The sequence below is a fragment of the Euleptes europaea genome, chromosome 15, assembly GCF_029931775.1.
Source record: "Euleptes europaea isolate rEulEur1 chromosome 15, rEulEur1.hap1, whole genome shotgun sequence".
In the NCBI taxonomy this organism is placed as follows: Eukaryota; Metazoa; Chordata; class Lepidosauria; order Squamata; family Sphaerodactylidae; genus Euleptes; species Euleptes europaea.
Genome location: NC_079326.1, coordinates 14,223,821 through 14,367,123, shown reverse-complemented (window position 1 = coordinate 14,367,123; position 143,303 = coordinate 14,223,821). Strand labels below are relative to the sequence as shown.

The following is a 143,303-nucleotide window of genomic DNA, read 5'->3' as shown; positions in this document are numbered from 1 at the left end:
TTTGGGAAAGCAATTATTGTCTTGCACATTGACTGTTTATCTGATCAGTGGGGTAGGAAGAGGGAATGAAAGGTCATAGAGATATTCCTGCTGTTCCTTCATCTGCAGGAGTAGACTCAGCCAACAGGAAAGTGCCATTTCTGTGAAAATGGTAATTTCAGAGGAGTAAGAAAGCTCTGTCTTTACCACTTGCTCTGTACAGTGATATTTCGAGAAGAGTATGTCTGTGTTGCCTTTTAAATAGTTTATCTTTCCCCTGCAGTTTGTTGTCTATGAAGTGCCTGGCCAGGATCTGGAGGTAGACTTGTATGATGAAGACCCAGATAAAGATGACTTCCTGGGCAGGTGATGGATATAAATGTCCTCTTCTTCATCTGTATTTGCTGCTATATAGAGCCAAAGTAATTACTACAGCTGAGTCTAGAGAGGAGAAGGTGAAACACTTCTAGGGCTGCACTGCTTCTACATGCAGTTGGGGAATCGCATGTTGGAATGCTGATCTGCGCCAGAAATTCCCTATCAACAGCCAGCATTTGGGGGAGGGGGCTGAGTTTCCCAGCTGTGCTAGTTTTTTAATGTGCAAATAAGTTTTGATGTGAGGAAGCTTTCAGAAATAGAATTCCTCACCTGCATTCAGAAATGGTACGGTCCAATGAGGGCGCCTTCTTTTGACTGAAATGGTAATTTCACATGCAACGTTCCCTCCCGGACAAGTGGCACACAAGTATGCCTATCATGTGACTTCCATAGAAATGAAGCGAGGCAAGAATGGAGTGATTAAGCTAGCTCTGGAGTCTTGTGGGGCAAGCAGAAGCAATGTCTATCACTTCACCCGCATTTTGTGTCATACCATTGAAGGGGATCATGGCAGTCTGCTGCTCCCATCATACAAAAAAGACAAGCTCCATCTCCTCTTTTGAGCCAGTTTGTAAAGAGTGGAATGAAGAATAGCTTATGTACTGGGGGCATTATGGCATTTTAATCAAAGCAAAATCCTGCTTGTAATATGGGTTTCCTGTAAGGGTTGGGCTAATGCCTCAACATAGCTGGCTGGTGTTCTGGAATCAAAATATTTCCTGTGAAATATGGCTCTTTCCAGTCTTACACTTATTGTTCTTTGACCTAATCCAAAAACTGAAAAGTTTGAGAAGTACTTCGGCCTCCAGGACAAGTGACTGTGCATTCTTTGAGCCAGTCCTTTGAGCCAAGGGCTTACACAGGGCATATAAAGGAATGTATCACTGCTCAGTTGATAGTGAAGCTTTCTTAAGCCTTAAGATAGGGTTAGGGAATGTGCAGTCTCACTGTGGGCCATAGATTCTTGAAATCTGCAAGATATCTCAATTTCTGAAGTATTCTGCCCACACAGTTTGTGAAAGGTGCAGAATATTCCATGGAACGAAATGGATTTATTTTTTGCAGCTCTGTTTTGTATGTCTCTGTGTTATATTACACAGAGGATTATTTTGTGGACCTGTCCAAGCCCCAATTCCAAAAAAAGCTGATTTAAAACTGAAATTGGGTAGTAGCAGTTTTATCGGTTGTATAATATCTGTTAATCATGGCGCCAATACAGTATTCTCTAAAAAGATTATTTTTTTGTCTGTGTTGTACTGTATTTTTACAGCTTGCTCATAAACCTTGCAGATGTGATGAAAGACAGAGTTGTTGACGAGGTAAAACTTGATAAAATTTGGTGACTTTTCCTACATGTTTTACAATGTTGATAAAAAGCATGTAAAATCTGTAAGTGGTTTTTAAGAATGTTAGGTTTTTTGAAGATCAAAAGTTGTTCTTGCTAAAACCCAAATTATCTGTAGGGCTAGAGTTTCATTTAAATCACTTGGGTTTTCTTAGCTCTCTCTGAAAATCTTAAATGTTTGCACAGGATTGTTGTTGAACATTCTGAGCTACCAAGAGGCTTGGAGGAATTTAAAGACCACTACTTTTAGTGTCATGAATATTTTCATAAGCAGGAGGACATTTCATTTGATTCATGGGACAGAGAGGTGTGTGTGCATATGCAAAACCCATGCACAAGCCGGTTTGTGTTTAAATCAGTCTATAGTATAAATACAAATAGCTGCATGCATCATGGTGGTTTGGAGCGGCGGACTCTGATCTGGAGAACCGGGTTCGATTCCCCACTCCTCCACATGAGCGGCTGAGGCTAATCTGGTGAACTGGATTTGTTTCCCCACTCCTACACACGAAGCCAGCTAGTCACACTCTCTCAGCTGCACCTACCTCACAGGGTGTCTGTTGAGAGGAGGGGAAGGGAAGGAGATTGTCAGCTGATTTGATTCTCCCTTAAATGATAAAGTCAGCATATAAAAACCAACTCTTCTTCATCTTTAGATGTGGATAAAACTAGGAAATGTATATGTTTCTTCAAAAGAAACATAATTGTGATGCTTATTTTAAATCCATCGCCTTTTAAAGTTGTCTCAAATAGGCATAACCCCACAAATAAACTGAAACTAAGCAACTGCGGGTTGGATTCCCTGTTGTATACTTTTGACAGCACACTTGGAGACTGGTGTGTGTTTTATGATGCTTATGTGCTTTCCCTCTCTTTATAAAGTGGTTCCCCTTGAGCAAGACAGCAAGTGGGCACGTGCATTTGAAGCTTGAGTGGTTTTCTTTGGTGACTGATCAAGAGAAACTCTGTGAGGTGAGTATTTATGAGGCTGCCAGAGTTTTGACTCTGTCACTGGAAGAAGATGGAAAGGAATGAATCCTCATTCTATGCGGGTTCTTTGCTGCCCAGGTGGTTGCGTTTTAAACACTTCCTTAGCTAAATGCTGTACTTAAAATTTGCTGTGTATTTAAGAGCCCTATTTGGTTAGAATTTTGGAAGGAATTTTGATATGTGTGTAATACCTGGCTGTTCCCTGCAGTCAAATGTTTCAGAAGTAGCCTGGCCTCTGGGATCTTGCATCCCTGTTGGTCTCCTGCCTGGCCATGTAGCAGATAGACGGGCAACACTGGAGCTTGTTAGCAGCCATTTTAGCAGGAATGGGCTGTGGCTCAGTGGTAGAGCCTCTGCTTGGCATGCAGAAGGTCCCAGGTTCTATCCCCGGCATCTCCAGTTAATGGGACTAGGCAGGTAGGTGATGTGAAAGACCCCTGCCTGACACCCTGGAGAGACCCTTCCGGTCTAAGTAGATAATACTGACTTTGATGGACCGATGGTCTAATTCAGTATAAGACAGCTTCATGTGTTCATGTGTTCAATTTTATGTGCAAGATAAGCTTTGTGGTAGGGATGCTAGGATGCTGAAGCAACTTACGCCAGTGTTTTAATTTTGGTTCAATATTTTTCAGGACAAGAATGGTCTTGCCTCAGCAATTCTCATTGTGTATTTGGACTGTGCTTTCAATCTTCCTGTGAGTAAACTGAAGAAGCAAAACTTACATATCTTCCAGTACAATTGTATTTGTTACAATGTAGAGTTTACATGTACTGAATTAGTGCTGGCAAGTGTACTAATCTGAGTAGCAAAACACTGTCTTATCTTGGAACATCACCATGTGGCTTGGCTAGTGGCTGCCAGATTCTGGAGACTTGCATGTTCATTCCATCTGAAAGTGAGAGTATTCTTCTGAAAGCATTTGAAATTAAAATCTTGATCAGAGCATGCCTCAAAGGCCCCAATTAAAGTGGTTCACTTGTTTGTGAGAGGGAAAAGCAGAATGTTTAGCTGGCTGGCAAGGCTTTCCTCCAATGACCTTTACCTGATTTAGGATTAACCCATGGCTTGCCATCATTTACTGTGCAAATCTCACCTTAATATCAGTAATATGTGCTTCTGCTGCTATTTGCTACTCGTTGGAACTTACCAAACCAAGAGGTCTGCTTATTTAGTAGAAATTGGGGATATTTTTCCTGGCTGTTTGCATGTGACATTTGGTTCCAGCTGCTTTCTCAGGTTTTCATGTGGGCAGTGGGCACGGCCTGATCCTTGTTCCTGACATCTATGGGGCAGGGCTTTCATTGTTATGACATCTAACTTGATTTTTGGATTCCTCTAATTGTCCATGTCTATTTCCCCTAATACAGAAAAATCAATTTGAATATTCCAATGGTGAATATGGAGCGAAGAAATATAGAATCCCCCGGTACCTCAAGGTAAATGCCTCTTTTCCCTCCCCCAGGGGTTCAGTTGGGCCATACATGCAAAACAAGGTGGTAAGCTCTCCTTCCCTGAATGTTTTTAAGCAGAGACTGGATGGCCATCTGTCAACAATGCTGATTCTATGACCTTAGGCAGTTCATGAGAGGGTGGGCATCTTGGCCATCTTCTGGGCATGGAGTAGGGGTCACTGGGTGTGTGTTGTGGGGGGAGGTAGTTGTGAATTTCCTGCATTGTGCAGGGGGTTGGGCTAGATGACCTTGGTTGTCACTTCCAAGTCTATGATTCTACGATTCTATGATTCTAAAGCATTCAGTAGATCTTGTGATGGATAAAGACTTTTGCACTCATGGTGCTGCATTTTCCCTCTGCAGTGTCCCAAGCAAAGGTGGGTAAACAAAAGGGACTAGTTGACTAGCATAAAAGTATAGGTGAAGCTACAGCAGTGAGCAGCACAGTGGCTTCTGTATGATCCATTCAAATACTATTTATTTATTTAAGACATTTCCATTCCACCTTTCCACCCAGTTCAGGTTCCCCAAGGCCTCCGTATCTTTAAAACACCATTTGTAGTCCTCATGATAGAAACAATCATGGGAAGGTAAATAAAATCAACCTCTCCCTCTCTCTTTTATTTACACTTATTTCAGAGCTCATGATTTCTAAGTCAGCTGCTGATTTTGAACATTTGGAGAAAGAATAATTCTCTTTAATTATTTCAGCTACTGGATATCAGCCAATGACACAGTTATCTACCTTTGATTGTCCTGGGTCCATGCAGATTATTAATTTTGGGCAATATAATGTGCAGATTAATTGTTGTCTTCTGACATAGAGGTTAAGCATGTTCTTTTTGTGATGAACAAACAGTCTTCTCCCTGGTTTTAGTTACAATTGATGGTTCTCAAATCTTGTGCTCAAAGAATCGCGGTAACTAGGGTTGCCAACCTCCAGGTAGTTGCATCCAAAACTACAAAAATAGTGCTGTATAACTGGGAAGCAAGGAAAAACAGCACAAGCTCTATTTAAAGAAATTCAATGATGTATTCTAAAAGTATGCAAAGCACACCAAAAAGGTAAATTCTATTAAACTGTATAAACGGCGCAAATTCAGTGAAATATGCAGTTCAATAAACTAAACATAAAGACAAAAACAGTCTAGCATGGCTATTCTCAAAGGAGCGAAAGTCTGCAGTGAAAAGCCAACTCCAGCAGTCCGGTAAGTTGGTCATGCGCAGTAAGGATGTAGACGTAATTCCAATAATTAGGGTCATTTCCTTCCAGAACTTGGAATTATCCTCAACATCTCTACTGCGCATAACTGCCATTACCCTAATTATTGGAAATACTTCTACATCCTTACTGCGCATGACCAACTTACCGGACTGCTGGAGTTGGCTTTTCACTGTGGTCTTTCGCTCCTTTGAGAATAGCCATGATAGACTGTTTTTGTCTTTATGTTTAGTTTATTGAACTGCATATTTCACTGAATTTGCGCTGTTTGTACAGTTTAATAGAATTTACTTTTCTGGTGTGCTTTGCATACTTTTTGAATACATCATTGTATTTCTTTAAATAGAGCTTGTGCTGTTTCTCCTTGCTTGCAACCTCCAGGTAGTGGCTGGAGATCTGCTGGGATTACAGCTGATCTCCAGACAACGAAGATCAGGTCACCGGGAGAAAATGGCTCCACAGGGAAAGGGGAGCTCCATACCCTGCTGAGGTTTCTCCCCAAATCTCCAGGAATTTTCCAGCCCAGAGCTGGCAACCCTAGGACTGTTGCTGACTCCATATTGCAAGACTCCATCTTGCAAAACATTTACTGTACTATACCCAAGTAGTAGCTTCATATTTGGGTGGTATAATTTGACAACATCAAGGCATGGATAAAAGATAGTGTACTGTTTGAATCTGTATTGTATTGTGTTGTGGGAAAACATAGAATATTGACAAAAACGAACCTTATGGAGGCCTAAATGTTGAAGAGTGAAGTTGATGTTAATGTTCCTGCTCAGCCTTCTCGGTTTCTTGTGATGCTATTAATACTGTTTTCTGTATCAAAATTGTAAAAAATACAGAAGGTGGAACGAGACCCTTGCTCCTTTGTCCAGCTCACAGTGGGCAGCAAAACGCAAAAGAGTAAGGTAAGGGGAAATCTTTTTTTTATTTCCCTTAAACCTTGTGTCACAAGTTGTAGGGATTTTGTTGTTGTGAGTGAGGTTTTATAACCTGTGGCAAAGGATCAAAGAATGAATTATCTTAAACACCTCAGGGCTTTTCTAGGTAATAAACAATCCTTGGTGCTATACAGATGCTAGCACCTATCCAGTATCAGTAGCGAGGAGGATGATAGTAGCATCATAGCATAGGAAATAACCAGATGGCTCTTTTGCAGTTGTTTTTGATCAATGAGGCTGGATGAGCACTCCAGTATTAGCTTTGCTCAGAAAATGGGCACACTGACAGCATGGAAACGTAACCAAAAACTAAAACCCCCAAAATTATTAAAAAAAAAAAAAAAAAAAGGGTTAACACTTTTCTGCATTGGTGGTGTAAAATGGTGGTGATGGTATTGAATTAAAACGACCACATTTGACTGTATGTTCAGTGCCATTCTAGAACATTGGGAAGACACAACCACTGAGGTTGCTTCCACATTGAGGTTTTGCTCGGCTTTGGTATCCAGAGTGTTGGGGGGGGAGGGTTGGTAGCATCACATGGCATCATCCACTAATCATCCACTTTCCCAGTTTCCCACGCTTTGCTCCAGTCTTTCCCAAAGTTGGATCGATATGATCTTTTGGGAAATAAAGCAGTCAAAGTGCATTTTCATGCTGCATGGATGGTAAGATGCACGCTTTTTAAGGTCCCACCCACTATTTTTCTCTACTCATTCCCTTACAGTTTCCATTCCCCTCCCGACTTAACAACTTTTTTTGGAGATTTTAAAACCTTACTAATAGCTAGATCAGTATAGCGACTACTTCCTCTGAATTCCAAGCTTTCATTTTTAAAAAGTAAGTCCATAGCCCTTTTTGTTGCAGAAATACATCTTTCCTCTTATACCTCCACAACAAAGAGTAGAAATGTACCCTTTTTAAAAAGGAAAGTTGGGAATTAAGAGGAATTAGTAGAATGTGGCAGTAGATTGTAATGACATTGTAATGCTGTGGCACAATAGTAATTTATCTGTTACCAAAAAAGCCTTAAAAACCCTCTAGAACTGCAGGAAAAATGGCAGCTGATGGAGAAAAGTATGCACAAAACTCCTGGGTGGATGCCTCTGCATTTGTGGCAGTGGTGATAGAAACATAGAAAATCCTTACCATGTGGATGCAGCCTGAGAACACTAAGGGAGGGAAATTTGCAGAATGGCAAAGACATGAGAATGGAGGTTCCTAATTATATCAGTCACATTAGCCAAGAGATGCCTGTGATATTTGCACAATTACGTTCTGCAAAGCAATTACAGTAACATCGCAAGGTGCTAGTAGTCAGCAAATTACACAGTGAATACTTTTTTAAAGCATGCTAATCATGCTCAAGAGAGTGCGTACACCAGCTGTGCTCCTTGAGCTGTGTCAAGGGAATAGGTGGTACAGTTAAGAAGCTAATGAATATATTGTTAAAGAGCTATTTGCTTCTTCCGTAATATTCCTTCTGTGTCTGGACAGGCATTGCAGTAGAAAGGTGTCGCTTGATAAAGACCCCCGTCTTGGGTCTTTATGCATGAATCTACCTCCTCGTGGATAAGCTCCTTTAGCCAGCTGCATCAAACAACAAACTGGCTGGAGCCTCACCAAGTAACCTCTTGAAGGACAGGGCCCTCCCAGCTTTGTTGTTTCATGAGCCAGAGCACTTTCTCATAAGCAGCATCCGAGACAGTTAGTTATCGTGCTGAACACAAGCCAAATTGCCTTGAACCATCCAAATGGAATTCAGTATGAATCAATCCAGACTGATTTATTATAGCCCGATTCTGGTGTTTTAAAACCTGCCACTGTTAGCAGGAAAGACCTCCCCTTTCCTACAGATGCAGACTTTGACAGCTTCTATGACATGTCAGCCACAATGAGTTTGAACTTACTGGCATATTTCAGCATTGGTATATAGCCGATCTTGTTCTTAGGTTGCTAAGCATTTAAGTGGATAGCCCCAGGCTAGCCTGATCTTGTCAGATCTCATAAACTAAGCATGGTTGGCTCTGGTTAGTATTTGGTTGGGCGACCTCCAAGAAACACCAAGGTCGTGATGCGGAGGTAGGCAATGGCAAACCACCTCTGAACGTCTCTTGCCATGAAAACCATACAGGGTCACCATAAGTCAGCTGTGGCTTGACGGCACACACAAAAATATAGCAGATCTTGTTCTAAGGTTGCTAAGCATTTATTTAAGTGGATGGTTTTGTGTGCATCTCTGACCTAGGAACTGACCTGGTGTGTTGTTGTTTTCTTGAGGCTTGGGTTTTACACCATTTTGGTGAGACAATTATGATGGTCAGAATCCTATACATTCTTGGAAGTGAGCCCCGTTGATGTTTGTGGGACTTGTTTCTGTACAAACTTGCATAGGATCAGGCTTTTCACCTTTTACATTTTTACATTGGATGTATTTTTTTTCTCCCCCTCCTCCCTCAAACAGACTTGCAATTTCACAAAGGATCCCGTGTGGGGTCAGGCGTTCACGTTCTTCGTCCATAGTGCTCCGTCAGAGTCCCTTCATCTGGAGGTCGGTTTGTCCCCTCTCATTTTCTGAGAATGTGATAGAGCTTTGATTTTCTGCCTTTGCACAAGTATAAAAAGAAGAAGACCCAACAAGAGATGGATTGATTCAATAAAGGAAGCCACAGCCTTCAATTTGCAAGATCTGAGCAATGCTGTCAAAGATAGGACATTTTGGAGGGCATTTATTCATAGGGTCGCCATGAGTCAGAAGTGACTTGACGGCACTTAACACACACACACAAGCTGCTTCTGCTGTTTTAGAAAGGTATGACAAAGTTCACTTGCTTTTTTCATGAGAAGGAGTCTACTGGGTTTTTAGAGGACAGCAAACTTCTGTTTTTGTATCTGGCCAAAATGTAAGAGAGCATTCATCTTTCCCTCCATCTCTTTCTCTCTCCAATGATGTTCTCCCCTCCTCCACTGTATTCTCATAGCAACCCTGTGAGATAGATTAAGATGAGAGAGAGCACCTAGTCCAAAATCACCCTCTGAACTTCATGAATGAGTAGGGATTTGAATCCAAGTCTTCCCAATCCTAGTTCAGCATCCTAACCACTATATAACACTAGCTTTCACACTGTACTGCACAAATTGAGAAGTAAACGGATTAGAAAGTACATTACCCAAGTATTTTGTATTGAATGGTTGTGTCTGAAACACCCAGCTACAAAGGACCGCTTGCTTTCCTTTGGGTCTTGAAATTCATGACTTGGTAGACCTGATGAGCACCTGGGGCAAGTTCCAGTAGCTTGAATATCAGCATAGTTCCAGGCTTCATCTGCCACTACCATCATTCCCCATTTGATTTCAGAGGCTGCCTTTCCATTAGCTGCCATGTAGAAGGACTCTGATACTCATGGGGTCATTTTCCATTAGTAAGCCTGAGATAGCTGAGTTGGTTGGGTTATTTTTCCTCCAATCAGATGCCTGGTTGAAATGCGATCTCATTAAATAGGGGGGAGTCGGCGCGCAGCTGCATCAATGATAGTGTATGTGAACTGAGGATAAAGGGGTTTTGATATTACTTGAGGATAAATGATTTAAGGACCAAGATTTAAATATTGTTTGGACTAAGCTGGCATACAACCCATCTCAATTTGCTCTTCTCTCTAGATAAAAGATAAGGATCGGGAGAATGCTCTTGGGACCTTGGTATTTTCTCTTGCCAGTTTGCTAAGAAACCCTGAGATGACACATGAGCAAAAATTTCAGCTGGATCATTCTGGCTCAGACAGTTTTATTAAGATGAAGCTTGTGTTGAGGGTGAGTCTCTGGTTTTGTGTTGTTTTTCTCCTCCCTCTGTTGTGCACCCGTTCTTGCTACAGAAACTCACTGTGAGCTGAATTCTGAAACTCATTCATCATTTTCTGTAATGGCTGTCAGGAACTCATTTATTTTCATCCTAAAAAACTGATGATGATGATACAAGTATTTCTTCAGGGTATGAGGAGCCTTGTCTTGTAGAGCTGCTTTGAAACCAAAACTGATTTTGTGTACTGATTTTGCACACACCCATTCCAAAGGCATGTTTTTTGAAGTGCATCAAAGATACGTGCTGTAATCTCTTGATCTCTCTTTGTGAGATGTTATCAAACTATATAGGCAGAGTAATTGTAAGTTGTTCATACTGTAACTCTTTCATTGGTCCCAAGAAGCCTATTTTTCCTGAGCAAAACTAGTCTTGGTGTAATTTTTATATGGAAATAATAACCAGGGACTGTTTAATCAAGCAGGTTTTCCTAAAATGTTTTATTAAACTTGAAAATAGAGAAATGTGATATTTAAAGCGCTGAGTCAAATTCAAATTGTAGCTCTGTTCTCAAGTGCCCTCACTCACTGGCCTTAAGGAAGTGTTTTAAATGTTGTGTTCCTTTTCAGTTCTTAAGTGGGGACTAACTTTATTCCTACAGATTCTTCTATTATAATGAATGAGAAGGATCATGATAGTTATGACTATTGGAGTGTTACCCCCAAGTTCTAGCTCAGTTCCATGGGTTGGATCCAGGCTAAATTTTCCACTAGCAGAAGGTGATGTGCAGTTTCTGCCAATCCCCTCTTGCTGCTACACATCCCTAATTTGCCCATCATGCTATTACTGAGGGTCCACTTTTTCTCAGGAACAACAGTTTAGGGGGATCGCTATGCTGCACTGAGCGAGAGGCAGAAGAGTTCTGTTCCACTGACATTATTTATTAGATTTTTATCCTGCCTATTTCCTGACCGAGGTCAGGCTCAGGGTGACTCATATCCAAGCCATACATCAACAATATTCCAATTGAATAAATATGACATAGCAATACAATAAACCATAATTAAAAGCCTATAATATATTCTAAAAAACAGAACTATTTAAAACCAGAAAAATCCAGAAAGATCCTGATGACACCTTTCATACCAGTAGTGATGGTAAAGCCGTCAGGTGAGAACCGTTGCTGCCCTCAACATTAGCCTTCCATTAGCCAAAAATATAGTTTGGATCCAACTCCGTAAGAACAAGCTCCTCCTTATAGGGAGTAATCAGGTTTACTCAGCTCAATGGCGCTTACTTGCAGGCAAATAGTTTTAGGATTGCGTTCTTAATCTCTCATAGAGAAATTGAAAGAAGTGCTGCACTGTGGAAAACCTTTTCCTCAGACAGTCGTCATTGGGAGAATACCTGGTTGGAGCTCCTGCATTTAAAATACACTTTCAAAGGCAAAACATGGCTAGCGCAAGGCTGTAGGTTTCCTTGGCTTGTTGACATTCTCATAAAGATAGGTATGATCATGCAGGAGATTTCAGTTATTTTGTCCCCCCCCACCCCTTTTATTTCTAGGCTTTAAGTGTGGAGCAACGTGATCCAGAAAACATGTATAGTGGAATTCATGCCTTAAAGCAGGTTCCTATCCCTGCCACAGAGGAGGAAGGAAATGAAGGCAAGATGCAGCTGCCGCCGCCACGACCACCACCACCACTGCCTGTACCACCCCTTCCATCAAAATCGGAAGTGCTCAAACCACCCCAAGGGAGCAAAGACTTGAGCATGCCTGAATCCATACAGGAGATCAGTGCTAATCTTAGTGTAACTGAGAACCAGCCTCTTGTGATAGAGGCAGCGGCTGCAATTAATGAACAGGCACGCCCGCGGGGTCTGGACCCCAGATCCTTGGCACCTCCACAGCCCATTTCAGCAGCCCCGACGTTACCAGCCCTGCAAAGACTTCAGCTTGCCCCCAGCATTGCATCTCTGGGCTCCCTGGCCTCTTCATGCTTTGATGTAACTTGTAGCAATCTGGACCTCTATAAGTAAGTCAATCGTAATCCAAATTTTTGCCAGACTTGAGGTCTATTTATTTATGCTTGTTTTTCAGTTGTATATGGGCGATAGGTATGACAGGTATCGCAAGCACCTACAGGTATTGTATATGGGCGATAGTTATGATAGGTATCTCAAGGCCCTCAGGTATTGTATATGGATGATAGGTATCGCAAGGGCGATTTTGCTTCAGTCCTATTACAACTGCTGCCGTCTTAAATCAGTGTGTCTATGAGTGTTTAACGTAAGTGGTATTGAAAATGGGCAGGATGACCTCTTTAAGCCTGGCAGAATCATGTCTTTAAAAGGCAGAACTCCTTTTACATTGTTGATAGCTGCACTGACTTGTGTAGATGCTGAATGAGTTTCCTGTGCAGGATCAAAACCAATAGTGAGCGCGCTTATATTTTGTAAGGTCTGCAATTGAAACATAGCAACACTATGCGCAATTATGTTTGATTGTACAATTACATTTTATTATGATGTAGCTATAGTATAAAATCTTATTTCAAGCCGACTCAAGGTTGACTCAGCTTTCCATCCTTCCGAGGTCAGTACCCAGCTTGCTGGGGGTAAAGGGAAGATGACTGGGGAAGGCACTGGCAAACCACCCCATAAAAACAAAGTCTGCCTAATGAACGTCGGGATGTGACGTCACCCCATGGGTTAGGAATGACCCGGTGCTTGCGCAGGGGACCTTTACCTTTTATAGTATAAAATGCAGTGCTGAGAAATGGTAGCTTATACAGTGAACCCAGGTCTCCACAGCCACCATACCCCCAGGTTTCTGCACCACTGTAGTTATTTCTATACATCCACTCCTTGGCCTCTATGATGCTAGGCCTTCCTAATGGATGCTCTGCTTATTTCATTATAACTGTTTATATTATTGGGGGGGTACGTCTTATTGGTGGAGCATCTGCTTTGCATGCAGAAGATCCCACGCTCAATATTTGGCAAAGGATCAGGTAGTAGGTGATGTGAAAGACTCCTGCCTAAGACCTGGAGAGTCGCTGCCTGTCAGACTGGATAATTCTGACCAATAGTCAGCATAAGGCAGTATAAGTGTTGTTACTTTTAATACGGTTTTTCTTGTAGTATGAATATGGTTGTTGCAATACGTGAAGCACACTTAAGGTAAAAATGCATCGCAGAGGTTACAGGAGGTTTTCCTTGTGTGTAGAGAGTTCCAATGGCCTAATTTGAAATAAGATTGTCTCATGTGTGGAGAAGGGAATGGCATTCTTCAATGCAGTTTACCTTAGCACCATAGCTTGTGTACTGGTGGTATAGTATGTGTAGATTTTCTGGGCAGCATAAACTTTAAATATATATATACGTTGTTGCAGCGGATCACAACTTGCTGGAGTGTCCATGGGGGAAATCCATCTCACTCTGCGCTATACCTCCATGAGGCAGTCTCTCATTGTCCTGGTCAATGGATGCAGGTAATATTTGATGGAGACTTTTCAAGTAATTTTCTATGACAAGCATTCATCAGAGTTTGGTTTATTTTAAATATACTGTTTGCTTTAACACAGCCCACATAGACCTGTTATGAAATTCAGTGTTTTCCATTTGCGTCTTTGTAATATGGTATAGTCCTCTTCCAGCCCATGACATTGTGTGGCCAATTATATTCCCTTATTTCCCTCCCTCCCTCCCTCCCCCCTGGTCTTGACCTGAATTTAAAGGTTGTTAGTCACCCAAATTGTGGTTTATGTGGGTCCACCGACTGGCAGGGACAAGTAGCCCGCCGCCCCCAGCTTCATGGCAGCTTCCTTTTTCCAACTATTCCAGGAATCACAAACACCTTTGTCTCTTGTCTTCTTCCTAGAGGGCAAAGCCACACAACTTTCCTCATAAATACTGTACTGTCATTATCAACACTACTTCCTCGAGGATAGCTCGTGATCACAATGATCTTTGTTCACTTGCTGTTACCACTCTCTCCAGTTTTTTGAATATAGTGAAGAGCAAAATTGATATGCATAGCAACCCAATTCTGAGTCTATTAACTGTGAATACGCCATCTCTTTCTATCTTAAAAGAAAGTTAATGCCATGCTCTCAGCATGGTGCGCATCCCTATGTCCGTATCTACTTGCTCCCAGACAAAAGTTGGACGATGAGAAAGAGGACTACTGTCAAAAGAAGAACATTGAGTCCCCAATACAATGAAAAGTAAGTAAATCCTGTATATTTCACCCCTGGCCGAAACTGGTTGGCACTACAGATTGAAAGCCAGTTTAGTGTACTGGTTACAATGTCAAACTAGGACCGAGGAGACCCAGGTTCAAATTCCCCCTTTTCCATGAAAGCTCTCTGGGTGACCTTGGGCCAGTTACATGCTCTCATCGTAACCTACCTCACAGAGTTGTTGTGAGGATAAAATGGACAAGAGGATAATGATGCAAGCTGCCTTGGGTCCCCATTGGGGAGAAGGGCAGGATCTAAATGAAGGAAGTAAATAAATAACGTGCTATCCACGGAGATGCTGTGAGCTGCATAGACATAGAATCTTGGTTTAGTGGAAGAATTGAATGCTGTAGTGTTATCTGTTGTTTAACGAACAATATAAGAAAGGGGCAAGAATATTAACCCTACATTACAATCTCTCAAAGCCTCTGCTCATTGTGTTAATGAGAGATGAATTTTTATATACATTCCAGGTTTTTCTGGAATGGTATGTTTGCTAACATAATCTGTAAAGGTTCTATCAGAGATAGTTACGATTAAACTCCCTTCATATGTGGAGTGGGAAAGCAGCATTTGTACAAAATCCAGGCAGATTGTGCACATCACCTTTACCGTATAGGCTGCTCAATCCAAACGCTTGAAAACTGGACTCTGCACCATCATGTATTGCTGAGGTCTCAGTTATTCAGCTTTCCTATTCTAAGAAAGTTTGGACTTCATCCTATGGGGAATGCTCAGTCAGTGGGTAACAAGACTGATTTGTGCTGTTTGGCTGTGGACGCACACTAGCCTGACACTAACCATACAAAAAGAGCCGTAGCTGTGATTTCTCTGCATGCAGAACGCCTGCCAGCTCTGCTCTCCTAGCTCCTGGAATGGACTGAAGGGCATACTTGCCCGGCAGCATTGCCTGAAGCTTAAACTCTGAACCCTTAATTGTTCTCCTTCATGTAATATTATGTTCAGGCAGTTCTCCACAGAAAAGTGTAGCTCCAAGTTTACTGAGGCAGTTAAGCAAGCCATGTATACACCACCTGCTAAGGGGAGTCAGTCCAGAGGCTAATTCTACTGGCTGGAACTGATAGATGTGGCAACTTAAACTCAGTTTGCTAGTTACCTTATATAGGGACAGGTCCAGGTTTCTCTGAATTGAAATTGTTCATGTAAGAGTGAGAAAGAGCACGTGTATGTGTGTTTTTTGCCTGACTACCACGCGTTAGTGTGACCCCTCTCCCTGTGAGAACCTTTCAGACTATTATTCTGTGAGGGGCAAGCTTAACTCAGTTCCACTCAGTACAGCCCCCACAATGGCTTTTGGGGGATGCCATGAGCCCCTGATCTCCAGTATAGCTTTGGGGGGGATTCAAAGGGGCTTCTGGAGAAAAGTGAAGATGGGGGGAACGATGCGCTTCCACCAGTGGAAATCCAGTGGGTTCCATCCCAGTATCATCTACTTACATTTGCTACAGCAAATTTGAAGAGATGCAAGGTTCTAAACATTTTCTGTGGCAAGTTAGACAGGAGAGAGGAATGCCCCCCTAGGAAGTCTTTTTTAAATCAGTGTAACTTACAATTTTGGGATTTTTTTTTTATTACAAAAAGTCTTTTGTAATACCAACTAAAATAATTTCTGTTTAGCAAGAAATAGCCTCACCTAACTCTCTCCCTAGGATAGCAGACTTCATGTGTTTCATGAAAGCTCCAAATTCATTATCTTGCAAGCTTTTTCTGACAGTCGAAATGGAAATGGCTAGCTTTAGGGGCACAAGCACTTTTAAATAATACGTGACTACATGGGAAAGACATATAAATCTTGATCCAGTTTCTTTTCCTCTCTTAGTTGCTCACCTAATAGAACCCCCAACTGCAATACACACCCTAAGAGATTAGACATATCCTGGAGCACGTGAGCTTATGATGCCTCATACCTTACAGGAAGGATCATATGGGTTAAAAGTTAACCACAGCACCTCCCACATCTGTCACTCATGCCAATTATAATGTTATTGCAATCTGCCCATATGTTTAGCTTTCTGGTCAGCAGGTGTAGTCTTTTCTCCATGCCCCTCTGTTCAAAGGTCTGATATGCATTTCTAATTGAGACTTCGAAGATTATCAGGCTTCCATTAATTACTTTTTAAATGAACCATCTGTGTCACTAAATGCAGAACTGGGATAGTGGATAGATTTCTCCTGGGTGAATATAGGAAAAACCATCTGCCTGGAAGTAACAAATGGCATCTTCCCCTTATGAGATTCTACCCTGTCTCTGAGCTGGGGGTCTAGGAGGATCTGAGACACCAACAACAAGTTACTGCATTTTAGTTTCCAGGTACAGGAACCTGAGATTGCATGCCAGTGGGTAAAAGTGTCGCGATCTCAAATAGTTTTCTCCTGCATTAGAAACAGTGAATTCTAAAATCAGCTTTCCTGTGTGCAGAATGGCATTAGTTTATATAAATTCTGGTTTACAAAATGTCAGAGCAGACAAAAATTAAATGTTCTAAATCAAGGCTTCTTAAACGTTTTCCACTCGCGACCCCGGATATACAGGTATATAAATCAAACATTTACTGATCATAAATCATAAAGAAATTTATTTCAAAACAATTCTTTGGTATACATATAATTTTACCATTTACTGTTGCCAAATTTTTCACGACCCCCACATTCAGTTACGCGACCCCATATGGGGTCACGACCCACAGTTTAAGAAGCTTTGTTCTAAATAATCCTACCAAGTTTGTGTCTTAATTATCATGTACTTATTATTTCCTATTATCTAATTTTAGGTTTGAATTTTTTGAAACTTTGGAAGATGTTAAGAAACGCGCCTTAGATATTGCAGTAAAAAACAAAAGGCCATTTTTTTCGCATGAAAGAAAGGAACTTGGAAGGGTAAGCAGCTTATTGAAGTATCAGTTTGTAAAGCACAAGCCTCTTGCTCTCCCAGGTTTTCTTCATGTTTTCTGAAAATAACATAGGAAAAGCTGAGGGGGGAAACCCAATAGAGCAACGACTGGAGGCAAAGATACTGTGGCCGTTTCCGCATTAAATACTTGTTCTGCATTTGCTCCACTACCGCTGTGCTTCCAGCTGAAGTGTGCTGACAGGTCTGCTTCCTGATTGGTTGCATTTCTCTGCTTTTTCTGAGTTGGAGAGTGTAGCTAAAAAAGGATATTGCAGAGCTTGAGAAGGTACAGAAAAGAGCAACCAAAATGATTAGGGGACTAGAGCAACTGTCCTATGGGGAGCGATTAAGATGCTTAGGGCTGTTTAGCTTGGAAAGAAGGCGGCTGAGGGGAGACATGATAGAGGTTATAAAATTATATATGGTTTGGAGAGAGTGGACAGGGAGAAGCTTTTCTCCCTCTCCCATAATACTAGAACGCGGGGTCATCTGCTGAAGCTGGAGGGTGAGAGATTCAAAACAGATAAAAGGAAGTATTTTTTCACACAACGCATAAATTGTGGAACTCCCTGCCCCAAAATGTGGTGATGGCTGCCAGCTTGGAGGGCTTTAAGAGGGGAGTAGACATATTCATGGAGGAAAGGGGTATTCATGGCTGTTAGTTAGAATGAATACTAGTCATGCTGCATACCTATTCTCTCCAGGATCAGAGGAGCATGCCTATTTTATTGGGTGCGGTGGAACACAGGCAGGATGGTGCTGCTGCACTCGTCTTGTTAGTGGCTTCCTAGAGGCCCCTGGTTGGCCACTGTGTGAACAGACTGCTGGACTTGATGGGCCTTGGTCTGATCCAGCAGGGCTTTTCTTATGTCCTTATGTTCTTGCACATGATCTGATGAAGGATCACATTTTAATTCTGCCTGTGCTTTTGCCATGGTGGTGGTGGTGACTCACCATCTCTAATTTTTTTTCTTTTGTACATGCACTATGTTGACACGATGCAATAACTTGAGATGGTGTTCCCAGGGCAACAGTGTTCTACCTCATCCCCCCACCCACAATGAGGATCCCTGGTTCCCCCCCCCCCCCGAGAAACAGGATATGGGTCCTCCCCCCCTTTCTTGCTTGGTAACTCACTAATCCCCCTTTGTCTGATCAGCTCAAAGCTGTTTTCAACACATTAAAGAGAGAAAAAGAACTTTAGTAGCTAAGCATACCAGTGTACTGTAAAGACCCCCCTCCGGCAGCCAAAGAAACTCATTTTATTGGCCATCTGCTATGGTGGTATGTCATCATGGTCAAACATTTTTAAAGGGGGTAGGCACTGCTAGGGAAATACAACCACCTCTTCTTTTCTGGGCTGCTGCGAGGAAGTGGTTGGATGTAGGTTGCAAACTACAGACTCCACACAAAAAACACTTCAGAAATATTAGTGCAAAGGTCATCTGAAAAAAACGGGAAAATTAGGACAAAACTGGCAAAGCAGCAAATGCCAAATGATAGTGTGTGTATGGTTGAGGAAAAGCCAATGTAGGCAAGAAGCCAAGTTGGAGCAAAAACGCAATGTGAAAATTGACTGTGTCAAAGGGAGGAGGGAAATGATGCATGTAAGAAGCTAAGCTGCAACAAAACCTCAGGGCAGAACATCCCAGTGAGTGACAGGAGAAATAGGATAATGTACATCCTGACCAACTGAAAATCATAACCTTTCAGAGTTTCAGCAAGCCACTTAAAATTATAGGACCAATATTATTGTGCTTTTGAAATACATCTCTTGATTGTGTTAATTTTCTTTAAAGGTGCTGATAGACTTGTCAAAGGAAGACTTAGTCAAGGGCTTCTCACAATGGTATGTTTCCATTTTGTAAAGTACAGAGGTAAACTAGGTTATACAGTGGAAAGTTTTGTTGTTCTTGAGACACAAATATGGGACCTTCCTTCCTAAACTGCCTTCATTTTTCCCCCTGCCAGCATGGGTTATTTATAGTCAAACATGGCTTTTAAAAAATTGTTTGGGGAAGCATGGACAGGGTTTAAGTCCACACTGTGCTTAAAAAATGGCTCCCTCCCTTCAGGCACACGCCCTTCATTGCTTTATGAGTATAGGGCAGGAACCTTACAGTACAATTCTAAGCACCATGGAATCTTTCCAATTCTACTGACTTCAATGGATTGAGAAGGGTACAACTGCACTTAGGATAGCACTGCCAGTTTTTCACCCCACATCTGCCAGAGTTGTGTCTGGCCCTTCACAATAAAGCTGGTAAATATGTAAAATTATAGAGAAGCATAAAAGTCTTGTGTCAGATCAGTGGTGTGTCCAGCAAGCTTCCTCTAAATCTGGCAGTATGTTATACACTGGGCCAGATTCCTGTACAAGGTCTGTGCCAAGGATCCCTGATCTTCCGAGCTCACATTGAACAATATGAACATTGCCTGGGATACTGTGGTGGGAAGGGGGGGGGACTTCACTTCCTCCTTCCACTTGCATGAACAGAGCTCCACTGACAGAAGAGAAAGGTGTGATTTCACTCCCTCCCTCCTCCCTGTGCTATGTGACTGTTACTCCACATGGCCCCCCACTAATAAACTTTCCAAGGGCTGGAAAGGACTGCTGGAAACGGGGGGATAGTAGAAGATCAGCAACCACCAGCACCTTCCATTGATGGATGATGGGATTTAACCCATCGTCAGGGATGCCCTCTGAGCGATTAAGGACCTAAACTGTTTCCACAGAAGACATGGTTTCATTAGCTCAGGGTATTGCCCTGACAGCTGTGTTAGACCACTAAAAAACTCACTTTTCCAGACTGGTTTTAAATGCCAAGGATTACAAAACTAGAAAGAAGCAATACTTCAGATATTGATAGTGTCATTATACTCGAAATTTTTGCTTCAAGATTGGAAGATGTAATGCATATTTTAAAACTACTATAATTTCAAATTATTATATAGAATTTTTTATTGTGAAAATGACACATTAGTTGATAAAATATTCTCTCTTCAGTTGAGTTTTGTCTGTAGTACAGATTTGGGAACTGTTATAGTATTAAATGGTGCATTTTCCCCATTTTAAACTTAGTGTAAAGCCTGTCTGATTTCTGAAGGGAAAATGTCATAGTTTAAATTTACCTTTTAAAATAGGAAACCAATGTTACTGCTTTATCCAGCTTCCAAATCTAGTGTCCTGATTTTTCTTCATAGGTATGAGCTGACAATAAATGGGCACCCCCGAAGATAATACTTGGTACCTGATGAACGAGTGTACATATGTATATTTTAAATTTCAGAGCTAAATAATTTGAATCTGTATGTACCGTAGATTTTTATGTATTAAATTATTTGGTAAGACATTGGGAAAAGATAGTAATCTTGCTTTTGACTCTTAAGGTTTTCTGCACATGCAACTTATTCCTGCTTTTCTTAGCAGTCAATCCACCACCATCAGGAACACGGGGGTTCTATATCGCGTCCCTCCCTCCACATTTTTCCAGGTGCTGCCATTAGAGGTAGCATCACAGTGCCACCACCCCCCTTTTCACTTGCACATGCACAAAGGGGTTTGGCATGTGTGAGAACTGCCATATTAGCCCTGTGGGAAAATGCCCTCCACCTGGAGGCTGCTCCCAGTATTTCCTATCAACAAACAGGCAATTGGAGAGGAATCAATTGCTTTCAAGCAGCTTTAGTCATGCAAGTGTCTCTAACAGGACAAGAACAATGAAGTAGGCCAGTGGGGTCACTCTGCAAAAGTCCCTACCAGTGTCAAAGTGATAATACCCCAACTCTCTATAAAAAAATCAAATCCCCACACAAAATAAACATAGTAAAGGCAGGGGCATGTTGGATATCAAGAACATTTTTTTAACGAAATAAAGAGAGCCAAACACAAAGGAAAAGAGTGAAGGCTGAGTGGCCAAAAAGAGCTATGAGTGAGCCTATGCCTTCTGAACGTGCAAGGAAACAAATGGCCACAGCAACATCTTTTTGGGGAGGCAGAGAAAGAAAAAGACACCAATTGATGAAAGAAAACAAGACCACCAATGATGGCAATATCGCTAAAAGAAGGCACAGGAGCCATCAACATTACAAATTTGCTGACACCAAGGGAGAAAAAAATTCACATTACTGAGGTGGGGGAATGACAGCACAGAGCAGGTTTGTCCCACAGGCAGTGAGTTAGCAGGACCAATGAAAGCACAGGAAACTTTTACAAGTGAACAAACACAACTCAAGTTTGATTTCTAGAAAAAGATCGGGGTAGAAGTGGTCCCAGAAGAACTAGAAGGGAAATAAACCAGAAAAAATGGTTGCAAAGAACATGCAGAAGGGGAAACTATGCAGAAAACCCCTTAGATGAACTTCAACCAAAACAAAACACTATTTTTTTAAAGTTTTCATATTTATTATAATATCTTCATCTACCTATCAGATTGTAGGAATCCTCTCTCTAGGTTTCAGTCTTGTATTCTATAACACTACTCTCTTTGGGGAAGTGATGCCCTTCTTCAAGCGTGCCATATACACAAGAGTGGCCTTTGGTTATATTACACATGATCAAAGAAACTCAGAAATTTTCTTATAATGTCCTGTTGTATGCATATTATCAGAACAGTTATGTATTGCTAGTTTTCCTAAGCTAAACGTCTTCACTATCCAAGATCAAACACTGCCCCAATGCACAAGTGGGGCACACTTTCACAGGAAGGTTAGCAATACTCCCTTCCAGTGGTGAACCCTCATACCAGGCTGAAGGGCTCCTGACCTTTCGGACTGGTTTTCTGAACAATGAAAAGTGGGAAGGGTAGGGGGATAGAAAACCCTAGTGCATAATCAGCCACCTCGGAGCCTGACTGTTCTTACCGTAAGATTTACGACCAAAGCACTTTTAAAACCCATTTTTATGGCTTCTCGCATCACTAAAAGACAATAGTTTTGACACTGCTTGTTTTTAATGAATAAACTTTAAAAAAGCATCAATTGTGTTAATCTTGTCAGTTGCATAATACTCTACACATAACATTTTCAGCTTTTAAAATCTTTGCCCTTAGGCACTGTATATTTGGAAAAAATCAAGACTACATAATTCAGAACTATACAAAAGTAAATGTTTAATACATTCATTATATTCATAGTTTATACATTATTGGCTTTTCAATTTTAGCTTCTGCACAGCAGGTAATATATCAGTTAGATTTCTGACCTCTGGGGAAAGAAAGAGAAGGGAATAGTATAAGTTACATCCTTCAAACTCAAGTTCTCAGCTTACTTCTAAATTACTTCTAAATTCTAAATGTAACTGCGAGGGATAGAATTCTACCTATTGAGCATTAATTGCAGTCATATATCCTGAGATAAGACAAAGAGGAAGGAAGAGGTCTTTGGCTGATAAAGCTGGCACACTACGTATCTACTAACAAGAGCTGAACAGCTGTATTAAGAGTATTGCTTTCTTTGTTTTTTAGCTGCACAATGGTAAATACATTAACTGTAGCCATCAGCTATGAAATGTACTGAATATAAAACCTCCAGCAAGTCAGTCTTTCTACCACATCTTCCCTTCACAGGGTTGTGAGGATATTAGACAAATGCACATGGCCTGCCTCTGAAGGGAGCAGGACACAAAATCTATTAAAAGTTGTCCATCTGGTAATACAAACTGAATTAAGTATAATTATAATAAGGCAAAAAGTCAGCCCTGGATTTCAAAAATGCACTTAATGTTTCAATGACCAACATTAGTAGCTGGAGATCAAATAAGAACATTAAGCAGCTCGGTTCCTAAGTCAAAAGGGGAGGGGAAGCTGTGGCTACTAGGGAAAAGAAGCCAATCAACTCAACTAAGAATAGTTCTGGAACGTGTAGGCCCAGTGCTACAAGCCGCAGAAAATCACTTACCTAGAACACAGAGCAAGTCCTCAATAAGAGCTTCAAACGCTGGGAAAAAGTCATCATAGTCTTCCAATTTGTTGACAATGCTGAAGGGTATCAATTATACCAAACATTCACTCTTTGGAAGTCCTCTTTTTGAACAAGCCCACTGACCCTCCACTATGTATTCTAGGTTTCAATTTTTTTAAGCTACTCATTAGGAGAAACCCTTCCACATCGATGCATTTAACAGGTGTCCCAGATTTATTGATTTCAAATTACATTACTTCAGCATGGGTGTGCCGTATTTTATAACTAGCTGGAAAAGTGCTTCTTCCCCACCATAAACACACCCATTGCTCCTGCAATCACTCTACAGCGAGGCCACATGTAGCCACTGGTTTTGGCAGTGACCAATGACACAACTGCAACTACCACACCACTGGAAGTAGCAGATCTTAAAATATGAGGCTACATACTACCCTGCTGTATCACATTAGTTTACATACCAGCTTATGAAGAGGCCGAGGCCATGTTCCCCACGTCCAATAATTCAGTGCACACCTACCTGGGTTTTAAGCCCAGAGAACAGTTATAAGGGCCGCTCATCACTTCCCAATCCACATTTGGAAAGTTTAAGACAAAAACTGCAGCTTCTGCTAGCATTACATTAAATTGTATACCAAAGCAGCTACAGAAGAAACTGGCTGCCCTGAGTCCATGAACAGTTTTTCCTTGAAATTAGTATCACCTTCTGTTCTTTAAGCCAACAGAAGGGTGAGATGAAGTAGTTTCCACCAGTGAAGAGGTCTGTATATTCCTACTGAAAAGCATGTTGACAGTTGTTGTTTTTTGAAATTGTGTTCTGAAACCTGTGGTGTGGCCTTAGACAGTGCTGGAGGTGAGCCAGGATGTGCTGATACAGCAAATGTGACGAGGCTACAATTAAAGCAGCCAATAGCAAGACAGAGCTGCATATACTGTTGTGCAATGGAACAGGGCCATGTACCACTGGAGCTACACTACGCACAAGATGATGGGTGCCATCTTAAATCCTAAACACCGTTTCTTAGCACTAGGATCAGTTAGTGCAGCATTAATTAAAATAGCCCTTGTGAGCCTAACAAGCTATCTGTAATGTCAGATGTTAGTCCAGCAGTAGCTTAGCAACATCTTGATAAACTTAGCCATCAAATTATCGCACAAGCAGATGTTGCACAAAGAAAGCCTTCTGGCTCTATATAAGGAGTAGTGCTTAAAAAAACAAATCAAACTATAGCAGCTTTTCTTTCTTCTAAATTTAGTCCAACTAGAACAAGATGTACAGTTGACTTCTGAGGGTCAGATAACAGGACCAAGTACCACCTTCTGGTAGTGTAGAATGAGCTTATCATTCAAGGGTTACTGCTATGCATACCTTTGGATGTCTTGTGTTCCCAGAAGCTGCTCTACCTGCCAGGTTACATTCTCATTCAGTATACTGCATAGTTTTCCAACAGTGTTCACCAGGGCACTGGGAGAGGTTGAGCCATCTAAGAAGAGACCACATCAGTTTCAAGATTAAAAAAAAATGCTTACAATTAATGCTATGGCTAACATTGTACCATATGAAGTCATAATTCTCCTTAATACCAGCCAGATCAAAGCACTCAGCCCTTGTATCATTAACAGAACAGACATTGCTTTGGGAAGGGGGGATAAGCCAGATTGCACCTCACCTTCACGGGATTCCATACTGCCTTCATATCAGAGAACCACAACTAGCCAATAGATCCTGCAGCTCTAGAAGACCGCATGTATCACCATCTCCCAAATGAAAGCTCTTACTAATAGATTTGATACTTCCAAGAACTGATCTATATCTCACCTAACAATTATTACTGTCTTGGCCAGCAATGAACAGCCGAACAAACATCAAGTGGTAGTCAACATGGTTTATTGGAACATTTACCTACCTACCATCAGCATCTGAAGACAAAAGAATAACCAAAGTCGATTCACCACAGGGTGTTTTGCCAAGCTTTGGTGCTGATAGGAAGCAGGTTTTCCCGCCCTGCTTCTACACAGCATCATGATGCTCTTGCACACCTTCCAACTTTTCCCAGCTTCCCTGCAACCATTCTTAAACCTGCTAAGTATAATCTTTTTGGTACGGCTGCAGCAAAGCTGGAGAGACTTGATGTGCACTTGGGAAAGTCTGGCTCATTGCTGGTCCTTCCCACACGGGCGCCGTTTTCCTTGCTGTAGTCCTTCATGGCAGCCATTCTTCCCCACCATGCCACTAGATGACTTGTAAAAGGTAAACATCCCTGTGCAAGCACCGGGTCATTCCTGACTCATGGGGTGACGTCACACCCCGACGTTTACTAGGGAGACTTTGTTTATGGGGTGGTTTGCCAGTGCCTTCCCCAGTCATTTTCCCTTTACCCCCAAGCTGGGTACTCATTTTACCAACCTCGGAAGGGTGGAAGGCAGAGTCAACCTGAAACCAATTTCCGTCGGGATCAAACTCAGGTCGTGAGCAGAGCTTGGACTGCAGTAGCTTAGCTTACCACTTTGTGCCACTGGGCTCCAAGATGACTTGGGGGGGGGGTTAAATCAGTAACTGACATATTGCTTAAGCATTATGCTATAGTGATTCAGCAATTGCTGATTATAAAGAGAATGCCCCCAAAAGCCCTCCCCCAAGAGCACAGAGGGGAATGGGTGTCATGGGGGGGGGGGTCTGGGGCTAGGAAAATGGAGGGAAACCTGTCATCTGGAACCCCAATCAGCAACAATGAGAAAACTTGAGAAACATCACCATGTGAAGTAACATACCTGTAACAAACCCCTCCTTCACCTCTTACTAGAAACCTTGCCCTCAGTAATCTCAGAGCGCAGTCTCCCAAGACTCTGATAGAAGAGTTTCCTCCCTTCATTCCAAAAATGGAGCCAACAACTATGCCCCAATTCTACAGAACTGTGATACGGATTTCTGTCTGGGTTTTTGGTATACCTCATAGGAGTTCCATTTCTGACCCTGCTTTAAAACTATCAACCAGAACACATTTTTTTCATATCAAGTCACAGTTGACTCATGGCGACCCTGTAGGGTTTTCAAGGCAAGAAACATTCAGAGGTGGTTTGCCATTGCCTGCCTCTGCGGTCATGCACCAGTATTTCTTAGAGGTCTCCCATCCAAATACATGCCAGGGTCGAGGTTGAGAGTGTGTGACTGACAGTTTCCATGGCAGAATCGGTATTAGGGTTTCCCTGAGTCTAGTCCCACACCTTAACCACTACACCATGCTACCACTACACCACGCTGGCAATAGGGATACATAAAATCAAGCTTGGTGTGGCAAAGTGCACAAAGATGAACTGAGAAAGTCAAAGGGGCAGGAGAACACCTTTGGCAAGACATTCCTTTTGTAGTGATATGCCTCAAGCCCTGGAAATAGGAGCAAACGGTCCTTTAGGCAAGAGGACACAGTGTATAAAAGCAAGACAAACTTAACAATACAGCATCCATAGGAAACATTCATAGAGGTTTTTACAAGCCAAAGGATATTAAGGTTTCCTTTAACATTCAATCAACTATGCCACCTAGTTGCAGAATGCTGTAGACTAAGAACATAAAATGCCAGGAGCCAATGTTTGGTAGTGCAAATGTTTTATGATGCAGTCAAGGGCATCACTCCACCCCCTCTACTTATCTTTCTAAAAACTACTTAGTTGAAGGGTCAGTGAACAGTCTGGGAGCATCCAAGGCTACATCACTGTTCAAGTTTATTAGGCAGCCATGCACCTAAGCATCCCTTGGCTTGGAGAATGCTGGGACCCCCATGCAAAATTATAAATATGTTGTAATTGAGGACACCGAGGCATCTCCAGTTATTACATTTTCAAAAAACATAGGATCGTTTCTTCATGACCCAGGTCTAGTTTACCTTGTACTGTTTTTGAACAGGTATGTGGAGGAAGCACATATGGATTATGCGACACATTACTGTAGAGAGATAATATATTAAAATCTAATACCATACCTAGTTCTAAGAGGACATGAAGGTTTCTCATTGCATTGGTCATTTCTCCAAGCTTTGTGTAAACTTCATTCATTCGAGGATAAACTCCTTTCAATGAATTCACATCAAACAGTTTTTGAAAGTGAGAGACAATTGCATACAAGGTTTGCAGTGAAGGCACTTGACTATTCTGTAGAATGCCAAAAGAGGGAGAGGGAGGGAAATAGAACGAACTTTCAACCCAGATATAATTAAACATTGTGAAGGTATCTATTTAGTGTGAAAATGTAGGAATCTCCCACAGATAAATGGCAATTGTAAATGTATTTTGAAGGAAGTTGGTTGATTTTAAAAACAGACTGAACAGGTAAGAAGATTAAGATAATTATAAGCAAACACTGCCAAAGCCATCCTTGGAAACCAAGAAAATGGAGCACAGAGATGATTTATTAAAACTGAATTTTGTCCACTCTCATCCCATCTGAATCCTTGCACTGGATCAAAACACTATTCTTTACTAGCAGATACAAAATAAACACATTTCAAACTAAGAGCTTGAGGTACAGATTTTGAAGATTACCTTTTCTTTATTTTCTACTTCTTCAGACACTGCATCCACTAGGAACTGAAGGTCTTCAGTTCTAATACGTTCATTGTCATCCTGCACAGTTACTGTATGCCAAGGCACTAGGTGCAGCAGTAGCTTTTTCAGGGACCTGTGTAGGTTCTTGGAAGAACAAAGTCAGAGACAATGTAGATCCTCTTTTAATGCATATACCTAGCCTAGAAGTTGCAATCCTTCCATTTTAAGTGGCTCACTTTGAGCAGCAGGCCCAGCTATAGTATACATAATTCTCTTATGGTACATCCAAACCGCAATTTAAGTTGTTTGTCCATCACTGGTCCTATTAATCAGCAGGACTGGCATGGCCAGGAGCCTCAGATGTCTTGCCGGAGGAGGGCTTTTCCACAACACATCTGCAGCTCCCAGTAGAGGCATCTGAGGCTCCAGGCAAGTGAAGCAGCTTGGACAGCCAAGAGGTAACAAAAAAAGTTTCTCTGAAATAGAAACAGCTCCATGCTTCCAATGCACTGGCATGTCTAAGAGGGGTCTCCCTTGGGAGATATCTATATGGAAGGAACAAGAGACAGAAGTGCTTAGGGAAAGAAAAGATGAGGAGAGAGGGTGAAAGGAATATGAAATGCAATAGAAGGAGTCTAAAAAGGGGGGAAACCCAGAAAAACTGAAAGTCTCCCTCCCCTCTTAGTAGTTCTCCTTCAGGAAGGAGCAGCAGCAGCCCCCCCTTACACAATGCTCATTATTCATTCCCATGGGCAGCACCTCCCAACATGCCCAGCCACACAGGCATCTTCTCATCACCAGCACAAATGTTGCTCCTCCTCAGGGAAACTCCCTGCTGTGTCGTTGCCTTGACTCAGTAAGAAGCTTGCCGTGCCTGGAAAACCCGAATGCCGACTGCCAGCTGGAAGTCAGCATTCTCACTGGGTCCCTGCAGTGAGAAGCTTGCCAGGCAAAACACCTGGGGACACTTCTCATCACGTCCATGCAGGGATGCAGTGAGATGTTTGGAAGGACAGTCAGCATGGGCCACAGAACATCGGTCCTCCAGCCTGCATGCTGTGCTCACAAGGTTTAAAGTTTTTAATGGACTCAGCTTTTACATTCTGCATAGAATTCTTGCCGCACTAAAAGGAACTGTTACAAATCAGGCTTCTCCAAAACCATCAAGGAAAAGATTATTTTCCATCTGACTTTTTAAAAAATTACCATCTCTCCAACCTACAAAGGAAGTAATTCACCAAGCCTACTGCCCTTTTCAGACACTCTAAAGGAAATAATTTAGGAGGCAGGGTGTGAGCAAGATTGTAGAAACCAGCTCTGCCCAACCTGAGCACTTCCACTGGAATGCATTAAAATGTGTACCCATTAGGAGCTCTTCCAACATAATCAGGAACCTCTAAGGTAGAGCATCATACAAATGTTGAGTTTTATATGTAGAGCTGCCCCTGAGGACTACTTGAAAGCTGTCAGTAGTCCAAATGCAGAAGCCTGTGTGTTAGCTGGGCAACCCATATGATGGTTGCATCACAACAGCAGCAATGACAACCTGTTTGCTTCCAGATCCAATTCAAGTTGCTGGTTTTGACATTTACAGTCTGAGTTTCATATACTCGATGGACTGCCTCTCTCCATACGAACATGGACAGACCTTAAGATTCTCACAACAAAGTTGGCTCACTTCTTTCCCCTAGAGGAAGTGAGATCTGTGACTGGCAGAGCAAGAATGTTGTTGTGATGGCCCCATCCTTATGAAATGGGCTGCCAGTTCTCTTGTTCAATTCAGACAGCAGTATAAGGTATATTGGGGAGGTGCTTTTTCCTGATAGTTTGAATTGGGTTAATGTTTTGATGTGTCAGTTTCTGAACGATTTTTAATCTGCATTGTAAACTAATATGAACAAGAAAAAAAGGTATAGAAGAAGAAGGAGAAGAGTTGGTTCTTATATGCCAACTTTCTCTACTACTTAAGGGAGACTCAAACCAGCTTACAATCACCTTCTCTTCCCCTCCCCACAACAGACACCCTGTGGGGTAGGTGAGGCTGAGAGAGCATGACTTGCCCAAGGTCACCCAGCTGGCTTCGTGTGTACGAATGGGGAAACGAATCCAGTTCACCAGATTAACATCCACCATTCATGTGGAGGAGTGGGGAATCAAACCCAGTTCTCCAGATCAGACTCCACTACTCCAAACCACTGCTCTGAACCACTACACCATACATTCATTACAATGAATATGTTGGGGATAGAACTAATTTGCTCTGCCCTTCCCTGTCTTGTCACTTTCTACTCCACCCCTCACTTAGATCATATGAAAAAGGATAAAGTGTAAGGGTATTCTATTATCAAGAATTTCTTATTTGCCATAAAGATACTTTTGCTGTGTAATTTTATTCAAGGAGTGAGGTAGGCTTATCAGAATACTAGTGATTAAATGCCTTCAACGGTTGTTCCGCAGCTACTAGGACCTTTATTTTGAAGCTGTTAATAAAACTGCATACTTTCATCTCTACAAAATATGCATCAGACTCCTGGAGAATGCTGCCTGGTCAGCAGCCAAAGAACGACTAAAATCAAAGACAGCCCATACCTTCAGGGCCATTAACTGGTCAGCCCACATTTCAACGGTGGGAAGGAGGTGCTCAAATCCACAGTTCTGATCATCCTCTTTGGTGTCACTTCGGGCCAACCCTTTACTCTGCTTATATATCGCGAGGGGAGCTCTTCTCGGGCTTCTTATAACAGAGTCAATGCTGGACAACAGCTGTCAAGAAATATTTTCTGAAGGTAGCATTCTGACAAATACCACTTCCGTAGACATCCAAAATTGTTCAAATGACATGCAGCCTGTCTATGAGTTTCCTTGCCAATCAGACCCATGTAATTGCAGATTTAGTATATCAGAGGGTTTTCTTGAATTAAACATGTACTTTCCAGAGACTAAAAATCCTACAGTATTAATTGTATATTTCACTAAATGACCACTTCTTTTAGTTTATTGCATTTTTCAAAATACAATTCACCCTGATTTGTAAGACTTTTGCGTTTTAATAAACGGAGAGCATAACCCAGCCAGATTTATGCACCTTTGTCCCACTAATTTCACTGGACGATAATTAAACCACACCTACTGAAATCAACAAGGGACGTGAAACAGGCAGGCAAAGGAAAACCACCTCTAAATGTCTCTTGCCTTGAAAACTCACCATAAGTCAGCTGAGCCTTGACAGCAAACAAACACACAACAGATACAAATATGGTTAACTGCCAGGTTTGCACTTGACCACTGTTGTCAATCTTTTACTTCAAAAAGTTGTGATGTCTAAATGAAGGCACCTTCAGTAACTGAGGTTTGTTTCTTTCCCAGTCATTGAGATTCCTAACCATGGCTTAATGCAACATGTCTTGACGTCTGACACATTGGAGTGTGTGAGGCTGGCAATTAAGTAGGTTTGTATCAGTCATAAATAAACCCCTATTTGTTCATGATGACTGAGCAACAGTCTTGTGTGTGCTCTGGAATCCTAAGTGTTACTCCATGTTTTTTTGGTGCAGCAGCACAGAAAATACTACAGCAGCACAGAAAATACTGCACAGGTATCTATCAGCTATAAGTTTTCATGAGTTGGCCAAAATAAAGAGTATTGTGAACCCCAAGAATATATTTTCTTTGCCAGATGTGATTATTGTAGCTACAAGGGCAGAAGATACAATGTATAGCATACATTTTTTATTGCATGCTGAAAAGCAAGGAACAGAGGATTATGGTTGTTTTCCTAAAGTCTCGTTTCTGTTCTAATTTATGTAATTTCGCTACATACTTTTCACTTTAAATGCAATCACCATCTGCCTACCTGAAAATATCTTCTACAGGTTTCCTGCAGTTGGGCTCCTCCTGTAGTACTTTTAAAGTCTTTGTTTTCTTTCAGACTTTCTTCATCACTCTCACGTGACCTACATGAGAGAAGAAATGAGCTGTGACTCACAAAAGCTCATACCCTGCCAGAAATTGCCTTAGTTTTTAAGGTGCCACTGGACTCTTGCTCTTTTCTACTGCTACAGACAAACTAACATGGCTACACATCGTGACTTACATGACCTACATGGCAGATAAAGACACACACACACCGGTTATTGCATAAATGAGGCCTCGAGCATGAAAGTAACATGAAAGAGTCATGCTCTGTTCCTTCGAAACACCTCTCCTAGCACATAACGAGAGTGTGGGCTCTACACAACACAGGGGCAGTCTCACCCATTCCTAGCGGAAGCAAACAAACTAAACATCTTTGGTCAGTGATGCGCTCTCTGCCAGGCCATGGGAAGTGCTCTATCATGCTGCATGTTGGCACCAGCACTGCATAATTTAGGTGCTAAGTAACTACGGAACACATTAAAGTCACTTGAACTATATTCTTCAGCCACTCTTAGATTTTGATATTTTCTAGATCAGTAACGTGTGCATGCATAAACGAAAAATGATTAAGACAACTATGATGAAAAGGGGGTTCAGCCTCCTGCCTTCAGCTCTGCCATTTTGCAGAGATGGTTAGAGGCTGCACAGGCACAACTATCCACTATACCTGGGGACAGTACCAAGCCATAACACAGTACCAACCGTGCCCCCAACACACACACTCCTTTTCCCATATCCCATGGTTAGAGGCATGCTGAAGACTTGCGTGGCTCTATTCCCTGCCCTTCTACTGGTCTACCTGTTTCTAGTCTTCAGAACAAGTCTAACTAAATGATCTCTCCTTTCTCTGTAGATCTTCAAACCTAGACATTAATTTCTGATGTTTCAGAAAAGCATAGATACTTGGTGTTCTTCAGTGTCTTCTCCAACTTCTTCACTTGATGTTTGTAAAATTTTAACTCTTGCTCAGTTGGTCTAAAAAAAAAAAAAAAAGAGTACTATTTTCAGAATCTGAGAAATAGGGAAGTTACCAGAGGATGACCTTCTTTTCTCAGGAAAGAGTAATTTAGCACGTATGACAAGTTAGATATCTGCAGATGCTTCCACGTTATTTGAAAACAAGTGCTTGATTATCGCATTCCACAAATTATTATTGGGAGCTCCCTGCAGGCCCTCAGGGACAATGAAGACCTTGTGTCCTACTTGAGGGGCTAGAGAGCCACCATAGAGAGTAGCACCTGGCTCCTTCCTGCTTGGTTCTCTAACCACGAAAGACCTCCAGTTCTGGATACGCAGGCTTACACATTCACTCAGCAGGGGGAATACTGGGAAAGAGGGGGATATTTATTTAATTTATACCCCACCCTCCATCCCCTGCCAAAGCTGGGCACAGGTCAGCTAAGAATAAAACATATCAACAATAAAACTATACATAATAGACTATAATCATTAAAACGCTTTAGTAAATAGTAATTCTAAAATTAATTAATTGCAATAAATAAAACATGTGGTGCTCTTTAGAGAGCAGTAGCCAAAGAAGCTCAGAACCACAGTCAGGATCCCCCAGATAATATTGTAGTGCCATGGGGGGGGGGGGGATAGGGAGGCCAGATTTGATAGAACCATTGCTTCCCTCAACTATAGGCCTGGCGGAATATCTCTGTTTTACAGGCCCCGCACAATTCTTTGAGGTCCCGCAGGGCCCTGGTCTCATTAGAAAGAGAATTCCACCAGGCTGGAGCCAGGGTCGAAAAAGTCCTGGCTCTAGTTGAGGACAGCCAGATAGTCTCAGGGCGGGGGACCACCAGTAAATTGCTGTTTGCAGATTGTAATGCTCTCTGGGGGGGCCTACCATATAATATGCTTGTTTTATGCAAACCACTTTGAGCAACAAGAAAAGGCGTAGACAAACTCACCGGACTTCCACCTCTTTCTTGAGATTTTTATTTTCATGTAATAGCTGTTCATTTCGGGTCTGTGTCTCAATTATCTGATTCTGGAAAGACTTGAAAGATAGTTATAAATATGTAATAATTCATACAGTATTGATAATCGTTTCAAACTTTCTCTCAATGGCCCTCACAACAACCCTAAGAAGATTAGTAGTAAACATGCTAAACTGAGAGAAGGGAACTGTTCACATCTTAGAGAATGAACAGGTGAATTATGATTTGAACAAAGCATTCCAAAAATGAGGTATCTTGAAAATATCTTGTTATGTTTATCAGGGAGATTATATTTGAATAAATTTGTAATGCTTTTGCTGAATAGATAAACTGATAACATCACAAATGGCAGTTTATCTTAGTCTTAGCAACCATGGCAATAAAGTTGAGACTGCTTGATAAAAGTATTTATCAGTAGGACTTATATTATGGTAAGTAATTTTTATGGTGTAGTTTATTATTATCATCATGGAAGGTATTATGAAATTAATCTGTTATTACAATTGTGAATTTTATACTATAGCTTGCAATGTAATGGTTTCTGTTTGTTTCTGATTGTGTTCTGTTATTTTATGATTCTAGTTTTGTTGTTTGCTATGACTTTGAATCAATGCAATAAAATTATTCCTTTGATTGAGACACCATAGACGGAAATTCAGATGTGTAACCATTTTCCTAATATTTAAAGTTACACAATCAGTTTGATAAACATACAAATCCAGTCCTTTATCAGGACTGATGTTCCATGCTGCCCAAGTAACATCCCCGTGACTGAAGAATAACTACCTTGAGGCCTGTGACATAAAGAACACATCTAAGATGGAAAGAAAGATTTAAGTGGCAGGGAGGGGGAGCAGTTCACCCTCTAAAAGACTGCCAGAGAGCATCAGAGGCTCACAAGAACTCGTATTTCTGCAAAAAGCCCAGCTTTCATCTCGGCAAAAGAGAAACCCTCCAGCAAAACTGCCTCCCTTGTCCCCAATGGAGTAGGAAGGCAAAGAATCATGAGTGCACAAAATCTGTCACACGCTTCCCAGATGAACAAATGGTGAGCTGAAAGCACTTTCACCTCTCACACATGAGATGCTTTCCTTTTTTAGCTGCACAGAAGATTGGGGTAGATCTCCCCTCCCCTTTCCACCTGCATAAGCACAAGCTGTTCAATGTTAGTATGGTAGATTCTTTTTCTCCCCCCACCCCAAGATGAACAGAGTAAGGTGGCAATCTGTAGGCCACTCCTAAATTGTAACCGATAAGCTTATTCTTGAATGTTGAGGGGGAGCAAAACCCACTGACCAAAAGAAGAAGAGTTGGTTTTTCTATGCTGACTTTCTCTACCACTTAAGGGAGACGCAAACCGGCTTACAATCACCTTCCCCTTCCCACAACAGACACCCTGTGAGGTGGGTGAGGCTGAGAGAGCTGTAACTAGCCCAAGGTCACCCAGCTGGCTTCGTGTGTAGGAGTGGGGAAACAAATCCAGGTCACTAGATTACCGTCGGAAGCTCATGTGGAGGAGTGGGGAATCAAACCTGGTTCTCCAGATCAGACTCCACCTCTCCAAACCACTGCTCTTAACCATTTCCCGACCTGAACTCATGATGTTCTATTCGTTTCTTACCATGAGCAAAACTCTGTAATTAGCAGTAGCATCTACATTCAAAAATTCATCCTTGTCTTTTCCACCTCCATGAGTATGACCCATCTCCCTCTTGTATTTCCTATGAAGGAAACAAAGTTAAACCACATCTGTTCAATGAAAATCCTAGAAACATGAAACTACACAGCATGAGATTTTGTGCGACCTACTCCACACCATCACGCCTTTAGAAGGACATTAGTATCTCAAGAGACGGGGGCTGGAGCCTGCAAATGTTCAGCTCTCAGAATGCTTTTCTGTGGCATCAAGAGCTTCCCCAAATGCAAGATTCTCTTCTGCTAGAAAGAACATCTCTTCCACCAGTGGAAGACTTCTTGCACCAGAGAACTGCACCACTGGCAGCAGATCCAGAGCTGCAGGTTCCAACCTATCATCCCTTCAGTAGCACTAACCATCTTACATCCCTCTAGTTTCCTACCTTAGTTCTTTCTTCATTTGGTTGATCTGAGATTCATAGTAGTCAATTAGACTAAAAATCCTAGAGAGAAAGAAAGGTAGAAAGAATAAGAATGCCAGCACAGCCAATATAAATTTCAAGCACCAACGAAAGAGTATGAATATGTGTACACATATCCACACATATATATGCACATTAAACCATTCATACAGTTCAATTCTATTTTGTTTCCAAGAAGGGTCTTGAATGCATTTAATTTTATACATCAAACACATAAGAACATAAGAAAGGCCCTGCTGGATCAGACCAAGACCCATCAAGTCCAGCAGTCTGCTCACACACTAGCCAACAAGGTGCCTCTAGGAAGCCACAAACAAGACGATTGCAGCAGCAGCACCATCCTGCCCGTGTTCCACCGCACCCAAAATAATAGGCATGCTCCTCTGATACGAGAGAGAACAAGTATGCAGCACGACCAGCATCCATTCCAACTAATAGCCATGAACACCCCTTTCCTCCACGAACATGTCCACTCCCCTCTTAAAGCCCTCCAAGCTGGCAGCCGTCACCACATCTTGGGGCAGGGAGTTCCACAATTTAACTGTTCTTTTTTTTGGGGGGGGGGGAATCATATTGGCATATGATTTTAAAATGATCTCTTGTGAATTCTATTTAGGCATTTGCAATTCTCCTACTTCCTAAAAATAAGTGCAGTTGTGTTATTTCTGTTAATCTCCCAGAACAAACATTCTCTCATTTGTTGTCCTTATACATTTTACACGATATCAATTGCAATAAACCAGCCAAGAATCCACAAAACTGGAGACTTGGGAAGGAACTCACAGCAGCCTCTCCCCTCCCATGCAATGACCGTAAGGGATCAAGCCCTGTATGCCAAAGGGTACCCTGCCTCCAAGGCCAGTTCTTCACCCCTTCCCAGAGGGGCTTTAGAAGGTTCAGCCTCTCTTGAGAGATATGGGCTCAGGGCTGAATATATTGTTCATGCCAAGCATCTAAAAAAGCTTACTAGTTTAGCATCAATATCTTTCCCAGGGTTGTCTCAAACCACAGATTAGCTTCCTGCTGGATATAAGAAGCAGTATAAATCACATGATATGCCACCTAGAAGTCCAAAGCCAAAGAATTGGAAACCCTGCAATAATGGCCATATTTACACCAGAATTAACAAACGGGAGAAGGGGTCTGCATGGACTAGAAAGGAAGCCATTTTCTCTCTTCTGCTGCCACCCAGTGTGCAACGTGTGCCATTCCCATTCTTCTCTAGTAACTTAACTCCCAAGTATTATTCATTAAAGAAAGATTTCAACAGCTTTAAGCAATATTTTAAATTGAATTAGAAGACTGTCCCTATGCATTTGCAGCCTGATCTCACTGGTGCATATGAATAGACACTATGCCAAGCCTTGCACGAGTATAAACCTAGTTCAGCATCCTGTTCTTAGCTTTCAGACTCCTTTTGGCCTATTCAGGCAGTAGCTCTTTATGCCTGGCTGCCGCATGTGAATGCTGGACCAACCCCCATTTTCTAAAGTATTTTACTATTATTCAAAATTATTGCAGCAAAAACTTCTGAAGAGCATAAATTTGAAAAATTGTAAATTATAGGGTTTCCCTAATTCTTAACAGGATTAGTAATAATTCCCCTCTTTACATTTCCTAATGTAAAACATATTGTACACCTGTGATCACACACAAACATTACTATCGATTTACAAACTTTATGGTGACTTGCAAACCCTTGAATATCCACTTCTGTCTCCCATTCAGAGACAGCCTGAGGACAGAAATCTATTATAGCTCGCACTACTACAGATACCTCCCTGCTGTAAAAGTGTGTGCGTTCTGAGTGAACTGGGAAAGCAACCAAAGACAGTCATGAAGATTGCAAAGGAATCCCTGCAAACTGAGGGAGCCCCTCAGGCATACAAGAAAATAATGGTTTACAAACAGACACACACACCAACTGCGGATGAAATGGACAGCAGAAAGCATCTCACTGGGGCAAGCCCTCAGCTGCCTGTTTACTAGCTTCCCTTCAGCCTAGGGCCTAAATGGAGACAGAATTGACTTGGGGGGGGGGGCTACCCTCAGGCATGGATCTCGAAGCATGCGTGTGTTTGTGTAAGTGCCATCAAGTCGCTTCTGACTCATGGAGACCCTATGAATCAAAGTCCTCCAAAATGTCCTATCTTTGACAGCCTTGCTCAGGTCTTGCAAATTGAGGGCTGTGGCTTCCTTTATAGAGTCACCCCATCTCTTGTTGGGTCTTCCTCTTTTCCTGCTGCCCTCAACTTTTCCTAGCATGACTGTCTTTTCCAGTGACTCTTGTCTTCTCATAATGTGACCAAAATATGATAGGCTCAGTTTTGCCAGCTCTCACACCCATACATAGTAATAGGGAATACGATGGCATGAATTAACTTAATCTTGGTGGCCAGTGACACATCTTTACGCTTCAGAATCTTTCCTAGCTCCTTCATGGCTGCCCTTCCCAGTCTCCATCTCCTTCTGATATCTTGGCTGCAGTCTCCTAGCCTAGCTGCCAATAAGATCCTGTAAGCTGAGAATGCGCCCCGCCATAGGTCAAGGCCATTTCCTTGCTTCCTTGAAAGTCTTTAGAGAAAGCATACCTGAGGCTCATGCTCAAATTCTCCCCTACCCCCAATCCCTGCAGGATGCTCTTAAGGTAGCAAGAGGCAAAAGTGGCCTCTTTGCTCTGCCCCTTTGTTTCCCTCTGAAATTCCTACACAGGACCCCACTTGCATATATTTCTCTTGCAATGTATCAGCGACAACCCCCCCAAGGATGACTTGGGGTTGAAAAGCATTGCCTCTCCAGGTGCCATCATGACACAGTGCAAAGCTGGGCCACTTATTCATTTACCATGGTTGCTAGCATGCTGCTCAGAGGACGTAACATTTTTATCCACCAGATTTAGGGACGGCATCACTGACTTGCCTTGTAAACACTTTGGAGCAGCCAGATCACATGGTCAAGAACTGCATGTGTTCTCAGAGCAGCACAGAGTAATGACAGCAGCTGGGCCAGTCACACAGCTACAGATTTCTGGGAGAATGTTTCATTTAAAACACTTTAAAGCCCACCAATCAAAAATTACAATATAGGGCATTACCCAGAAAGGGTTAAATTGCTCGGCAACTTAGCATTACCATCAAAATGTGCAAGTTAAACGTATCTAAGATTCACACAGAACTGCCATGCCCCTGTAACTGAAACCTCTCAAAAATGATACCCAAGTACTTACTGGTGATCCACATGAGTTCTTGGAGCCTGTTTGCAAAACTGACGGAACATTTTTTTCTGCGTAGCAATACGGTGCTGCTCTTCTATGCCCCTCTTACAAAGTTCCTTCTGCAAACGGGCAATAGTCTCTTCTTGTTCTTTCAACTTCTCTGCCTGCTGATGGTACTTTGCCTGCAAGCGGAAAGGAACGAAGTCACAGAAAGCAGGTCAGTTGTAGAAAGTGAAGTACTGTATTTTCTGGCACATAAGACTACTTTTTAACCCAGGAAAATCTTCTCAAAAGTCGGGGGTCATCTTATACGCCGGGTGTCGTCTTATACGCCGGATGCGGAATTCCGAGCCGGACTGGAGAATCTGCCTGGGGAGCCGCCTCCGCTCTGTCCATGTCTGCCGGAGGAGGGAGGGGAGGCGAGCCCGGCGAGGGCGCTCACTGCCCGGCTCGGAGTCGGAGCCAGGCGCGCCGGGGTGCAAGGAGGGAAGTGCTCGGCTGCGCTCCAGCGGCAACGCAAGTCAGGCAGGCGGCTGGCTGGCCGGGGCTGGGGTGGCCACTCTCTTCTCCCGGCACAGGGTGTTTTGGCTGCCGCCTAGCACACCCAACATGCCCCCTTTCCTCCCCGGCCTCCGCTTCAGCTTCTGTCTTTATGGGCTTCCTGTCAGCCCTTGGCCCACAGAACCAGAAATCACCACAAAGTCATATAGAGTCCAAACAGATGGCTTTTACTGGTCAAATAGGCATACAGTGCAAACGAATAAAATGACAGCTATGAGAGACTCACTAGCTGGGAGATATTATAAGGCAGGAAAGGCGGGAGATTACACGCATAGGCTGAATACAGTTTCCCAGGAGCTGAGTTCCCAGGCCTGGGTATGCGACCTTGGGGGGCAGACAATACAGCGCAGAGACAGAGGCAATAACGAAACCGAGATAGCAGCCTGACACTTCCCTCCCCTCCAAACCCTCCTTTAGCCCCACCCTCCGCGGGCCGTCGGCTCAGTCCTCCCCTCGCCTTTAGCCTCGCCCTTCTCGAGGGCCCTTACTCTCGCCCCCGTCCCCCTCTTCTTCCCCGCTCCCTTCTCCCCTATCCGACTCCCCCCGAGAGCCACGTCCCGCCGCTTCGGGCTGCCACCCTCCCGCCGGAGCCTGGGGCTGAGCCTTGGCTACAGCCGGCGTCACTGGCTGCGGGGCTCCCGCTGCCCGGGGAGGCTCCCTCCCCGCCTCGCCTCCAGGATTTGCTCTGGCCGGGCCGGGTCGGCACACACTCTTCCATGCCGGGAGGTCGGCCCCCGGCCTCCTCCTGTTCCTCCCGCCAGCCCCGCCTCCCGGCGCGCTGCCAGCTCATCCGGCCGCCCCCACCCCCTCTTTCTCCCGCCCCAGTAAGTGGTGTTGTTTCCCCGGGGGTTGAGCCGCCCCAGGAGGACCGGGGGTGGCCGCGGAGTTGGGGCGCAGTCCCGAGGGCCGGCCCCAGGCCGCGGACTGGGGTTGGGCCGCTCCAGGAGGTCTGGGGGCGGCCGCGGGGTTGGGGCGCAGTCCCGAGGGCCGGCCCTAGGCCGCGGACTCGGGACAATCCCAAACTCTATATTTTAACTGTAAAAATGGGGGGTCGTCTTATACGCCCAGTCGTCTTGTACGCCGGAAAATACGGTAATGACAGGTCAATCAATGCGTTCTATCAATTTCATGGACTTTTAACTATTTCCTAGGAGGTGGTATAGGGTGGGAAGGATAGATAGCTTATTTTCTCTTGCAGTTACATTTAAAGTTTCATTAGCAAGGACCAAAAAAAATCCATTTTACAATCGTATGCATTTCTTGATGCAAATACCTGTGAAAACTGCTGATCTTTCTGAAGCTCTTTGACTTGGTTCTGCTGCTGGCAAACTTTGGCGATGGACTCATCCTCCAACTGCCGTATTTTGGATTTGATATTCTCCACAATGATGTCTAAATCATTGGCTCGTTGCTCCTGGCGAGAAGCCCGACTTTGCTCCAAGCGTATTTCATCTCTATTTATTTAAAGAAAAGTTCTCCTTCAATAACAGCAAGCCACTAATACATTGTGAAGTTAAGTAGCATACTAATCACAACAGGTAATGTTTCTTGCTGGTCTGGTTGGTGTCCAGATGTAATATCCTGAGCAAAGCATCAGTCTGGTTCTGCCATATCCAGGAAGACTAGCCCTTATGCAAAGGTAGCTAGACTGTTAATTCCTTCCCCAGAGAAGGGCAAGTGGCACACCAGTTACTTATGGGGCATGGGCATCGAGACCAAGAACTCCTTTGAGACAGTGGGTACAACACCTCCCAAAATGCCACAATCAAACAACAGAAAGCTCCAGCCAAGCCACAGGCCAAACTGAGTAGCCACATACAAGGTATTATGAAGCCTAGGCCATTTATGCATGGCTGTTTCCTTGCAGTCACCCTGCTGACTACTTCAGGGCTTTGCTTTGATTATGCATGCATTTTCCAGCCATCAGAGGTTGCCTCTCACTCCCCCTGCATTTCCCTGCGTTTTCTGATGCTGGTTAAACACGAATCCAAAAAACGCGGGGGAAATGCGCAAGGAGAACAAGGAGAACTCTGACGGTTAGAAAATGCAAGCATAATCAAAGCCCCAAAGTACTTGGCGCAGTGACCACGAGGAAACAGCCATGCATAATTGACCCTAGTGTACTCAATGCAGCATAAGAATTGCTGTGAGGATCAGGCCACTGTTATCGAGCTGAACATTTTGTTGTTTTCAATTGTGCCAACCACACACCTTTGACGCATGAGTAGTATCATAAAATGGAACCTGGCAAAGAGTGAAGGTCTAGGATTAGAAGTGAGCAAGCATTAAGGTAGCTTCCTTCAAACCTCCATTTTAAATTTCAGAACTTTTCAAGTTTAATTGGATGCTACAGAGTAAATCTTCGCAACTTTGTCTACCTAAGCTGGCGATTATCTTCTATCAAGCCACGGATAATTTTTCGTTGACGCTCTGTCTCTTCCAGCAAAGTTGTCAATGCATGCCGTACAGCTTGTGAAGAGTGTTTGTCCATAACAATAATATCTATATAAATTTAAAGAACGCAAGTTAGAGATGCTCATTAAAACATACTGCCAATTACATCTCACAGTACAAGTAGCTGGTATGAAAAAGGTGCACAATTACAGTAAATGTTATTTTCCCTTAAGCATTGCTGCTGGATAAGACCAGTGATCCATTTGGTTCAGCTTTCTGTACCACAATGGCTAACCAGATGTCCCATGAAATCTACAAGCAGGACAAAATGCCAGTAACTGTTCATCCCCTCCCCAACAACTAATATTGAGTAGCATAATGCCTCTAAACATGGAAGTTCCATCTAACCATTAAGCTAATAGCCACTGATATATCTTTCTTCCATGAACCTAAATGACTTTTAAAATCTATCCAGGCTATTGGTCATCATCAAGATAGATGGAAACAAATTTCACAAATGAACCAGATGTTGCGTTAAGCAGTACTTTTGTTTTTCCTGAATCTATTACCAATCAGTTTCACTGCATGACACCCCAAGATTCTGTATTATGAGGAAGAAAATGTTCTGTCCGCTTTCTCTACACCATACATAATCTCCTGAACATCTACCACGCGCCCATCTTTGTTGCCTCATAGGGAAAAGGTTCCAATCCTTTAATCTGGTTGCTCTTCCTTGTATCTTTTCTAGCTATTTGAGGTGGAGTGATTACAACCATACACAGTATTCCAGATGTGGCTGTACCACTGTTTAAGTGTGTAACAATGCTAGCAGTTTTATTCTCAGTCCTTTATTAATAACTCTTGGCTTGGGGTTTGCTCATTTGCACAGCCAATCAAATCTCAACCATCAATCAGAGGCCTTGCTGGGTAAAAGCCCTACTTGGCCCCACCCACTTCCTAAAAACATTTGGCAAGTGCAAGAAAAGGTGTCGGCAGGCACCACACTGGGGGCCCCTATGCTACACTATGACACAGTAATCTACCAGGTTATCACTCATAATTTCCAGCACCAGTAGTGATGTTAGCCACAATTTCCTTACAGCCATGTGTGTTTGTATAGTGCCGTCATATTGCAGCTGACTTATGGCGACCCCTTATGGGGTTTTCAAGGCAAGAGACTAGCAGAGGTGGTTTGCCAGTGCCTTCCTCTGTATAGCAACCCTGGCCTTCCTTGGTGGTCTCCCATACAAATACTAACCAGGGCTGACGCTGCTTAGCTTCTGAGATCTGATGAGATCAGGCTAGCCTTGGCCATCCAGGTCAGGGCTATACAATACTTATAATCTGTGAGAAATTAAAATTCACATCTTCAAGCAATTTAGGTGAGTCATTTTTCTTCTTTAAAACAGCATTTTGTTACCTGACACATTTCTGCTACTTCCGGGTTTAGCAAGGCATACAGATCTTAAACCATGTTGTCTTAGAACTTTGTTTAAATTTTCCCATTCTTCTTCTTCCTACGTTTGTGGGGAAAATAGAGAAGAAAAGGCAATAAGTATCACACAGCAGCATAGTGTGCTGTATTTTTAGAGTGTCTGCCAATGGAGGCTTCTAACATTCCTTCAATTGATTTAATGTGCCACCAACGAACTGCCACAATACATTTGCCAGCAAGCACAGCGACAGAATTAAGAGCCCCACAACTGAAAATGTCACATTAGTTTTCAGGTGCATTTGAATCTACGTAACAAGGAAAAAACCCTCAAATTCCTCCAATAGTGTTTCTTACTTGTTTGTACAACTGACAAAAAATGTAATGATTCTATACAGTTCATTTTACTAACTGTAATTTAAACATAACAATTAATAATGGGTCACAAACTATTTATCACAATTTTTTTTGTATTCACATAAATTCCAAGCTCCTCTACCCCCTTCTCTTTAACATGGCCCTTACTATTTCAGGAAGGACAAGAACAAGGTAGAGTCCTTCTAGATGTAGATTAAATAAACTCTCTACCTTGCACCTTGTTCTTCTTGTCCTTCCTGCCTACTGCTGCAGCCTTATTTTATTACTATTTCAGCTTTTTCTCATAGTGCCTCCTAATTAAACACTTTGAATGCGTATGATTAAATATATGAAAGGCTTGTAACAAGATTCAAACACACACACAACAAAACAAAAAAATCCAAAAGGTCAGACAGAACAAGAAGACCCGAACAAAAAACGGAGAAGCTAAATAAAAAAAGCAAAACCCCACCAGACAAGAAGAAAGATTATTTCTTTGTCAGGCTGCACCTCTCTCCAGAAAATATTCCTCTGGCCCCCCTTCAAATTCGACTTTTACTTACTACTGCTTCCGTGGCCACCAGATCCACTAACTCTAATGCCCAGGTTTCAGAGTTTGGTTTGCACTTAACTTTACATTTATGCCATATCTGTCTTTTAGAAAACAATGATCAAATCCTTTATTCTTTCATTATGTTCTAAAGAGCTATGATGTATCCCAGCACCAAAACGTCCCACAAATTCCTAGGATAAGCAACAATTACAGTACATAAAGATCCAGAGAGATGGCATTTTAAGCCAATATATGCATGAACACAGCTGACCTTGTGCCTCATTCCTTCCCTCTTGTTCTTCATGCAGACAATCCCAGTTAGAAACTAACTCATTACCCATGATACACAAAGGCAGATATGCAGGCTAACTGGAGCTGAACTTTCTCTCCACAAGCCAGGATTCAACGCGAGATACAAGATTTCTACCCCCAGTTTGCGCAGGGAAACTAACAGAGAAATCCTATGGGGTGGGTAGTTGGGGAGGGTCCAGGGACGGCACAGCCGCACTGCCTCCTGAGCAGCTTGCTGACTTGGCGCAACAAACCAAAAGTGTGATTTTAGTGATTTTAGCTGCGCCTCCCATTTGCAGGCACAAGTTCGCACCAGCAAAAGGGGGCATTCCCGGGGCCAAAGGAGCTCAGGGAGCTGACTCGAGTCAGCCCACCCCCTTTGGTGCCGGCATGAGCCCTTGAGCAGGAGAAACGCTGCCAGAGGGGCCGCACTGGTGCCTATGGCTCACGTTACCGCACTGCTCCCCGAAGCTGGCGTAAATGTCCCTGCATTGGCGTAAGTGCCAGTTTAACAGCGCAAGTGGCACTTAAACCACCGCTCCAAACCCCTTTTGTTCCCCCCTTTCAGGATTGCTCTGTCCCTCTGATTAATCAACATACCTGAATTATACATCATGAGTGGGCACCTTCTAACCAGATTTCCCATGCAAAAAGGAAAATGAGGAGCAAGCATGGCAAAATATTGAGTTTTAAGTGACATGTAAATGCTGCCCCCTTCTCCTACACCTTGAAAGAAGCCTTACATTCTATGCAGAGTCTTCTATACAGCTCATTTTGAGGGAAGACCACTACCTGACATCCCATGCGTTCCTTACTCCGCGGATCAATGGACAGTCTTTCTGGGTAAGAATTCACCATGACAGAACCTGACAAGCCGTCTCTTGGCAAACCACAACCCTGGGAGCTCTGAAAACCAAAAACAAAAGAAATTAACAAGAGTCCAGCAACACCTTAAAGACTAACAGAAATATTTTCTGGCAGGGTATGAGCTTTCAGGAGCTACAGCTCACTTCTTCAGATACTGAAGAAGGGCATGAGTGAGCTGTGGCTCACGAAAGTTCATACCCTGCCAGAAAATATTTTTGTTGGTCTTTAAGGTGCTACTGGACTCTTGCTCTTTTCTACTACTGCAGACAGACTAACACGGCTACCCACTGTGAAAAGAAATTAAGTCTATGAACTAACATCATGTTACTCTTGCAACAACTGATCCTTACTACCATTATAAAGACATCAAACTAAGCACAAGAGATCGAAGGCTTGACTCCAGGCTCTGATAACTCATTTTGTGATCTATTACAATTCTAGACTGAGAAAATTTCAATAAGAATGTGCTGATGATATAGACAGAAGAAATGTTTACAGTGCTTCGCCTTCCCCATCCTCTTCATCTTTTACTGAGCAGTTTACAAAGAACCAAAAGCTGAAAATAGCCACAAATTAAGAAACAGTTTTATGTACTGGGAGCCAGCGTGGTGTAGTGGTTAAGAGCGGTGGTTTGGAGTGGTGGAGTCTGATCTGGAGAACCGGGTTTGATTCCCCACTCTTCCACATGAGCGGCGGAGGCTAATCTGGTGAACTGGATTTGTTTCCCCACTCCTATACATGAAGCCAGCTGGGTGACCTTGAGCTAGTCACAGCTCTCTAAGCTTCACCTACCTCACAGGGTGTCTGTTGTGGGGAGGGGAAGGGAAGGTGATTGTAAGCCGGTTTGAGTCTCTCTTAAGTGGTAGAGAAAGTCAGCATATAAAAACCAACTTTTCTTCTCGTATATGTATACATAGAATCTTTTTTGTGCAACTTAAAAACAAAGTTTACAAAGCTTCATTGTTCTTTTAAAAAAATCCCTTAAGGTCCTAAATATATTAAAATTATGTAACACTGCTATGGCCAGAAGTATAGGTAGTATTTTTGTTTCTGATTTACTAAATAAGTACTCAAAGCTAGCAAACTATTATTAGCTTATGATATACTTGAAAAAATTAAACACTTTAAACAATTAGATTATATTACAGGTCTATCATATTTGGAATACTGTACCATTGCTAACCACTCATTCTATGTGTTTTTAATTTTTATGCTTATTATTTAGGCAAGGTTCAACATTTATACAAGATTCACAACACACACATACACAAACCTCCGTCATTGTAAATTATTTTGGAGGTGCAGCAGCTTCAATTGGCAGGAGATCAATGTCTCAATCGCCTAAGGAACCTAGAAACATAATACATAACAGGAGAACAGTTTAAAAGACGACAGTGATCAATTTCCATTATGCACTAATAAACACCATGATGTTTCTCGATTTCTTTTCCATTGCAAATAACTCAAACCTGCAAAAAATAATGTGACCGTAAGCCTATTTTCTTTAGAGAGCAGTTACGGTAATCTTCCTGCAACTCATACACATGCACATCTGAAAAGTACTGAATGAAGTTTTTGCATTACACTAAACATGCAGCAAGTCAAAACTACATAGAGACACATTCATGTTCCATCTTCAAGCGATAGGCCACTGGTCTCTATTCAAAAATTCCATTGCCCACCTTCTTAAGAGCATCAAGGCATACCCGTAGAACAGGACTCTACAACTATAAGTGCTTAGAAACTTAATTGTTTTGTGCCACCATTTCTGTGATACAGGTCTGAGCCTGAAGAGCCACTGAGTCAAAAGCACCCCGCTCAATCAAGTGTGCTATTCTTGACAGATGGCTGCTTCAAAGAAACTGTAAAAATTATATCGCTACAATTTGTGATCATGGTCTCTCAGCACACTCTTCTCCATGAAACAATCATTTATCAGCCAAATGCTTCAAAAAAGACACAAACGCACTTTAAAGGCTATAATCCTGCCTATGCTTAACTGAACCCACAGAGAACTGAACCTATGAATAACTGAACCCACAGAGAACCATCACCATGTAAACATCAATCAGATTGCAAACGTCTGGTGCAAAAACATAAGCACTAGCCAAGTAAAAAAACATCACTAAACTCGGTGAGACTGACAAGTAAAACCGAACATCAGGCTGTACAGAAGTAATAGAACAATTCTGTAGCAGCTGCACTTCTGCTGGTAGCAGCATACACAGGTTTTCAAGCTGCTCAAAGCCATTCAGCAGGGAACTTTTAAAAAGTACTTTTGCAAGCACGTACTCAAACTTAAACAGCTTCAGAGCTTGAGCCGCTTGTTGAACACCGAATTTCTTTATTCCAGCGATCTGATTCCCGACTGCAATATAAAAACTATCTTCTAAAGCTGTTACGGATTCTGTGGACGGCCAAAAAAACAAATCAGTGGGTTCTAGATCAAATCAAGCCTGAACTGACCCTAGAAGCTAAAATGACTAAACTGAGGCTGTCGTATTTTGGTCATGTCATGAGACGACAAGAGTCACTGGAAAAGACAGTCATGCTAGGAAAAGTTGAGCGCAGCAGGAAAAGAGGAAGACCCAACAAGAGATGGATGGACTCTATAAAGCAGTGGTTCCCAACCTTTTTTTGACCAGGGACCACTAGGACTTTTTTGTTCAGTGCAGGGACCCCAAGGTTCAAAATAAAAATTCGGAGATATTGTCGAAGATGCCTGCCACAGTTGCTGGCGAAACGTCAGGAAAGAAAATTCCAAGACCACGGTTACACAGCCCGGATAACCTACAAGAACCAAAAAATTCGGAGAATTTGAAAATAAACTTTAATCATAACTGTTAGTTAAACATTAAGCTTAGAATAATATTTGAATATATATATTTATAATAGAGAACTTTTAATTGAAAATATTAATTTATTATGGGTTTATAACTTTGTTCCACGGACCTTTAGTTCTCGCGGACCCCCGGGGGTCCATGGACCCCTGGTTGGGAACCAGTGCCAAAAAGGAAGCCCCAGCCTTCAATTTGCAAGACCTGAGCAAGGCTGTCAAGAGACAGGACATTTCGGAGGACTTTCATTCATAGGGGCGCCATGAGTTGGAAGCGACTTGACGGCACTGCACATGCACACAAAAGCTGTAAACCACTAGGTCGATCCATAGGACAAAGCAACACATAATTTAAAACCGACAGTAACAATCATTGGCTATAAAAGGAATGGGGATAATGGAGAGCTTTGCAGGAAAGCTTTCCGGTGGGGGGAGGTAATTGGGGCGGGGGGGGGGGAAGCGATGTTACCACTTACAGGTGTTCCAAGCGTGCAAAGTGATAACATCACGTGACCAGAGGACACCCCCCCGCCCCCCCGTTTGGATTCCACGCCCGCCCATCAGCGCGCCTCTGTCTTCTTGGAGCCAATGTCCTAACAATGCGCACTGTCCCGCGGTATAGGACAAAGCCATTTATTCATGGGAGGTTTTGCATTGGATTGGTCGCTCTCTAGATGCGCATTTTCCCCATCTCAATTCTCCAAACTCTGCATGGCGGCTGATTGTTGAGTTTGGAGAATATGGATGGGGGGGAAAGGTGCATGTCAAGAGTGGCAAACCCAATGCAAAACCTTCCAAGTAGCCGCCTCTTCCTCCTCCTCCTCCTCCCACCTGGTCGTTGAAAGAGGCGCTGCTGCCTTCCCCGCTCCCGGGCCAGATGCCGCGGTCTCCGGCTGCAGCCGTTGCAGGGCGGCTCTTAGGCTGGGCGTTGCAGGAAGCCCGCGATCTGGGGCCACCCCCAGGGCGGGGTGGGTTTGAATCTCCGCCCCCGGCTCGCTTCTGGGCTTCCCCCCTAGGTGGGGGAATCGATGGAGGAAGAAGCGGACTTTTAGAGATGGCGTTGACGCGCCTTGGATTTCAAGCAACCCCTTTCGCCTCGTGGGATTTGGGCCATTTATGCATGGGTTGTTGTTTTTTGTGCCTTTGCATTGGCCGCTCTCCAGATGCACATTTTCCCCCATGCAAATTGTCAAAAGTCTGCACGGGAGCTTATTTTTAAAGCCATTTATGCACGGGAGGTTTGGCCTTGGGTTGGCCACTCTTTAGATCACTGGTTCCCAACCAGGGGTCCGTGGACCCCCAGGGGTCCGCGAGAAAGTTCTCTGTTATTATATATATATATATATATATATATATATATATATATATATATATATATATATATATATATATATATATATATATATATATATATATATTCAAATAGTATTCTAAGTTTAATGTTTAACTAACAGTTATGATTAAAGTTTATTTTCAAATTCTCTGAATTTTTATTTTGAACCTTGGGGTCCCTGCACCGAACAAAAAAGTCCTATTGGTCCCTGGTCAAAAAAAGGTTGGGAACCACTGCTTTAGATGCACGTTTTCCCCATCCAAATTCTCAAAACTCAACAGTAAGCCCCCATGCAAAGTTTGGAGAATTCGGATGGGGGAAATGGGCATCTAGTGAGCGGCCAAGCCAAGGCAAAACCTCCCGTGCATAAACGGCCTTAGTGTTATCCTTTTCCTTTCCTTTTATCCCTTAGAGAAGCTCCTTGAACAATTGATCTTGAGCAGCGTATATCTAGTGTTGGAGGGATATAAGGACTGAAACAAATCTTGCCACTGACAATGTAGCCTTGGGGTCCCTGTCGCTTAGTAAAAAAGGCATTATGTCGGTCACAGAGGCATTGCAGTTGTATATTAAAAGGGGGGAAATATAGTGCGATCGAAGTTCCTCGTAAAAGCGGCATCCCAAAAGGGCATGGGCTAATGAGTCAATAGAGCCAGAAGAGCAAGGGCAGATCCTGTCTGAGTATGGCATATTCAGGATTCTGCCCTGCATTACCATAGAAGGGTTAGCATTCAATCTAGCCAAGCAAAAAGCTCTACAGAGACGAGGAGTTGTCAGATAACATGTATAGGCAGGCAGACCACGTGGAGGGGGTATTCCGAAGAACTTTTAAGTAAGTAGGTATGGGCTGCGCCTGATTTTATTATTCCGGGATATTGGCTCCCTCTCCGATGAGCGCAAAAAATACGTTGCTCTCTTTCACGGAGCCTCGACTGCTCTCCCATTATGCAATCAGGATTGCCCCTTTTTTTCCTTGCGCCCTCAACAGATATTCAACCTTCCCGACCAAACCAGAGGAAATGATGCTGGATACACTTTTTTTCGGTCTCGCTCAGCTGTTAAGGGAAAGGCGCATCACTGCTATATGGCCCAGGGCACAATCTTTAAGAGAGGGGAAGGGGTTCGGTCTCGGGTTCTGCTGGGAGCCCTAACTTCTTATCCCAATATTTGGGAACTGTTGTTCACTGGGGAGAGGAAAAGGGAACCCACCCACCTTACTACTGTTTTTATGCGTACCTGTTCCAGCCGTGGTGTTCCATAGTGTGATATTTCTAACATTTCCACACTAAGGCAGGAGATGGGGAACACTACTGTTAATCATGCTTTCCCCATAAGCTGTAGACAGTTGCCATTTAGAGTGACACTGTTGCTAATGCCCGGGTTCAAATCCCTGTTCTGCTAAGAAAACTGCTGGCGTGACCTTGGGCAATAAAAGCATTGGTCCATCAAGGTCAGTACTGTCTACTCAGACTGGCAGTGATCCTTTTAACTGGAGATGCCAAATATTCCACCTGGGATCATCTCATGGAAAGCAGATGCTTTAACATCCCCACCATGTCCTCTCTTCTCATAAAAGAAGGGGACTCTGCCCATATTTATTGGAAGGTTGCTTGTGTTTTTAAGGAATCAGGTCAAGACATTTTGAGGGAGGGAAGGGATATCCTTCAGCAAACTTCATCCACAGGACATTATTACATTGCTATTGTGCTGAAGCAGTCATTCACAACTGGATTATTCTGCAGACAAACCAATCCACTTGTGAATTATTCCTATAGCAGGATGATAGCACAGTATTGGAATAGATGAGGGCTAACAAGCTGAAACTTAATCCCAACAAAATGGAGGTGCTTGTTGGGGAGGGGGGAGGTCTGTCCCAGGTAATGTGTTATCCCGTTCTGGACGGGGTCGCCCTCCCCCTAAAAGCGTAGGTTTGTAGCTTGGGGGTGCTCCTGAACCCAGGCCTCCTTGTTGGATAAACAAGTGGCAGCAGTGGCCTGCGGGCCTTTCTGCAGCTTTGGCTGGTGAAACAGCTGCAGCTCTTCCTGGGCAAAAAAAGGTCTTGCCACTGTAGCTGCATGCCCTGGTAACATCTAGATTAGATTACTGCAATGTGCTACACATGGGGTTGCCCTTGAAGACTGTCTGGAAGCTACAGCTGGTACAGAACACTGTGGCCAGAGTGTTGACTGGAGTGAGTCATTGGGACCATATCACACTAGTCTTGCTTTCAATTGGCTTCCAGACTCAGTTCAAGATGATGGCATTGACCTTTAAAACCCTATACAGGCTGGGACGAACATACCCTAAGGACTGCCTTCTCCCACACAAACCTTCCCACTCACTTTGGTCATCCTCAAAGGCCTCGCTCTGGTTGCCCCTGCCATCTGAGGCTAGACGGGTGGCAGCCCAAGAAAGGGCCTTCTCCGTCATGGCACCCAAACTTTGAATGTATTCCTGGGGTAGGGCGAAATTTCATAGGAGCCGGCATGACCCTGCGCCAGTGTAAGTGCCCATTTAACCCAGGATAACGGGCACTTACGCCGTCCTGGGTGGCACACACGCTGGTTCCTGGGCGCACTGGAGCGGCATGGGCCTCCGCAGCCACCATGCTGGGACCTAAATCCCAGAAACGGCAGGCCACATCAGCATTTGGGGGGGAGCATTCCGGGGACGTTCCAAGGGGCAGATATGACTTAGCTTCCTAACCCCTTTTGCTTTTTCCAGTGGCGCAACCTCATTGTTTGCAATGGGGCATTTCCCTTTTTTTCTTTCTTTAAAAAAATTGTTTTTTAAGCTCTTTCTCTCTCTCTGCGGCAGCTAGGAAGCCTCTGAGGAGGCAGCATTGCTGTGTTGCTCCTGGCTGCTGCAGATCTACCACCCCCCTCAGGAATGGCCTACCCTGAGCTCCCTCCCCAGGGAGATTTGTCTGTCTCCCTGTATTAGTGTTTTTCATTAGCAGATGAAGACTTTTTTGTTTAGCCCCCCCCCCCCAATACCCTCAATAATGGTTATTGGCCCTCCTTCTAATGTTGTTTATGTGATTTTATATTTTAACCGTATTTTGTTTAAATGTTTATGTTTGCTGCCCTGTGGACCATGACTGGGTAGAAAGGTGGCATGAAAATGCTCTAAATTAATAAATGTCTAATGACGTGTGGATGCAGGCAATTGTAAAAAAAAATCCCATTTGTGAAACTGTTTGGTCTTTTCTAACGTGTGCCAAGGCTTCAAGGCACAGCAGTGTTGCAGCTTGGATCTCAGAGGGAGAAAGGCTAGCAGTGTGCTTGGGGAGAAGAGGGAGACTAGGCTGCCGTGCCACTCCACCGAGTCTGTACCTCAAAGACTGTAACTCAGCCTTAATTTAAATGTAATTCACACTGGGTAGCCGTGTTAGTCTGTTTGCAGTAGTCAAAAAGGGCAAGAGTCCAGTAGCACCTTAAAGACTAACAAAAATATTTTCTGGTAGGGTATGAGCTTTCGTGAGCCACAGCTCACTTCTTCAGATACAGCTAGAAGACCTGGGCAAGGTCCTTTGAATTTAGTGCATATACAAGTCTCCCATTCAACTAAACTTACGAAGGGAAAGAAGGATACTGCCCATTAATTACTGGCTGTGTATCATCAGGAACGGTTTGGATTTTTGGACCATGGCTTACGCTTTTGAGATGGTTCTTCTATCTATAGGGAGATGGTTTGCACCTCATGAGTGTTTGGTAAGAGCCTTGAAAACCTGATAAAAATGTGTTTGGTAAGAGCCTTGAAAACCTGATAAGGAGTGCTTTAAACTAAATCTTATCGGGAAGTGAGACAAAAACTTAGTCTAGTATGATGATAATAACTGGAGATGAGAATAAAGATTTGCGGGGAGAGGCATGTATGCGAGGAAACATTAACTTGCGGGTAAGTACAGAAATGAAAACCTCAGGGCACATAAACCATGGATCCCTATGTCTCTACACTAATGCGCAGAGTATGGGAAGCAAGCAGGAAGAACTCGAAGACCTAATACAGGACGGGGATTTTGACCTAATAGGCATTACTGAAACTTGGTGGGATAACACGACTGGAATATTAAGATTGAGGGGTACAAATGTTGTCCCCAACTTCAAGAAGGGGGGAAAGGAGGATCCGGGTAACTACCGACCCATCAGCTTGACGTCTTAGAACAAATCATCAAACAGTCAGTACTTGAGCACTTAGAAAGGATGAGCCAGCATGGGTTTCTCAACAACAAGTCACACGTCAGACTAATCTTATTTCTTTCTTGAGAAAGTTACTACCTTGCTGGATCAGGGGAATGCTGTAAACGTAGTTTATCTTGATTTCAGTAAGGCTTTTGATAAGGTTCCACATAATATTCTTGTTGACAAATTGGGAAAATGTGGTTTAGATCCTATTACCGATAGGTGGATCTGTAAAAGGTTGACAGATCGCACCCAAATGGTTCCTCATCCACTTGGAGAGGAGTGACTAGTGGAGTGCCTCAGGGATCTGTGTTATTTAACATCTTTATAAATGATTTAGAAATGATTTGGATGAAGGAATAAAGGGGATGCTTATTAAATTTGTAGATGATACTGTGAAGGAAAAGCACCCTGCTTTCCTTCTATGAAACACTGGTTCAGGCTTCAGGCCTAGTATTCACTGATATTAACCTTTGGCGCATTAAATATTGAGGGGCCTGGAATAACAAGCCGGCTTCTCACAAATCACAGTGGAATGTACTTTCGGTTTTGGAAGTACTCCTTAAAGGTCTCAAGGTTGGAGATAAACAGCTGCCCTGAGTTTACAGCCATTGGGGGCAGCAACGGACGATTTATCTCCTTGACAACAAATGGGCCATTAAACGTTATCTCTGAGTTTGAGTCTTCCCAGGTGCCTCGCATAACTGCAGAATGCGAGTCAGCGGTAACACTCGTGACTAAGAGATGACCTGACAAATTAATTCAGGGTTAATTGATATTCTCGCCATTTTATTGGCTAAGATGGCCATAGGCCGGTAAGATGGAGGGGATAAAATGAGCCCATTCTAGTTGTACTGTATACAGTTTCTAACAGCACATTCCATACAACATTTCTGTTGAGTTTCTTTATGTACAAAGAGATGCCCATTTAGGAGAGAATAATACAGCTCCTTGTCGTTCATGGAGGCTTTTGGGATGCGCGGGCGCATCCTGGAGTCTTTCATCATCTTTTGCTTTGTCCCATAGAACGAATCTATGCTTGACTGAGGAGACCAGCATGCTGACATCCAGATGCTAACTCTTGGACTGTGGTAACTCTTTTGCATATCCAAAAGCTTTGCCAATTTGCCTGATTGCCTAAACCTAAGCCAATTGCCTTTCTGATGAAATGTGTAGTTAGATTATTGAAGCTTTCTTGTTTTATCTGCTAACCTGCCTCACGTTTGTCTTTCTGTAACGAGCACAAACCTTTGAATAAACTTCTAGTTTATTATATTTGATGTGTCTAGTGGTTTCTGTGGTTTTCCCAAGCCTGAATCCTAGTGCCTAGATTGGCTTTGCTCATGCTATCTTTTGTGTAAACCTTTTGGACAGTGTGAACCACTCTGACCAAGTCTCAGCTTGGCAGAGGAAACTCACCTGTATTTGGAGCTTGGCAAGGGTTGCTCTGAGCCCTTTGCCTGGAGGCTCAACCTTTTGACTCAGAGCTGGTGGCAGCGACCCGTTCAGCTCAAGGTGGAAGCCGGGAGTTGAACGTTTTGTTTTGCAGATTACCCCAAACCTAAACAAAACGAGCCCAGCTGGTGGAGACTGGTTGGCGCTCTCTTTGACAGATACTAAATTGGGAGGGGTAGCAAATATGGTAGAAGACAGAGCCAGGATACAGGATGATCTTGACAGGCAGGAGAATTGGGCTAAAACTAATAAAATGCATTTCAACAGAGATAAATGTAAAGTTCTGCATTTAGGTAGGAAAAATCAAATGCATAATCATAGGAAGCAATTTTCCTTCAGGCCAGATAGGCAGGGATCCTGGAGGGTTTTTTTGACATCTTCTGGGCATGGAGTAGGGGTCACTGGGGGTGTGGTGGGGAGGTAGTTATGAATTTCCTGCATTGTGCAGGGGGTTGGACTGGATGACCCTGGTGGTCCCTTCCAATTCTGTGATTCTAATCTGGCCTTAGAGCGCTCAAATTTATGAATTGTTTAAGCCACAATTCATCCGGTGCTCCTCAACAGTGCATGAAGCGCTAACTACTGCTACCTGTGAAAGATCAAGTCTCTCAGGAAGAGGGGGCTCCAGTCTGCAAGTATGGAGCATTGGAAACTTGATTGATGGGTGTGGACCAGGCAGGAGGAGTGAGACAGAGAAGGCAAGGGAAAGCTTTCATGGGGTGGGGGCTCCAAGCCACAAACATGGGTGGAGCAATGGAGGACCACCTGACTGAGGTGGCGGCAGTTGGGCCTTGCCTGGTGGGAGTGGGGAAGGCAGCTTCTGTGGCATATATAAATGTATATATGTGCAAATGATATATAAGATGTAACTTCTGTATGAATGGCAGGGGTGGGGGAGAGGAAACACAAAATGGGAAAACTTGCAAAAACAATAGGTAGATGAAAAATGGAAATTATCTCCATCCCTGCTTTGCATGCCATGAGTCTCAGTGAGAAAGGGGAACTGTAAAAACATAAATAAATAAAACTCCATTGAAGAATCTTCCTTCTTATGGGCCAAATCCATTGCCCAGTGATGGTCACTCTGAAGAGACTTGTATAGTTACAACACACCACACAGGAATAGGAGCCAAGGTATAGTCAGCCACGAACGTACAAGAATTTGTTAATCTTTTAGACCCCTGTTTATTTTTATTTGCCTTTAAGCGTGCAGTCTGAATTGGGAGCAGGAGGGCTTTACTTTTGCTAAACAAGGGTCGATTCAGATTGTATCCTTTTGTGGAGGTTGAGTAGGTTGAGTCGCTTCCAACTCATGGCGACCCTATAAATCAAAGCCCTCCAAAATGTCCTGTCTTTGACAGCCTTGCTCAGATCTTGCAAATTGAGGGCTGTGGCTTCCTTTATAGAGACTCTTGGTGGGTCTTCCTCTTTTCCTGCTGCCCTCAACTTTTCCTAGCATGGCTGTCTTTTCCAGTGACTCTTGTCTTCTCAAAATGTGACCAAAATACGACAGCCTCAGTTTAGTCATTTTAGCTTCTAGGGTCAGTTCAGGCTTCATTTGATCTCTAATCTGCTTTCACTGAGAAGGCACACACCTTGCGCTTGGAAAATATGCTCCAAGCAAATGCATCGTTTCAGGATTTCCATGTTTGATGTGAAGCTTGAGCGAAATGGGACTTTACCCATTGACTTTCTGGAATCCAAGGATGTTTGAACCTTGACATTGATGTGATATATACATATTGTATATTTATAGCACCATTTCACTTCTACTGCGAGTTTTGAATTTATTGCACAGTTGTATATTCTCCATATATGGTTTGTGGTAACCGTTTACACGAGATAGCTCTGGCTTTTGTGGCTACGGTGCTGGTTTTTGCTTTGTTAATTGATCTATAACCCACTGATTTGTTTTTGGGTTTTGGGGGGGCAGTCCACGGTGTCCACAGCACTCTCCTCCAATTGAAAAATGGCATTTGTTATTTAAAGAGCAAGAGTCCAGTAGCATCTTCAAGACTAACAAAAATATTTTCTGGCAAGGTATGAGCTTTTGTGAGCCACAGCTTACTTCTTCAGAAGGGCTCATGCAGGCACAAGTTCGCACCAGCAAAAGGGGGCATTCCCGGGGCATGAGCCCTGCGCAAGGGCTCATGCCGGCACCAAAGGGGGTGGGCTGACTCGAGTCAGCTCCCTGAGCTCTTTTGCCCCGGGAATGCCCCCTTTTGCTGGTGCGAACTTGTGCCTGCATGAGCCCTTCTGAAGAAGTGAGCTGTGGCTCCCGAAAGCTCATACCCTACCAGAAAATATTCTTGTTAGTCTTGAAGGTGCTGCTGGACTCTTGCCCTTTTCTACTACTGGTATCTGAAGAAGTGAGCTGTGGCTCCCGAAAGCTCATACCCTACCAGAAAATATTCTTGTTAGTCTTGAAGGTGCTACTGGACTCTTGCCCTTTTCTACTACTGCAGACAGACTAGCACGGCGACCCACTGTGAATTATTTGTTATTTAAGGAAACAGAGAAAAGAAGGGGTAAAAGACCAACTTCTGGAAACAGGAGGGGGGGTAGCGGGGGTGCATTCTGCAGCGAGGGCGATCTTTGGGTCGGCGGTGCTAAAAAACGGAGGGCGTGCAGGAGAGTGTGTGTGTGTGTGAAATGCCTTCAAGTTGCAGCTGACTTATGGCGACCCCTTTTGGGGTTTTCATGGCAAGAGACTAACAGAGGTGGTTTGCCATTGCCTTCCTCTGCACAGCAACCCTGGTAGTCCTTGGTGGTCTCCCCTCCAAATACTAACCAGGGCCGACCCTGCTTAGCTTCTGAGATCTGACTTGATCAGGCTCGCCTGGGCCATCCAGGTCAGGTCGGGGGGGGGGGGGCAGGAGAGCAGTCGCGAATGCTGCGGCCGGCGGAGGGTGGGCGGGGCGAGCAGGTGCGTTGCCGGGGTGACGGGGGAGACGCGGCGGGCGCCTGCTCCAATCAACGCGCTCCCGCTGCCTCCTTCGGGCCCAACCGCCATTTTGCGAGCGGAGGCCAGAAGGGACGAGCGGGGGACCCGCGAGCGGAGGCGGCCACCGGGAGAGCGGGCAGCAGGTACGAGGGGGGAGGGGCTCCGCCCTCCCTCTCAGGCCGCTCGGCGGGCGTACTTACTTTTCCTGCGCGCGTGCGCACTGGTTCCCCCGGGGGGCTGTGGGAAAAGGCCTCGGGGAAAGCGGCGAGGTCCAGCCCCCCCCACCCCCCGACCTGTGCGCCTCCCGGCTGCCGTAGCATGGAGTGCGCAGACTCGGCCCTTCTCCCCATCCCCACAGTTAACCGTCTAGTGACTTCGTTTTTTTGCCGCCGCCGCCCCCCCCCTTTCAAACGCAGAGGCCGCGCGTGTGTTAACGTCCACGCCCCCCATTGCATCTAGGGTTGCCAACTTTCCGGGTACTAGCTGGAGACCTATTATTCCTTTATATATGTATATGTATTTGTTTGCTTTTTTTGTGTTTTATATATATATATATATATATATATATATATATATATATATATATATATATATATATATATATATAATTTTTTTATAACATAACACAAAAAATACATTTTATAACAACACAAAAAATACAACAAAAAATACAACATTTTATAACAACACAAAAAATACAATATAGTATTTGTTTGCTGTTGTTTTTTTGTTATGTTATAAATATATATATATATAACATAAAAAAACAGCAAACAAATACAATAAAAGAAATAACATAAAAAATACAAAAGAGTATCTATCGATACTTATTCATACATTTATGATTAGAGAATTATAAAAAAATCTCCTGCTACTCCAACCGATCTCCAGCCGACAGAGATCAGTTCCCCTGGAGGAAATGGCCGCTCTGGCCGTTGGGCTCTGTGGCGTTGAAGTCCCTCCCCTCCTCAAACCCCGCCCTCCACAGGCTCCGCCCCCAAAAGCCTCCCGCTGGTGCTGAAGGAGGACCTGGCAAACCTAATTGCATCCCTCTGTTATTAGTCGGGATTAACAACCCCTCGTCCCTTGTGCCATGTTGCCAGATACTTTAAGGGTGGTTTGGGTTCCCGCATCAACTATGGGGTGGGGTGGGGTGGGGGGGGGGGAAGCATCAGTATGGGAGGTCTTACCTTAGATTTGCCACTCTAAATGCACATTTTCCCCAGCCGAATTCTCGAAACTCAGCAATAAGCCCCCAGGCAGAGTTTTGAGAATTCAGATGGGGAAAATGTGCATCTAGCGAGCGGCAAATCCAAGGCAAGACCTCCCGTGCATTTTCTCCCATTGTTAAGTAAGTAACTTGGATTAAACGAGGTTGTATAGTTGGTTGCTTTGTTTTTGGTGCGCGCCATAGAAACAAACCTCTACTTGTATATTGTCGAAGGCTTTCACGGTCAGAGTTCATTGGTTCTTGTAGGTTATCCGGGCTGTGTAACCGTGGTCTTGGAATTTTCTTTCCTGACGTTTTGCCAGCAACAATGGCAGGCATCTTCAGAGTAGTAACACTGAAGGACAGTGTCCTTCAGTGTTACTACTCTGAAGATGCCTGCCATCGTTGCTGGCGAAACGTCAGGAAAGAAAATTCCAAGACCACGGTTACACAGCCCGGATAACCTACAAGAACTCTACTTGTATATGTTTACACCTTGTTGTGGCTCTTGTAAAGCGAACTCAAGAATCCAATGAAAGAAGTCAAAGGTCTCGGGACAGCCACACTGGCCCAAAGCAAAATTTAAAACCAGCAAGCCATGTTACATCTTTAGCATGACCAACTAAAATAACAAAAAAAAAAAAAAAAACCATGGTCAATACCTGCAGCATCTCTCCCCCTTGTTAAACATCCAGCTTGTTGAACAGTTCTACAGAAATCAAAAGCTTGTAGACTTGGGGGTGCAGGCTGGCTGTAATAAAAAGTTATGTAGGTATTGGGCCTTTACACTCCACTAGCCTCATGCATACAGGGAACAATGATAATTCCTGAAGGGTGAAGACTGCATGCATTTGAAGGGAGTTCTGATTATTATTCTGCTGGAATAATTGTTATCAGTCTTAAAGGTATTGCTGGACTCGTTTTATTTAGGAACCTATGGGTTTTCTGTCAGGGTGTTCATGTGTAAAAAGGTGATTTTTTCCCCAGCCACAGTAGTAGTGGTTGTGATCAGTTCTAATTATTTCATTTTAATAAGAGATATAGAGGAGTCACTGTGCAAAACTACTATAAATGTAGATTTTTTAAAAATCCTTTAACCCAAAATGCACATGGAGAGGCCTTTTGTTTCTGTTTCTGAAATATTTTCATTTCAGAACTGTGGTAGATGATCCTAGAGTTCCAGAAATGTTGGCTCAGCTAAATTAAATTGAACTACTATTCTTTATGTGCGTTTGTTCTTTGAATTGGTCAAATGAGTAGGATCCCCACCTACTTACCCAAATGTGGGTCAAATGTCTCTAAGTAGTTTCTGTAGAACAACTTGGCATATGGAGGGGGGCATATGCTTAGCATGCAGAAGGTCCCAGGTTCAGTCCCCAGCACCTCCAGTTAAAAGAAGCAGGCAGTAGATGATGTGAATGACCTCTGCCTGAGACCCTGGAGAGCTGCTGCCAGTCTGAGCAGACAATACTGACCTTGATGGACCAGTGGTCTGACTCAGTATACAGCATCTTTATGTGTGTGTACTTGCTGTCTCTGCATAGAGTTGCAGTGAGGAGAAGATGCCCTAGGAGAACAGAGAGCTTAGTCTACCTCTTAATAAGCATTCCACTTGCAATGTGAGACTGGTCAATTGACCGTAATAATTATTATTATTAGCACTTGCACAGGCAGAAACTGATTTGTCACTATATAGCCACCGTGTGGCATCGGTCTACTTGGCCACTAGAAGCCTCTGCACAGTGCAATGCTTGTACTGAGGGCTTAGAAATTTATCAAATGTATGTGCAAAGCAACTCCAGAGTTTTCTGGATTACGCCTTTGTAGGTCCTTTTCGGATCTGGTGATGGAGATTGATTAAGTTGCACTGGAGAACACACTTCATTTGGGGATGGATGAGGAATGCTCTCCTGTTGCTTCTTCCTAGACTTCACAATGGCATTTAATACTGTGGACTATCATCATGTGCCTTCTGGAACATCCGGTACAGATCCTGAGGTTAGTGTTGGATTACTTTTGCTCTTTTTTTAAAAAATCCCACAAGATAGTTATTAGCGATGACAGCTGTACCTCCTAAGAGATGTGGAGTTCCATGGGGATTATTTCTGTCATCTTTGTCAGTGTTTCTCATACTGAGATCTGGAATTCTGCAAAGGTACCCCAGGGAGTCTGTAAGGGCAGAGAGTGAGTTCTTCTTGCACCCATACACCTAATATGAAGACAAAGCCCTTTTAGTCTTTCTAGGAAACATGGAGTTTCCACTTCAGTGATTGGCTTCCCTCTGTTTCAGAACTTGAGAGTTCCATTTCATTGATGGTTTGGACTGCTGCAGTTAAATGTACATTCTTTGCCAGTTTTACTTCAGTGGTCACAGCAGGATTCCCACATGTCAATTTGGAGCATTTTGGTAGATAAGAAGTTAAGAAGCATTGGAGTAGCTTTACCATCCTCTTCTTTGGATATCACTAGTGTTAGGCAGAGAACTTTTGAATTGTTGAGAAAGTATAATGATCAGGATAGACTTAACCAGTATGCTAAAAGAGTTTGTTCTGCACTTTATTGGGGCTTTTCTCACCTTGCCCTTTATTTCTTGTCCAGCACAAGTATTTTAATTTTTTACAGTTCCAATCTATAGTCACCTTTTCTTTTTAGCCCGTTCAAATGCACTACCTTTGACAGAAACAGTGGACCATTATGTTGGAGTCCCTCAAACCCAGAGATCCTGTCCATGTGGAAGAGCAGATATTGAATCATTAACTCGTTTTTTTATTTAGTTGTGGTTTATATTCCAGTCAAAGGACCTGCTTTATAACTCCTTTTATTGCTAAATTTATTTTCTGCTTGCATGATTTTCTCCTTTTATTTCTCTTGGCTGGTAGTGATGAGGGAGTTTCTGTAGTTAAAATTAGGAACTTGTATGTATTATCTAAACCCAGGGATTAAGCATTTTAAAATTTATTTTAATATTTAATAATTTGGGACTTGTTTTTTGATTCACCCTAGTGCTTTTGAACACAGGTGCTTGAATTTCTGAACAGCAAGCTGAGAAATCATACACTTGCCACCACCCTTAATCACCTAGGGCAGTGGTGGCGAATCTATGGCACACGTGCCAGAGGTGGCACTCAGTGCCCTCTTTGTGGGCACGTGAGCCGTCGCCCCAGCACAGAGTTCGCCTGAGTTCGTTCCCCCGGCTGAGGAGGCTGGGGACCAGCGGTGCCTTCCCGGCTCCCCCAGGAAGCGCGGGCTCCTTCTCCGCAGTCGCCGGCTGCGCGCTCCGGAAGTGAAGACAACGACGAGCCTTCTGCTGAGGACTGGAAGAGGCGGAGCCGGGATGGGGCTGGACTGGGAGTGGGATGCCTGGGCGGACGTCTGCCGCAGGCTGGTTGGTGATAGCAATGCGGGGGATTGGTGGTGAGGGCTGAACGGGGGCCCGCCTGGCGTTTGTACTGGAGCCGAGCCCTTCGCTTAGCTCGGGTTTCCACTCTGCTCGTTCATGCAACTGAAAGTGCCTCTGAGCGCGTGCAGAGGGCTGTCCCCACCATCACCCCCCCCCGCATAACAGCCTTTTTAATTTGTATGAAGATAACAGTTGGGAAAAGAACCAAACTGAAGGGGTGGCGGCTATGCTCCAGCTGCTTTCCTTCCCCCGCTCGGCTGCCCATGCAGGGTTGCCAACCTCCAGGTAGTAGCAGGAGATCTGCTATTTCAGTTCACCTGGAGAAAATGGCCGCTTTGGCAATTGGACTCCATGGCATTGAAGTCCCTCCCCTCCACAAACCCCACCATCCTCAGGCTACGCCCCAAAAACCTCCCGCAGGTGGCAAAGAGGGACCTGGCAACCCCTAGCCCCATGTGGACTTCTAGCTGTATTGGCACTCTGCGATAAATAAGTGGGTTTGGGGTTGCAGTTTGGGCACTCGGTCTCAAAAAGGTTCGCCATCACTGACCTAGGGTACCAGACCGCTACAGAACACTTATCTGGAACATGCGCTAGTTGGCTGTTGGGAAGCAACAGCTCAACGCTAGCAACTCTTAACTTTTTGAGTGGCAGGGGGGAATTAGTTGGTTATTTCTGGAATAAAATTTAATTAGATTTCATAATATAGTCAGTTATTTCTGGTAGAAACTTCAGCTAGATTTCACTGTGTTTTTGACATAGAGAAAGATAGATGCCACTCTGCATACTGGAAGTTCAGTTTTATGTGACACTGATCTCTTACAATTCTGTGAGCAACTCTGTAAGTATTTCCAGAACCCTTCTCATCCAGCTGGCCTCTACCTAGAAGTAATTAACCGATAAGGTCATTTCTTGCTGTCTCTGGTGCAAAGTTCCTTCCAGTCAAGGGATGAGGTTAATTAGAACTTGGGTCAGGGGATTTTCAGTTGTGGCTCTATAGAATCAGCTACCCTGCCATATACAGCTAATCTAAACATTTTTCTTAAACTTGCTTTTAAATTTCCAGATGGGTAGCCATGTTAGTCTGTGGCTATCATGACTTCTCTTTTATTTAGGTTTTGAAGTATACCTGATAAAAGAGTCTCATTTTATTGTTTTGAAGATGGAAGCCCCCATGGGACACACGTACACTTTGAAAAGGGACTGTAAGGTGTGTGCCCATGAGAGAAGATGGGAGGGCTAGGCTTGGGGACCATGAAAATGTTTTTAATCAAAATTATTTGGGTTTTCAAATTTGGAACCACTGATGCAGGTCATGGTGTGTATCCAATCATCAGACCTTGTGGAAGAGAATTTTCCCTCTTAACTCCTACTGCAGCCCACTGAATTCCCCCAAAATATTCTGGGGAAGACTCTGGATCTTAGGAACAGTATAAGGTGCAAATTAGGGATCTGCAGTGGGAGGAGGGAATCAGCAGAAATTGCTCTCTTCCACAAATGCTGTTCCGTCAGAGGAACTGCAAGGTTAGATACATACCATTGGACCAAACTTTGAGGTTGGAGCTTATTGCTGAGATTCAGGATCTTGCAATGTAATTCATGCCTTTGTAATCTTAATAATGATTGACTGCTGAACTGTGCTGTTAAGTGGGGCTGCCTTTCAACATGGTTTGGAAGCCTTAGCTAGCACAGAATGCCACAGCCTGCCCTTCTGTGTATACTGTGTGTGTAAGTGCCATCAAGTCGCTTCCTGGCAAACAGGAATACATCCTACTAGCATTGTCTGTGCCAGGGGTCCCGAACATGGTGCCTGTGGGCGCTATGGCACCCTCCGACACATTTTCTGGCACCCACCAAGTGTTTTTAGAAAGTGGGTGCTGCCAGGTAAGGCTTTTGCCCAGCAAGGCTTCTGATTGACTATTGGAGAATTGATGAGCTGTGCAGATTTTTTAAAATGTTGCTCTGGAAGCAGCTACCACCAAAGCACAAGGATCTATACTGTGTTATTGAAGTTAAGCTGTGGCAATCATTTTGTGGCTGGCTCTGCCTCCTCTGGCAGCCATTTTATGGCAGCCATTTTGTTGCGGGGCCCACCAGGCCACATTAGAATTCCACATGTGTTCGTAGGCTTGAAAGGGATGGGGTCCCCTGATCTAGTCCAATGACACTGACCGTTAAGAGAGTTGACTGGGTCAAATTAAGAAGCTGGTAATTACTCCTGGAACTTCTTGCATCCCAGGACTGCATTTACAGAGACCGTCTCTTCAAAACTCAGTAACCTTTTATGAGCTCTGCTCTGAGTACCCTCTCTTTGGTTGGTTAATAGTGTGTCCTAAGCAGAGTTACACCCTGCTAGGTCCATTTATTTCAGTAGATTTAGAATGGTTAGTAATAATAGTTTAGTAATAATAAGTTGCTTTATTGTTTGAAATTGTGTGCATGTTGTTGCTGTGAGCGACCTCAGGCAATTGTAAAAAGGGGTTATAAATTAAAATGTTTGTTACTCCCCACTGTACAATGGCAGATGACGTGAGGTATCCTGCAGTAATAATAGTGTGTATGATGTTTTTTTTCTAATTAACCAGCAATACCATGCTGTTGATATTACTGCTGAAAAAGCTTTACAAGGGTTTTCATATGCTTAAACCTTTTAGCGTAAACAGCAATGTTTTGGCACCCTAAAACAAATTTGTACATTTTCATGGAACTCTACAAAAGTTTGTGCTATGATAAGCATTAATTTTAAGGTATTTCATTATGTTAAACACTTAGTCACTTTTCCCGTAAACCTCTTGGGGCTCTCTGTTTCATTGGCTGCAATAAACTAACCCAGCTTGCACCTATGTTATCAGGTTTTTAAGAACATAAGAAAAGCCCTGCTGAATCAGACCAATTGTCCATCTAGTCAAGAATTCTGTTTCCCACAGTGACCAGCGGGTTGTCCTAAAAGTCCAACAAGCAGGGTGTAGAGGCCAAGGCCTTCCCCTGGTAGGGGACTTTTGACAAACTCCCCCACCAAAGACTGCTAAGCAGACTTCATAGTCGTGGGAAAAAAGGACAAGTCCTCTTAAGAGGGGAGTGGACATATTCATGGAGGAAAGGGGTATTCATGACTATTGGTTAAAATGGATACTAGTCATGCTGCATACCTATTCTCTCTAGAATCAGAGGAGCATGCCTATTGGTAGGTGCTGTGGAAGACAGGCAGGATGGTGCTGCTTCAGTCATCTTGTTTGTGGCTTCCTAGAGGCACCTGGTTGGCCACTGTGTGAACAGACTGCTGGACTTGATGGGCCTTGGTCTGATCCAGTAGGGCCTTTCTTATGTTCTGAGATTTGCTGCCTCTGTCTGTGGACTGTGATGTGCAGTATAATTCTGGTTGGATGTTTTTATCCATGGGTGAGGAGCATATAAGAGTATACTTTGACTAGCCAGATAATCTGTTGGTTAGATAAAGAGTTTATTTAAATGGATATGATTTGGATACTGCCCCCTGCCAAAGGAACACACTGATGGTTGCTGATCTGCCTTTCCCATTTTCAGCCCTGGGAAAGTTTATTCCTGTGGTTGCAGCACCACTTATGGGGAGTAATAGCTACAGTGGTTTGGGAGGCTGCAGTGGGGAAGTGGAAAGGGGAGTAATTGCTCCCTCCTGCTTCTTGTATGAAGCAGAGCTCATCTGAGGGGAGAGGAAGAAGGGAATGATTTCTCCACTTCCCCGCTGCAGCTTCCTGATCTGTGTGGGTATGAGTCCATGCAGATCCCCTCACCCTGGGAACAAACCTTCCTTGGGTTAGAAGTGGCTGTTGTAGGGGGACTGGGAAGATAAGGGATTGAGGTTGTACTGGGATCCAAGTCAGTATACATGTGTGTGTGTGTGTGTGTGTTAAGTGCTGTCAAGTCGCTTCCGACTCATGGCGACCCTATGAATGAAAGTCCTCCAAAATGTCCTATCTTTGACAGCCTTGCTCAGATCTTGCAAATTGAAGGCTGTGGCTTCCTTTATTGAGTCAATCCATCTCTTGTTGGGTCTTCCTCTTTTCCTGCTGCCCTCACCTTTTCCTAGCATGACTGTCTTTTCCAGTGACTCTTGTTGTCTCATGACAACATACGATAGCCTCAGTTTAGTCATTTTAGCTTCTAGGGTCAGTTCAGGCTTGATTTGATCTATAACCCACTGATTTGTTTTTTTGGCAGTCCACGGAATCTGTAACACTCTCCTCCAACACCACATTTCAAAGGAATCTATTTTCTTCCTATCAGCTTTCTTCACTGTCCAGCTTTCACACCCATACATAGTAATAGGGAATACGATGGCATGAATTAATCTAGTCTTGGTGGCCAGTGACACATCCTTACACTTCAAAATATTTTCTAGCTCCTTCATGGCTGCCCTTCCCAGTCTCAATCTCCTTCTGATTTCTTGGCTGCAGTCTCCCTTTTGGTTGATGGTGGAGCCAAGGAATAGAAAGTCTTGAACAATTTCAATTTCCTCATTGTCAACCTTAAAGTTGTGTAATTCTCCTGTAGTCATTACTTTTGTTTTCTTGATGTTCAGCTGTAGTCCTGCTTTGACACTTTCTCTTTTAACTTTCAGCAGTAGTCGTTTCAAATCTTCATTATTTTCTGCCAATAATGTAGTGTCATCAGCATATCTCAAATTATTAATGGTCCTCACTCCAATTTTCACTCTACCTTCATCTAAATCTAATCCAGCTTTCCTAATTATATGTTCTGCATATAGATTGAAGAGATAGGGAGATAAAATACATCCTTGACTGACACCTTTGCCAATTGGAAACCATTCCGTTTCTCCATATTCTGTTCTAACTGTGGCCTCTTTTCCAGAGTACAGGTTGCGCATCAAAATGATCAGATGTAGTGGCACACCCATTTCCTTTAAAACCAGCCATAGCTTTTCATGATCCACACAGTCAAAAGCTTTGCTGTAATCTATGAAACACAAGCTGATTTTCTTCTGAAATTCTCTCGTATGCTCCAGTAACCAGCGTATATTTGCAATATGATCTCTAGTGCCTCTTCCTTTTCTGAAACCAGCTTGAACATCAGGCATTTCTCGTTACATATATGGTAACAGCCTTTGCTGTAAGATTCTGAGCATCACTTTACTTGCATGAGAAATTAATGCGATGGTCCGATAGTTGCTGCAATCTTTGATGTCTCCTTTCTTGGGAATTGGAATGTAAATGGATCGTTTCCAGTCTGTGGGCCATTGTTTTGTTTTCCGTATCTGTTGGCATATTCTTATCAAGATTTTGATGGACTCCGTTTCTGTGGCTTGGAATAGCTCTATTAATATCCCATCTGCTCCTGGTGATTTGTTTTTCCCGATTGCTCTCAATGCAGCTTTCACTTCGCTTTCTAAAACTAGGTTCTTCAAAAGATTCTTCTTGGAAAGAATCTTTTATCCTTTCATCTCTTCTGTGTAGTTCTTCAGTGTATTGTTCCCACCTTTTCTTTATTTTGTCCTTTTCAGTTTATGTATTTCCATGCTGATCTTTCAGTATACATATGTCAAAGTAAATGTTCACCAACTTCAGGTCATCTTTTGTGATCAGAATATTATTCTTGTGCTGTTCAGTGTGTGATCATCTTGATACATTTGAAACACTTGGTTAAAGACAGTCTAATCAAAGTTTGGGCTAAGATGTATTGAGCAGCTGCACAGGAAATCCTGTATGTGTAACTTTAAGTTTCCTCTTTTGAGAGGAGGGGGAAATCCACCCCTACACAATGTTATGCCAAAGCTTGGAGACATTTCAGGGAGAACCTCAAATGCAGGAGCAAAAAGCAGGGGTTGTGGTGAATTCCATTGTATATCTGCAAATTCTCGCATGTTTTTGAAGGAAGCTAAGGGTTTGTCATACATTAATGCATATTTAAACTTATATCACTGCAGATCGCACTAGTTAACCAGGACAACATGGCTGATTTAGTGGCTGTCTGGGAAGTTGCTTTAAGTGATGGTGTTCACAAGATTGAATTTGAACATGGGACCACATCTGGCAAACGTGTTGTGTATATAGATGGAAAGGTAGGACTGTTATATAAAATGCATGTCGTGATTTTTGTAACACTGGTAAAATTAGGCTAAGTAAGGAAGTGTCACTAAGATTTCAGTAAATCTGATCTGATACTGTAACTAGGTATTAGATCCAAAGAATAAGAAATTGCAGAGAAACAGTATATATATAGATATATATTATCAAAAGTGGATATAAACTACCTCTGTCTACATAAAATACCAAGAAAAAAGAGGAATGCATGATCAACGAAATATCTCAATAAACGTAAAACACCAAAACGGATAAAAAATGCATGACCCAGACTCGTTTTGACAATGCCTTCTTGAGTGGTCATGAAATATAGGCAATATACCACAATGAAACATTACAAGAATACAAGAAATATGTGCTGAGTAAAGAGCCAGAGCTGCTCTGCACAGCAATATGCAAAACCTCATCCTGGAAGCAGTGTCAATATAACAAATGGCCTCCACAGGCGGGGGGGGGGGGAATTCGTTATAACTCCAAACCAGTCCTGATTCCAAAAACACACAGTTGCTTACTTTTCTTGCCAAATAACAAGTGTAGCACAGCAGCTGCAAGGAACACTTAAAACTCAGGCTGGGGGGGGCGCTGATTCAGCTTGAGACCATGGCACTGGATGGAGGGGGCTCCTGTCTTTCCCCCATGCCATTTTCTTGAGCCAGAATATGGACCTGTGGGGAGTTATTTGCCCCTTTGGAGCTGCATGTGCACATGTAGCTGCAAAAAGGGATAAATACTCTTCCCCCCATTTTGGGAAACCTGGACTCAGCCCGTTAAAGAATATGTTGTGTAGTTTGGCCCTTAGAGGGACACTGTGACCTGCACCTTCATTTTGCTTTCACCACTTTGCTGCAGTGGTTCTCACTGCCAAGCTGCTTCTTAAACTGAATGGAGTTCTAAGGAAAAGAGAAACTTCTCAATGAAAAGCAAATGCAAAATTCCATCTGCCTACATATCTCCAGCATATCCATTCTTTGAATTTCCAGCTATGACATATGTTCTTCTGGACAAATTAAATTACAGCAGCTTATTCCCCAATGAAACACAACTCTTGCCCTCTTCTCAGATGGGAGAGATGCATGCATTTGTTTGAAAGTGTAGTCTTTGATGAGAGCCAGTGTGGTGTAGTGGTTAAGAGTGGTGGGCTCTAATCTGGAGATCCAGATTCGATTCCTGGGCCCTCCACATGAAGCCTGCTAGGTTACCTTGGGCCAGTCACAGTTCTCTCAGAACTCTCTCAGCCCATATGAAGGCAGGCAACTGCAAACCACCTCTGAGTGTTCCTTGCTGTGAAAACCCTATGGGGTCGCTACAGTTCAGCTGTGATTTCATTACACGCACACACATTATATTTTGCATCTGGTATTTAAAATTTAAACATTAAAGTAATTGTATACCAGATCTACCTGAGAGGAAGACAACCCTCCTAAGGAAAGATTAAACACAAAAATATTTTTATTGCTGTGCATAACTGTAACTTGTATGTGAATTTAAGACCATCACCTGTTTTTCTTACCAGCACTCTTAGGAGGAAAAAAACGAGTGTTTCTTTCAGGTAAATAAGGTATATGATTGAGGATCTGGCTGATAGAAGATGTAGCTCATGTGATACTCAGGTGTCCTAGAGAGGTGCCAGAATGTGAAAGTCTCCTCAGGACCATTTTATCTTGATTTTATGGCAAGCCAGGTCAGGCTAAACTAATGTCATTGTTGGCAGATAGCGTATGTAATAGTCTGACTGGATAAAGAAATAAAAAAGAGATTAAGCTTACTCCTACCCTAGTGGTAACATTATCTTAACATGGTTCTGCCCATGTTTTCACTATTGAAGCAAAATGTTCTACTAATTCTCAACTTTTTTTTTCTTTCCAGGAAATAATGAGAAAAGAATGGATGTTCAAACTGGTAGGAAAAGAGACATTTACTGTTGGGGAGGCCAAGACAAAAGCTACAATTAACATTGATGCAGTCAGTGGCTTTGCATATGAATATACCTTGGAAATCAATGGAAAGAGCCTTAAGAAGTACATGGAAAATAGATCAAAGACCACAAACACTTGGGTGTTAACCCTGGATGGTGCTGACTGTAGGATCGTGTTAGGTAGGCAATTTTCCTACAGTATCTTGTCTGTCTCTTAACTAATTCTTTGTATTTTTATTCAGTTGGGGTATGATACTTTCAAAAGAATACTGATCTGCCTTGAGTCTTGGCAAGACTCAAGACTTGGCAAGACGAACTAAAAATAAAGTAAGTAAATAAATAAATAGTTTGATTTGATAATTTGGAAAAATAGCCCCCAAAGCAAATCCACTTGTGCTTGGCCCATAACAACTTCCAGAATTAGTGTGGGGTATTGTTGACCAGGAAAGAATTTTGTAGTGCTTTATATATTTTAGCACATTGAGCTGTTGACTGTTTTGTTATCATCTACACTCCTGTTGTTACTAGTGGTATGTTTTAAACTATGCAATGTTGGTTTTATGGTAGTGCAATTATTTGTTTGCAAGCATTTTGAATGAAAAGGGAGAGTCTAAGTTCAGTAATTTATTAGCAGCTATCTTTACTGTGTTAATTGCTACATGTAACCTGTTTTAGGGGCTTAACTAGACCTTACAGTACAACTGCTGTTAATCTGTATTTTTTCCCAAGCATCATCCTGCAAAATTCTAGAAGAAAAATGTCAGTATATTTTGCAGTTCCTCACCCTCTGTAAACTTCAGTAAACAAATTGGATCATGGATAGGGGAAATACTGAACATGAAGATGGTGTATTGCTCCTTTTGTCATACAACATACATGTGAGAAATGCAGGTCCATGAAACCCTGTGGGATCTCCCATAAATTCTAGTTAGGGCTTTATAAGGCCTTTCTGTCACAGTTATTTCACGTTGTCATAGCCAATTGTTGTTAATCAGGTCTAGCTGTGGTGATACAAAGCATGGGTTATATTACCCTAGCTTAGGTACAAGCCTATGCTTGATGCACGGGCAAGAACCAAAAAGTCTGTTGCTACATGGAAGCCGTGTTTGCTGCAGTTCCATAGAAGGGCAAAAGAAAGCACGTGTGATTTAATGATAATCTTATCTGAAAGAAGAGATAGCATATGTATTGCAAATGCACAAGCAAAATCAAATGAAATATAACTTGCAAAAGAGGAGCTGTCATCTGAGCAAACCTATATTGATGTTTAAACTTCATAATATAGAACTAGTCATCTTACAGTCCTTTTGTGATGTCTTATTTTTACTGATGTCTTCTTTTTACAGAGAAAGACACAATGGACATCTGGTGCAATGGTAAAAAAATGGAAACAGCGGTATGTAACTTTCATTAATATGAACTTCAGGGTGGGGAAAAAATGAACAATCAAGAAAACTGAACCAAGTTATCAGTAATAGTACATTCCTACAATATCTGTAGAATTCGGACAACTAAAATACAGAGATAGTTCAAATGTTAAAATACCCTAAAGCAGGGAAATGGACATGAGCAATCCTTACTTTCAATCCTTGGTTTCCAGTAGATTGTGGCCACTTCCAACATTAGCCTGTGCTATAGATACAGCCCTTTAAGATAAAGGTTACTGACCCACAGGGTGACGTCACATCCCAACGTTTCCTAGGCAGACTATGTTTTTTTTACGGGGTGGTTTGCCAGTGCCTTCCCCAGTCATCTACACTTTACCCCCAAGCAAGCTGGGTACTCATTTTACCGACCTCGGAAGGATGAAAGGCTGAGTCAACCTTGAGCCAGCTACCTGAAACCGACTTCCGTCGGGATTGAACTCAGATCCTTTAGTGAGTAGCAAACACTTGCAGTATTTCAGATATTGGAAAGGTTTCAGTTTTTGCCCCCCCCCCTTTTTTTTTTTGTTCCAGGGTGAATTCGTAGAAGATGGGACAGAAACCCATTTCAGTATTGGAAACCATGATTGTTGCATTAAAGCCGTTAGTAGTGGGAAGAGAAAAGAAGGAATTATTCATACTCTTATTGTTAATGACAGAGAAATCCCAGAAGCTTTGGAATAATCTTCAGGTGTTCTGGCTGCTGCAGATACAAAGATCAGGGATTTTCAATTATTGTGGTAATTGACAATTTTAATATGTACTACTTGGTACATTTCACATGTGCGGTTTTATTTTCTAGTTACTGTATATTAAATTTATTGAAGGATCAAATAAGAATGTAAAATTATGCAAAACCTCCAGCATTCCTAGCTATTTTGTAAATTATATAAATATATATTATGACACCAAAGGGGAATTTTGACTAATGTACAAATTGTATACATGGAAAATTTTAATACAATAAAAATGCAGAATGAAACAGTGGTTTGTGTCTTTAGATGTTCAGATACATGATGTACGAAAAGGATCTCGGGGTCTTAGTAGACCAAACACTGAACATGAGTCAGCAGTGTGATGAGGTAGCTAAAAAGGCAAATGCGATCTTGGGCTGTATTAACAGAAATATAGAGTCCAGATCACGCGAAGTGATGGTATCGCTTTGCTCTGGTTAGACCTCACCTAGAGTACTGTGTTCAGTTTTGAGCACTGCAATTTAAGAAAGATGTAGACAAGCTGGAACGTGTCCAGAGGAGGGCAACAAAGATGTTGAGGGGTCTGGAGTCCAAGTCCTGTGAGGAAAGTTGAAGGAGCTGGGTATGTTTAGCCTGAAGAGAAGACTGAGAGGGGATATAATAATCATCTTCAAGTACTTGAAGGGCTGTCATATAGAAGATGGTGCCGAGTTGTTTTCTGTTGCCCCAGAAGGTCGAACCAGAAACAACGGGTTGAAATTTAATCAATAGAGTTTCCAACAGTTAGAGTGGTTCCTTAGTGGAACAGGCTTCCTCGGGAGGTGGTAAGCTCTCCTTCCCTGGAGGTTTTTAAGAAGAGGTTAGATGGCCATCTGTCAGCAATGCTGATTCTATAACCTTAGACAGATGATGAGAGGGAAGGCATCTTGGCCATCTTCTGGGCATGTAGTAGGGGTCACTGGGGGTTTGGGGGGGGGAGGTAGTTGTGAATTTCCTGCATTGTGCAGGGGGTTGGACTAGGTGACCCTTGTGGTCCCTTCCAACTCTATGATTCTTTTCAAATCCTTCAAAATGTTTTTATTCTATTTTTCAGAAAGTTAGTAAGTATAGAGTTAAGCTGCTTTATTTTAGTAAATGTTTTTGAAACTGATTAACAGTAATTCACTGATGATCCATCTACTACACCGACTGGAGCACTTTGGCCTTCCTTCTAGCTTTTGGCCAGTATAAATGCATACTCTTGACCGGGGTGCATGCAGGTTATTCATTCTCTAAGCAGTAATAGTCACAGCTCCAATGAGAAGCAGAACCAACTAGATCTGCATATGGGAAGCACACGTGAGTTATGTTTGTTTGCTGGTGAAACAAAACCCATGTAATACTTTTTATTTGGACCAATCAAAATGGCACTAATAAAAGGTGTTACTTGGATTGTGTTTCCTGTTCTGGATTATTGGTGGTCCAGTATGGGTGTTTACAACCTTTTGCTTATTCTCTGGTGGTCAGCCAAGGGAAAGGGTAAAAAGTGATCCACTGAGCCCTATATTTATCCACGGTCATATATGCAGCTATTCAGGGAGAAGAGATTCAGGCACATATTAAACAACTATCAGGTAAATATACATCATGGGTTGGATCCCCCTGAAAATTTTCACACAGTTGTGTGGGGGGACATATTTGCCAATTCCTCTTTTCTGCAGCAGATCTGCGATTCCCCACCCCAAGCTATTCCAGAGGGTCTTTCCCCCTCAGGAGCAGCATTTCAGGCTGCAGCAGGAAGGAGAGAGTTGTGCTTCCAAAGAGGAAAATCCAGCTGTATGTGGATATTTTAGGTTAGACCCAGGTCATTGTTAGGTGTTCTGCAATATAAAATACTGCACAAAATAAAATTTTCAGTGGGTTTGAAGTTGGTTTTTTAATATACGATTGTCAGTGCAATGCTGTTCTAAATAAAATTACATGGTTTTAAGCTTCCTTTGCTGAAGCAGCTTATTAAGCAATTAGGATAATATAAATCATCACATGACAAGATTTTTCACTGCATTGAAGGGCTGCCATCTCTAGATGTTGTCTAAATACACACACAAAGCACAGTGCCTACAATCTAATGAAGTTTGAGGTGTCATATTTTCTGGGCTGATGACTCCAAATCTGTCTTCTGCCCTGGATTCCAAATCAGGGAACAAGTCAACAAATACAGTGGCAGAGCCTGTTCCTTATTAAAAATGACAAAGATGTCAGGGTTATGAATATCATCAACTACACTGTCATAGAGTTTCATTCCACTTGCATTAATTAATGGTGGTACTACATAGCTTCGATTGCCCCTAGTGTATAAGCCTGTTACAACCTCTGCCTCAAATGCACAGATCAGGTGGTCCATTTCACACTTTTCCCTGGTATCTGCCACTAGGTTCTTGGGATTCTTGTTAAAGTAGATGCCAGCTCCATACTTTTGGTCTGGGGAAAAAAGCAGACTGTTGATGTAGGTTATGCTCTTGTCATGGCACCACTGCAAAACACGAGTGTTGGATACTTGATTCTGAATCATCTTTGACCTGCTTTCAATCATGCCTCAGGTACAATCCTGAAGGACAGGTAACATCTCAGATACAGTATTGGGTTACATCTTAAAAAGCCTTACTGAGAGTACAAAACATTTCAGCTTAGCAGGGAGGTCTGTCATTTCTATGGATTTCCCTGTCTAGCTGCAACCCTCCCCCAATGCTGAATCTCATACTGTTAGCAAGGGTTCCCCAACCTTCCGACATCTGCATTTCAGGTGGCATGAGAGCTGAAGGAGGTGGAAAAGAACTGTTCCACAAGTAGAACTTGTGACTTTTTAGATTCGCTCTACTGTTTGTTTACCTTATATATTGCAATCACTTTGACATTTAAAAATATAGAAGTAATCACGGGGGGCAATGCAGAAGCATAAAATCCACCTCTGTCTCTTGGGTCAGTTTGGAAATCGCAAGACTAATGAGTGGCATGTTGAGTTTCATTTCTCTTGCTTTTGGGGGAAAAGATCATGCGAATATACTGAATTTTATTTATTTATTTTTTCAAAGTTTTAGCCTGCCCTCAATTCCCAGCCAAACTGGGCTCAAGGAAGATAACACTCTCTAAAATCACATAAAAACCATAAAACATCAAAGTTAAAAACATGTTCTTAATCTAATACTGCTAATACTGCTGTTAAGAGTACAAATCAAGCTAAAATTGGGATAAAAAAATAACGAGGTCAGCAGCTCAAAACAACACTCCTGCCTCAGCAAGCCATCTTGTTCATCAATATAAATGGATATAACCTATTATTGTACTATTGGTATTCTTTATGTTCTGTCTTTAAAATACTTAAAATAGAAATCTTCAAATAATGTATCTGCATGGGCTGTCAAATTGTGAAAATAATTTTCTGCAGAATCTAGCTATTAATGGGGATATCTATTTAATCTACTGATATACTGCTGTTACCAAATAAGTACAAAGGTGCTTGGGCTTACCATGTGAAGATGAGTAGGTTGTCTGAAATCCAGTTTTGCAGACCAGACTGCAATATTGAGCTGGAACACGATGGTATAACCTATGGGTAACTGGCCTTCCACTATTTTTTCCTTCTATTTTTCTTTTAATCCTTTGGAAAGCAGATTCTAAAACAGGATTATATATTTTCTCTATCTGCAATAAACATTAACAATATATTTATTCTTTAGCTCGTTATGTGTAGTACAATATGTATCTAATTTTCAAAGTCAGAAGTATCCTAAAGACCATCCAATCCAACCCCTTGCACCATGCAGGATGACCTAAAGCATCCAGCCCATTATAGCTCCAGTGTGTATTAATGCATGCAAACTAGTCCGATTGGTTTTATTGGTTTTATAGTAAAAAATTAGCCATTTTGAGCTGGCCTCGGCCAGGAAAGAGCAGGTTATAAATCAAATAAATAAATCCCTGACAAATAATCATCCAGTCTCTGCTTAAACACCTCCAAGGAGGGAGAACCCACAACATCCCTGAGTGACCGATTCCACCACTGAACTGCCCTTAAGTTTTTCCTAATATCACGCCAATATCTCCCCACTCATAATTTAAACCCATTATTCTGAGTCCTGTCTTCCACTACCAACTGAAATAGTGCCCTACCCTCCTCTAAATGACAGCCCTTTAAATACTTTGAAAAAGAGTAATCATATCCTCCCCCAACCTCCTTTTCTCCAGGCTGAACATTCCCAATTGGCACAGCCTTTCTTCTTGGTCTTCAAACCCCTAATCACCCTTGTCACTCTCAGTACCCACTCTAAAATTTATACGTCCTTCCTATAAAAAGGCTTCCAGAACTGGCCACAATACTCCAAATGGGGTCTGACCAGTGCAGTATACAGTGGTACTGCCACATCTTACATCCTAGATGCTATGCGTCTGTTGATACACCCTATGATCGAAATTTGCCTTCTTGGCTGCTGCATCCCACTGGGTAGTCATACTCCATTTGCAACCCACCAAAACTAGACAGCTCTTTCTACAAAACTAAAAAAGCCCCAGGTTTGCAGAAAAATCTGAAATCTAAAAATAAGAACATCTTTAAAAAGGTAACAGAAGCAGTGACTGTAGTTTTAAGAAACAAATGCCCTCTGAGTGGCTGTTGCTTGGCAAACAAAACACTATTGCCAGCCTTGGTTTCTGTCAATAAAGGGGATGGAGCAGGGTCCTTTCCAGGGCTGCTTTGGCATTTGAGAAGACTCCTTGGGGCCAGGCCTGGCAGCAACCACTCCACTGGATGACTTGATACCATCTAACGTGCATTACTCATCCAGGCCCAGCTGATGGCTATTGTTCAACAGCAGCCACCCCATGAAAACCAGTGTGGCGCAGTGGTAAGACTAGGATCTGGGAGACCAGGTTTGAATCCCCACTCTGCCATGGAAGCTTGCTGGGCGACCTTGGGCCAGTCACACATCCTCAGCCTAACCTCTCACTCACAGGGTTGTTGTGAGGATAAGAAGGAGATGAGGTTGATTCAAGCTGCTTTAGGTCCCCATTGTGGAGAAAGGTGGCATGCAGGTGAAGTAAAGAAACACAGCTGAATACAGAGGGACAGATAAAAGGTAAGTTGGTAGGTGGATGGGAAGGAGAGAAGAAAGCAGGGAAAGGTGGTACAGGGGCTGCAAGGAGGAGGAAAAGAGGAACTAGTGCAGGAGGGAGGCTACATGCGAAAGTGAAGTGTCTCCAAGTCATTGTGGGCTCCTAACCATAGAACTGGACCCAGCAGCTGGCAACATGTAACTGGACCCAGCCTGGAGGCTGACACTGCATAACTTGGCCATAGGGAGATGGAAGGAGGGGAAGCTGAAGACGGGACTGGTAAAGGTAGGCTGGCTTGTGGATGGAAAGAGAGAAGGAAGCAGGGAAAAGATGAGGCCAGAAGTCTTCTTTTTTTTTTTTAAAGGAAAGGAATAATGGAGGTGGGGAAATGAGATGCCCCCTGCAAGTCTTTGCAGGTCCCCTGCTTGTGTTTAGTCTATTTTTTAGAATATTTGCCTATGTGAGTGTGTTTTAACACAACTGCAGAAAGACAAATTCCAATTGTGTTCTCTGCATGGAGTAGACTTGTAAAATTAAATTGGTAATAAATACTGTAGTTAGGATCGTGTTGCTGCTCAGGCCCAGATTTCTGCACAGCTTTTACCTGGATCTCCTACTAAAACTAGGGATTGCCTAGCACTGTATATGTTCAGATTTATGGCATAACGGTTTTGCGGTTAATTGCCCAGCTTGGTGGTAAAAGCAGAGTAATTAGCACATCTTGTTTTAAGATGTTAGAGCACGGTCGCTCACTCTAATTTATTATTTATTTGTTTTATCCAGCTTTTACCCTGCACCTTTTCCCGCAAGCAGGGCTCAGGGCGGCTTCCAACATTTAAAATATACAATATCAAAACAACCCAACATAATTTAAAACCTACTTATCAGACTAACATAATAAGACAGCGCCTTATATTACCTTGTCTCTTAGCATTCAATAGATAACGCTATCATAGGTGCCGTAAAATAGGGAGACAACCACCCACAGAGGGTTTGCAGGCCCAAAAACGGTAAGGGGAGAACTAAGGGAAAGGAAAAAAACAGGCAGGAAAAGGGAAAAGTGGGGAGGAACAAAGAAGACCAAAAAAGGAAAGGGGAAAAGGACAAGGTAAAAGTGACAAGGGAGGGAGGCCAGCTGACGGTCAAAAATGGTCATCATAGTGCAGAACTGTCCTGGACAAAGAGTTAGGCTGTACATAACAATAAAACATTAGAATCGTACAATACCATTGTGTACCCACAATATAACAGTTATAACAGTTAATCATGCTTAAGTTCACAGATCCCGGAGGATCTGTGTGTAGCATTCTGACCTTTAAGGGCAGCAGAAGCTTGAAATGAATGGGCTTAGACTGGAGTAACTCTCCTTAGGAAAGCACTGTAAGACCCTCTCTGCCTTCTAGGGAAAAAAACTGACTTTTGCCATCAAAATATGATGATTTTTGTCCCACAGTTCTTTCAGAATGACTTTGCTGTTGATTGCTTCTTTACCTTGAGAACACGGAGACCAGATTTTTCAAGCTGTTTTTCTTTGTTTTTGAATTCTTGGAGATACGACTCTATTGGAATGACTTGGTGACAGTATTTGCTTGCCATCTCTCTGCACCCTTCCTGATGAGGATCATTTCCCAAATGTCCTGGAGACAGGTAACAGGATAGGCTTACTAACAGTAAAAGCAAGACTTCCAGTTTGGACTGACCATACATTTAATTGGAGAGGGGTTCTACCAATCAATTTTATTTGCTTAATAAAGGGGAGAGCAATACCCTCTGAAAAAGAGAGGGTTGTTTGACTCTGGGGGTTACTGCACTTTGTATTCCCAACGACGTATTAAGAGTTTGAAAATGTTATAAAAAACATCGCTTTAAAAGGGTTTTTGGATACCATGGCTTATAAATGGTTGGAAGAGGTCTTCACAGCTAAAGGGGCCAAACAAAGTGCAAACAGTATTTTTTATAACGTTTTCAAACTCTTAATACATCGGTGGGAATACACAGAAAGTGCGAACAGTATTTTGTATAACATTTTCAAACTCTTAATACATCGCTGGGAATACAAGTGCGGTAACCCCCTCTGTTTAAGCCAAAAACATTAAGAAATTAATGGTAATGGACTAAGTTACGCAAAATTTTAGAACATCAATTTTAACCATTAAGGAACAGGAACAACCTCTTTCAACAAGTCCTGAAAAAGTGTTCAGTCATGATGGCATGAGAAACCATCAACATATGTCTTGATTTACACAAGTCAACTTATTTTTACAGACATCTGTGTTAACGTTCTTGAGATTCATTAATATATAATCTGCTATTGGTCATTTCGGAATTTACGACAGTTTACTATAGAACCTTTAACTGTTAGACAGTTCCTTTTCAGTTAGAGTTTGCTGGCCATTCAATCAGTAGGTGCTAAATGTTCTCCTGAACTAGTCCACCTGGTTAGATCCCATGATCCATGGATGCAAGAATTGTGGATCTTTCTCATGTTTGCTGGATCCAACCCATTGCATTGTTCCAGCATTCGGACAAGGGTTAGCCCAGTAGACAGCAGGGACTCAAGCCAAAGGCAACTCAAGGAGACACCAAGAGTCATGGAGGGGACAGTTGGGCTACAGTGTTTAAATCAGTCAAATTCTTCATCAGATTCTTGGCTTTCTGATGTACTCATATATGTCATAAATGGAGTGTGCAGTCCCACGTACCATCTGCCTTCAGGCACTCTTGGTCAGCTGTATTCTGGTCAGCTGTATTCTGTAGCATGAATTCAATGGCGAATGTTGCATCAATCACAGCTTGGGGGGAACCTTCGATCTCTAATGCTGACCCCTCTCTAGTCAAACTCTCCAATATGGTGATACCAAAATGCTGTTGCAGATGGGACAGTTCCACAGGCTGACTTTGGCTAAGGTTTAGATGGCTGTAATTTCTTATAACAATTTGGTTCGTGTCCTCAACCTGCATTATGTTCTTGAGCCACAGTTCCGCTTCCTCCAGGGCTTCATGACTGCGTCCAATGAGTTCTACAAATGGCCCATTTTTTTCAGAACTTGCATTGGCTTGAATGTCAGTCTGTATCTCTGGAAAAATAGTTGGTGCACATTTATTATTTTTAATCTCCAAGGGGGAAATGGTACATAAGAAACTTCATTTTCTGTAAATCTTCTTGCGGTGTGAAATATTTCGTATTAAAAATTTTACCATCAGGATCTCCATTAATTTTACCCATTCTGACTATTTCTTACCCATAGCATCCATACTGCAACAGTCAATTTTTTCTTCCAGCTTGTTTTTGATTGACATAATCTTGGTGCAGAAAGCCTTTAAAAACAGTGAAACAATCAATCAAGAACTGGTATAATATGGCAACTCTGGTATTTCTAACTAGTAACGTGTGTGTTTTAATACATCCGTTCCCAAGTTCAGGAATCAAAACAGGAAGCTGGGAAACAAAGCCCTTCCCTACATTGACTACACACTTTTTTTTTTTAATTAATCCCAATGTCTATTCCAAGTATCTTCTACAACGGGAACAGCATGCTTTCAAGTATTATGCAAACTATGCTATGTTGCATATGATAATTAGCAACATTTCAGTTTCATGTTTGTTTCAGTATTGTTCTTGGTGCTGAAAAAAAAATCTACATTTTTGCTGGAGAAAAGAAAACCTAGCAACATGTCTAGCAACATGCCAGCAAATCAAAAAAGGAAAAAATATGTGACAGCTTTATTGTCACGTAAAGCCCCTACATTTCACTGTAAAAGCTTCCTGGGGGATCAGAGTTCCTTTGTGCTGACCCTTTCCACAGCAATTAAGTTCTGTGCTGTTAGAGATTAAAGCTCAAAATGGTTGCACCAGCGTAGGGTCACACAGAGCTTAACAAATTCCCGGTGTTAAGTCACTGTGGCACCTAATATTTTAACACTGATTTTTATTGCAGTATCTCTTCCCTTGATGGAAGCTCTTTTATCATTTCACATCAGAATCTGCCCTGTTGTATGATATAAAAATAAAAGTAGATGATGTTCTTGACATTGCTTGTTTTTTATGTAAACTTTATACTATTCAGTTGTGGCAAATGAATTGATTTCATAACCAATTGCTTTCTATACTGGTTTCGATATTCAATTAAACAGAGCTTTATAAATGCAATAATAAAATTATAAGAAATCAGGGAGAGTTTAGGGTTAAAGGTTAGCTTTTAGTTGGGGTAATAGTAACAGGATTACCTCTACATTTATTTATTTGTTCCAGCACTTGTCATAGCATTAAAACCTTTACAAGAATCTGTCAAAAGATGTTAGGGTTAGGTTTTGTGGCAGCAGTTATTAGAAGATGTGTTTGTTAAAATACAAATGCCCAAAGGCTGAAAAATTAGTCTGCCTCTATGTTTTTGGACTAGTTCCTAGATCCACAGAAAACGTGATAGAGAATAAGAAACTGCTTGAAAGCAGTGCTCAGACAAGGCAGTTAACTTTTGCCCTTCCTATTTGCAGTTAACGGTGAATATCTTACCTCATAAGCATCATCATCTTCAGGTGGAATTACAATATTGACATCTGGCTTTTCCCCTGGATGTTCCTGTGCAAAGCATATTATTTGCTCTACCATAATATGTGCCACTTCATCCTTTGGTAAATGAAAATCTTCAATCCCAAGGGGAGGAAAAGAAATGGAGGAAAACTGCTGCTCTTGAGTCTTGAGAAGACTTTTAGAAACTGCTGCTTTTAGTTTCTGAGGACAAAATAGAGTTATATAGGCCTGGTTAGTAGTAGAAGGAGGAGGAGGAGGAGGAGGAGCATTTGATATGCCGACTTTCTCTACCACTTAAGGCAGAATCAAACCGGCTTACAATCGCCTTCCCTTCCCCTCCCCACAACAGACGCCCTGTGAGGTGGGTGAGGCTGAAAGAGCATGATCACCCAAGGTCACCCAGCTGGCTTCGTATGTAGAAGTGGGGAAACAAATCCAGTTCACCAGATTAGCCTCCGCCGCTCACGCGGAGGAGTGGGGAATCAAACCTGGTTCTCCAGATCAGACTCCACCGCTCCACTGGTCTTAACCACCACACCACCCTGACTCTAAACAAATAAATACATTCAATGGAAGTAAAATTGGAGAGGTAACAGAAAAGGACCTCACCTGCTGTGTGTTGCCCTCATGAGACGGCCATATTACATGGACCACAAACTCACAGGCAATGTTGTATCCTTTGGTGCATACCAGTTTGGGGCAATCTGCTGGAAGTTTCTTTAATTCAGCAAGAAATTGCTCCCGCAAAGGTGGACCTGCTTTTTCCAGAATTGCTCTTGAAATGGTTCCTTGTGAAAGATCATCTGGCACAATCACAGAGTTGATAATAATGGCAGTCTGGAAGAAAAGACTGTTAAGTCTGAAGCCATTTCAATTGATAGGGACATGTACCGTTTCTATGTAATGCATTCCTGAATCTACCGTGTTTTTATCCTGCCCTTCCTCCACGCAGCTCAGCATGGCAGATATATTTGGAGCAATTTAAGTGTGTTCATAGAATTTCATCCACAAGGCTATGTGGACATCGAGCCCAGTTAGTGACTGCATGGGTGGATGCAACCCAAGGGTTTGGTTATTTTCTCCAGCCTAATGCAGGTAGTAGCCCTGACTTGGATAGCCCAGGCTAACTTGATCTCATCAGACCTCAGAAGCTAAGCAGGGCTGACCCTGGCAAGTGTTTGGATGGGAGACCTCCAAGGAATATCAGGGTCATGACATGGAAGCAGGCACTGGCCAACCACCTCTGCATGTCTCTTGCCTTGAAAACCCCACCAGGGCTCTCCATAAATCAGATGTGACTTGACGGCACAAAAAATAAATACAGCTGTTCTTGGCAAAACAAGGCACCCATCCTATCCATCTAAAATATCATAAGCAAATTTACCTATGAACCATGTTGGAAAAAAGCGGTGCAAATCCAGCTTTCATTTGGGGGACGTTCCTCCAGCCTAAGGAGCCTTCCTTGATTTTTAGTTGCTCTGCCATTGGCGGAAGGCTGCATATGCTGGAGGAAGGCTTCGAATTTTTCCTCAAGTGGAGCAGCAGAATCCCCACCAGTGTGGATTTGCTCAAGAAAAAACATCGTTTTAACAAACTGTCTTATGCACACATCACAGTAAAGCAGAAGTATTTTTGGAGCAAGGGGAGAACAGGATACAGATTGCAGGGCTCCACCGATCTTTAAGGAAGATCTGCTGCTATCTACCATACTAAACTGCTCATCTAGCACCTGTGAACACTTAGACCAAGTAACTGAGGGGAAATTAGTCTGCACTCCAAACCTCATGACTGCATCAAAAACAGTAGATTGGGGAATCAACCTTCAGCTTCAGATTCTTGTAGTTCACATACTTGCAGCCTGTCAAGTTATCTGTAAGCCCGTGGAGACTTACTTGCTGATTTTCTATATTCCCTTTCTTGATCTGTAGGCAGAGATTGTTCACCGTGATGGAATCTGATGCTCCCCTCACTACCACGAGCTCATTACCACCAAGCAGCTCTTCACAAGCCCTTTTCATGATTTCAACCGTGGCCTCATCAGTGGTCACAAGGTGGATTTCTTGCAAGTAGCCAAATAACGGGGCTAGCTGAATAAAATTCTTTATAGTCTGGACAACCACTTGAGTGCATAAGTCCAGCGGGAAGTTGAAGAATCCTGAGCTCAGTGCAGGAATGGCCACAGACTTGATATGGTTTTCTGGCGCATTAACATATTTCAGAATATTTATAAGGGCTGTTTCAAGTTTGAGGCAACATTGCTCCCGTTGGTCTTTGGACCACCTTGGGCTTACTATATGGATTACTTGCTTGCAAGGGAGTCGTCCTCCACTAGTGACTGCAATCTGGCCAGCACGGAGAGGTCCGTTCTTCTCAATGAAACTCTTGCACTGCTCTTCAATTTCTGGCCCGCCGGCTTTCAGAAGGGCAAATGCAAGGCCTCCAAAATGATACAGTTTTTCATTGGCTGGATTTACCAAAGCGTCGGCTTCGTGCCTGGTCAGGTCATCGAACAAGACCGAAACTTCAATTCCTTCTTTCAAGTTCTTCCTATAAACTTCAGTGGGGTTCCTTTTACTTTTAAGGATAGTTATGCAACCAAACTTCTTTTGAAGCAGACTGCATAGGTAGTTCTCTCTTCTCTTAAGAATCGCATAAAGGTCGTTGCTGATGGGGACTGTTAAGATTTCTTCATCCATAGACATGCCATTTTCTACTGGATACAAAAAAGCAAACATTTTTGGAGTTTTCCGAAAACAACACAAATATTTCTTTCTGCTCACTTATAGTTTTTCATGTTTTCTTTCTCAATGGATTCAGAAAATATAGAAAAATTATTGGCCAGTAAATCATAATCACATAAACCAGGGGTGGGAAACCTTTTTTCCGCCAAGGGCCATTTGGATATTTATAACATCATATCAACTTAAAAATTATCCGACCAAGCCCCAAGCAGGCAGCTGTCCCAGATGACGCCCCCCTACGAGGGCAAGCAGGCAGGCATCCAACTAGTGGTGCACTTGCCCACCTGGTGGCACAGGATGGTCTGTTGCACCAGCCAGGCGTAGCCGTCCAGCCACAAGCCAGAGTTGCTCCTGCTCCACATGGTCGGGGCCGGATTCTACAGCCGGCTCCTGCTACCTCCGCCTGCAGGGATGAAATGAGGACACACCGTGCATTCTGACCCTGCCTCCTTTAACCCCTCCATTGTTGCCACTTCCACCCCCAGCCCTCTTGTAGTACAGAGGGAATGTGTTTCTGGGTGGGAAAGGGGTAACACAGTTTCTTGGGCGGTCCTAGCAGCTCCATAGCTAACAACTCTTCTGCAAGGGAGAAAAACGTTCTCAGCAAAACGAACTCACATCCGCCTTGAACAGAGGCTGTTCCGGTCCGCGGGAGGGGGCGGATTGCCAGTCTTAGATCCTTCTGAGCTAGAGATCTGCCAGGACCCACAAAGGGCCAGACCAAATGATTTTGCGGGCCTTAAATGCCCCCCCGAGCCTGACGTTCCCCACCCCTGACATAAACAAATGTAATACCAACTGCATTTGTTACTCTATTTATTTATAGTGGAAACTCAGCTAACAGCCCAAACCTAAAAGTTGCAGAGCTGGTAAATAATTGTGTTGGCCAGGGTATTATGTCACCCACATCTGCAATACATCACACACGTGAACCGATACCTTTGCCAGTACTATCTCAGCACACAAGCCCACAAAAAAAGAGATCTGTGGATATTATATGTACAAGTCTGTTCAAATTGCTAATATGCAGCAAAAGGCATAAAGAGAATTATCTACCTGTATTCTTTTCAGTTGTCTCAGAACTGGAAGCCTGGGGAAACAAAACAAAAATATAATCAGAGACCCTCTACTGTTTATCGATGGGGGTTACCGCACTTTGTATTCCCAGCAATGTATTAAGAGTTTGAAAATGTTATAAAAAACATCGCTTTAAAAGGGTTTTTGGATGCCACGGCTTATAAATGGTTGGAAGACGTCTTCACAGCGAAAGGGGCCAAACAAAGTGCGAACAGTATTTTTTATAACATTTTCAAACTCTTAATACATCGCTGGGAATACAAGTGCGGTAACCCCCAGCGTTTGTGCATTTTACACCCCGTTCAAAACCCCTTGCTCCAACAAGTCCCCCAGGGGGTGAAAGCACACACCATCAGTTCAACAGTCAATCTTCTGAGACAATTTTCCACTTGATCCCAACAGCAAAGAGAATCCAGACCTCCTCCATGCAGACATGAGTAGGACTCAAATAATGCAGTCCTAAACAGAGTTATATTTGTCAAAGTCTACTGAAGTCAATGGGCTCAGAGAAGTGTAGAACTTTGCAGAAGATTGCAATGAAAGATTCCTATTTTTCCTTTCATATTTTGACTTTCAAAACGTCTTTTCTTTCACGTCTTGACTTTGGGAAGTGACTAGCCGTGCTAACTTTTAACTTTCTGTATCACTGCTCAGTATAAATCAGCTTAAAGTCTTATTACGGTATCCCCCTGTCTCACATGTGACTAAATGCTTTTTGGGGAACTGTAGCTCAAGCTTGTGAGCGGGAAACAACTGCTTTATGGCCATTGTCCTTACTGCTAAGCAGAAGGGTTCACAATGTTAACAACTCCAGTTGGCCATTAACAAGGAAGGACTTCTTGCACAATCTGAAATTGAGCGCTTGTTGGATTACTGGACTTGGAGTTGACTGATATTCCGCATTGACTCAAAGTTATTGACGTATAGGTTCCGAAATCTCTGCATTTTTTTTTACTATTTTACTATTTACCATCAGTTTCATCATGTTCCCCATCTTGAGTCTTCTCTTCTTCCTCCCCTTCTAGATGTGATTCCTTCTCTTCTCCATTTCAGTAGCAACTGCTTCCCCCAGAACCTCCCCTGTTAGAATCCTCTGGTCCAGTTGCTAAGGAGACTTATAGTGACACTGTCAAGCTGCTTCCTGGATCACAATGTGTATGTGTGTGTGTGTGTGTGCTGTCAAGTCACAGCTGGCTTATGGCAACCCCATAGGGTTTTCAAGGCAAGAGATATTCAGAGATGGTTTGCCATTGCCTGCCTCTGCGTGAGCTGAGAGAGTTCCGAGAGAACTGTGACTGGCCCAAGGTCACCCAGCAGGCTTCATATGGAAGAGTGGGGAATCAAACCCAGCTCTCCAGATTAGTCTGCCGCTATTAACTACTACACTATGCTGGTCTTCATCACAATGCGGGCTGGATCGCAAAAACCCTTTTAAAGCGATGTTTTTTTACATTTTTCAAACTCTTAATACATCGCTGGGAATACAAAGTGCGTATTCCCACCGATGCGTTAAGAGTTTGAAAACGTTATAAAAAATACTGTTCACGCTTTGTTTGGCCCCTTTAGCTGTGAAGACCTCTTCCAACCATTTATAAGCTGTGGCATCCCAAAAACCCCTTTAAAGAGATGTTTTTCATAACATTTTTCAAACTCTTAATACATCGCTGGGAATACAAAGTGCGTATTCCCACCGATGTATGAAGAGTTTGAAAACGTTCTAAAAAATACTGTTTGCACTTTCTAAGTATTCCCACCGATGTGTGAAGAGTTTGAAAACATTATAAAAAATACCGTTCGTACTTTCTATGTATTCCCAGTGATGTATTAGAGTTTGAAAATGTTCTAAAAAATACTGTTTGCACTTTCTATGTATTCCCAGCGATGTATGAAGAGTTTGAAAACGTTATAAAAAATACCGTTTGCACTTTCTATGTATTCCCAGTGATGTATTAAGAGTTTGAAAATGTTATAAAAAATACCGTTTGCACTTTCTATGTATTCTCAGTGATGTATTAAGAGTTTGAAAACGTTCTAAAAAAATATTGTTTGCACTATGTATTCCCAGCGATGTATGAAGTTTGAAAATGTTATAAAAAATACTGTTCGCAATTTCTATGTACTCCCACCGATGTGTGAAGAGTTTGAAAATGTTCTAAAAAATACCGTTTGCACTTTCTGTGTATTCCCACTGTTGTATGAAGAGTTTGAAAAAGTTATAAAAAAATACTGTTCGCACTTTCTAAGTATTCCCAGCGATGTATGAAGAGTTTGAAAACGTTATAAAAAATACTGTTTGCACTTTCTATGTATTCCCACTGTTGTATGAAGAGTTTGAAAAAGTTATAAAAAAATACCGTTCGCACTTTCTAAGTATTCCCAGCGATGTATGAAGAGTTTGAAAACGTTATAAAAAATACTGTTTGCACTTTCTATGTATTCCCACTGTTGTATGAAGAGTTTGAAAAAGTTATAAAAAAATACCGTTCGCACTTTCTAAGTATTCCCAGCGATGTATGAAGAGTTTGAAAACGTTATAAAAAATACTGTTTGCACTTTCTATGTATTCCCACTGTTGTATGAAGAGTTTGAAAAAGTTATAAAAAAATACTGTTCGCACTTTCTAAGTATTCCCAGCGATGTATGAAGAGTTTGAAAACGTTATAAAAAATACTGTTTGCACTTTCTATGTATTCCCACTGTTGTATGAAGAGTTTGAAAAAGTTATAAAAAAATACTGTTCGCACTTTCTAAGTATTCCCAGCGATGTATGAAGAGTTTGAAAACGTTCTAAAAAAACACTGTCCGCACTTTGTTGGGCCCCTTTCGCTGCGAAGACGCCTTCCAACCCTTTGTGGGCCGCGGCATCCCAAAACCCTTTTAAAGCGATGTGTGTTTTTTTTTGGTGCAACCTTTTCCAAACTCTTCACGCGTCGCTGGGAATGCCAAGCGCGGCCACCAAGTCCTGCCCCTTTTCAGGGCTCGAGGGCAGCGGCGCTCGCTCGGCTCAGCGAGGCGGGGCAGCCGGCAAGAGGCGGAGCCCTGCCGCGAGGAAGCGAAAGCGAAAGCCGCCTCCCCGCCCCGCTGCCCGCCATGGCCGGCGCCTCCCCGGCGCCGCTGTTCGTGTCCGTCTCGCCCGCGGGTCCCTCGGCCGCCGCCGCCGAGAGGCTGGAGCGAAAGCTGCTGCTCTACTTCCAGGCGAAGCGCTCCGGGGGCGGCGAGTGCGAGGTGCGGGCCGAGGATCCGCGCCGGGGGCTCTACCGGGTGCAGTTCCGCTCCGAGGACGGTGAGCCCAGGCGGGCCCGGGACGGCCCTGCGCCGGCCTCCCTCCCGGGACAGGCGTGGCCCCGCCGGCCCGCTCGGGAATCCCCGGGGAAGAGCAGCAAGCAGCCCCGGCTGCGCGGGAGGGCTGGCCTCGGCTTGGCCGCTTGCTTTCTCTCTCCGTGCACGCGTCCCCCGTCCAGAGTCTCAGCCGTGAGCCCCCCGGGCAGAGTTTGGAGAATCCGGGTGGGGAGATGGAAGGAGGGGGTGGGGAGGTCAATGGATTAGTTAATTAACTTTCAACAACAATTTTTGGATTTCCTTTTTTTGCACTCTTGCGATCCATCTTTTTAATTGTTGCTGATTTGGGGTTTATATATGTGAAAAATCAAAAAAATTATATTTTTTAAAAAAAGAGGATTCAGATGGGGAGATAGAAGGAGGGGATGGGGACGTCAATAGATTAATAATTAACTTAGACTTTCAACAACAATTTTTGGATTTCTTTTTTTTTTCACTCTTACGATCCATCTTTTTAATTGTTGTTGATTTGTGGTTTATATATGTGAAAAATCAATAAAATTATATTTTTTTAAAAAAGAGGATTCAGATGGGGAGATAGAAGCAGGTGATGGGGACGTCAATAGATTAGTTAATTAACTTTCAACCACAATTTTTGGATTTCCTTTTTTTTTCACTCTCAGGATTCATCTTTTTAATCGTTCTTGGTTTGTGGTTTGTATATGTGAAAAATCAATAAAATTATATTTAAAAAAAAGAGGATTCGGATGGGGAAATAAAAGGAGGTGATGGGGAAGTCAATATATTAGTTAATTAACTTAGACTTTCAACAACAATTTTTGGATTTCTTTTTTTTCACTCTTATGATCCATCTTTTTAATTGTTGTTGATTATTGATTTTTCACATATATAAACCACAAAAGTTATATTTTAAAAAAAGAGAATTCGGATGGGGAAAAGTGTGCATCTAAAAAACCACCCCTGCATCAACTAGAACAGCTTGGAGCAGGGCTTTCCCTAGCTGCTGGATAATTCACAGTGGGTAGCCGTGTTAGTCTGTTTGCAGTAGTCAAAAAGGGCAAGAGTCCAGTAGCACCTTAAAGACTAACAAGAATATTTTCTGGCAGGGTCTGAGCTTTCGGGAGCCGCAGCTCACTTCTTCAGATACAGCTAGAATGGGAATCCATCTGTCTTTAATTCACAGTGGGTAGTGTCAGGTGCGGGCCTGTTCTCGACGATTCTCGGCTCCTCTGAGTTGTTTTGACTTTCTCGCGGCTTCTCGCAGCTGCCTCGCTTTGTTGTCCTAACGGACTCTTTATCTCGTACATTCCTCTCCCGTGGGAGACTGAGTTACTATGCCAACCTGCCATATCAGCTATGCTAATATATATTACTGATTTGCGCCATCCAGCCATTCTTGGCTTAGTTTGCAAGCACTGTTAACCCGTTTGATTTCCAATAAAGTCAACTTGCCTTAGGACCACCTGTCTGGGTTGTTGCTTTTGGGGATTCTTCGGGCCAAGGGCTTACAGGTAGCCGTGTTAGTCTGTCTGCAGTAGTAGAAAAGGGCAGGGGTCCAGTAGCACTTTAAAGACTAACAAGAATATTTTCTGGTAGGGTAGGAGCTTTCGTGAGCCACAGCTCACTTACTCAGAACTGATCTGAAGAAGTGAGCTGTGGCTCCCGAAAGCTCATACCCTACCAGAAAATATTCTTGTTAGTCTTTAAGGTGCTACTGGACTCTTGCCCTTTTCTACCCTTGCTGCTGGAGTTTAATTCGCATCTTGGGTTGCTGCTGTTTTTCCTTTCTTTTTGTAGAACTCTTGCTGTTTCTGTATCAGCTGTGATCCAACAGGTGGAGCTTTCCCCCATCCTTTGATCTCTGCATCTTGGGAGAAGCGTCGCCTGCTGTGTTTTGCCGTTGTTGAAGGTCTTGGAATGAGGGGCATTGAGGGTTAGCCCGGTAGGCTAAAGCGGACTTTTCTGTTTTAGAAAAGAATCGCCGGCCATTTATGCACGGGAGGTTTTGAAGGAAATGGAGTTTTTCTTAAGAATGATCCTGAGTCTGACTAAGGACTAAACAAAGTGAGTTTATTCAGAAACCACAAACTTGGTAACCGACTGGGAGACAGGCTTATTTCTAACTAGGGTCCATAACTAACAGGGCAACATGTGGCCTGTTGCTCCTCTCTTTCACTGTAACTAGAAGGAAGAGGAGGGGTGCATTACGGGAACAAACAAGAACACAGGAAGAGAAGGGAGAAGGATCACAACCTTTCTATCTATCCAACTCTCATACTTGCTGCCCCCTGTTGATCTTCCTCTCTTTAATCAATCTTTGTGCACTAGACATTGTATTTCCAACAGGTTTTGCCTTGGATTGGCCACTCTTCAGATGCACATTTTCCCAATCCAAATTCTCACAACTCAACAATAAGCCCCGAGTTTTGAGCATTCGGATAGGGGAAATGTGCATTTAGAGAGCAGCAAATCCAAGGCAACTGGTTAGTATTTGGATGGGAGACCACCAAGGAATACCAGGGTTGCTGTGCAGAGGAAGGCACTGGCAAACCACCTCTGTTAGTCCCTTGCCGTGAAAACCCCAAAAGGGGTCGCCATAAGTCGGCTGCGACTTGACCGCACTTTACACACACACACACAAATCCAAGGCAAAACCTCCCGTGCATAAGAGGTCCAGGTTTCTCATATATAGTTTAGGTTTTGGTTATGCGTTTTTTAATGGCCGAACTTTGCTATATGAGCCACTTATGCACGGGAGGTTTTGCCTTGGATTTGCCGCTCTCTAAATGCACATTTTTCCCATCCAAATTCTCAGAACTCAGAAATAAGCCCCCCGTGCAGAGTTTTGAGAATTTGGATGGGGAAAATGTGCGCCTAGAGTGCGGCAAATCCAAGGCAAAACCTCCCGTGCATAAATGGCCATAGTCTCAGCACTCTCGCTGGTTTAACAGCCCCAAACTCTGCCCCTCACAATTTAGTGAATTTGTGTTACGGGTTGCTGTTTCTCCCAGGTGGAAGGGATGTTTGAACATGGGCAATTGTCGTGGGACATGGCCCAGGCTACCCAGGTGTGTGTAACTGGACAAAGAGTAAAACACGATGTGGCCATCTTTCATGCATTTACTTGGGATTAAGCCTGTCTGAATTTACCCAGCCTTTCTTCTGTATAGCATACTATGCTCATCAGTACAACACACCCTCTACCCTGAATAGATCTCCCTTGCTACATCGTGTAATCTGATGTGCAGTAAGGATGAAACATCATTTGGAGTCTTAACTTTTGTGTAACATGTTAAGAGTTTATACAAAGCAAATGAACCATTATGGTGAGTTATGCTTATTGAGGGACTTGGGATCTGTTATTGGTACTGCTCTGCTTTATAGCTACTTCAGATCTCCTCATAGGCTGGACTGAGATGGATGAAAGTTCAACAAAGCTTAGGTAGTTTGTCTCTTTTTGGGCCCGCCAGATGCAACTATAAATTGGTCAGGTGAGACTCTGACAAAGAGCTTTTTGGGAGCACTAACCTCTGTTGACCTTTTTATTCATACCAGTAAACATATTTTGTTTTATTGGCCTATAGCTTGGCAAGGAAAAAGGATGATAAAAATGATAATGGGAAATTCAGCCTGGACTATCTAGTATAACGTTTGTGTAAAAAAAAACCTGGTAGGATGCAGACGATGCAGGCTAAATGGTTAAACTACATTTTGGACTTGTGTTGGGGGTGAGATTTTTATGGAGCTTGGTTGTACCATGCAGGCTTCTGGGTTGTTTTCATACAGTAACTGACATGATATGGATGTATGTTAAAAATATTCACATTTTAAAATATCCATTTTATTTTTGGGTTAGGTGGGGTGGTATATTTGGTGGCTTCAGGACTTGGGTGTATTAGGCCTAAACTAAATTTTATTAATATTAGGTATAAAATCCATATGTACCTATTGATGCTTCTTGCTTATTTAAATCAATATAGCAAAGAGACGAGTACAGGAATCTCAATACCATTTTATAAATCCTCATGACCAAACTCTGAAAGTGCGCATCCTTCAAGATTCCGAGATGATGAACGGTGCGGCAAAATCATTTCCGCAGAGCTTGACAAGCCAGGCCACCAACCCACTGTCTTTTTCAAACACTCGGCAATCTCAAAATAGTTTTGAAAAGATGCAGCTAAGTGAAAACTATACTGATAATTCACCAGCAAGTATTACCAAAAAGGTAAGACTCCAGCATTGCCTAAATTGAATTAAGCCCCCCTCCCCATACTGGTTCATATGAAAATCCTGAAGCATCACTTTTTCTGCTTTAGTCTTACGAACTGATCTTCTAGTACCCCTTTTGTGTTGTTGTTGTTTTTTGAGCAACTGCGTTTTTTTTAAGCTAATTATAATTTTTATGGATTTTGTATGATTTTATGTGGGGTATATAAAATACAAGGAGGGAAGGCAGCATGGTACAGCCCGATCTCGGAAGCTAAGCAGGGTCAGCCCTGGTTAGTATTTGGATGGGAGACCACCAAGGAAGACCAGGGTTGCTGTGCAGAGGAAGGCACTGGCAAACCACCTCTGTTCGTCTCTTGCCATGAAAACCCCAAAAGGGGTCGCCATAAGTCGGCTGCGACTTGACCGCACTTCACACGCACACATATAAAATACAAGTTTTTAAAATCATGAGAACAGAATAACGAAATACCAGACCAAAAAAATCTATCTTGTGAGTTTGTAGCTGTGAATGAATGGTATCCGGGTCCTACTCCAGGTATCCCCAGTTTGATGGCCATCATTGTGCCTGTCACTGTGTTTCCTGATGACCTTCTTTGCTTCCCCAAAGTAAAGAGCCAGTCATGGCTTTCTCTCCCACTATCCCATTGGAACAAGAGGTGCTTCAGAAGAGCCTAGGAGGCATCAGCTTTTATCTGCCTAGAGCACCTTTCTGGAAACAGCTGCCTTGATCATAGGGCAATGTTTGGCTTAAAACCGCCCCACATTCAGTGACTGGCTCCAGCCCCCCCTTCCCCCCCCTGAGAGCAGCCATTTTGTGGGGACTTGTTGGGGACTTGTACAGTAACCTTTGTGCAGCAGTTCACCTGTCCTACTTCTTCTCTTTCCAGATATTTCTCTGTGTATCTGCCACTTTGAATACTGATTTGTTCACAAGAGAGGAAAGGGATAAAGTGACAACCCTGTGGCCCACCTTAAAAGTAGAAAAGTGCTCAAGCAAGTTTGGTATAGAAAAAGTGGCAGGAGATTATGGCGATGTCGAAGAGTTGTACGGTTATTTCGAGACGCTCCTTGCAGAGTCCCATCGCTGGGCTGAGTCCGCACACCCTCAAAGAAAGAATGGTTTGGAAAAGATGACAGTGAATGACCAGAAAGACGGGAGTAAGACTGATGTTGAAGAATTCTCCGATATGGAAGTTCCTTCAGCGGTCTTTGAATACTTTAGCCGTGTCTGCAAGGGAGAAGTGGAAGACTTGGAGCAAAGGTTTAGCATAAAGCTAACTGGTGTAGAAGATGGCAGTGGGATGACATCAGTACAGTTCGCTTCCGCTGGGGGTCCTGGCTCCATCGAGAAAGCCCAGCAGACTTTTGTTACAGCTTTTCAGAAAGTAGCAGCAGATCTGAAACAGGAAAACATCCCTCTTGCTGACATCCACCAGGTCAATAAAATATCAGACATGTTAAGGGCCAATTTTAAAATCATCCTTGTTAAACCTGAGGGAAACACATTGATACTTCGTGGCCCCGCTAGGGAGCTTTCAGCTGCTAAAGACCTTATGAAAGAAATGGAGGCAGAAAGCTTACCTAAAAAACCTGAAGTTCATTTTCCCAAAACAGGTATGGATGTTGATACTTCTGTGTTTGAATTCTTGGAACCAATGTTAGGTACGGAAATTCGAAATATAAACCAAATGTATGGAATGCTAATGGAGAAAAAGAAATGCCTCAGCAGTCAAAAGACATATATCATTTTTAAGCCTGAGTCAAAGAAGAAAACCCCAGATCAAACGTCAAAGGCTTCAAAGGCTTATGAGACCTTCTTCACAGCTTATTGGAAGGCCTTAGAAACATATACAGAAAAGGCCATCCCCTTGAAACATTCGCTGGATCTGGGGAAAAAAGTAAATGAGTTCTTCGTGCATTTGCAAACAGAAAATCCCAGAGTTAGGCTGAGAAAAATGGAAGATAAATTGATTATAAGTGGCCTTCCAGAGCATGTGCTTTCTGCTGAAAAACATATTCTGCAGTTTTTGAACACTGGCTCCCCTGCTCCTCCTGCAGGCACGTTGTCACCCATTCACACCGCCAAAGCTGGAACGAGTTCTGGAGCATCCCCTGAGCACAGCAGTGTCCGCAAAGGGCACTCATTTCCTTCTGGAGATCCATCCTATGTAAAGGCGGCAAAGGCTGAACCGGAAGAGGAGAAGTGCTCCATCTGCATGGATAAAATTGACCAGAAAGAAGTGCTGCCCAAATGCAAGCATGCATTTTGTAAGGGATGCATTCAAGAGGCAATGAAATATAAGCCCGTCTGCCCTGTGTGTAACATGGCCTACGGGAAGATAGAAGGAAATCAACCACCAGGGAAGATGGAGATCAGTAAAATGCGCTCGTCTCTTCCTGGTTATGAGGGGTCTGGTACTATCGTTATTACGTATCACATATATAATGGCGTTCAAAAAGTAAGTTCCTCTAAATTGTGGTGTCTTTGCCTCCTTATTAGGATCTGTTAATTTTACTTATTTACCAAAAAAAGTTGTGATAACAATTTAGTTTGGGAGTAGGCCAGGAGATGTAGATTTCTGCATGAAGCTCAATATTCTTTGGTGGTCTCTCATCCAAATACTGAGGGCCAACCCTGCTTAGCTTCCAAGATCTGATGAGATTGCATTAGCCTGGGCTATCCAAGTCAGGGCTGTGAGTCCTTACAGGACCATACCTTTGTGGATTTTTAGAAATATCTGCTGCCGGAGCACATGCTTAGAGAGCAAGGGTGCCATGGCTCTTGCCTCTCTGGGTACATGCTGAGAGGGGCAGCAGAATAGTAACGTAAAGGGACTTAGCAATGGAGTAGATTCTTCCCGGGCTCTGACTCCTTGCTTGTTCCTCACTATATGTTCTGATTCTTGGCTTGTGTTTTCTGTCCTTGGGTTTTCTGTACATACAGTGTCCTTGGCTATACATACAGTGTCCTTGGCTGTCTTGGCCCACTGTCTGTGATCCTGGCCTTGATGCTTATTAGGTCCTAACTCCAGCTTCCCTTCTTCCTGTCATCATATGCTTATAGCTCAGTGCATCCCACACTGCAGCCTAGCAGTTAAAGATGGGTCTCTGTTCTGGGACGGTTAAAGGCCACTGAATTAGACATATTCATTATAAGCCTCTCAGTGGCTGTTAGCCATGATAGCTAAATAGAATCTGCACATTCAGTGGTATATTGCTAAACATCAAGTAGTAGACAAAAACAAGGAAGGTCACTCATTTCGGATCCTGTTTGGGATCTTTCCCAGCAGCATCTGGATGGTGCCTCTGGTTTTATAGATCCTTGGTCTGATCCAGTAGGAGTTAGGGTAATAATTTGTTAACTGTAATAATTTGTTGAGCACCGTGTTGTTTTGACAAAATGTATCATGTTTTTCAATGTCTTCACAAACCAGGAAAACCATCCTAACCCAGGGAAAACATTTTCTGGAGTTACACGGACAGCATATTTACCTGACAACGGAGAAGGAAGAGAGATTCTACACCTGCTTCAACGGGCTTTTAATCAAAAATTGATTTTCACAGTGGGCCAGTCACGTACAACTGGAATAAATGATGTGGTTACCTGGAATGACATTCACCACAAAACAAGCACATATGGAGGGGCAAATGGGTAATTAAAAAATATGTAAATGCAATTTGTGCAGAAAAAGTTTTGTTGCACATGACCTCCTAAGAATCAAAGGGTCGGAGCTGTCGAGAAAGCTCAGGGAAGGGGCTGGCAGAATGGATCTGTCCCCACTTTTCCCAAAGCAGCATGTTGTTTGCATCAGCAATTCTCTTTGAGTGTTGGGGAAGAACCTGGTGAACAAAATGCACCACAGTGTGGGGCATGCTGTGACAAGAAGGGAATTGGGTAAAAATTACTTATTTCACTGGTGATTTCAGTTAGCTGAAGAGGAGGGGTTTTTTCCTCGGTTTCTCTCCTCATTGCTGCAGCACACCACACTGGTGCATTCTGTTTGTGAGGCTCTCCCGACCCTCACAAGATTTTCAGGCTATACAGCAGGCTGCTAGAAGAAGAGGAAGGCAGGGAAAGATATTCTCCACCATTTTGCTCAATGAACTTTTCTGCAGGATCCCATCTAAAGAGTGTTCATACAACCATTTCAGAAGAAGTGGTGTGTTAAAGAAGAGAGAGCAGATTTCTTGGTAAAAGCAGCTTTACAGGATAAGCCATTTTGGTGTGCAGTAGAAAACTAGTAGTATAAGTACTCAGATCTGCATTCTGTCTTGTATCTGATGAAGGGACCTTTGATTCTCAAAAGCTTATACCCCAAAAACTTTGTTGGTCTCTAAAGTGCTACTAGACTTTAATCCTGTTGGATGAAAGCAGATACTGTTCTCCTCCTTTGCCACAAATACTCATTTTTAATGTAATCCGAACAGCCCAGTGTTGATCAGGCATAGACTATGTCCAACTTTGTGGTTTCCATATTCTTTAAAGATCAAAATAATGCTTACTATGATTCTTGGTGATTTCACATGGCCTGAATTCTTCCTACTAGTACTGGACTGTTCCCAGACAGGTGTTAATGGTGTGTGAATGTATTAACAGCATCACAAAGTGCTCCTTTACTATTCCAAGTGTGATCGCAGTAATCCTTACAGCGCCCTGTAATGTGGGCTGCAGACAATATCCATATATTTTACCGGCTAAGGCTGAGAAAATAGTGGCTCATCTATGGCTAGCTCATACACTAATAAAACCTTTTTGGCTTATAGCTTACAGTTTTGACCACTATGCTGTTCTAGTTTGCAACCAGGGCACAAACCCAACTAAACGAACTAGATGGACAATTGGCACTAGATGGACAATTGGAATTTCTATGCTAAAATTCTTCATGATCACCAAACTTCCTTGACCTATGTTGTAGAACATGTTTGTGGTGTGAGTAGTGCATCCCCACAACAAGAAATATTGCCTTGGAGCAGCCTAGTAGAGATCAGGGAGAATGTGAAATTCCCCAAAGCCATGTATCTGCTGCATACTGTAAAACAAGGCATTCCTAGATGGCAATGTAATTGTGAAGTAGTCAGAACTGGTTTTGTCTTGCCACAGCAGCAGCATATAAAGAGATGAGCTATAGTTAAGCATGGTTGTGAAAACCTCGCTACTCTTAAAGGAGCACAGTTAGTAGCTTGGACCTAATTGGGAACAAAATGAGCCAGAGGGCTGTGATGAATTTGCCTGTTACAGTGGCATATAAATGGCATAACATATCATTTGTATATCCAGTTAGAAGTTGAAGTTGAAGTGGGTGAGGGTTATAACATCTGCTCTATGAAGTTTTGGTTTCACCCCCCCTCCCTTGTGGTAACAACCTTAGCTGAGTCAAATAACGGTGGTGTCGTCTTCAGGAGATCTGAAAACTATTTGTGCTTCCGAAGATCTAAAAACCATTTGTGCTTCTTTCTTGGCCCACAACATACGTTGTATTTACATTTAAACAGGGTGGATTTCATTTAAATCAAATTGATTTGAACCGTGCTTTAAATCACTAGTCAGTAAGACTTGGTTTAAATCATAGTTTTCTACATAAAGACTTATTCTTGCTGGTATAACCTTAATATTTACAACCAGATGGTTTCATTTTTAGAATAATAACTTTTCAGATCAGTTTTACAATTATATCAAGATTATATTTGGTTATACTATTAGAAATACGTAGATAGCTTACCTTGCAATAATTTCATAATTATCTCCAGTTTTATTTGGGCTACCAGGCCTTGTATTTCTTTGTTGCAGTGTTTGCATTTTGCATGAATGCCTTCCTTACCCGTAGTTAGAGGAACTTCATTAAAATATTTCCAAACTGGGTCTCTTTTGTGGCCTGCCGCCATTATAGATTTTCTCCTCCAGGCAGAGAATAATATGATAAACCTCAGGCTATACACACAAAGATCCCAAGACTTGTGGAGTATTCTGCTCAAAAGGTTTCACTTTCATCTTTCTGCTCGCAATCCTTCCTCACACTTAGCACCTTGTGCAGATCTATTCTACTCCAAACAATTTTCTGTTCATTGAACTTCTTGAAATTTAGCACTTAAGAGGAAAAGGGTTGATTTGCAAATAGGTTTGTACAAAGGAACGATTGGATTAAGGTCTTTTTCTCAACTCTGTAAGTTTATTTCATAATATTTTTGCCATGAAAAAGAGGCATGTTATCTCTGCAGACACAAATTCACAGTTTTGACAACTGCAAAACCAAGCATCTGTGATATCATCTAGATGGAAAAATTGCCCAAAATAATGTTACAGAAACCTCTGGAAGAGCATAGCATTGTGAATGGATTATTGGAATTCATTCGTCAAAAATTTAAACATTGCATGAATATACAATCTCATGCAACATAATTAAAAACTAATCCTTATTCCATGATGAATAACCTTTGGTCTATAATGTATCCTAAATAGATAACTATCTTTAGATAGATTTTTCCTCAAAAAGCATTTTATTTTTTAAAAATCCAATTTAAATTTTTTAAAATTTGATTAATTAAAAAAAACATTTTTATATACCCTAAATTTAAAACTTTTATCTAAAACAAAGGCTAGAAACCTAATTTTAAAATATAGCATGAGAGCTTTGACTTAGGGTGGTAACTAAAGTATTGTGAGTTGCTTGTGGCCAATTAGGGGCCGTGGCTCAGTGGTAGAGCATCTGCTTTTGCATTCAGCAGATCCTGAGTTAAGTCCACCAGCATCTCCAAGATGATGTGAAAGAGCTCCTTAAGACCTCAGAGCGTTTCTGCCATTGAGAGTAGACCTGACCTTGATGGAAGAGTGGTCTGACATAGTATATGGCAACTTTGCATATTTGTGTGTGTGTTCATACTACTGCTCTCACCTGTCTTGTAAGTTACTGTCATTAGGAATTGGATCCATTGCTTGTTTTCCAGCAGGCAGAAGGGTGCACATGTGTGTGTGTGGGGGGCTTTTGCTGGTTTGTCCACACTCACTCTGCAATCCCCCACATCATGCCCAGTGCTGTTCTTAAGGGTCCCTATTTCAGAGGGCATAGTAAGAGGTAGGAAAGTTCTTTTCCATGAGCAGAGCTTTGTGAATGGAACTTGGGATACAACTTTGAGTAAAGATTTGAATTCTAGTGAAAATCAAGTGTTCATCCAAAACACCACAGACTCACTTTTGGTCTGTTTCTTTGGAGAGATGCTTGAGGATGGATACCAAAATGGTATCAGAGCCTGCTTTCTCTGACAGTCTTTCCTTTCTAAAACATATTGGGTATATTTGGCATCTGAGAGGAAGATGCTGTACATCAGCATCATTTCATTGTGTAATTGGTTTAATTAACTCTTCCTTTCTCCTAGGTATGGCTATCCTGATCCTAATTATCTGAAGCGTGTTCGAGAAGAATTGAAGGCAAAAGGAATTGAATGATTTCCCCCCCCCCCATCGCAGTCCATAATGTGTTTCAGGACATAGTTAATATGGGGGGGCGGGGTAAAAGGGTCTTCAGAAAGTATTGCCAGGATTGTGAACTGCAGGATTGTGAACTGCAAAATATTTGTTGTCATAGCAATAAAAGTGTATGGGCTTTTAAATAAAACAGGTCTGAACAGTTTACAGAATCAAGTCCATTAGCAGAATTTAACTTTCAAATTACTGGTCTAAATAAATATGTGCTATATCTAAGTAGATATATATATATTATCAGGCTATAATAATCATATTCTGAAAGTAGCATTACTGTTTGTAAAACTGAGTTGGAGAAAAGATTCCTGATTTTATTTTGTGAGATTAGGCACTGTATTCTCTCTGTGTTGTGATATCGCAAAATTAAATGGAATCCGTATCAAAAATATGACTCAGTTGTGTAAATGTGTATTCCATGACACTCATTTTGTGGTCTTATTGTTTTAATTTATGCTACATTGGTAAGATGATAGCTGCTGGGAAAAATATCTGCATGGCTAGTATTCCACATTGCATTATATACACTTGAAGTAAAGTATGCACTGCTTCCTCGTTATGACTGGTATAAGTGATGCCATCCCTAAGTCACCTTAAGTGGTTCTTGCATTGGAGGAAGGCTTTGAATTTTGCTCAGTGGTAGGATACATCGTAGTGCCTACTTTTATAAGATCTCATAGGGAAGAAAGGCAATACAATAACCTTCACGTGGTCCCATTACCCAGGTTGTATTTAAATTATCCATTTATTTACACATGAACATCATAGTGTATGGGCAGAGTGTTGTGGTGTTGCATCTGGGTTAGAGCCAGCAGAGGACAGAGGGAGGCAGGCAACAGGGTTCCATTGCGGGCTACATCATTTAAGGACCACATCAGCAAACTCTTAGCGTCTGTTACAAATAAGTCACTAAGTCAGGGCACCTTCCCTCAGCCACTCAAAGAGGTAGTTATCGGTCTTCTACTTTAAAAAAATCATCCCTTAAGAATGATGTGGCCAATTATCACCGGGTTTCTAATGGGCCCTTTCTGGGCAGTGATTAAGGGAACAGTAGCAGACCAACTCCAGGTCGTCTTGGATAACTCATCTGCTCAACATTATTTTCAGTATGGCTACTAGATGGCGACAGCTCTGCTAGCTTTAGTTGATGACTGCTGTCTCAGCATAGACAAAGGCCATGCTTCTTTGTTGCTCTTATTGGACATCTCAATAAGAGATAATAAGAGATAATACCATATGCAATGAAACAAAACTGCAATCTTGTATTCTTCTGATTCGTCCTCAGCTCTGGTAACTGCAAGGTAAAGTTTTAACTTTTGCTCCCATTGCCTCCAGTTTTCCCCCAAATTTCCCACGAAGGACAATTCTGAAGGAGACTTGAAATACTCGATTTCTGTGTAAGGGCTGCACGCTAAAGCCTCCCAGTCAGGCACCGGGGAACGTGTGAAGATCCAGACTCACTTCTGACACCATGTAATGATCCCCTTTTAAGGCACGCAGCATCAGGCAAGTGTACTCCCTTTCAGGTCCATCCAACAGCTTTTATTGATATAACATCAACTCCAACAGGCCCCGGTTATAGCTCACAGCAACATCAACTAACTAGAAACTGGTAACAGGAACTCCACCCTCTGGGACCTAACTAACTCCAATAGATAATGGAGGAGCAGACTATATCATTATATACATATACCGCAGTAAATAATGCCACAGACCTAGTGGTGATGGCTGCCAGCTTGGAGGGCTTTAAGAGGGGAGTGGACATAGCCATGAATACCCCTCTTCTCCATGACCTAGTGTTTCTTTAGTACCACTGGTCCTTGAATCAGGAGATTTTGGGGGGCTTTTTTTACAGCAAAAAGGGTTGCAATGACCATAATTATAAACATTTTAAACATTTTAATTCCACCTTTCCACCCAACATAGGGTCCCCAAACTGCTGAACAGTCAAAACCCTTTATAAAGACACTAAACGCATCAGTTGGAAGGAAGGTTAGTGAGGGAATGCCAAACAAAATGGCAAAGTCTTCACCCAGGGGTGGAAGACGGCAATAGAAGGAAAAAGACAAATCTCCCTGGGAAGAGGATTCCATAATTTTGGTGCCACAACTGAGAAGGACCTTTCTGGTGTTGTCGCCTATCTAGCCTCAGGTAGCAGGGGCACCAGAAGCGAGGGTCCCTGAAGATGGTGAAGTGGAAATGGTCTAATTAGGGGTTAAATAATAGAAATCACAGTAGCAAAATGACACGACAGGATTAAATTGACATGACAGAAACCTTGTTCTTGCTTGTTGTATATTTACTCATAATCAATAGATAGAAGCTAGACAGAGAGTAGAACATTGGACACTGAGAACACACCAACTCGTCAAGAAGGATCTTATGCCAAAAAGGATCATAATCACATCAAATGACTATCAGACCACTGTTCAAAGGTATGCTTAAGTGACACGTTTCATTCTCTGTACTATATAAGCTATTGGCCTTCAATTGTACCTTCGAGACGTCATCTTCTAGCCCAGGGGTCAGCAAACTAGTTAGTCAAAAGAGCCAAATATCAACAGTACAACGATTGAGATTTCTTTTGAGAGCCAAATTTCTTAAGCTATATAGGTAGGTACACTGTTTATTAACTTAATAAACTTTAATTAAAGTTTTAAGTCTTAATTAAACTATAGGTACACTGAATAAAACTTGATATCATACTTAATAGTGATCTTATTGATAAAAATTAAATTGTAAGTCCTTGCCATTTCCCCCTCCCCGTCTGGAGGCCTCGTCTGGAGACCTGGTCTACCGCCATAAAAGCCTATTGGTAGCCCTGGCCTCCGGCGGAGTCCCATTGGGAGGCCAGGTCTACCCATTGGCTTTCTTGGCAGTAGACCTGGCCTTCGGAGGCCCATAGAAGCCAATGGGTAGACCTGGCCTCTGAAGGGGGACTTTCCCCCCCCCCTCCTCGGAGTCCAGGTCTATCGCCAAGAAAGCCAGTGGGTAGACATGGCCTCCCAATGGGACTCAGCCGGAGGCCAGGTCTACCAAAGGAAGCCCGCCCCACCCAACAGCTGATGGGCGTGGGGGAGGAACCGCCGAGCTGCCCGCCCAGCAATCGAGCGGCTAGAAGGGAGGGGAGGCTTTAGCCTCCCAACCATTGAGGGCAAGGGAAAGGGGGACCTGGCCATTCTCCATGGCGGTGGGGGGGGGGGGAGAGACAGCGCGCCTGCTCGCCTGCTCTCTCGCGCTCACTCTCTCTCTCTCTCTCTCTCTCTCTCTCTGGCGCGCTGGCTCCGCAGCCCGGCTGCTGGTGCAAGCAGGCGAGAGAGCAGGGGCTCCGAACCAAGTTCAGAGAGCCGCACTCAACGGGCCAAAGAGCCGCATGCGGCTCGGGAGCCGCAGTTTGCAGACCCCTGTTCTAGCCCCATGGCTAGGGGCTTGATCTCTCCTTTTACCGGTAAAATAAACTTTTCTGTCATTCAAGGTCTCTCTCTGTGTTTAAGGCTTCCAACTAAGCGAACCCCAAAAAGGCCATTTCCTCTACAATGGTCATATTGGCCAGGTAGGTTCTTACAGGAGTAGGTGGTCCTTAGGTCTAGATATAGTAATGCCCATTTGGATCTAGGGTACAGTCTAACTGGGAATATGGTGTGCAGTTCTGCTCTCCAGTCTCAAAAGACACTGCAGAGCAGGAAAAGGTACAGAAGAGAGCTGAAGAGGCTGGAACTTCTGAATTTAGAAAAGAGACAACTGAGGGAAAGGACAAAAGGAAATACTTCTTTACACAATAAGAGATTAAAATGGGGTATTTGCTCCCTGAGAATATAGTCACAGGCACCAACAGCTCTTAGGTTCAAATGCTTTGCCCAAATACTGGGAGCCAGATCCCTCTGCAGGAAGCAGAAGTGGGATTGGAGGTACATCGGGTCTACTGATAGCCACGCGGGGCTGCCAGAAGTAACAGTTCTGCACAGTGAAATTAGTTTGGACTTCTGTTTTATGTTCTTTTCATTAGATTTGAAACTAGGCAATACTTATTTTCTCTGCTGTAGCTTAATCTGTAGCAATACACTTTTCCCTGTTTAAGAAAGCTCTGTGATTCAATCTCCTCCATGTCTCCTAACATTACTCACTCACACTCAGACGTGCACACACGGTTGCACACAGGATGGGCTGAAGTAATGGGAAAGCTTTGCTCCTTATGCTTGCTCAGAGCCTTTACTGAGGTTCCCTAGGGCAATGGTAGTGTGGGTGGGTGTATTTTAACTTGGGGTGGTGGCATGATGAAGAGGAAACATGCTTTACATGCACACAAGCGTGCAATATGCATGTAAGAATACAGACCCAAGATGGGTTTATAACAGACAGAACATATGGCTGCTACCCAGCAAGGGACCCTCAGTCAGCCTCCCTAGCCCAACCAGCTTCCCTTACACCTTGCCTTAAAGGAAATTTCTGATTGTAGTCAACTGGGTTCATGGTAATAGCAAAGCAGTGGAGTTGGCTTTCAATAGCAAAGCTAAGGGGAGGTTTAACCTCTCCCCGGTCATTGGCATGATCAAACCCTTCCTTCCTGCATGACCCAGAGGTTACATATGCCCACAATTTGCATTTTAGACATGGACTGGGATGCCTGTTTGCTGTACTCACATACAATTTCAACCTGTGCTGCAATCTGAGCAATGCTATATCCAGCATGACCATAAAATCTTCACATCTTTTCCTCTAGTCATGCTTGCTAGAGATGACTTATAGTCTGTCCTTTTTGCAGTCTTTTTACATCTTGCTTCTAGACAAAATGTTCCCTTTTGAAGCTGAGCTCCCATGACATAAATGATTTGACACCATTGAAAGCATTTATTTCTTTATTTTAATTCAGGCATTTGAAACATGTCATACAATAAATGGGGAAAATGCTAGTTAAATGGCATTATGATGAACTAGCAGGAAAAGAAATTGGATGCATCACTGGGTACTTGTGGGTGGCAGTAATCTAGCTGAATTTAAACAGCCATGGGTGCCGCAGCCCCATACAAATAAAAAATCTGCAAGGAGGGAAAGTACCCAGGGCTACAGTTTAGATTTCTGTGAATCTGGGATACTCCCCAGATCTGCAGAAAAATATGCAAAGAAAAACAAAGGAAATGCAATTAAATTAAAAATGTTGTAAATCACCCAGATCCTGTACAAAAACCTCACAAGATCTTAGCCACCCTTTTGGTTATCACAGGCAACCTAAAACAGCTTTGCCAATGCCCAGAGGAAGAGGGAAGAAAGTACGGGGCAATGAAAGGGGGGATTTCCTTTCCTCCTCATGGGCTTATTCTATTAATTAATAGCTCTAAGCATATTTGTACAGCCTCATTATTCCAGCTCAGTATTTCTTTCTTCATTTTGCAGATGGCAAAAGCCACTTTTCTCCAACCAATCTTAATCTCCTCCCTTAAAAACCAATGTCCAGGAAGGGAAAACAGCAAAAAACATTAGCATGTAAGAAAAGAATTAGAGAAAAGCCAGCCCCCACGTCCCCTGTATGTTTTGCTGCAATCCCTACTAGCATTCTCGGAGCCTTCTCAATCCTTGGTGGGCGGAGCAGGGCTGCACCTCTGGTGGTTTGAGAGGCGTGAGCACAAGTGCACACTCTTGCTCCCTTGCTCTTACCGATTTCCCAAAAAAAGCTCTGCTCTTTTCTGAAACACCTACTTTTCAACAGGCTGCTGCTGCTGTGCAGGTGGGAATGTTTACTTCCATGCTGGGAAACAATTCACCTACTGACTTCTCTACACACAGCTGCTGTTACTCAGCTCAGCCTGCTTTGGCTCCTTCTCTGGTCAGCTGGCAACTCTACCCAGAACTAAACACCTATTGCTGCTTTATAGAAGGTGCCCCCCCCACAAGCTCCCCACTGCTTCGTAAGTCCTGAGAGGCAGGAGGAAACTCAGCAAGGTTTCCTGCCACAGATACATACTTCACTTTAGGGAACAGGTATATTTTAAGAACAAGGCCTCAATGCTAAAATTTATCCAGAAAGATATTTTTTCTCATTGCCACGTGCTTCACAAAAACTGGCTGCTATGCCAATAGGCTCTCAAAGGACTACGTAAGAGAGTACAAGATAATTCACTACAAATGGACATAACAATCTAATGGATGGGGATGGAAGGCATGTGGCAGCGTTAACATTTCCTGAGCCTCTCTCAGTAGGACAAGTAGGACAAACGGCCTAAAGGGGCAGAACTACACATTATACACAAGTCTGCTCTTCAAGGTGTGTGTGCACTGAAGTACAAGTATTTAACCTTTATTTGGGCTTTTCTGTTTTTGAAAGGCACATTTAATCAACTGGACAAGTTTCCAAGTGATAAGACTACAAATCATTTTTATGATTTTCATTCCATTTACAGCGTAAAGGTTTCTAGGAAAGGACAAGGAAGCTCTTCCAATTAAAATTAACTATTTCCTGAAAGTAATAAGATATTCTGGATAAGCCTGAGCGTCATGAAATATGACAAACATGGATGGATTAGCCGAGTTGTCAGTTACACTATTGTACAGATCAATACCCCCAGGGGTTTTTGGTGGTGGAGTAACCAGGCTTTGTTTTCCAACTGTGAACTCGCCAGTGAGGACCCGAGCAAGGTACATAAATTTTCTGCCATTGGCATCTGGTGTTGAATACGTATCCATTGCAGAATAGTTGGCGTGCACAGCAAAATAGGTGCCATTTCCAATCGCTGCAGCTGAAATAGAAAGACAAGAGAGAAATCTCAGAAAACCACTATTCCTCTCACTTTAGATCTGGGAAATTAATTGTCTGTGAACACCTCTACTATCTTCTGATAGTTTATTAGCGTCCCTTGGCCAGATAAAACAAGATCCATGGACTAAAATGGTCTTACCGACAAAGGTTTACAGTCAGAGAAGTCACTTAAAAAAATAAAAAAAAATAAAATAAATAACATGCAAGTTACATCTGCCATTTGGACTAAGACACTACATTGTGGCAATGAATTTTCATTGCAGCCGTACAAAATTTTGCTACCTGAGAGGTGATTGAGGGATTATCTCCTTGTAGGAGCTTTTCTATCTTTTCTCTTTCCCTGTCGGGTCCCATTCTCCGTATGAGGGGCTCAATACACTTAGAATGGGGTATAGTGTAAAAGTTAGTTCAGGAGAACATGTTCAGTGGTTTCTAAATCCCCGATTTGCAGGGGCATAGTCTCTCTGCCCTGGGTATCTTCTTGAATTTTCCCTCTAACATAGCAGAGGGTAAGGCTGCGCACATAGCAAAGGTAAAAGCCCTCCTATATTTGTTTATGTATAAGTAACAGAGATAGGCTGCCGGTGCAAGGATAAATTTGGAGTGGGGGGGGAAGCCAGAAATAGGGGCACTCTTGCTAGATCTACTTGTCGCTCGATATCTTTAACCCTTTGGTTTATAGTTGTCTTAGCTTGATCCCACCCTAACTGAAGTATTGCTAGGGGAGTAAAACCCAGGTTATTTAGTTTGTCTTCAATGGATATTATTCACTTTGACCTAAAGGTATCACAAAGCATCATTGGAAGAAGACCCTTGGGTTGAAATTAATTTTCAGCCAGAGATAAAGTGAGGACAAGACAACCCTTGCCTCCACCATCATCATGCCAGTTTCTAAACGGATCATAGCATTTGATACACATCTTGGCAATTGCAGGGCAGCTCTAAGAAACTTGAATTGCACTCGTTCCATGGGAATAAGACATGAGGTTGGAGAGCCAAGTTGTGTTCCATATAACATTTGTGCTGGAGTTTTCGCCTGAAAAAGTTTAAGGGCGGCTGGAATATAGTGTGCTCCTTTGGTCCAGAGAAAATTTATTACTGAACGGGCTGATTTTTCCCCTAAATTGGCAACATAGGTATTATGGGCCAGCTTGGAGCCAGATGCCTGGACTGTCGTTCCAAGGTATTTGAATTGGGTTACCTGTTCCAACCTATGGCCATTTATGCTCTACCTCCTATAATTAGGGTGATTACCAAAAACCATTACTTTTGTTTTGTCATAATTAATCGTCAGGCGTTCCTTCTCACAGAACGTTCCCACTCTCACTAGCACCCTCCTTAGGCCAACTGGGGTTCTTGAAAGAAGTACCACATCATCGGCATAGAGCAGAATATGAATATGCCTGTCCGCTAGTTTAGGTGTATGTAAATCCCGCGAGTTCAAGGAACTGACTATGTTATTTATATAATAGGCAAATAGCAGGGGGGCAAGTAAACAGCCCTGCCTAACTCCTCTATAGGTGTTTATGGGGCGGTAAGATGTCCTCTTCTATTGCACCTGACTCTCAGTGCTGTCCGTTTATGTAGGGCTCGCAGCAGCAACAGGAGACTTTTATCTACATTTGATGCTTTGAGTTTGTCCCAGAGTAAAGGTCTGGAAATCGAATCAAATGCTGTCCTAAAATCAATGAATGCCTCATATAAAGAGGGTTGACCCTTATTAGAATATTTCTCTGCTAGATGTTGCAGGACAAGGCAGTGCTCTATCGTTGCTCTCCCTTCCCTAAAGCCTGCCTGCTCTATTGCCAAAATATCCTCTTGATTGAGCCAAAGGGTTAATTTATCTAGCAGGTGCCTTGAGTATAATTTGCTGATGACACTTATTAGACTAATTGGCCTATAGTTGGAAGGGTCCTTTCACTTCCTTTTTTATAGACAACTATTGCCAGCCCCCCGTCTTTAGGGATTCTTCCAGTGGAGTCTATGTAGGTAAACAGTGCAGACAGAAAGGGAGCCCACCAATCTATGTTCTCCTTCATAAACTCTGGGGGGATACCATCATATCCAGGAGCTTTACCCAGTCTTAGTTGGTTAATATGGGATTTGACCTCATTTAACAACACAGGTGGCCAGGAGGGAATATTTGACGGGTCAGGACTATAGGGAGCTAAAGGATGCACGTCATCATAAAGGCTCTGAAAGAATATGACCCACCTATCTGCGGCCACATGTGAATCTAAAGGTGAGTTCTCCTTGCAATTGCTACCATCTTCAGCAATTTGGGCTTTCTTTTAGTACTTGGTAACATTTGTGATTCGTGATGACCACATATTGGATGATGTCAGCAGATCCCAGACAAACAATATTATTGGAGGATTGGCTGCCTCAAGAATATTAAAAAAATACTACTAACGGAGGATCATGTCTAATATTCACAATAATCTGAGCAAATACCAAGAGTATCATTACATGGCCAACATAACCATAAAGATGAACTGAGTGGGGTGTGGGTTTGTGTCAGATGACATATTGTGTCCTTTTCCAATACTTCGCATTTTATCTCCTAGAATAAATTACCTGGTTTCAGGTACTGACTTACCATTCTTTCCAGCATAGCTGCGATTAAATCCAGTCTGGTTAATTGGGGTTATTGTCGAACTGGGAGTTCCATGGAACAGAACTTTTTCATTGTTTTCATGGCCATTCTTATTGTCCATTTCTTCCTTTTTGACTTTGTAGGATTGCCAGAGGTAAGGATTTTGTATCCTTTCAATCTACAAAGGTTGTGAACAGAAGAGCAATACTGAAGTTTTTTTTCTTTTCCCAAAAGTGAAACAGAATTAAGGATTTCAGAACAGGAAGGGTGTTAAAAGTAGGAGGGGACACTTAACCTTTGCTTTCCCCTTTTCCCTACTGAACTCTGAGACTGGAAATAGGATCAGCTGAAATAAACCAGACTGAGAAAAGGAAAGAACTCAGGGCAGAACGGTGACCTACCTTTGTCTCCCTACCAATGCCCCTCAGGTTTACAGGCACAATGCATGTTCAAATGTTTGGGTTTTGGTGACACTTCACATCATTACACTACACTTTCATGCAAATTATTTTTTCTTTTCTAAACTGCACACGCTTAGGACTGGAATCTACCACCACTCACTGATCTGACCGGCTGCTGCAAATCATAACAAAGGTTCTGAGCTGCACCGTGAGATTCTATGGATTGCACCCTCAGTCTACAAAGCTCATTTTCCCTATCAAAATTCACCTTTTCTATTTTTTGTGTCCGACAGCTGGCCCGGAATTTTGTTTCAACACCTTGATATTCTGGTGTCGAAGCCTGCAATGCAACACTTTTCACAAGGGCTCCATTCATATCCTCCCAATTTTTAGGAAGTCCTAGTAATAGTTTACCTGCAAAATAAATATTTTTGTTAGTACTGTTTATATAAGTCATCAACATTAGAAGAGTTGGGTTTTCTGCCTTGTTTTCTACACCTCCTTTACCCTGAGGTCTTGCAAACGTCCTTGAGAAGTCCCAACCCTGTGCTCGGCCCCAACACTTTTACAATGACACAGGCACGGAAGAAAAAGGCAGTGGAAACATGACGGGAGACAGAAGCAAGAAGCAACACAACTCCATTTACAGCACCACTGCAAAGCTCCTGAAGGGAGACCATGGTAGCACAATACAGGGACGGTTATGATCTGGCCATTCAGCAATTACGTGACTGTTCCACCATGCACTAAACTCTGTCCAGATCCATTTAACCCACATTCCTACCTTCCTTTGTTGTTTGCACTGGCATACATTAACTGTGGAAGGATTTTTAATGCAGACCCTAAAAGAATGATGTTGATAATATTAACAGTGCATCAAGGAATTTCTGGGCATGCTCAGAAGAGCTCTTTGGAAGCATCCATTCATTTCAAGTGGGTTTGTATTGGAAAAGCTTTCCAGTGAATTGTCTTAATACCACCTCACTGTGAAATGCCTCCGACAGAAGATTTTGGGATTAGTTAGCAGGGGTTTGGGGGCAACTTGTTGAACCTGCAGGCTGACTTGAGCATCAGCACCTTAAAAAGAAAAAGAAAACTAGAATTTCCTTTCTCCCCACTTTAACTTGCTTGTCTTCAGTCTTCTGTGCAGTCCCACATTGGGACTGTGCATACATAGGGCCTACCTCGGAGAGATTTGCTAGCTTGCACATAGGCATGTCTTCTGCTAAGGTTCTCAGCTTTAGCCATCCTCTTCATGTGATCAGTCTACCTTTTCCTTATTAAATGAAGAGCATTTACACATCCATCCTTTATCTCCCCCCCTCAATACCTTTGCCCCACAGAACTGCCCTGGGGAATAAGCTGCTCTGATGACGTCGCAGCCAATAAGCAACAGGCATTCAGGTACTAATTAGTCCCAAGACTCCTCATTACCTTCCTCCTTTGCCATGCGCCTAATGCTTATGCTTTTTCCCTGGCTGTCTGTAGCAGTCAAGTTCTTGAAGTCTGCCATGTAGCTCTTTCCTTGAATGTTGATCCTTGCCTTCACAGTATTATTAATTTTAGCATCTTCTAAATGGAGATTGTCTAGCAAATCAAAAGGTAGAAACAGATCCCCTTTTGGAGAATATTGCCACTCAACCAGATTATGAGCAAGTTTTGCCTTGGATTGCTCTTCGCGATCATCTTTCATTGTTTGGATTAGCTTCTGAATGTGCATGTAGGCCTCCAGGACATCCCGGGGGATGCCGGACACCAGAATCGAAGGAGGGGACTGCTTTTTATCCAGGTGAATGGTAATGTGTAATCTTCTCTGCAGGTCATTCAGTTGCTTAATTTCTGCTTCATCAAACATTTCGATTAACACGTCAGAGATACACTTTTCTGTCTGCTCCTGCAGAATTAGTTGCTTTAACCAGGCCTCAGTGTCTTCCACATTTTTTTTGCGTTCACCACAAATTTCAAACACTGCAACTTCTAACTTCTTTTCCAAAAGCAACAAACGTTTCTTTGTGGCAGGTTGTATTTTACTAGTGACATATGCTGCAAAAAAAGAGAGAGACTGTAAATAAAGTACTTAAATTTTTAAAAAATGTTGCTAAGAATATGAAGGAATAATACTCTGAACTTACATTTAAATCTAGAAAACAGGGATTCTGAGGAGGGTAATGCAGAACCTTCTTTCTTTTTCATACAAGCATAAAAGGCATTTTGCATATGTGGCTGAAAAATGACTATTTTAATTACTTTTACGTGCTGGGGTGATTTCTTGCCTGCAAAGTCAGCAATTGTACCAATCATTTCTTCAGCTACATTCTCTGGACTCTTGCCACCTTGGCCTGGGTTAAATGTAACAATAAGAAAAGAAACGCATTAGATACAGAATGGGTGCCGGTTGGACTAATATGCTGCTCATAAGGACACACACACACACTGTGGTTATCTGAATCCTCCGGATTCAGATTTAAAATGAATCCGGCATTCCCAAAGTTTCAGTTCAAGTCGGCATTCAGATCTGAACTGCAAAAATGTAAGAATGTGCTAGGTGATTAGCTACCTGCAGTATCAGGTGAGGAAAAAAGCAGTCATAGAAGAATTTGAGAAAGTTTTGATGTAAAATCTGGATTTTTTTTTGTCAGGTTCTATGTTTGGGCTTCCTTCCACCAATCCAATACCCTGTACAGCTGCTTACTTACTCTTTTTTAGGGCCTCAGCCATGGAAAGGGGAAGGGGTTCAAGGTTCACCCCAATCCTCCTCCCCAGCTGGCTCCTCTGCTGCCTGGAGCTGTCCTCATTGGCCACTCCTTGACTTCTAAAGGACAACCTAAAGAGAAGGCAGGTCTACACAGAACGTCCTGGCTCTCCCAGGAGGTTAGGCCTTCCCCCAATAGCTGGACAGTCGATTGGCTGGTAGCTTGTTTCATGCTTCCATATTTTAACGCCTTTCTTCCCTGTTTTAATGCCACAATTTCCCTCCTGATCCCTGTCACTCTGCTGGGCCATATCCGTGTTGCTGACTTCTGGCTGAGTGGCGAATGGGGTTCCTGCCATGGCAGGAACACTCCCACCTAGTGGGGTGACCGGCTGGCCCACCAGTGGCTCAGTGCTACCCCTAGTGAGAAGCATGGATACACCCAATCTTGAACATCACTCACTAAATTTTCCTATTTAACCCTGGCCAAACTTCCAGCCCTTAGTGCCATACTCCAGCTAGGCAATGAGACAACCTACTGTGGTCTGAATTGAGACCAAAGAGACTTGGCTCCAGAGACTAACAGCAGAAGAGAGACAGTGTCTATGTGAACTGGGTAAAAGTGTGAGCACAGCACTTGAAAGTAGGGCAGCATTCAACAACTGGCTTGTGTGGCCAACAGGGTGAACCCGTTCCTTGGGCCCAGAAGCCCAGACTTGAAACACTCTGTTTATTACCATCCTCTAGATTTTACAATGAGGGAAAAAAGTATTTGATCCCCTGCTGAATTTACCCGTTTGCCCTCTGACAAAGAAATGACCAGTCCATAATTTTAATGGTAGGTCTATTGTAGCTGTGAGAGACAGAATAACAACAGGAAAAACGCCAGAAACCCAGAAGACAAAAGTCAGAGATTGATGTGCATTATAATAAGTGAAATAAGTATTTGATTCCTTTGCAAAACATGACTTAGTACTTGGTGGCAAAACCCTTGTTGGCAATTACAGAGGTCAGACATTTCTTGTAGGTGGCCACCAGGTTTGCACACATCTCAGGAGGTATTTTGTCCCACTCCTCTTTGCAGATCCTCTCCAAGTCAGTAAGATTTCGAGGCTGATGTGTAGCTACTCGAACCTTCAGCTCCCTCATCAGATTTTCGAAGGGATTAAGGTCTGGAGACTGGCTAGGCCACTCCAGGGCCTTAATGTGCTTCTTCTGGAGCCACTCCTTTGTTGCCTTGGCCGTGTGTTTCGGGTCATTGTCATGCTGGAATACCCATCCTTGACCCATTTTCAATGCCCTGGCTGAGGGAAGGAGGTGCTCACCCAAGATTTGACGATACATGGTCCTGTCCATCGTCCCTTCGATGCGGTGAAGGTATCCTGTCCCCTTAGCAGAAAAACACCCCCAAAGCATAATATGTCCCCCTCCATGTTGGACGGTGGGGATGGTGTTCTTGGGGTCGTAGGCAGCATTCCTCCTCCTCCAAACACGGCGAGTTGAGTTGATGCCAAAGAGCTCGATTTTGGTCTCATCTGACCACAACACTTTCACCCAGTTCTCCTCTGGGTCATTCAGATGTGCATTGGCAAACTGCAGACGGGCCTGTACATGTGCTGTCTTGAGCAAGGGGACCTTGCGGGCTCTGCAAGACCTCAGTCCTTCACGGCGTAGTGTGTTACCAACTGTTTTCATGGTGACTATGGTCCCAGCTGCCCTGAGATCATTGACAAGTTCCCCCCGTGTAGTTCTGGGCTGCTTCATCACCGTTCTCATGATCATTGCAACTCCACGAGATGAGATCTTGCATGGAGCCCGAGATAGAGGGAGGTTGACAGTTATTTTGTGTTTCTTCCATTTGCAAATTATTGCACCAACTGTTGTCACCTTCTCACCAAGCTGCTTGGCAATAGTCTTGTAGCCCAGTCCAGCCTTGTGCAGGTCTACAATCTTGTCCCTGACATCCTTGGACAGCTCTTTGGTCTTGGTCAGGGTGGCTAGTTTGGAATCTGATGGATTGATTGCTTCTGTCGACAGGTGTCTTTTGTACAGGTACTGTAACGAGCTGGGATTACAGGTAAGACCTCTCCCGTACACCAGATGTTTCCAATCTCAACTCGTTACATACAGTGAAGATACCAGGTAGCCTGACTTCTGGCTGGTTGATAGGGGATCAAATCTGGCTGGTTGATAGGGGATCAAATACTTATTTCACTCATTATAATGCACATCAATCTCTGACTTTTGTCTTCTGGGTTTCTGGGGCTTTTCCTGTTGTTATTCTGTCTCTCACAGCTACAATAGACCTACCATTAAAATTATGGACTGGTCATTTCTTTGTCAGAGGGCACCGGGCAAATTCAGCAGGGGATCAAATACTTTACCCCCCTCACTGAATGTGGTTGTCTGCCACAACACATATGGCACTTCGTTTTGTCTCATTGCCTGTGGATGTCTGCATTCTGTTTTTGAATTATTTTTTTTGTTGAAAATTTTTATTGATTTTTATAATATAAATTTTCCATATCAACAAACAATGAAAATAATATGAAAATCTAAATCATAACTAATGTTGTTGTAATTATTTAAGTACTTAATAAAAATAAAAAATAAAGGAAAATTTTTTTGACTTCCCCATCACCTCCGTCCGCCTCTTAATAAAGTATTCTATCCCATCGTGATATGATCTGATCTTAATTATTCTTATATCTCAATTAAATTTCATTTACAGTAGTCTATTAATATAATTAATTACACTTCTTTGTGTTAATAGTGTCATCTAATGTCATCTAGATCAGAGTAAAAGGTACTCTTCCATTTTCCCCAGTCCTAATTCATATTCACAGTATTTCATCCAAGCCTCCCATTCCCCCATAAATCGTACATTGTCTTTTTGGTTTAAGGTAGCTGTAAGTTTTGCCATTTCCACCAGTTCAAACATTTTCATAATCCAGTCTTTTTTCCCAGGAGTATCTGTCCCTTTCCATTTTGCTGCATAAAGCAATCTTGCAGCTGTTGTCGCATAAATCAAAAAAGTCCTTTGTATTAACAGGTCATCAGGTATCATACTTAGTAGCATCATTTCTGGTGTTTTGGGTATGTTTTTTTGTACTATTAATCTTAGTTTATTATAGATCATGTCCCAAAAATCCTTAGCTTTATCACAAGTCCACCACATATGATAAAACGAATCAATTTCTTTATTGCATTTCCAACATTTAGGGGATATCACATTGTAAATCCTTGCAATCTTCTTTGGTGTTAAATGCCATCTATACATTATTTTGTAAATATTTTCTCGAATTGACTGTGCATTTATTCCTTTCAGGTCTTTCGACCATAGTCTTTCCCATTTATTTAAAGCGATATCGTGTCCCACACGATCATTGTTGGTTTAATTGTTTCCTGCTCACAATATATTGTTAGAAGAAGATTATACATTTTGGAAATCAGTTGGGTATTATTATCTAATAACATCCTGTGAAAAGGCGATTTTTCTTTGGAAAATCCATTTTTCATATCTTGTGCAAAAACTGATTTGATTTGATAATATTGAAGCCATTGTAAATCGTCTTTAAGTAACTGAAAGTCTTTTAGTGGGCATTTTTTCCCTTCCCAGATTATTAACTCCTGATAAGTAACAAATTTATCCGGTCTAAGTGGGCGTAATGTTAACATTTCTTGGGGTGATATCCACATCGGTGTTGGTGGTTCAAGAATATGTTTATATCTCATCCAAATACGAATTAAGGAGGACCTGATTATATGATTACGAAATGATGCTTGTGTCTTAATTTTGTTGTACCACAAATAGCCATGCCATCCACTTATCTGTTTTTGAATTATTATTATATTAAATGTCTGTGTTGTGCTTTGTGCACACAATTGAATTTGGTCACGATTTGTATATTTATTGTTCTTCTGTTTTTTTCAGCCTTTGGGTTTACCCTATCAAATCCCGACTCTGCCATGGACCTAAGGCCAGTCTTGCACTTTCAGCCTAACCTACCACACAGGGATGTGAGGATAAAATGGAAGAGAGGAGAATGATGTAAGCAACCTTGGGTGCCCAATGGGGAGAAAGGCAGGGAATACATGAAGTAAAATAAAATAATCATAGAATCATAGGAGTTCGAAGGGACCACCAGGGTCATCTAGTCCAACCCCCTGCACAATGCAGGAAATTCACAACTACCTCCCCCCCACACACCCAGTGACCCCTACTCCATGCCCAGAAGATGGCCAAGATGTCCTCCCTCTCATGATCTGCCTAAGGTCGTAGAATCAGCATTGCCGACAAATGGCCATCTAGCCTCTGCTTAAAAACCTCCAGGGAAGGAGCGCTTACCACCTCCCGAGGAAGCCTGTTCTACTGAGGAACCGCTCTAACTGTTCATCTTTTCCTAGGGATGTGCAGATTCCTTCAGTTCCACTCCATTACTATTCCAAGTTCCATTATGCTTTATTTGCATTGTTTTTCTGGTTGTCTTACATCAAGAAAGGACAATTTCAGAATGTTGACAACAGAGACTGTATAAGAGTTTTGGGATTTGTAACTATCAAAATTTTTAAAAATTCAGTTTCCTTCAGAGAAATACAGTTTTGGTTGCTTCCCACAAAAGCACACTCAAACCCCCTTAAATGGGTCCTGCCTTGAGTCCCAGTTAGAAAGATGGACTATAAATAACGCAAAAGAAAAAATAAATATATTTAAACCCTCTTAACAACAGTCGCTTTCTCTAGAGTTAGGGAGTCATTCCTTAAAGAAAATATTCTTCTGGACAGCAGCACTTATTCTCAGGAGAAAATGCAAACCTGTTCCAATTGCAGGGAAGGCAACAGATGTGTACTTCCTCAGTTCACACTCCTGGAGCACTTTGGAAACCTGAGCTTTGATGTCAGAGTCAGGGATAAGATGGATAATGTTCTTACAGATCAGATTGCCACCTTGGGTTGTTATAAATCCATTGTTAGGCTGCAAAGCTAGAAAATAAGAGATAACAAGCTGTAAATCCACAATGTACCAATAGAAGCATAAATTCTCATAATTCACATAAATGCTGGTGTGCATGAGCATACCTAACAAACAGCATATAAGTGTGAAATTGGCCCTGGCATATATTGCATCACAGACAATCAGGGCTTCAAACATATGGTCAGCAGACTGATAATTTCTTTTTGGCACCTATCTGCCTCAAATGCCCAGCACAAAAAGGAGAAACCTTTCCCCTTCACCAACTTTTCAGCACATCAGAGGCAGGACATTGCCTCACTTCCTGCCACATGAGAGAGGCAAATCCCTCCCTTACCAAAAGTTCTCAGGCATATGCAAAGATAGATCAGCATTTACCTTGAACTTTGCACTCTCTCTGTTGGGGAAGGAGAAGAGCAGCAAGACCAAGACTTGCACAAAGGGAGGGATAAACCAGCCTCCCCGCCTCCCCTAGAAAGCAGCGGCAGGATGGTTTAGTTTCCCTCCCTCTCACTTAATCTCTCCCTCTGGAAATATTTAGTACAGTGAGATTCTTGTTGTGTCTAAGTAGCACAGAAACCAGGTGCAAGCTTAAAACTGGCGCTTTCCTTGAAACCTCTGCATGTACCAAAAGCCTTGGAGAGGGATCCAGAACAATCACAAATCATGATTGTCTACCAACGCCAGCCAAGATTTGTATAGACTTGCACATGTTTCTTATATTTGACTCTTGACACTTCAGTTTGGTTGCAGAAAAGCAGACAGAAGTAGATATAACAATAGACACCTGGTAACTCTAACAGGCTTACTACAAGTTACAGAAGGACTTACAACCCATTCTTCTTTTGTTTTTAAAAGCACAAAATACATAGCAGGTTATTCCCCCCTGAACTTTAAATAATACAATAAAGTAGCAACATAATAAATTTGGCAATTCTTGTCAATTGAAATCAGTGGGTTTATATGCACATCTATCCTGGATTATAACATTAATTTTTGAAATAAAATAGTACATACTTAAAATGCAATACATTTTTTACTTAAATTAGCAACTATGTCTCTTGTAAAATAGAATTCACTCTGATTTTAAAAAAATTATGGTTTACTAACATTTAATAACTTCTAACAATCCAGCTCTGCTTATTTATATTTTTTTGCATCTCATTCTTAAAACATATTTTCCAATTTTCTAGTGGTTGATAATAAACCTAATGTTAGTTCTCCTGATCACCCTTGAAAGAAAGAGAAATGAAAACCGATTTTAAGAAATGTATATGGAGGTGGATAAGGGAACTTTAGAGTTAGATTCTACAACTTTGAATACAGTAGCTTTGACAAAGGCAATTTTGTTTCCGAAACAAGGAGGAAAGTTCCTGTTCCCTGGCAATCTAGCACACCAAGGCCCATCTTTTTGTTCATGAAAAGATTCTGTATTACATGAACAATTTCAACTTCACTTATAATTACATACAAACCCAGATACAAATCCTACTTTAGGAAAAGAAAAAACTTAGCCATGATTATCAGGATATATATAAACCCATGTTAAGAATGTAAGAAGAGCCCTGCTGGATCAGACAAATGGTCCATCTAGTCCAGCATCCTGTCTCACACAGTGGCCAACCAGTTCCTCTGGAGAGCCAACAACAGGGCAAAGAGGCTGAGGCCCTCCCTTGATGCTGCCTCCTGGCACTGGGATTCAGAGGTTTACTGCCTCTGAATGTGGAGGTTCCCTTTAGTTGCCACAGCTTGTAGCCACTGATAGGCCTGTCCTCCATGAATCTGTCTAATCCCCTTTTCAAACTGTCACTACATTCTCTGGCAGTGAATTCCACATTTTAATCACTCACTGTATAAAGAAGTACTTCCTTTTGTCCCATCAGCTTCAGTTCTAGATTTGGGCAGAGGGAGAAAAAGATCTCTCTCTCCACTCACTCTATCCCATGCATAATTTTATAAACCTGTATTATTAAACATCAGAAACTTATAAGTGGCCAAACCAGATAACTGGTATTCATTGACTCATGGTTTTCACACACAATACTTTCACTAAAGAGAAATTTGTTTTGCTGAATTGCTCTTAGCTAATGGCCCAGGCTAGCCTGATCTCGTCAGATCTCAGAAGCTAAGCAGGGTCAGCCCTGGTTAGTATTTGGATGGGAGACCACCAAGGGTTGCTGTGCAGAGGAAGGCACTGGCAAACCACCTGTTAGTCTCTTGCCATGAAAACCCTAAAAGGGGTCGCCATAAGTCGGCTGCGACTTGACGGTACTTTACACACACACACAATTTATTGAGTCATTGTTTTACATTTGTATTAGTTATTGTTTTAAACGTTTCTTCCTGTGAACTTCCTTGAGCAGATATTTCCAGACGTACGACCTAAATGTGCCAATTGAACAATATAATTACATACCAAGTAATGCACAGTCCGTTTCCACTTGTGGTCCAGCACCTTCCAAAATGGCCTTGGAGACACCTTCAAATAAATTAGGGCGGGGGAGTATATTCATGTTAAGCTATTCAAACCTCATATCCCTTGTGGAAATATTACTGATGGGATGTTTAAAACTGCCAGGCTGCTTTGTCAGCCTGCAAGAGACAAATCAGAGATTACAGTATATATTCATCTGAGTTTGAGCTAGTGAAGTACAGTTAATATTTGCCTTGGATATGCAAAATACAACAGTCAAATTCCAGCTCAGAGTGGCTTTAGACAAATCACTACTTCACAGCCCAATCTATCCTCATGGGATGGTTGTTGGTGAAGGTGAACTACTGCTCCAAACTACTTCGAGGATGAATACAAAAATGTAATGATAAGAAGACACTAGCTACAGGAGTACCCAACACATGAGGCATATTTAAATTGTACCTTTTGGCTGTTTAAATGGTTGTAAGCCACTCTGAGCTGGACCTTCTAGATTTTGTTGATCAGATGCAAGTACTTCATTAAAAAGGTAAAGGTCCCCTGTGCAAGCACCGGTTCATTCCTAACCCAAGGGGTGACGTCACATCCCGATGTTTCCTAGGCAGACTTTGTATTACGGGGGTGTTTGCCAGTGCCTTCCCCAGTCATCTTCCCTTTACCGCCAGCAAGCTGGGTACTAATTTCACCAACCTTGGAAGGATGGAAGGCTGAGTCAACCTCGAGCCGGCTACCTGAAACCAACTTCCGTCGGGATCAAACTCAGGTCGTGAGCAGAGCTTGGACTGCAGTACTGCAGCTTACCACTCTGTGCCACGGGGCTCCTAAGTACTTCACTAAAGAAACAATTATCTAAATAGGCATTACTGTGGGAACAAGGCACTGAAGTTTGCTTCCCAGCTGTCATTCTAAAGTGGAAAGCTCACTAGAGCACAGCACACAGTGATTGCAGATCAACTACTCAAGAGAAAGGATTCCAGCTTTACATTTCAATGATGGTAATCCTCACAAGCAGGATCAGTTTCACTTTCGTTATTATGGTAAAAAAAACCCAGCACTTTCCCCCTCTGTAAGTGAAACTGATTAGACAGCAAGTTGGTTTCTTGCTTCCAAGTATTTGCCTGGGAGGGAAGGTTCCTGCGGCTTGAGAAGCCAGTTGGAGCATTTATTTTCAAGAAATTCCTGTGATGTTCTTTTTACCGGTGAACCATATCCATGCAAAGAACAAGATGGGAGTTATTCCTTGGGATTTTAGGAAGGCGAGAACCCCAGAAGCATGTCTGCGGCTACTTTATTCTTTGGGAACTGCAAAACATGAGGGCTACCAATGGATAGACAAACTTCCCATCTCAGCTCAGAAGGGCCAAGTCCTTCTGAGCCTTTTTGCAGAAATGGCAGGCTCCCCGCCCCCACCGGATATGGAAATATCAGACTCCTATTTGGAACTCCCCACCTTTTCTTGTTTCTGAAATTTCCCTACAAGTAACCTTGATGTAAAACAAAGAAGAAATATAAATAACAACATTTTCATAACTTCATCCGTATGTGCAATAAGGAGTAGAATCTGCATCTGTGCAGATTTGCACATGAACTTCCACATCAAATTACTCCCCTGATCTTGGAGCTTTACTTTGCTATGCTTTGAAGAGACCTACATGGTGGTGAAAGCGCCAAAAGGCCCTTGCAAATTCTTCCAGTACAGATATCTCTTTCTAACCAAATATGACCAAACATTTTGCATAGCAAAATGAGAACTTTCAATTTACATTCAATTCAATAAAGAAGTTCTGTGATTTTTAAATACCTGATTTGGCATTAAAATTTGTATTTGATATATTTACGATAACATCTGTATTCTCCTTTGTTATATCTCCTGTGGCAACTTGGAATTTAATTATTCCAATCTGCATTTCATGAATGCCCAAAACTGGGGTTGAAATGGGTCCAAAGAAACCTGTAAAGGAAAAAAGAAATTGTGGGATTTAGCAAAAGCACTCTGTTCTTGACTAAAACATATAAACATCTGGAGTTACCAATATTTCAAATACAAAGAATTTTATTTTTATTTTACAGGTTATTCAGATTTTTAACCCTGGTCTTTGGCTGATTCATGGCAGTTGGTGTACAGGCATAGCACATGATGTATATTTCTATTTTATTTAGCACCCCTTCTGTGTACTTAATCAAGAGCTGCCTTAAAGACTTCCCCTTTTTATAGGTTCTGATTTTATATATATATTTCATTCTATGTTGAAATGTAACAAGTGTATTTCTTCCTTTTGCATTTCATGGTTTTTGAGCTTCACTGTTTCCAAACTTTTGTTTTCTCTATACTCTGCCAATAGAGAATAACACTTCATGCATTGGATGAAATGTCCTCTACTCCATGAAAATTCATGAAGTGCTACAGGATTCTTTGTTTGTTATGACAGACTAACATCTCAACCCTGTGAAACTGACAAACGAGAAGGTTAAAAAGGGATTAAAAATTGGAATCCAGTTGAACAAATCCACTTACCTGCACTTTGTCCATCATTTGGGGGCACATGCTTGGGACTTTTGGATTCAAACACCTCATAAAATGCCTAGAAAGAAAACCAAAGTCACTTACAAAATTTCAGCGATTAAGAAGAATAAAACTATATGCCTGTTCTCCTGAATTCCTTGTAAAAAGGGCAAGGAAAAATATGACAGATAATACAGTGGCTTGTGTCTTTCACTCAGGAAAGTCTTTAGACTTCCTTCAGCTTAATGAACCTTCCTTCAGCTTCCTCCAGTGGAAGAGCCAATTCTGTCAGAGGAAGGGCTTCAAACATTGCTGAGCGGAGTGGCAAGATGCCAATCACTAGTTAAACATTCTAAGGCAATCTTGTAAAATAAGCTGCTGATCAGCATTTAAAACAATTTGCTTTAAAAGTAGTAACATTACCTTTATGTTATCAACATCCCTTGGATGCAAGAGAAAATGAACTTCCTGAAGAGACCTCAAAGTCTTCCTGCTACTGAACTGAAGCACCTCCTCAAACATTAATTTTGCGACTGCAGATTTAGGAAAGCCAAATCCTCCAGTCCCAATTGCCGGGAATGAGATAGAACTTAAAGACAGTGCTTCGGCTTTCTCCAGGCATTCTGTCACAATATCTTGAAGAACCTATACAGGGTAGTGCAGATTTCAATAAATATGATTACAGGTAGAAGAATATGCTCCATCTTTTTCTCATTCTTTCCACATTAAGAATTAATAAATTCTTATCAATATCGTGATACGGACATGTCCACACAACCCTAATTTAGAGATGGTATGCATGGTCAGACAAAGCTCTCTTGGGATTGTATCACCTCTGAACACAGGTGGGGGAAATCATATGTAAAAAACCAAAATCTTCTACAGAATGAAAAGTAACACTTCAGGGAGCAGGTTAGACTAGAACTTTTCTTCTTCACATGCTAGATTTCTGCAAACAGGGGGATGGGATGTAGGTAGAACATTTTTTTCCGTACCTCAACTAGTGGGCCCCAAGAAAAACATACCAATTATATATTCTAAACACACCAACTAGCCCTTAGAAGATTTGATATATTGTCTGTAGATGAACACAGTAAATGTAAAATGTAAATGTTTATTGATACGGCACCAGCCAGACAACAATAAATATATACTCTTATAATGAATACAGTATTTCCCAAAGCACTGATCTACATAGCTGATACCATTCAATGTATGAAAGCTATAAATCTGACTTGTCATACAGAGCATGAGATCCTGGAGGCAAAGGTTCCCATCTGTTCCTGCAACACTTCTGTGCTCCTAGTTGTGCATTAATATTGGTGGGCAAAAGGTGGACCATGGTAGACCACCAGTAAAATTCTGCTGTACCATGTAGCTTCTGCTGGTTGATAGGATACTTGCATGGAATATGGGACAAAACAGGCCACAGACTCATCCAAGAAATACCTTAAGTGTGCATGCCTAAAATAATCTGACAGAATTGTTAAGTGATGCACGCTGGCTTTGAAAATATCAAATACATCTATGAGCTACAGGAATTCTAGTAAAAGAAGTAGACCATAGTAAAAGCATCCCCAGGGGCCCAGGGCATAAACATGCTGTAAGATACCGCAGAGCTGGAAAAAGTGCAGAAAAGGGCAACCAAAGCCATCAAGGGTTTGGAACACATTCTCCCCAGAAACAGGCTAAAAATGTTTACAGCATTTCTGTTTTAAAAAATGACAACTAGCGAGGCAGACATGAGAGAGATGGATAAAATTATAAATGGTGCAGATAAAGACTTTCTCTCTCTTTTCCAAAAATAGGAGAAATCAGAGGCATCCACTGAAATGGATGGCAAGTAAATACAAGAGAGACAAAGAACTACTCTACCCACCTTGGTATGAGGTACTCCTGCTACAGACCTTATGAAGATGTTAAGACTGGGTGGCCTATTGGTCTGATCCAACAGGGGTTCAATACAGGAGTAAGTCAGCTGGCCCTACATGTGCCCCAGATCTGGTCAATGGGCATCAATGAAGCCACTACTCATAACTATTAATTTGCAGCACAAACAAATCCTTTTGCACAACAGCCCTTAAGGTTTGAATTTCAGTACAATTAACATGGTCAGAGAAATGAAACAGTTACCTTCATTCCATTTCCTTTCCCTGCATTCCATGCAGGAACAACAACATGCAGCACAAATTTACAGGTCAGATTGTATCCTCCGGTTTGGATCACACAGCCAGGCTGAGCCTGTTGTCCTTGTTGGACCACCTGGTCAAACTCAACTTGTAGCTGAGAGCCAGCCCTTTTCAGCAGTGCTTTGGAAAGCGGACCCACACCAAGCTTGAGATCACTGCCGATACTGCCTACGACGACGTCCGTCTGAAACAGAAGTAGTCTTGAAGAACTTGCAATAAAATTACATACCACCAACATGTAATTAGACCCCTGGCTCTCAAGCTTTTTGAAGCAGAACCTGCTTTTAAATTCACTGCACTTTTTGGAAACCATTTCTCAATTGACTCCGCTTTGCAGTACACGCTTGCAAAGTAACTCCACACTGCTTTATTCCTCCTCAACATAAAATGTAGGAAGGAAGGTAAAAATATATTTTATTACTCAGTTAAAATTCCTTACGCATTTTGCCCAAAAGGTTTCTTCGGGGGAATCTAAAAATTCTTTGAAAAATCCCTGCAAGACTAAGAAGAAGCCTTCTGGGTAAAACGAGTAGGGAATTTTAACTGAGTAATAAAATATATTTTTACCTACTTTGCACCATCAGCCTTGGCCTCATTTTTTATCATTTATATAGAGGCAACCCATCATTTGCAATTGAACTTCTGCTCCCTTTTTATCCTGTTCCTCCTTTTCTTCTACAACCTCAAAACGCACATGTGGAGTGTTGCAAGCACAATTTGACACTACAGATTAAATATACATTTGTAGTGTGAGAAACAGAATTTTCTGAGATCTAAACAATCCAATTCTTAGAGAAATATACATTAACAAATATGCACAGGCATCAGAGGCATTGTATAAAATTTCTGCTTTACCATGAATTCCAAGGAACATTGATCATCACTACTCTTCTGCCAATAACGTAATAGCCAACAACAGAAACTGTTCGCTTTTCTCCATAATCAGGACTTTCAATACCCTCATCTATTGTCACTGCGTCTCTCCTTAATGGCTGGAACAAGGGAAAAGTGGAGCAAGCTTGTTTCTTACCGAACAGGATCCTTCCCACATATTTTCCGTTGTATCTTAGGAACTGTAAGGGCATAGTGATTTGCTTTAATTTTAAAAATATAGCTAGGAATCCAGGGCCAGCCAATCCCTCCAAAAGGACACCAATATGTGTGCTAAAAATCTGAGCAACCCTCCTTTGAACGGATTACCCTGAGGCATTTTTGGGGGGAAGGTGAGAAAACACAGTGGGACCTTGAGACTGAAGATAAAGAAAATGAGCTAGCAAAAAACTGTGAGAAGGAATAAACAGCAGTGGCGAAATTCTAACTCAACAGTATACAGATGACAACCCATAGAAGCAGTACAGATAACAAGAGTCTGAGAAGGCCGACAATTGCATCTGGTCAACAATACATCAGTGTGCTGATTTCCACTCTGGGGAATTCTGGAAAGGGGCTGCTTCCCCTCAGATGGAAGTCCTGGAGCCACCTTTGGAAGGAGCAGCATACAAAGGGTTAAACAGTTACATCCCTGTGATGACAGTGAAGGATGAGAGAGCACCAGGCACCACTGAAGGGGACAAAAATAGAATTGGGCAGTTTCCACACAGGAGGTCATGAGACGCATTACGTATGTCAGGGCCATCAGTTCGACTGATGTCATACATAGGAGGGGAGCAACTGCTCGACTGAACAGTGTCGGTTGACATCCTTAGACGGATTATGGGCTGTGAAGGCATGAGGGTGCTCTTCTGGGGTTACTCCTAAGAACACATGTGAGCAGAAGGCCTGTAGGGTTGTTTGGATGTTCCAGAGGCTCTGTGATGGTAACCTGATTAGAATATTGTCCAGTAGATATGTATGCCCTGCATCCTGAGATGGGCCGCTACTGCAACCATAAACTTTGCTAAGATTGCGGGGAAGAGGGCAGCCCAAATGGAAGTGAACTGCTTTAATACTGTTGGTAATTGTACACGAAGCAAAAGTACTGTCTGGAGCTATATGGGGCATGTGAGAAAGTGTGAGTAAGCCTCCTGGAGATCTATGGCAGCTAAGAATTCCCCCACCTAGAGAGCCTCTATTATGGAGTGGAGCATCTCCATGCAAAATCTCCTCCTTCTTACAAGTCTGCTGAAGTGCTTTAAGTCCAGAATTGCCCTCCAATAGTTGTTTTTCTTGGGCATAATAAGAGTAGGTCCAAGAAAATTTTCCTTTACCACTACTGGTTTTATGGCTTGAATCTCCAGCAGGTGACTGACGGCTTGGAGCATAAACTGATGTCATTCCAACTTGTTGGACCTTCGGGAGGGCAGAAACCTGCTTTTTGAGGGGGGGGGGGCAGAAGACTATGATATATCCCTGACCGAGAGCCTGGTGTACCCACTTTCCCTGAGTGGAACAAAAGGGGTGAAGGCCTGAAGTCGGTCTCCTACTGTGGCATCAGAAATCGAAGGGCTTCCTTCACTAAACCACCAGATGCTGGTTACTAATCATTGTGAAGTGGTTTCCTTCATACCCTGCTTGTTAAATTTTCCTGGGAAGATTGGCTGGCCAGTGGTGGAAATGGAATAAAAGTGCTAACTTACCTGTACTTTTAGTCTGATCCAGCAGGGACATTTTCCTTCGTTCCCAAAGCCAACTGAACGTATTATTAATCAACCCACCATGTACTTTTGACAGGCAAACCATCATATCTTAACACCAGATCAAAAATAAATACATAGGCATTACCTATGTGTGAACATTTCTGAAACATTATGGCTGCATTTAAATGTCACAATAAACCATGGTTTTTGCATCCACTCACTTTGTGAAAACCCTGGTTTTATGTTTTTATCTTACCCACCTCCAGTGGAGAGGACATGGCTGTGTCTCTAGTTAGTCTGCCACAAGAGACGAGGACACCCAACCAACTGTGGACTGGGAATTTAGATGTCACAGCAAACTACGGTCAGCACCAAGGCTGGCTGAGAAACGGTTTGGTACCCCACTAGTTTGTTAGATGATCCACATTCAGAAATTTAATTAAACAACTGTTTAGTGTGACAGTGAGTGCATCCCATGTGGATGATTTGCATGGATCTGCTACAAAAATGTGTACAAGCAGTAGTTTCCTTAACCTCAAGTCAGGTAGGAAAGTAATCTGATTCTAAAACAAACAACCTAAAGTGTTTCTCTACCGAGCTAGTGCACGTACCTTATGCAAAGTCACCATCTAAAAATTAAAGCCTTGGAAACAGCTTAATTTAGGGATCCCTAATGTAGTTCCTGTAGCCACCACGATGCTCACTAATGTGTTGCAAAGTGCCCACTAAATTATTATGCAAAGCAAGAAGCTAATTCCCCCGCCACACTGGAACAGGAGGTGTTTCAGGGGAGTCCAAGAAGGGTCACCTTTATCTCAACAGGGAGATCCCATTTTGAAACAGCTATCTCCACCAAGGGATGATGCTAGGTTTGAAACATACAATATTTTTGTGATTGGCCCCAGCACCCATGGAAGCCATTTTGTGGTGGCACTCACTCATGTACTCAGGGTTCCAAAAATGTCTACAAGCTCAACAAGGTTGGGCGCCTCTGACCTAATAACTGCTCAATTAAAAAACCACAAGATGTTTTCAAGCATTAACTTAAAAAATATTTGTATGACCATTAACATACTCACCATGGCCTCTTCAATGCCCTTTTCCACAAGCATGAGTTTCAAGCCTTCACGAGAAAACACCACAGGAAGGTCCTCTCTGACAGCTTTCTCTGATGGCTGCGTGTCCCTTTGAGGAGGAGTTGGTGATTCGGGTCGGGGAGATCCATCTCTGAACACTTCATTCAAGGCATCGGTGAAAGCCTGAATTGTATTATCTGACACATCCACAAGGCAGATCTTTTTCACACATCCACTCTCACTAGATTCTTCCAAGCTCTCTTTGATAGCTGTCACTATGCAATGGGCACATTCTTTTAGTGGGAATCCAAAGATGCCAGAGCTAATGGCAGGGATGGCTATGGAGCGATGATTGTATGTTTCTGCCAGATGTAAACTTTCCCTCACAGCTTTCTTTAACTGTAGGATACATTTTTCTCTTTCTTCATACTTCCACCTTGGCCCAACTGCATGAATTACCTGTTTACATGGAAGATTCCCAGAATCTGTGATAACTGCACGGCCAGGCTTCAAACGTCCATACCTACTCACAAGTTCATCACATTCTCTTTGCAGTTCACGGCCTGCTGCTTTTAACAAAGCTTCAGCAAGGCCCCCAATATGCTTCAGGTCTTCATTCGATGCATTGACCACAACATCCACTGGATAATGGGTCAAGTCACCCTTACGAACTGTTATCACAACACCATCTTTTAACTTTATTTCAGAGTGGGGGTGCCCTATCTTTTCCTTAGAGCCCTCAATATCTTCTCTATCTTCCTGCAGTCTGATCAAACAGCTGAAACGTTGTTTGGCTTCAGCAATGTAGGAATGTTCTCGGCTTTTGAAAAACGATTTCACTCCTGGTTTATCAATTACCACGGTGACAGAATGCACCAAAGACAGCAACTGTTCAACCGTAGCAGCTGCAGCTAGGACCTCTGCTTTGGATCCACTCAGCATAATGTTCTTACGTTTACCCTTTGGGCCAAACTCAACTTTCACACCTTTTTTCCTCAAGTTGAGCCAAACCTCAGCCTTTTCCTTCTCCACAAACTTCACAACAGCCACATACTTGGCTGAGATTTCTTTTATCATGGGGGTGTTTCTGCCAACAAACTCAGACAGAGCCTGATAAACATCTGCTACAGCTTTTGTATAGCCAGCTATAATTATTTTACCATCTTGCCCCGAAAGAAGACAGTCATCAATTATTACGGCTTCTTCAGAAGAATTATGCTTCCTCTGTAATTGTTTCACAAGTTCTTTCCACTCCCTTTTGTTGAGTATTCCTTGGTCCTCCAAAGGAATCTGTTTCTGATCCAAGTCTTGCTTCATCCGTTCCTCTGCTTTCCAGAGAACTTCAGGAGAACATCCTACCAACACAACACAATCAGGTGCAAGCTCATAGGAAGCGTTAATTTTATTTGCACCAAATATTTTCATGGACACCTTTTTGGTATTTGCATGCTGTAGGAACTGAAAAATATCCGTGTGAATGTTGACTTGTTTCTCTTCCATTTTGTGCAGCCGCTCCAGAATGATGCTTTTCATTTTATACACTTCTGTATTTAGTCCATGTAGTTGCAGAATCTTTGCGGAAGAATCATAAGAGAGGTTTAAATCTGGGTTCTTTTTATTGATGTTCTCCTCAAGTAACCCACGGTGCAAAACAGCATAATTTCCTGGAGCTAATGATACAGTTTCTTCTACAGTTTGTTTTGCTCTTTCTTCATTTTTGATGACATTTCCTACATGTTCTTTTATCATCTTCTCCGCACCATCTACAGTGAATACAAAACCTGCCAGAGTAACAGATTCTTTGCGAACATCTGGAATGGCCAAAACATCACCCTTTATCAAAGTATGCTTTATGGTGTCCCATGCCGCTGGGATTACTTTACATTCAGCAGTCTTGAACTTTGAAATAATGCATGAAAATTCCATGGAAACCTTGTCTTTCCAGCTCTTGATGAATTTCATCATAGACCCTGCTTGTTTCGATAAGGCAGCTGAAGGACGTATCATGACCTCTGGATGCTGGCAGGTCACTTGAGGCCATGTGAGTTCACAATAACAATTGGCCATTTCCTTATTTATCTCTTCGACTAGTTTATGCTGTGTTTGTATGAACTGCCAGATATGAGGATCTAAGGGGACCTTGATAGGCTCTGGCATTTTGATCTGCGGCCTCTCCTTTCCATACAGAACTGTGCTCAAAGAACTGTAGTATGGATAAACCAACACTGGCTGACTTTCAAAAGAATGACGCTTTTCCAATACTGTCCGCACAGCTGAAAAAAAAAGTATTCAGACAGTTTAAGCAGAAAGAATCAAGTAAGCATTATGTTTATTGACAAGGAAAAAGCCCATTGAGGATGTGTGGGGAGTCTAGCTTTACCATTTTGAAGGGGCATCTTAGTTCTGCCCCTGCCCCAGATCAGCCGTGGGAACAACATCCACACAGGTGCTCACCTGCAGACACCCTGCAATTTCCCCTTTGAGCTGGAATGAAGAGGGGAGTCTTTTTGCTTCAGCTCAAAGAGAAGCTGTAAGTCATGGGGGCACTCAGCTAGCCACATGGAACAAAGTCACAATGTGGAAGCTGCTACGGTCAATATTTTTTTGTCAAATCTCCAAAAAACTTGTTATCTGAAGATGCTCTCACATTTAATTGTACAAAATTTATACTCCAACTTTCTGCCCTCATAAGGGCCAACTAGGCAGTTAAACAAATTAAAACCTATATAATAATACATTTTAAAAATGATTAAAGCTAACAAAAACATAATTAAAACCAGAGCTAAAATACATATAAAAACATTAAAAAACCACTCAAAACATTGGGCAGGAAGGAGAGATCAGTGTGAGAACACCAAGCAAAACAAAAAAGTTTGCACCCGCTGGCGGACAATGGCTACAGAAGAGGACAGACCAGTCTCCCTTGGGACAGTTTCATAGGTTTATTCTGTGTTATGGCTAACAACCATCAGCCATAAACATTTTCAAAATAATATAATCAAATTATGGAAGATGTTTGCACCATTACATTGCACTTGTATTCTGCCACTTCTCCACTTCAACTGCCACCAGTGCAGACTGCCTTCTTGCAGCGGCATTTCAAAAGTATGTCAGTCACATTTTCACTGACCTTCCCTGACATTTGACCCATTTCCCTGACGTTCCCCGAAAGTGGAAACCCTGACCTAGAAACTGCAAGAAAACCTCCTGCAGAAACGGAGAAACCTTTTCCATGTCTTTTAAAAAGACTTAAGCCAACTAGGAACAGAGAGACATGAGCAATCTCATTGTTTCCCTACCAGATAGCCCCAGCTTCTCCCCCAATCTGCTTACCCAACTTTATCCTGCTCTTTTATTCTGCCCATATCATCTACCGTCCCCATCTTTTAAATTCCTTTCTCTTTGCCTAATTGTCTGCTCATTCTTTCCTCTTCCACTCTTTTCTTCCTCCCTCCCTCTTGCCAGCTCTCCTTCTCCTACTCACAGTTTCTCCCCCTACTCCATGTATCCTTCTCTATCCTGGGCTCTTCCTAAATTTACCTCCTTTTTGCAGCAGTGTTTTTTGGTCAGCAGTATTTTTTTTCAACATCACTGTTAACTACATGGGGGAACCCCTCCCTCCATTTGTATATGTTTTTTGTATTTTTCTACAAACTTGGGATTTCTCCTGAGTTTAGAGAAATTCCTACCCTAGCCCCATATGGCTCCCCCGTGCAGATTTTTTGATCCACATGAGGGGAGACAGACTTGGCTATCAGGTATAAGACAGTCTGTTCAGTCCAGCTCTGCCACTGATACCTACATATTTTTTCTGATGGAGGAGGCAGTGAAATTGATATTGTTTTCCTCTACTGGGAGCCCCACAATAATTCCAAAACTTTAAAAAAAGATTGATGAACTACTTATTTTGCCTCCTTCCTCCACAAACAATGGCATGGAAGCTTTTACTGAAAAGAACACAGCCAAGAATAGTTTCAACATCAGCAACAGCCAGAAGGAACTCCAGGGGAGAATTACCCTCTTCTGTCGAGCACCAGAAATGGAAGCAGAAGAGGGTGACCTTTTACAGGGAATGGAGCCCCTGGTAGTTTATGCTAGCACTTTGTGGCTTGCAAAGAACCACCCTAGCAATCACCAGCCACCAAAAGAGCAACATGACTCCTGTATGCCCTCTCCATCATCAGTCGAGAGCGAACACTATCCAAGAAATTTTAAGAAATAATATAGGACTACGTGATAAAATTTGCATCCAATGACTACTGGATGAACCCACACACTTCGAGACGTTTGGCCAAATTTTGTGTTGCTATATATAAGGCCTGAAAGGATGTAATTTATAAATAGATAAAATTTGATAAACATTTTAGAAGCTAGCTTATTTGCCTCTTTAGAAATGGGATTTTATTGATATATTTTACTTTGTGGATTCTTTGACTGATTTATACTGTTTTTATTGCAAATTTATGTTACTCTTGATTAGATCTGTTCTTTTTTTTTTTTTTGGTCAAATGATTGTAAAATAAACATTGATTGACTCCTGTATGTACTTGCCTAATGACTAGATTACTTCTGAGCATGTAGGGCTGTCTCTCCCTACCACAGCAAAACCGTTGCCAGCCTGTCATATCTGGGCACTACTTTCTTGCTCTCCTTCCAGCATGAGGCATAGCTGGTCAAGCCAGAGGGGAAGACTATTAAGACCCTCAGAGAAGAGCAAGCTGGTAATTTCCTGCATTGTGCAGGGGGTTGGACTAGATGACCCTGGTGGTCCCTTCCAACTCTACGATTCTATGGAGGAGTCAAATCACTCCCCCCCCCCAATGTGGCCAGACTGCTCTTTTCCTGGGTGATTGCTGTGGTGGTTTTACTCTCTCTTCTCTGCAGCCAGTTAGCTCTCCTCTTGGGTGCTGGGTTGAGAGTACACAGGCTGCAGAGAAAGGTGGGAGGTTGTTGGAGAAAATGGCACCTTCCATACCTAGCATGAGGCCTGCAGCTTGGCTCATAGCCTTCCCATGCTCCAGGTCTTGAGCTGTTTCAAGGTGAAAACCACCTGCCAAACACAAGCCCCACCAGACAGCGGGGAGGGTGCACCATTGGGGAACAGTGCCCAGAAGAGCCACAGCCCTAGGAGCCGCAGAGACTGCTCCTGTTAAAGGGACAGGAGCGGGTGGCTCAAAGTTCACAAGCATTTTGAAGGCGATTAATTGCATGGGACTACATATTACGCCATTAGCACTGAAATTGTGCTGTCACAGCATTTGCAAAAGCAACGAACGCACCTCATTTTTGTTTCACTTTCGTATGTGTGTGTGTGTGCCTACCTTTGTTTCAGTTTTAGTATGCGTTTGAGCGCAAAGTGCCATCAAGTCGCAGCCGAGTTATGGCAACCCCAGAAAGGGGCTAGCAAGGCAAGTGAGAAGCAGAGGTGGTTTGCCATTGCCTTCCTCTGCAGAGCCTTCCTTGGTGTTCTTCCTTCCAAGTACTGACCCTTCTTAGTTTTTGAGATCTGACGAGACTGGGCTGTACCATGCCGCCTTCCCTCCCCAGTTCTAATATAGGTGCTGACAAAGTCACCGATTTTGCTGCTACAACTGGTGTACCATGTCTTCACCACCCACGCAAATCCCACCTTTGCATCCCACACTTGCAGTGATCAGTACAGGCTTGTGGCTTTGAATAATCAGACAGTGGAATTCACTGCTAGGGGAGGCCATTATGGCCACAAGCACAGATGGCTTTAAAAGGGGTTTAAGACAGATTTATGGAGAAGAGGTCCATCAGCGGCTACCAGCTGTGATGACTAAAGGGAACCTCCAGGTCCAGAGGCAGTAAATCTCTGAAGCCCAATGCTAGGAAGCTACATCAGAAGGCCTTGGCTTCTATGCCCTGTTTGTTGGTTCTCCAGGGCAACCGGTTTAACCCAGTGTGAAATAGGATGCTGGACTACATGGACCACTGATCTGATCCAGCAGGGGTCCTCTTAAGGCTTACTGGAATTAGGCAGAATGATTCTACATAGTCACAAGCTCCACTTATAAACGATCTCTATTCAGGCCACTCCAATAGCTGACAATTTTTAAAAGACATCTACAAAACTAGGTGACATTACCTTGGTGGTCACAAAAAGTAACGATGGCAGAATCCTCCTCAGGAAATATCTGAACGTTGGACACTTGTCCTCCTCCATGCTTAGCACTTTCAAAGTAAAGACCTATAAAATCTTCGCAAGTTCCAGGAGGCACATTTTGAACTTTGATCATTTTTGTCAGTTCAAGAGACCTTGCGGTAAATTTGAATGTTTTAAACCTAGAGTTCTGGGCACATCTGTGAAGAAATTCTGCAGCATCTGAAAACAAGAAGCAAAAAGGTATCAACAGGAATTTTCCTTCCCTACGGATCACATAGTCCCCACATTTGTTCTTCTTTAAAGAGCAAGAACATAGAGTGAAAAGGCACCAGGATGCTCGGAGAGAGACAAGACAAGCAAAGAAATGCTAGCAGAACCACTGGCACTGGCCTGCCTAGACTGCATATCCCCTTAGAAACAGAATGCTACATAAGATCAACTAAGTGTGCAGTTAGGATACCTACGTGTACAAAACAAGTGTTTTATGCAATAAGGATCAAATCTTCTACTGAGACATTACAAGTATTTTCCTTATCAGCACTGTAGAGGAATAGCATAAAGGAGTTTCATTTGGGATTGTCTTAAGCAATCCCATGCTCTTCTCAAAGTGAAATATTTAAATAACATCACTTTTATATTTCGTACCATTATTTCTCGGAAAGGTCAGCACGGCAGCTTTTCTCTCCCTTATCAATTCAATTTGTAAGTCATCTTGTCCAGAGAGGCTAGTAATATTTTCCACTAGCAGTGTCAGCATTTCTTGCGTGATGGCTTCTTCAACACCTTCAAGAACAACAAGAGAAGATGCTGGCAGGTCTTCGGAAACATCCTTGTCATGGGATGGATTTATTCCAGTCGATGTGCTTCTTCCTGCGAAGTCCCCTTTTTGTAAGCTTTCCTGCACAGCTAATTTGATAGAAACACAATCCTCTTACTTGAGGTTCAAGGCTAGCGTGCCAAGACAGTATCTCTCAAATATTTAAATTTAATTTGTATCCTCTTGCTTATTGTGCAAGAAGGCTTCAGCTGAAAATACCAGTCCAGCAGCAAAAAATGTTATTTTATCTCTGTCTACAACTTGTAACCAAGGAGTTTCAAAGCAAAACGGAACAATTCCCCATATAGAAAGATTTAAAGCAAAGTTTTGTCAGAAGATTCAGATGACTGCAAAACAAGCTGCAAAACCAAGTAAGAAGAGTGTCTTCCAAAGAATCAAGAATTAGACAGATGGGGATGTCTATATCCTGCATACTTATTCATCTCTCCAACCTCTAGTTCCCACTAGTCTTTCCACATTTCCCCTCCCCAGTACTCCCCACCCCCGCAAAATGCATTCAAAAGAAATTATTCATAAATGGGTTGGCTGCAGAATTTAGGATGTCTTTGAAGAAATTGGTGGAGCCCAGGCTGTATTAGGGTTTTCGCATATACTATTTTATTGCATTGAAAACTTCCAGCTGTTCCAGAGGTTTCCAGATGTTAAGGCAAAAGTAGTACTCCTATTTGTGATACTTCTACGCTCTGGAGGAAAAAGCTTGCAACACCACATATGCATTCCACATGGTAAGCAAAGCCTGCATAAGAGATCATCTGGGAAATGCCCAGTTGGTACACTCCTATTTAGACTGTGCTCAGACTCCCTTACCTTTGACCTATGGCTTCAGCTTTAAACCAGGATGTAGCTGACAGGGAAAAGTTACCCAAAGATTGCCCAACAGGCTCTCAAAACCTGATTGATTTTAACAATGATGAGAGACAGGTTGCGATGGACACCTCTCCCACCCCAATAAACTGCCAGCAAATCCAATACAATACCACCCTATTGGATGATAATGAAACACTGAACGACAATCTTCTAAGACAACCAGCTACTACTATTTCTGGATTGGAAAGAACGGCTATGCTTACTCCAATGGCACTTTCCTCTGAAAAAGCCCCTTCTGAACTAAGTGATGAGCTCTCTAGGGAAGGTAACTCAGTGCCTGTTCCAGTGAATAATAATTTGCCTTACTCGATTAATACAGACGAGGTAGATGCTATTCCTCCCATTCACTCTTTGGACAATGCTCAAAATTGTACTAACAAACATGCTTCTGTTATACCTGCTGTACCAATTACTTCTGATGAGCATTCTGGATGTATGAGCTGAGTTGTCCCCACCCCAAATGGCTGCATCTATCAAGATCCCTACAAAATTCTAGATCAGATATCGAAGGCTTGCTGACTGTCTGTAAGGTCTACCCTCTTCAAGCTGCATGTCATCTCATGGAACATAGCTGGTTGGCATAACAAATTCAATGATCCGGATTTCATTAATTTTTTGGGAGCTTTTGATTGTATCCATCTTCAGGAAACATGGTCCCAAGAGGAAGTCGCTCTAAAGGGCTTCAAGTCATACAATTTACCAGCTTATAAAATTTATCTTCAGGGTCACTATAAGGAAGGACTAACAATTTTGTTAAAGGCTGAATTTGCAGCGACCATCCTCCCTACTTGGATGCTGCCAGAACATCGCATTGGCCTTGTTGTTGTGTATGGACAGAACGTCACTAATACTGGTGAATGTTTATCTTCCACCATTTGAGAGTCAAGCTATATTACTTAGTAACTGGGCCAGCCTTTCGGATTTCATCTTTTCCCTGTCAAGGAAATTCCCTGATGCTCAAGTCATTATTCTTGTAGATTTTAATGCCCGAGTGGGTGACAGTAACCTATTCAAAACAGCCAAATTAAGCCCAGATGATGAGAATATAATGATCTCCTCCCTTTGGCTCCCTCAGAAGTTGAAGGATCATGTTATAAATGGGGCAGGGATCAAGCTTATTGAATTTTGTATTGAGTACAATCATTGTTGAATGGTGTAGATAAATTTCCTAATTCCAGAGATTTCACATTTATCTCCTCCTATGGAAGGAGTGTGGTTGACTATTGTCTATGTACACCCAACTCTAGCTCCAGCATTACTTCTTTATGTATTGATACTTGTACTGAGAGTGATCACATGCTTGTACTGAGAGTGACCTTAATCTGGGAATATATTGAAGAACCCAATTATAATGCTAACCCTGAGCCTCAACCAGCAAGAAACGATCTCTGCTTGAAAATAATTAGCTGGACCATAAAGACGTATGGGTGACTTTGGCGACTAGCTGAGAGATCCCCACTTCAGCTAGTGTTCACGTGGCCTTTCCACAGTCAGAACCCAGCAAGACTGCTGCTCTCTTCCACGAAACCTTGTCTGTCATTTCTCACGTGCTTTCCCATTCCTCCCCCCATCCTTTAAAATCCATTTAGGGTTGGACTGTATATTCCCCTTCCCAGTATTAAAGTACACAGATCTCTTGCTTAAAAAAAAAAAATCAAACAGCCCCCCATATGCTTTGCAACATTTTCTGTGGGGCAGGATATAGCATCGTGTGCTAGATAGGCCACTAAAAGTCTGCTTGTTTTACTTCCCTTGGAAGAGTCCTTAAGGGATTGCTGATCGGGTTCACACATACATGGGACTGGGGGACACTAGAGCAAAGAAACGATCGCCAACAAGCCTCTCCAAATTATCCAGCAACAGTCTCAATGCTTAAAAATTCCATGTGAGCCTTCGTACCTCTCTCTTTTGGACGATCTTCTTCCTTAGAAGCCTAGAAACAAAATCAGAGCAGCAGGTTAATAAACTACTTCGCTAGTAAATGTTTCAGAGCTGTGGCTCCTTTACAGTCGGTCTCTGTATTACCTGCTCAGGAACTCTCTCCTCTGTGGACGCACCCTTTTCAGGGGCTTCAGTTGTTTCATGCAGCCTGACTGTCAGCTCCAGTTTTCCTTTTCCACCCAAGTCAAGCTCATGGACCTTTTGGGATAGAACTCTCTGCCTCGCTGAAACAGAAGCAAGGGCATGTATGCATGACAGTGAGTCTGATGTACAGGACTAGAAATATAGCAGTATTAGTCCACTGCGATTAAAACAAACAGGAATCTGGTGGAAAGACTAACAAGCAGAGCGGAGAAATACCGAGGAGGGAGATGACAACCAAAACTTCAGAGACTACAAGGTGAGGGGAGGCAAAGCTTGGAATTTATACTATGGAGTGCTCAGAAATGTGACGATCTGCCAATCCAGCTAGCTGGGACAGAGATTCTCTGATGCTCATTTCTACCTACTCCCATCCCCCACACCGGGATATTAGGCGTTGGCACATGTCCAGTGATCCCCAACACGATCCCTGTGGGTTCCATGATGCCCGCCAATGGGTTTCCTGGTACCCACTTGCTTCTTCAGTAAAGCATCTGTGACGGACAAGGGGTTAGAAGCTTAGAGACCAACTCATTCTCAAATTGCCCCCCTTAAAAATCAAATTGCCCCCCCTGTGGAGTGTGTGCCCCACATTGGGAACCACTGGGCTAGGGGCTTTGTTTTAAATGAAAGCTGAGTTAAAAAAAAAAACAGGGTTGCCAACTGCCAGGTAGTAGCAGGAGATTTCCTGCTAATTCAACTGATCTCCAGCCGATAGAGGTCAGTTTCCCTGGAGAAAAATGGCCGCTTTGGCCATTGAAGTCGATGGCACTGAAGCCCCTCCCCTTTCTGTTCTACTGTATATTGTTTGACTTATATGACTGAATCATTGGGATAAAAAGTATTACTGATGCTTCCAGTAGCCAATTAGTGCTTGTTATTTTCCTTCAACTCTGTCATCTTAGCACCAGGTTCAATTTTTGAATTCTTAACTGCCAGGTAGTAGCAGGTGGTCTGCTAATTCAACTGATCTCCAGCCGACAGAGGTCAGTTTCCCTGGAGAAAAATGGCCGCTTTGGCCATTGAAGTCTATGGCACTGAAGCCCCTCCCCTCCCCTTTCTGTTCTACTGTATATTGTTTGACTTATATGACTGAATTATTGGGATAAAAAGTATTATTGATGCTTCCAGTAGCCATCAGTGCTTGTTATTTTCCTTCCACTCTGTTATCTTAGCACCAGGTTCAATTTTTGAATTCTTAACTGCCAGGTAGTAGCAGGTCTGCTAATTCAACTGATCTCCAGCCCATAGAGGTCAGTTTCCCTGGAGAAAAATGGCCGCTTTGGCCATTGAAGTCTATGGCACTGAAGCCCCTTTCCTCCCCAAACCCTGCCCCCCTCAGGCTCCGCCCCGATAATCTCCCACCTGTGGCGAAGAGGGACCTGGCAACCCTAGAAAGCCCCTCCCACAAAGGTGGGGGGGAATTACTGCTGTAGGGACAGGGAAATGGCTGCCACGTGGGCTGGAGTATTCAAAACTTTGGAGCATTTAAAATTATGTGGTTAAAAGCCTTCGCGTATTGGGATAAGCTGGCAAAAATGAATTTTATTGATATACTGAACAAGTTGTGGATACAATTTGGTAATATAAATTATTGTTAAAATAATCTATTCATAAACTGTTTAGACACTTCTCCGGAAGTTCAACACGGTGGTGGGAGGGATTAAGGGTACACTGGTGGAGGGAGGTGGGAACAAAATGGATAAGATGATTGTAATAAGATTGTAATGATTGTATTTTGAATCTTTCTTTTTTTTTAACCTTTTTATAGATATATCATTTTTATTATGTAGTTCTCTATAGTGTTATGCTTTTTTCTTTTGTATTAGTTGTTGTTTGTATTGTTTTTTTCCTTTTTGTTTAAAAATTTAATAAAAAATTAAACAAAAAAAACTTTGGAGCAAAGCAGGTTTGGGAGAGATCCGAGAAAAGCCAGAGGAAACCCCTCGGAGGTGCAAAAGAAAACACCACAACGCTATGGGGAAGAAAGGGGAGCGGGGGAACATGAAACAAACTCCTGGAAAGCATTAAACTTTTGCAGGTCACCAGACTCCTTCCCTCCCCCAGCTCAGGAGCAGTGGGGAAGGGGGGGCATGAAACAAACTCCTGGAAAACATTAAACTTTTGCAGGTCACCAGACTCCTTCCCTCCCCCAGCTCAGGAGCAGTGGGGAAGAAAGGGGGGGCATGAAACAAACTCCTGGAAAACATTAAACTTTTGCAGGTCACCAGACTCCTTCCCTCCCCCAGCTCAGGAGCAGTGGGGAAGAAAGGGGGGACATGAAACAAACTCCTGGAAAACATTAAACTTTTGCAGGTCACCAGACTCCTTCCCTCCCCCAGCTCAGGAGCAGTGGGGAAGAAAGGGGGGGCATGAAACAAACTCTTGGAAAGCATTAAACTTTTGCAGGTCACCAGACTCCTTCCCTCCCCCAGCTCAGGAGCAGTGGGGAAGAAAGGGGGGGCATGAAACAAACTCTTGGAAAGCATTAAACTTTTGCAGGTCACCAGACTCCTCCCCTCCCCCAGCTCAGGAGCAGTGGGGAAGAAAGGGGGGACATGAAACAAACTCCTGGAAAACATTAAACTTTTGCAGGTCACCAGACTCCTTCCCTCCCCCATCTCACGAGCAGTGGGGAAGAAAGGGGGGGCATGAAACAAACTCCTGGAAAGCCTTAAACTTTTGCAGGTCACCAGACTCCTTCCCTCCCCCAGCTCAGGAGCAGTGGGGAAGAAAGAGGGAACATTAAAAGAAACTCCTGGAAAGCAATAAACTTTTGCAGGTCACCAGACTCCTTCCCTCCCCCAGCTCAGGAGCAGTGGGGAAGAAAGAGGGAACATTAAAAGAAACTCCTGGAAAGCAATAAACTTTTGCAGGTCACCAGACTCCTCCCCTCCCCCAGCTCAGGAACAGTGGGGAAGAAAGGGGGGCATGAAACAAACTCCTGGAAAGCCTTAAACTTTTGCAGGTCACCAGACTCCCCCCAGCTCAGGAGCAGCTGCTTGCCGTGCAGTTTGCAACCCCGGCCTCCAAGAACAGCAAGCTCGCGGCTACCCCCGGTCCCAGAGCCTCGTTCATGCCAGGGCCGCTGCCCCCCAACCCCAACCCCAACCCAGCCGCGTTGCTTCCCCTTCCGACCTTCTTCCCGGGCGAAGCAAACCAGGAGCCGGCCGGGGGGCCGCTGGAGCTGGCACTCGCCCCCGCCAGACCTCTTCCGGCTCTGGAAGTAGCACAGGAGCTTGTTTCTCACGCCCCGGGGGGGCTCCGCCGCCCCCCAGGCCCCCTCCACCAGCACGGCGAAGGGGCACGCCTTGGGTCCCTCTCCGTCCATGGCGCCGGCGCTGAGCCCGGCCGGCTTTCGCTTTCGATTCTCCTTCCCAGGCGGTCCCGGGAGTTTCCCAGCAGTCATTTGACCTTTGCCAAGAGGGAGAAGCTTTGCTGCCCGAGTAGGTTTTGCAAACATCATGGCCCTTTATTCCTGGAAGGTTTTGCCTTGGGTTTGCCACTCTTTGCAGGCACTTCTCCCCCCCCCCCACCCAAATCCGTATTCTCAAAACTTAATGGCCATTTATTCATGGAAGGTTTTGCATTGGATTTGCCACTCTTTAGATGCACTTTTCCCCCATTCATATTCTCAAAACTCAACAGTAAGTTGCCATGCAGAGTTTTGAGAATTCCGATGGGGAAAATGGGCATCTATAGCACTGGTTCCCAACCAGGGGTCCATGGACCCCCAGGGGTCCGCGAGAACAAAATTAAGGTCCGCGAAACAAAGTTATAAACCCATAATAAATTAATATTTTCAATTAAAAGTTCTCTATTATAAAATATATATATTCAAATATTATTCTAAGTTTAATGTTTAACTAACAGTTATGATTAAAGTTTATTTTCAAATTCCCGGAATTTTTATTTT

General features: G+C 42.7%; 6 protein-coding genes across 6 annotated transcripts in view; 3 read left to right on the top strand and 3 right to left on the bottom strand.

Moving 5' to 3' along the window:
* ESYT3 (extended synaptotagmin 3) overlaps positions 1-20,574 on the top strand; it is a 50,977-nt gene extending 30,403 nt beyond the window's left edge. The window contains exons 10-23 of the mRNA XM_056861159.1: positions 263-345; positions 1,628-1,676; positions 2,585-2,674; positions 3,328-3,390; positions 4,064-4,132; positions 6,215-6,280; positions 8,778-8,864; positions 9,974-10,123; positions 11,676-12,145; positions 13,505-13,603; positions 14,207-14,338; positions 17,146-17,251; positions 19,064-19,113; positions 20,469-20,574. Coding sequence (XP_056717137.1) covers positions 263-345; positions 1,628-1,676; positions 2,585-2,674; positions 3,328-3,390; positions 4,064-4,132; positions 6,215-6,280; positions 8,778-8,864; positions 9,974-10,123; positions 11,676-12,145; positions 13,505-13,603; positions 14,207-14,338; positions 17,146-17,251; positions 19,064-19,113; positions 20,469-20,505 — 1,551 coding nt within the window. The 3' untranslated portion in view covers positions 20,506-20,574. The remainder of the gene's footprint in view (positions 1-262; positions 346-1,627; positions 1,677-2,584; positions 2,675-3,327; positions 3,391-4,063; positions 4,133-6,214; positions 6,281-8,777; positions 8,865-9,973; positions 10,124-11,675; positions 12,146-13,504; positions 13,604-14,206; positions 14,339-17,145; positions 17,252-19,063; positions 19,114-20,468) is intronic.
* A 1,831-nt stretch (positions 20,575-22,405) lies between these two features.
* On the bottom strand, positions 22,406-41,972 carry CEP70 (centrosomal protein 70). The gene is made up of 14 exons (XM_056861416.1): positions 41,857-41,972; positions 40,752-40,932; positions 38,930-39,099; positions 35,665-35,724; positions 35,208-35,307; positions 33,557-33,636; positions 32,544-32,615; positions 31,579-31,678; positions 30,315-30,488; positions 27,723-27,869; positions 27,164-27,332; positions 24,553-24,667; positions 23,163-23,242; positions 22,406-22,469 (listed from the first exon to the last, which is right to left on the bottom strand). The coding sequence occupies exons 1-14, from the start codon at positions 41,967-41,969 to the stop codon at positions 22,408-22,410; spliced, it is 1,623 nt and encodes a 540-aa protein (XP_056717394.1). The 5' UTR covers positions 41,970-41,972; the 3' UTR covers positions 22,406-22,407.
* Positions 41,973-68,673: 26,701 nt separating this feature from the next.
* FAIM (Fas apoptotic inhibitory molecule) lies at positions 68,674-73,126 on the top strand. Its single transcript, XM_056861419.1, has 4 exons — positions 68,674-68,789; positions 70,678-70,906; positions 72,073-72,122; positions 72,685-73,126. Exons 1-4 carry the CDS (start codon positions 68,679-68,681, stop codon positions 72,832-72,834), a joined length of 540 nt encoding a protein of 179 aa, XP_056717397.1. The 5' UTR covers positions 68,674-68,678; the 3' UTR covers positions 72,835-73,126.
* Positions 73,127-74,950: 1,824 nt separating this feature from the next.
* PARP9 (poly(ADP-ribose) polymerase family member 9) lies at positions 74,951-87,333 on the bottom strand. The gene is made up of 10 exons (XM_056861414.1): positions 87,253-87,333; positions 86,262-86,295; positions 84,357-85,177; positions 83,074-83,301; positions 82,447-82,665; positions 81,176-81,251; positions 80,636-81,010; positions 79,425-79,570; positions 76,352-76,526; positions 74,951-75,305 (listed from the first exon to the last, which is right to left on the bottom strand). Exons 1-10 carry the CDS (start codon positions 87,274-87,276, stop codon positions 74,968-74,970), a joined length of 2,436 nt encoding a protein of 811 aa, XP_056717392.1. The 5' UTR covers positions 87,277-87,333; the 3' UTR covers positions 74,951-74,967.
* A 2,039-nt stretch (positions 87,334-89,372) lies between these two features.
* Positions 89,373-101,253, top strand: DTX3L (deltex E3 ubiquitin ligase 3L). Its single transcript, XM_056861415.1, has 5 exons — positions 89,373-89,565; positions 93,563-93,807; positions 94,700-96,271; positions 97,247-97,464; positions 101,184-101,253. Exons 1-5 carry the CDS (start codon positions 89,373-89,375, stop codon positions 101,251-101,253), a joined length of 2,298 nt encoding a protein of 765 aa, XP_056717393.1.
* A 6,477-nt stretch (positions 101,254-107,730) lies between these two features.
* Positions 107,731-142,718, bottom strand: LOC130487867 (protein mono-ADP-ribosyltransferase PARP14-like). Its single transcript, XM_056861412.1, has 17 exons — positions 142,526-142,718; positions 139,331-139,470; positions 139,205-139,238; positions 136,246-136,506; positions 135,583-135,819; positions 129,477-131,746; positions 125,766-126,005; positions 124,056-124,277; positions 123,645-123,711; positions 122,931-123,080; positions 121,115-121,177; positions 118,542-118,709; positions 113,167-113,373; positions 112,469-113,077; positions 111,303-111,448; positions 110,637-110,811; positions 107,731-108,017 (listed from the first exon to the last, which is right to left on the bottom strand). The coding sequence occupies exons 1-17, from the start codon at positions 142,716-142,718 to the stop codon at positions 107,731-107,733; spliced, it is 5,469 nt and encodes a 1,822-aa protein (XP_056717390.1).
* Positions 142,719-143,303: the final 585 nt, after the last annotated feature.

Bases quoted from the DNA above. Each gene is read 5' to 3' on its own strand.
- CEP70 (XM_056861416.1), bottom strand. From the start codon at position 41,969: ATGGACAAACACTCTTCACAAGCTGTACGGCATGCATTGACAACTTTG. The intron at 27,333-27,722 runs GTAATCTTCAAA...GGCATTCTACAG, and splicing joins AAGTAGAAAATAAAGAAAAG to AATAGTCAAGTGCCTTCACT. The intron at 23,243-24,552 runs GTATGCATAGCA...GATACCCTTCAG, and splicing joins GGAACACAAGACATCCAAAG to CATTGTCAACAAATTGGAAG.
- FAIM (XM_056861419.1), top strand. From the start codon at position 68,679: ATGGCTGATTTAGTGGCTGTCTGGGAAGTTGCTTTAAGTGATGGTGTT. The intron at 68,790-70,677 runs GTAGGACTGTTA...TTTTCTTTCCAG, and splicing joins TTGTGTATATAGATGGAAAG to GAAATAATGAGAAAAGAATG. The intron at 70,907-72,072 runs GTAGGCAATTTT...TTCTTTTTACAG, and splicing joins TGACTGTAGGATCGTGTTAG to AGAAAGACACAATGGACATC.
- PARP9 (XM_056861414.1), bottom strand. From the start codon at position 87,276: ATGGGGAACATGATGAAACTGATG. The intron at 76,527-79,424 runs GTAAAGAAGCAA...TGTTTATTGCAG, and splicing joins CTGGTCTCCGTGTTCTCAAG to ATAGAGAAAATATATAATCC. The intron at 75,306-76,351 runs GTAAGCCCAAGC...TTTTTTCCCCAG, and splicing joins AACCTACTCATCTTCACATG to ACCAAAAGTATGGAGCTGGC.
- DTX3L (XM_056861415.1), top strand. From the start codon at position 89,373: ATGGCCGGCGCCTCCCCGGCGCCGCTGTTCGTGTCCGTCTCGCCCGCG. The intron at 96,272-97,246 runs GTAAGTTCCTCT...TTCACAAACCAG, and splicing joins TATATAATGGCGTTCAAAAA to GAAAACCATCCTAACCCAGG. The intron at 97,465-101,183 runs GTAATTAAAAAA...CCTTTCTCCTAG, and splicing joins ACATATGGAGGGGCAAATGG to GTATGGCTATCCTGATCCTA.
- LOC130487867 (XM_056861412.1), bottom strand. From the start codon at position 142,718: ATGGACGGAGAGGGACCCAAGGCGTGCCCCTTCGCCGTGCTGGTGGAG. The intron at 131,747-135,582 runs GTAATGTCACCT...TTTTTTTTTCAG, and splicing joins TACTTTTTGTGACCACCAAG to CTGTGCGGACAGTATTGGAA. The intron at 126,006-129,476 runs GTGAGTATGTTA...CTTCTGTTTCAG, and splicing joins AGGGCATTGAAGAGGCCATG to ACGGACGTCGTCGTAGGCAG.